Here is a 144179-nt window from a genome sequence, read left to right on the forward strand (position 1 = left end):
CCTCTTTGACATTCCAATGGGGGCGGAAGGTACACCACATCATCAGTGGCATATCATCCCTCAGCTTGGATGAATCATGGGGCCCTGAGTGGTAGGACCCCCCAACGGCCCCCTCGGCGTGCTTGCAGCTCCGTCACCGCCCTCGGCAAGGTGGTTCTTTGTCACCAACCTCTTGCCCCTCGAAGGCTAAAGGGGTTTCAACTAGCCCCTTGGTGGTGGGCTCCTTGCACCGGTCTGCCTCAGTTGGTCTCCTCCACTTCTCATCCCCAGCACCAATAGGCGCCTACAGCTAACGAGTCTTCTCGGTTGGTGCCCCTCCCTTCGGCACCTACTTTTTCAATGGGCCCTCGCCCGGAGTCCTCTTTAGTGATTTAGCCGCCTCTAGGAGAATCTCCTTGGTGTTCGATTGCATCTATGCAAAAGCACAACAAATGTATTAGTACTACACACAGAAAAGCAAGTTGATGTGTTAAGACGACAGCAGGAACTCCCCTACTGAGGCGGGTGAGGCTGAGGCCAGCCCACACCAAGGTTCCCTCCGATACCAAGGGCTCAACTTTGATGGCCCCAGTCAACCGAATGTGGGTCATCACCTCGGCCTCCTCGTCCTTGTACCAAGGTGTTATTCTCTCAGCCACGATGTCCGGCTTCCCCCAATCCAAACTAAATGACCAACCCTCCGGATAGGACATGAAGAAGTACTTCTTCTTCCAGTTGTGCACAGACGACGGGTTGTTGACCACCCTGCCATGATGGGCCTGGAAGTAATATACACCCACCTCAAAGGGATACTGCCTCAGGACGAATATGCACCGGAAGATCTCGGTCAAATTGACACCTAAGAACCGAGCCATCACCATCACGACGATAATAGTCCTAATGGCATTAGGGCTTAGCTGACTTAACGAGATGTTGTAACACCTCAACAACTCAGGGATGAGGGGAGGAAGAGGAAACCTAAGGCCGAACTGGAGATAGTGCTCGTGCATGCACACCTCACCCTTATCTGGTCGCCACGACCGATCACCGGTGTCAGGGATTCTAAGCCTATATGCCTTAGGGATGTGGTACTCCTTAGCAAGAGCCTTCACTTGCTCTATGCTAAGTAGGCTATCCAACTTCGAGCGTGGATAAAGCTCTATTTCTACACCCCGACCTGTGTACTTGGCCACCAATCTAGGTCTCGACTTTGGAACCTCTTTACCCTCTACCACCTCAAGCAACCCTAAGGCACCTCCGCCATCCCTCAGCCTCATTGACTCGACACTTTCCTCAGGAGAATCATCACCCCATCGGCTACACTCAGCGCCTACAGGAGTAGTCCTCTCCCTTAGAACCTGGATCTCAAGCATCGAAGGTAGACCCTCAGACTCACAACCATAGCTCTTGCTACTGCTGGCTGATGTGGTGGCACGAGGTGAGCTTGCGCCCGATGAGCCAAGGAGCTCTTAGAACTCAACACCGGAGTCAGAGTAAGACATGGCTAAGGTTTAGGTCTTTACCTAATGGACGAGGTCTCTGAAAGTTAAAGGGTGAGCAAAGATGATGGCCGAGGTCTCTGAAGGTTCAATCTGTTGAAGGAAAATGATGAAGATTGTCTTAACCAGTGCCCTATTTAAAGGAAAACAAACGGCTCAGATAATCTCTAATCCAACGGCCATGGAGAGGCAGACCTAACAATCAGAACCGATGTCTAACACGTGTCATTCACCTCCAGAAGATGAAACAACGTCGAGCGAGTTAGCCGGTTTGCTCGCCGATTAAGCTAGAGGCAACTCAACCTGGTCGACCCAACGCTCGTCTCGCATACGGTCATGAACCGATGCTTGTCTCGCATACTGTCACGACCGATCGACATTGAGATTGTCGCGTGTACAGTCACTAACCGACGCCGAGACTCATCCCGCGTATGGCCACAACTCGTTGACGTCAGCACCTGTCCCGCACACGGCCACAACTCATCGATGTCACCACCCGTCTTGTGCACGGCCACAGCAAGTTGATCCATCGCCCATACCACACACAACAGCCACCATTCAACACCGATGCCTGACCTGCACACGGGTTGACCAAAACTTCTATGATGCACACGATTGGGGGGCAAATGCATCTTGTAACAAGGCACGGTACCGACCCTCGGCCCTCCATAACTTTCTCAAGAGGCGGAGTCAACTCCAAAGCATCTACCACCAACCAACAAAGGGAAGCCCTCAGAAGATGAGGCCGACGCCTCCGCACTTCTGAGCCAGGCTATCTTCGACAAGGCCAAAGCCGAAGTCGAGGTCCTCGCCAGAACACACCACTTTGCGCCTCTCAACAATGACGTTGCACTCTCTTCGGCCAAAGCTGAGGTCCCCACTCAAACCCCCACCACGACCTCGAGAGTGGGGGGCAAAGGATGTAGGTGCATATGGCAGGCTCAGGATGGTGACATGTGGCATCGTCTAGGTGGCATCCTGGCCTTCCGCTACTAACAAACTCCAGTCTGGCTCAAGTATAAATAAGTGGCATCATTTCCTAAGTAATCGATCTTGGTTTTTCTACTCTCAAGCTCTCTAGCATCCTGGTGGCCCCATCTGAGTTATCTCTCTCAAGCCTCGTCCACCCCTTTTGTTACACACTTACTAACTTGACTGTCGGAGTCTCCGCCCCTGGAATAACACCTGGGGCCTCTGATGTACTTCCTCCTCCATATATCGGACTTACAAACCCTCGGCTTCACCAATCCTCGGCTAAGGAAGTGAAAGTACATTGCTGCCTTCGGCCCAACCTTGGCAGCAATAAATTACTATTACTAAAGATTAATTGACTGCCTCCATGTAGCCGATTAAATAAGAATAAAAGATACAAGTGAGAGAATGAAAGAGGCAACCATCCAGTAACATGTTAATATAGGGAGCTTATCTAACTTCACTTTATATTGCATTTCTTGCCCCTGAATAATTTCATCTCTTCCTTAAAATTAACCTCTTATTAACATCCTAGCTAGTTCTTTCAATCCATAGCATCGTTATACCTTTTTAATTATTTTCATTATATATACACGCTTTTATAAAAAATAAATAATATAATAAATTTATAAAAATACAATATAGATAATATATTTATAAATAAATAAATAACATATATATATATATATATGTATTTATATTTATAAATATATAACATATATCGGATCAGATAGAGGAGTGATTCGAATCTAATCTAATTTCTGATCGGATCATATTATCTGATTCGATCTGATCTGAAGATTCAAATAGGGATGATCCAAATTCAACCAAATAGAATTGGATATCAGATCGGATATGATCCATTTGCACCCCTAACCATAATAGTATCTGGAATGCTTGAGTCAACAAATTTATAAAAGATGCTACTGTTTTATCTTTTACCCAATAAGAAAATATATTGACAGAATCACCATAAACAAACAGGACTAGTTGTAGCAACTTGAGATTTAATTGGTAGAGATACCTCAACGAATTCGGCTTAGCTGAACACAAGGGCTATGTAGCCGATAAGACCCTTCGTCATCAAAGATAAGATAGAGTGGTTGTAGGTCATATGTATTTTATGACCGGTGTGGAGCATTATTACATGGTTTTCAAAGTCGGATCAGATCGGAACGTTTTCCCCCATAGTTGGGTTTTCTTAAAAAATGTTGATTTTGGTCAATAAACCGTTGAATCAGACAATTAATCGTTCGAATAGTTTTGACCGTTTTTTATTTTTTTATTTTTTTGTTAGAATGGGCTGACCATTCAAAACGGTCAGGCCATTCAACGGTCAGGCCATTCAACGGTTCCGATTCAGTCTTCAGATCGGTTTTAAAAACCATGCATTATTACATGTCTCTTGTCTCTTGAAAGCAAAAACTCTGAAAACATAGAATCTGACTGCACATCTGGAATATTCCCTATACATACTGGTGTCCAAGATTCATTGGGAGATGTTCTCAATGTGCGTTGGGTGATTGTTTATAGGGTTTTTGCTTTTAAGAAATTCTATCGTTCATATAATCTGCTCTCCGTAAGAGACTACAACTGTACATTGAGAATATTTCCCGTCATTTATGTCATTTATGAAAAGATGTTTCCAACAAATGACAGTACTGTCTTAGATGTATTGGACGAAATCACATTTATGCCCCACAAATGCCCAATATAAACATCTTAACGTGCATTGAAAACATTTTCCAAAGTTATCAGTGGGCCGATATGATGTGGGGTGCGTATGTAAATTCGTATTGGACACTCCCAATCTGGTACAAATAAGTGTATTGGCTACGTGTGCCAACCATCAATAGACACATCAGCCATCCATGAAAATGATTATATCTTGTAGGTTGTAGCAAATATAAAGCGCGCGTTAGGCTTTCCAAAGAACATACCAATTAGCAGCTAATGGTGGAAGTATCAGCTGGAGATATCTCGATCCACTCACAAAGAAAACAAGGAATGCTAGCCACAGGCAAGGCATAGAATCTTTTAATTAAGCACAAACAAGCAGCAACAAATAAATCATTGTCGTTTTCTAGTTTAAAGTCTTGTTGTGTTGCTGCTTGTACATTTGGCGAGCACTTCTCACTCCATCACAGCCCCAAAGGTATTATATATGTGGATGTAGGTCTCCTCTCACTCATGGTCTCATTCCCTCACCCACGTACACCACCCATATTGCATATACTCGCATTGAATGGCTGTAATTGAATGGCATATCCTCTTAGTTCTTTCAATTGTTCATAAACAAAAGGTTGCACTGCATGAGCACAACATCAATTTTCATTCCAGCTAGATTCAAGCACTTCCTGACCTAACCGACTGAAAAGGGTTGATCGTGAAAGTAAAATTACTAAATAAACAGTCAAGCGTTCATCTTGAATGTTAAAATGCATGACCATTAAATTGCAATTTTTTCTCAATGCATTGATGCACCTGTTCGGGTCATGTCATGGCTGACCGGTCCTGAGAGACACGTGGCCACCCAGTCATCACCCGGTCAGTTCAACCACGAAAGCATAGCCCAACCACGTTAAGATAGCTCAACTGAGCTACGCTACTACTGTGGCCCCTCATCTTATTCTCTCAGTCACATCAGCTACACGTCATGCAGATAAACACAATTACAGATAAGAGGAGAGAGGAAGACTGGCGGGGAATAGGACTCTAGCCTGAAGACCTCGGCAGTAAACCTCATCCCGACAACCCCGGAAGCCCAATCCGAGCAGGACACGGATTTTTGGCTATAAAGAGGCACTCTCCGCTCAAGGTAAGGGACTCCAACTTCTGATACCCATACTGTTACTTTGCTCGGACTAGCATCCTTATAGCTCAGCTCGGCCATCCATCACCTCCTACTGACTTGAGCGTTGGAGTGCCTACCTGGGGATAACACCTCGGGCCTCTAACTTTTCCTTTCTTGGTCCCAGGTCTTGAAGCGCGGCCCTATCCTTGTAGATCGGCATCGCCCTGTCGACAAGGACTATCTGGTTGCTCTCTTTAGTTCGTGCACCACCTCGAAATAAGCGGCATAAAATTGACACCGTCTGGAGGAATCGCACAAAAAGCCTTTCCCGAAAATATTTCCTTCCTCACTGCACAATCAAGAAAGCGATTAAGATGCCTAAGAACCAATCCGAATGATTAACAGGTCGATCCCCATCTCGAGAATCTCAGCATCGCAGCCCTCTGCATCAAGAAATTCCACATCCTCCAGCAATGGTTGATCCTATGCAGTTTCGAGCAATGCAAGAGAAGGTCAATAAGATCTTCAAGAGGATGCAGACACTAGGATCCGTGGCACTGCCCAACCGAGCTGTCCCCCCTCACACCCCAACATGTACGAAGGACGATCCTCATCCCAAGCACCCCAAAATGCGTTAGCCAAAAAGGAGGGTGTGTGGTCCGAGCGTGAGAAGCAAGACACAACAAGAAGGTTTGCCTCCACGGCCCACTCTCACAAGCCCAACAACCACAGTAGGACGCACCAAACAACGCGAATCCCAGCCAAAGAGAGGCTTGGCAGGCGGACGCCACCTCATGTGGTCTCCATCGCCGAGTCCAACTCGGTGAAAGACCGCTCTGCAAGGCCCAAGAAGGAGAAAGCCGCGTGTACCGCGGTCCTAGATAATAGGGATACAGAAATCCGAGACATTCGGCAACACTAAGAAGAGTTTGAGCACAACTAAGGCCAGAGAAGCATGGTGCCAACTATAGATCAGCCTGCGCAGCCAGCCATGCCAACCGCCAAGGAACCACCGTTCACCTAGGAGATTGTGGACAAAGTGCCACCCACGGGGTGGCGAGCACCTCAGCTCGACAAGTATGATGGGAATACTAATCCCGCCAATCATATCTAGGCGCTAAAGGCTCAACTGATGTTGCACAAATTCTCTAAGGGCCTGATGTGCACAGCCCTAGTGGCTACCCTCACAGGAACAACCCTAACTTGGTATTCCTCTTTGCCCCCATGTTCCATAGCGTTGTGGGAGTAGTTAGACTCTCAGTTCCGTGCACAGCTCACGGTGAGTCAAAATCACTAGAAGACCTCAGCCAATCTTATGCAATTACGGTAGAGGAAAGCAGAATCCCTCAGAGACTTCCTGGCGAGATTTAATAAAGTGGCATTGCAGGTCAGAAACCTGAACCAATATGTGGCTGTCACCGCTATTCAACATGGCCTCCGCCCTTTTCCATTCAACTTCTCCATCTCCAAGAACCCTCCACAGACCCTAGCTACACTAATGAGCCATACACAGAAATACATCAATGCGAAAGAAGCACAAGATCAGATCGGGACCACAAGAGGTAGGACCGCCAACCCGATCATAGACCATGGACACCTCCACCAACATATCAGAACTTCACACCGCTGAATACTCCACGGTCTGAGGTTCTGACGCAAATCCGTGACTGTAGTTATTTTGGTGGCCCGAGAAGATGAAAACACAAGGCAACAAGAGGAACCGCGACAAGTACTACGAATTCCATAGGGACCATGGCCACAACACGGAGAACAGCTTCAACCTACACAACCACATCGAGGACCTGATCAAGTGCAGGTATCTCGATGAGTTCGTTGACAAGAACGAGAAGCCTACACAGGAGGAGCAGTGCATGGAGAATGCTTGACCACCACCCCGAGCTCCTCCTGTCGGTGTGATCCACGTGATATCAAGAGGAATCGTCGTAGGAGGAGAGAGTAGCTTGGGGTGCAAAAAGTATGTGTGGCTGTGCGAAATCGACAACCGGGGGCACAAGAAGAGGCGCAACCAATCAATCACCTTCATCGACGATGACCTTCAAGCAGTTCAGACCCCGCACAACGACGCCTTGGTAATCACAACCGAGGTTGCCAACTTCAAGATGTGACAGATTCTGGTAAATACAAGTAGCTCCGTTGATGTGCTCTTCGAGGACACATTCGCAAAGCTCAAAATTGACAAAGAGTGCCTCACCCTCATCAACACTCCGCTAATGGGCTTCTCTGGGGAGTCCCTTTTGCCCACTGGAATGATAACCCTTCCCCTCCTGATTGGAGACGACGACATCATTACGAAGACCATGGTGGACTTCATTGTGATTCATTGCCCCTCATCGTACAACACATTCCTTGGCAGGCTGATCCTTGATGCTCTGCAGGCTAAGGTTTCTACATTCCACCTCGCCATGATGTTCCCCGCCAAATATGGTATAGGGGTAGAATGTGGAGACCAAAGAACTGCACGACAGTGCTACTTGCTCTCTTGCCGAGGGCACTGCCCGGCCACGAAAATGTTGATGGCAGAAGCTTATGATCTGTGGGACGAGGTCTGAACACAATGCAACCAACCTGAAGACCTTATCCAGGTGTTGCTCAACAAGAAAGACCCCGAGAGGACGGTCCAGGTCTCTCCTAGATGACTACCTCCGGGAAGAGCTTGTGCAGCTACTAAGGGATCACGTCGACGTGTTTGCTTGGTGGGAGGTAGATATGCTGGGGATTGCCCCTGAAGTCATCACACACCGCCTGAACGCTGACCCTTGCAACCGACCTATCAAGCAAAAGAAGAGAAGCTTCGCTACAGAATGGTGGCAAGTGATCGCTGATGAAGTGTAGAAGTTCGATGTTGACTTCACTCGAGAAGTCAAATACCCCGATTGGCTAGCCAACATGGTGATGTTGAAGAAGGCCAATGGGAAGTGGAGGATATCCATCGACTTCACCAACCTAAACCAAGCCTGCCCTAAGGACAACTTCCCTTTCTCGAGGATTGATCAGCTCGCCGACACGACGGCAAGGCATGAATTCCTGAGCTTCATGGATGCCTTCTCGGGGTACAACCAGATCCGAATGTACCCTAACGACCAGGAGAAAATGACTTTCATCATCGACCATGGCCTATACTTCTACAAGGTGATGCCCTTCAGCCTCAAGAATGCTAGCGCCACCTATCAGTGACTGGTGAATGAGGTATATAAAGACTAACTCGGCGGAAACGTGGAACCGTACATCGACAACATGCTCGTGAAAAGCAAGAAGGCCGAGCACCACCTTGCTGACCTAAAGGAAGTCTTTTGTACCCTCAAGAACTATAAGATGAAGCGAATCCAGAGAAAATATAGGATATCTTCGACATGCAATTGCCCCAAACTCACAAAGAAGTGCAACTACTCACCGGTAGAGTAGTTGCCCTTAGTAGATTCATTTCCAAATCCACGAACCGGTGTCTGCCCTTCTTCAAAGCCCTCAAGCAACTAAAGGACTTCCATGGCACCAAGGAATGTGAACGGTCCTTTCAAGAGCTGAAGCAGTACATGAGCTTGCTGACTCTCCTCACCAAACCAAGCCCGGGGGAGCTATTGCTCTACCTCTCAGTTGGGGATGAGGTCGTCAGTTAGGTGTTGGTTAAGGAGGAATATCGGGTACAGAGGCTGATCTACTATACCAACAAGGTCCTCAGCACCACGGAAACCCGATACTCTAACTTGGAAAAAATGGCCCTAGCCCTGGTTAGCTCGGTCAGAAAGATCAGGCCATATTTCTAGGCCCACAATATTCGAGTGCTCACTGACCACTCCCTCAAGTAGGTCCTCCCAAGGCCTACAGCATCTGACCGCCTAATTAAATGGAGAGTAGAGATGAGTGAGTTCGACATCGAGTATGCACCCCGTCCCGCGATCAAGGCTCAGTCCCTGACCGACTTCATTGCTGAGTGTACGTTTACTACCGAGGACCCAGCCTCGCCGCCACAAGTATGGACTCTCCACGGGGATGACTCATCAAATCAACAAGGCAGCGGGGCCGGCCTCATCCTCCTCGGCCCAAATGACATGGTACTAAAGCACGCTTTTAGGTTCGAGTTTAAAGCATCCAACAATCAGGCTGAGTATGAGGCCTTATTTGCTAGACTTCGCCTCGCCCTAGACCTAGGAGCTCGGAGAATAGAAGCCTTCAACGACTTTCAATTGGTAGTCAACCAGATCCACGACCAGTTCGAGACACGAACACCTACGATGGCGAGCTATCTATAGAAGGTGCAAGAGCTCGTCCATCGGTTTGAGCACTTCAACATCCAATAGATTCCTCGAGCCAAAAACATACGAGCCAATACATTGTCAAAGCTAGCTAGCTCCCCAAAAGCCGACCTTGACACAACGGTGCAGATGGACACACTGGCCCAACTAAGCATCGCACTAATGGCCCTCCTCATCTTCCTTGTACGGCACGACCCATCCTGGATGGACCCCATCACGCAATACCTCTGGGAATGCACACTTCCAAAAGACCGAACAAAAGCAAAGAGGCTCTGGCATAGATCAGCTCGGTACTGCCTTATCCAAGGTCAGCTCTACCGCCGCTCATATACTTTCCCCTACCTAAAGTGTCTCTCCCCAACCGAGGCAAATTATGTCCTATGGGAGATCCATGGTGGCATTTGCGGAGACCACCCCGACACGTGCACCCTGGCCCACAAGGCTCTCTAGCAAGGTTATTTTTGGTTGACAATGAAAAAAGATGCAGCCCAGCTCGTTCGGAAATGCAACAGTTGTCAACGACACTCCAATCTCCAACATCAGCCCGTAGTTTCCTTGAAGCCGATCACCAGCCCATGGCCATTTGCATAGTGGGAAATGGACATCCTCAGTCCCTTCCCCACCGCGGTTGCACAGGAGAAATTCCTCCTAGTGGCAGTAGATTACTTCACCAAATGGGTGGAAGTCAAAGCTTTGGCACGCATTACTATGCACAATGCCCAGAACTTTTTCTAGCAAGGTAATGTCTATCGGTTCGGTATTCCGTGTGTCCTCATTACAGACAATGGGATGCAATTCACCGATCGAAAGTTCGAACCTCTCTACACTGACCTAAGGATTGACCACCGAACCACTGTCGTACATCGACCCCAAAGCAATGGGTAGATCGAGGTGACCAATTGAACCTTATTGCATGACCTGAAAACCCGGCTGGATCAGGCCAAGGGAATTTGGGTCGAGTAATTGCCAAGCATTCTTTGGGCATACAGGACTACTCCATAGACGGACCGAAGAGACACCCTTTAGCCTAACCTACAGGGCCAAGGCCATGGTACCCGTGGAAAAAGGTTCCCCAACTCTTCAGACCAAGCTCTTTCATGAAGACCAAAACGACGAGGACCTCCACGCAAAGTTAGACTTGGTGGAAGAAGCCCGAGACCGAGCACATATCAAGATGGTAGCGCAACAATCAGAGGATGGCAAAATACTACCACTCCAAAGTTAGAAGACGCGAGTTCAAAATAGGTGATCTTGTCCTCTACAAAGTCATTGTGCCTACACTCAGGGAAGGAAAGTTTAGACCAAACTGTGAAGGGTCATATAGAGTCACTTGAGTTCTTGGACCAGGCACCTACAGACTTGAAGACTTCAATGGCTGACCAATATTGAGGAGTTGGAACATAGTGAATCTTCAAATGTACTATTAGTAGTTTGATGATTAATGTACAATGTTTTATCCAAGCCACACGTCTGATTATCCTGCAAACCGCACACACGCGCACCACGCACGACACGAGACTGCACACACACCGCGTAAGCCGCGCTACACAGCCGCACTGCACAGCCGCACTGCACAGCTGCACAACACTCATCGCGCAATACATACATTGCTCGGCACAACTCATTGACTCGACTGATCTTCGAATGGCCCAAGCCAATAACACGTAGCTCGGCAGCATATCTTCGACCAACTCGACTCGGCTGTCCATGGCCCCCACCCATCAAGCCTGAGGAAGATCATTAAACTCCACTCACCCACTGACTAACAGTCGGTCAGAGCTAGCCGAGCAATGGCCAGCCCTCGAAGGGCCCAAAAATCTCCTGAGACCAAAAACTAAGCATCCTAGAGATGAGAGCTTGGAATACACTCCGGCTCCACTAGCTAGAGAGTGAAGATCTTAGACAACCCTGGACCTCGACCGAGGCAAGGTAGAGGAACCCGAAAAGAAAGGAAGAGAGAGAGACAACACACAAGTTTGAAACAAAAAAGTATCTTGATTAAGTTAACCATCAGTACAACATACCGAGCCATTACAAAAACAAGAAGAACAAAGAAACTCATGGCTATTCAATGCTCAATGGGAGGATCAACGGCCTCATCACCGTCCACGCCAGCCTCACCCCTATCGACTTCCTCATCGACAAAGTTGTCCGAAGCAGGTGGGGTGTCCGAGTCGTATGCCTCCCAAGTCTATGCGATCCCACTCAGCTCCAGGCAAAGACACAATGCCTTCATATGGAAGACATTTAATCCAGCCTCGAAGGAAGCCGAGGCATACTGATCCATCACCTACTGGTGCTCCACCGAGGCCTTGTACCGATCCACTACCTCCTCGGCAGCCTCCTGCTTCAACCGTTCCTTCTCTGCCTTCAACTTGGCAATCTTCTAATTCGGGCTACGTACCACATTCACCTGCTCAACCAACGGGGCCTTCAGCTCGGCCACCTCCTTCTCCAGTGTGGCTGACCACTCCCTGGCTGCCCGAAGCTCGACAAATTGAGCCTTCATTTGTAGATACTTGGAATGCTCCTTCTTATACATCCCTCGCAAGTGACGCAACCGGTCAACCAGGGCAATCGCCGAGCACGCGTTCTATAGACAGAAGAAGTATTCTTAGCATGAAGAAACTTAAAGCAACAAAAACAAGTACAAACTTACCTGAGCCACTCCCCGAATGAGTGAACATTCCAAGGCACCACTTTCAGTACTCCTGGCCACCTCAATAATGTACGCAGTCATCATTCCATGGAGTAGCTGCTCAGGAACCCCAGGGATCTCTAGCCCGTCCCAGCTATGGACCAAACAACGAAGTACGTTGATGTCTGAGCTTCTGTCCCCCATCTTAGTCTGCGAAGGAAAGGCAACTCAATGAGCCTCCTCAGGATCCACAACGACGACATCCTCATCTTCGTTTATCCATTGCCAAGCTCTTTTCTGGTGACGGGACGCCCTTTCAGAAGACCTCGATGGAGGAACCACCTCTGGGCGAACCTGCAGTTGGGCATCAGCCTGATTTTGCCTTTGCCAATTCTCCCTCATTCGGCGCACGATCTCTTCCTCCCTGGCCATCTCCGCACCTGCATCGAGGAACCTTAACGATTTGTACGAGATCAAAAAAGAGAAAACAAGGATTGAACAAAGTAAAGTGAAGCAACAAAAAGAACAGACCGGCCCCCCTCCGCATCAGCCCGATGAGCATCAACATCTCCCAGCATGTGTACACCATTACGTCTATCTCATGAATCATGCTCATGGCCGACCTCTCCTCCTAGGTGAGCACAAACCACAAAGGTTGTGGCACTCTCGTTCTCGACTCCGCCAAGGAATAGGACTCTAGCCCGAGGACCTTGGCGGTAAACCTCATCCTGACAACTCCGGAAACCCAATCCAACCAGGACACGGATCTTCGGCTATAAAGAGGCATTACCCGCTCAAGGTAAGGGATTCAAACTTCTAATACCCATACTATTACTTTGCTCAGACCAACATCCTTATACCTTGGCCCAGTCATCCATCACCTCCTACTGACTTGAGTGTCAGAGTGCCTACCCGGGGATAACACCTCAGGCCTCTGACTTCTCCTTTCTTGATCCCAGGTTTTAAAGCACGGCCCCATCCTTGTAACTCGGCACCGCCCTGTTGGAAAGGACTATTTGGTTGCTCTCCTCAGTTCATGCACCTCCTCGGATTGAGCGGCATTAGAACCAATCGTTCTCAAAGAAGAATTTTGTTGAGAATGCAGGAGTTCACATTTAATAAAAAAAAATTAGGTTAAAAGGGCAAAGTAGTCGATGAAAAGAGTAAAGTGCTAGATATAGGGTTATCTGTAATTTAATTTATAAAACTAGAGGTGGACTCGACGCGTCAAAAAGCTCAATCAGGTAAATTTAAACTAAACTTCAAACTGAGCTTGAGCCTAATAAAAATTGGATCGTGTCATTTTATTTTTTATATGATGCTTACACCACAATCAAGCTCAAATAGCCTAATATTTGGCTTGGCAATTTCATAATGTTAATTTGTTAACTTTCCCTAACTTTATTATTCTCTCAAATAGTCTAGAGGTGATGATCAAGATATCATTTCGATAATTTCCAACAATTGGGTGGTAATAATCGCAGCAACATTCCCTATAATGGTGCACATTGAAAAGTGAAAACATGAACTACTCATGTTGCCCATAAAAAAGACAAGTATCCCACTATTGTATCATAGCACTCCCAATTGATAAAGTGCTATGGGTTTTAATTAAGTATTATAATCTTTTAAGCCACCTTTATTCATCATTAAATTAGTATTTGATAAGTATTAATTATATTTATGTTACTTTTGCACATAAATCATCATCATCATCATTGCCAATCCCAATTATATAAAGTCAACTACATAAATCTTGTTTTATCAATCTATTATATTTAATGTATGTCCACGAGTGTTTAAATCATTTACTATTTCCATTTCATGTTCTTTTTGGTCTACCCTTAGTCCTTTTAGCCCCTTCAACTATTTTTTGGTATTGACTCACATACCTTGGATCCCCATAGGGGCCATAATTCATTGTCTTGGCATATTATAACACTTTTTTCCTTTACTTTTTCAACAACATTCTAACAACTCTTTTCCAAAAGTGGTGAGAGTGGATAGTGGGGCTTGAAACCACGTATTTGCTGGAACTATCCAAGTTATGTATCAGCCAAGCCACCACTCAATTGGTTTTTAGCCCCTTCAACTTGTAATAAATCACTTCTTCTAACTAACTAGTGTTGTTGATGGTCTTCTATCAAAGTGACCAAACCACATCTTAGTCAACTTTCATTTTATGACATATTGGAGTTAGTTCTAAATTCCTACGAATGACTTCATTCTTGATCATATATTTTCTAGTTTATTCACTCATCCATCTTATTAGTTGCATTTCTACCACACTTATTTTTTTGACTTGTTTCTTGACTACTCAACACTCTACTCTATGGCATAACTGGATTTACAATTATTTTGTAGAATTTTCTTTTTAATGTAAGTGGTGTTTGCCTAACACATAAAAGTCCAAATTCACTCCTTCATTTTGTCCATCCTTCTCTAGTTCTTTGGATGACATCCTCCTCAATCTCTCCCTTGTTATGAACTATTGAACTACGGTATCGAAAATGATCACAGTGAGTTATCTCTTGGTCTCAAATCCAAAGTGCATCATGATTTATACTCTTATTATTACTAAAATCATATGTCATGTTTTAACCCTACTTATTTTAAAATCCCTTGTTTTTAAGACATTTTTCCATATGCTTAATTTTACGTTTAATTTTTCATTAGTTTGAACAATTAAAACAATGTCATCCAAAAACAACACGCACCATGGAACTTCCGCCTAGATATGTTTAGCCAATTCATTTATTTCCAGTGCAAATAGATTAGGGCAAAGTGTTGAACCTTGGCGAAGATCCATCAAAACTATAAAATCTGAAGTTTCACATACTAGTATTGTAACATTGGTTGTTGCCACCTCATGTATATCCTTAATTAGGTCTATATACCTATTTTGGGCCTCTTTCTTTTATAGAATCCACCAAGTTATCTCTCTAGGAACTCTGTCATATGCCTTTTATAGATCAATAGACACCATATGAACTTTTCTATCAATCATCTCAAAAGAAATATAGTTACCATGGTTGATCTTCTTGGCATAAAGCCAAATTAGTTCTCTGTTACACTTGTTTCAAGTTATAATCTTTGTTCAATTATTCTCTCCTAAAGTTTCAAAATGAAGCTCATGAGTTAAATCCCTCAATAGCTATTACAATTTTGTATATTAATTTGTTCTTAAATATAAGCATTACATTGTTGCTTCACCAATCATCAGGCATCTTCGTTTCTTTCATTATCTTATTAAATAACTTAATTAGCCAAAATAAGCCTACCTTTCCATGGTTTTCTTGGAATCCCATTAGGTCCCAATGCCTTTCCTTTCATCATATTTAGGTGGCATTCGACAAATTTAAAGTCTAAAGTTTGAAAACAAAATAACATCTAAAAAAACTTTCAAAACATTCTATGGATTTTTTAGTTTTTTGCTTTGGTGAACATTTAAAGGCAATGAAGTTGTTTACTAATCTAAATGTTGTTACTTACCCTTTAAAATTGTTATTTGAATAATATAAATGTAAATAATTAAAATATAATGATAAAAATTTTAAAAATAATAAATAATAAATTAAGTATTAAAATGATAAATTAAAAAGTAGTAAAGAATAAAGGAGAGAGACAACACCTTGTAAACAATTTGCAAAGGAGAAGTTTCCTCCCTTAGACAAAACTATAATGGAAATGCTCATTAGCATTATGTTGATAAAAATTATAAAAGAAAAAACTTCAACATACCATTAAAGTTTGGTTGCCACCGGTGGTCTCATTGTCAGATATCTAAGGACAACGTGGTTGTAGAGAGAGTACCCATAGTTTGGACCGCTACAAGGTTGGAGAATGATGAAAATAAGAATAGGGTTCGGGGTTTTATGAATATGGGGTAAAGTGGGGCCATTCAAAATTATAAAGGGCACTCATGGCATGAAAATGTTGTCCGCTACCTCTAAACACATTCAAAGATAATGGACTAGATAAATGAAACAGAGGCCATTTTAGCGCTACAAGCAGGCGTTCAAATGTGCTATCAAATGATAACCAAAGCACTAAAAACCCAAAATTTCAACATTCAGAAGTTCATTCAATTCAACCAAATGCCACATTAGTGCTTCTTTTAATTCAGTAGGCCTAACTCTACGAAGGTACATGTCATTTTTAGCACTACTGATCTTGTTATATTCTCTTCCAATAGCATCCTCTCCCTATTGTGGGCTCCAGAAAGCTCATGGACAGCTCAAGGAAATGTAATTACTATCTATTTTTTAGAGGAAAAGGGCCCTCACTTTCAGATTTGAAAAATCGATTTAAGTTTTTTATAATGACTCTGTTCTTCAAGAAAAAGGCACATAGCTAAAAGATTTTGGATTCCAAGAATTGGGAAAGGGAAGGTGTTAGTCTCCTTTCTCCAAACTGATGTAACAGCCCAATATGGGAGTTGTTCAAGACTCAAATTCTAGCGAAATGAGAATTAACAAGATTGCTCAAAGCTCTTGAAATCTGGTGAAAACATTCTCAACTTTGCCCAAAATTGATTTAAGGTAATGTTATCGGGTTTTACATATTGGTTTCCCTAAAACCATTGCCTCTCTACCTCTTTTTCTCAATTTGGAGGAAGCTAGGTTGCAAGTTTTCCATGGTTTTAAGACTTTAAACAATCTGAAACTAAACTAAAAGCAAAGAGATGGTGAAATGAGATACTTACCTCTCATGTGTGACATTAAAACAAACTTTCCAGCAGCTAGAAAGACTTCAAATGAAGCTTGAGCAAGTTACGAAGATAAGTTGAGCGTTTTTGGTGTTGAGTCTCTCATGTGTGACCTTGAAATAAGCTTTCCAAAAAATAAAAAAGACTTCAAACAAAGATTGAGTGAGTTACGGAGTTGGACTAAGTGTCTCTAGTGTTAAGTATGGAAAACAGGGGAAACAAATTTGAGGCTTGAGCTTGGCTTCAAGGATTTCGGGATTTCAAGTGAATAGGTCTATTACAGAAGTTGGGAAATTGCCCTCACTCTCAACCTTGAGATGGGCCTCTATTTATAGAGAAAAAATAAGGAGAAAGGGTCTGACACTCATCCATCTATAGTGCCTAGGACTCGATAGCAATTTTTTACACAAATAGGCAAAGATTCTTCAAAGAAATAGATACTCAGTTAAGTTTTCCTATTTAATAAAATATTCTCTTCGATTTGGGGGTGGTTTTCACGAGTTTTGTGCGTCCAATGGGAGCTTGGGGTGTGCCTATCATGGCGGTCTCGTACTTGGAGCTATTAATGGTAGAAAATGTAAATTTGATTAACTTTAAAATGTTATTTTGTCTTTTCTTGGTTTTAAGTAGGGATATCTTGGGCTTTTAGGTCTATTAGGCTCTATTTCATTGGTCTAAGTGTTCCAATAGATCAAGAATGGGCCTGACATAATCCATCACCATTTTGAGGCTCCAGGTTGGAACAGATGACGTGACAATTTAATCAGGTGCATCAAAATGGTATCTTTCTAGTTTAACAGTCAAACGGATGAATCTAGTCATGAAATTTGGCATGCTCTGAACATAATGGTTATGTCTGATTGGTCAAATAGGGTCAGGATGATTAAGATCTATGGCTGACAAGTTTGGACCAACAAAATTTACTAAAATAGGATATTGGTTTAATAAAGGGTCAAATGAGGGAATTTTGAGCTACAATTTGGTAGGTGGACATTTTTTATCGTCTCAAATCTGATGGAAGCTACAGATCTTTGATCAGGTGTGTAGATTAACAAATTTAGTTCAGATCATGGTCTCAGCTTATGGTTTTTTTAATCAACTAAAGGGCTCAAATGGAATCTTACTTTTTCAATGGTCAAATTGAGGAGTTTGGTCGTGCAATTTGACGTTCTAGGTTTTTTTGGGTTTTTGAACAAGGTGGTAAGGTCTGATTGGTCATATAAAGTTGGGATGATGGATGGTATGCTCTAATTAATGAGATTTGCTAAAATAGGATCTAGGCTTAACGGTGGGTCAAATGGGGGAATTTTGAGCTATAATTTGGTGGGTATGCATGGATTAAGGTGAGAGACATCAAGCGAATAGTTCTGATCTGAGAAAGATATGGCTTATCATGGTAATTGTTCAGGGTCGTCAAAATGGAATGATGGTGTTTTTGTGGTTGATCACCATAGATTTGTGGTGGGATACGCTAGTTAATTGCTTTTTAGTGATCTTGAGGTGATGGGTGTGTTGGATTTGATTTTTGAGGAATTGGACTTTGAACATCACATAGATCGGGGTCATTAGAAAGGAAGTTGGCGTAATGAATGGTGGATATTTGGAGTTTAGTCATGAAAATTGATCTGTAACTAAGTAATAATTTTCCAAGTCTGGGGATGGCGTCTGATCAGACGTTGATGTCAATCTCAAGGTTCTTATTTGTACCATGGATTGTGTCAAATAAGGGTATTTTGGGGTTTTGAAAAGTCTTAGGTTGTATTTCCAAGTTTTTAAGGTCTAAAAGGAGAGTACATAAAGGTAGGGTGAAGGGATTGAGCAAAAATTGGATGCTTACTATATTTTGTAGTTTTTAAGGTCTCAAGGTTCTACATTTGTAGTTTTTTACTATTCTTTGTAACATGTTCATTTTCACCTTACTATATTTTGAACCTCTTCTTTCCACAACCAAGTTTATTTAGTACTTTCCATTTCCTAATGTATGCATGTATCTCAACTAATCTATGTTGCATTGTTAAGCTTTCTAATATGATTTGGTAATCATTACACAACATTTATAATATGTTGGGTTTGAAGGAAAAAGTTGGGAAAGCAAAGGAAAGGAAGGGAAAGGGGAACACCTATACAAGGTTTGTAAAGGTTTCCTTACCTTTCCCTACCTTTTGCTTCAAACCAAACACATCATTATTTATTCTCTTAGTAAGGAAAATATCTCTATGATTTATGTTTGATCCAATTTTAAAAATTACTAAGTGATGGAGGGTGATTAGGCCCGACCTCGTAGCACGAGTACACGTGGGCATGACCTTGCTCAAGCAATGACTCAGCGTGACAGCACAGCAATCGCCCAACCGCAACTCGGTGGGAAGGGCTCACCGAGTTTAGTCTAGCAACTCAGTGGGTTAGGCTACTCGCCGAGAGCCACCAAGCTTGCACCTCCTTCCCAAGGTTGAGGCGCTTTGAGCTACCTCCGAGCTCAGGGCCCCCTGACCTTTCCTAATGCCCGAGCTTCTCCCAGTGGATTTTAGGCCACTCCCAAACAGGAACACCCCGATCCGCCTCTAGATACCCCAAGGTAGAGACACCTCGGGCCAGACAGCTCGGTGTAGCTCGCCACAAGCAGCTCGCCACTTGCGGTAGCTCATAGAAGAGCAGTTCGGCACATCACAGAAAGGCCTCCTACCCGACCACCGTACATGACAAACTTGGAGACTGCAACCACGTCTCTCGTCAGGCAGTGTGTCCCCGCCACCTTTAGAAGGTGTCCTACATCTGACACGGACGTACCCTACAACGACGGCCCCGCACGTGCCACCTCAGCCCTGGCTGTAATGGCTGCAGCATGACAACAGTGGGGCAGTTATACCAGCCCTGTCAGAGGCAAGTGGGCCTGATTTGACAGAGTTCTGTTATAAGTAGCCCAATCCCAAAGGACAGAGGTAATTTATCTGATACTCGCACTATCTGCACTCTTAGCTTTCTTCCTCTCTTTGCATCTTTCACAGAACTCTAACTTAAGCATCGGAGTGTTCCCGCCGGGCAAGCCCCCAGGAATCCCTCATCTTCTCCATCTCAGGTACCTTCCAGGAGCCATGCAAGTGCCAGCTAGGAGTGACCGGATTGATGGAGGGTGATTTGGCCCGACCTCATAGCACCGGTACACGTGGGCATGACCTTGCTCAAGCAATGACTTAGCGTGACAGCACAGCAAGCGCAACCGCAACTCGGTGGGAAGGGCTCACTGAGTTTAGTCTGGTAACTCGGCGGGTTAGGCTACTCGCCGAGAGCCACCTGGCTTGCACCTCCTTCCCAAGGCTGAGGCGCTCCGAGCTACCTCCGAGCTCGGGGCCCCCTGACCTTTCCTAATGCCTGAGCTCCTCCTAATGGATTTTAGGCCACTCTCAAACAGGAACACCCCAATCCACCTCTAGATACCCCGAGGTAGAGACACCTCGGGCCAGACAGCTCGGTGTAGCTTGCCACAGGCAGCTCACCACTTGCAGGGTAGATCGGTACAGGGTAGCTCGCAGAAGAGCGGTTCGGCACATCACAGGAAGGCCTCCTGCCCGACCACTGTACCTGACAAACCTGGAGACTGTAACCACATCTCTCATCAGGCAGTGTGTGCCCGCCACCTATAGAAGGTGTCCTACATCTGACACGTACATACCCTACAACAACGGCCCCGTGTGCGCCACCTCAGCCCTGGCTGTAACGGCTGCGGCAGGATGACAGTGGCGATTCTACCTGCCCTGTCAGAGGTAGGTGGGCCTGATTCGACAGAGTTCTGTTATAAGTAGCCCAATTCCAAAGGACAGAGGTAATTTTTCTGATACTCGCACTATCTACACTCTTAGCTTTCTTCCTCTCTTTGCATCTTTCACAGAACTCTAACTTAAGAGTCGGAGTGTTCCTGCCGGGAAGCCCCCGGGAATCCCTCATCTTCTCCATCTCAGGTACCTTTCAGGAGCCACGCAAGTGCCAGCTAGGAGTGACCGGACAGATGGAGGGTGATTTGGCCCGACCTCGTAGCACCAGTACACGTGGGCATGACCTTGCTCAAGCGATGACTCAGCGTGACAGTACAGCAAGCGCAACCGCAACTCAGTGGGAAGGGCTCACTAAGTTTAGTCTCGTAACTCGGCGGGTTAGGCTACTCACCGAGAGCCGCCTGGCTTGCACCTCCTTCCCAAGGCTGAGGCGCTCCGAGCTACCTCCGAGCTCGGGGCCCCCTGACCTTTCCTAATGCCTGAGCTCCTCCTAGTGGATTTTAGGCCACTCTCAAACAGGAACACCCTGATCCGCCTCTAGATACCCCGAGGTAGAAACACCTCGGGCCAGACAGCTCGGTGTAGCTTGCCACAGGCAGCTCACCACTTGCAGGGTAGATCGGTACAGGGTAGCTCGCAGAAGAGCGGTTCGGCACATCACAGGAAGGCCTCCTGCCCGACCACTGTACCTAACAAACTTGGAGACTGCAACCACATCTCTCGTCAGGCAGTGTGTGCCCGCCACCTTTAGAAGGTGTCCTACATCTGACACGTACGTACCCTACCACGATGGCCCGGCACGTGCCACCTCAGCCCTGGCTGTAACGGTTGAGGAAGGACGACAATGGCGGTTATACCTGCTCTGTCAGAGGCAGGTGGGCCTGATTCGATAGAGTTCTATTATAAGTAGCCCAATCCCAAAGGACAGAGGTAATTTTTTTGATAGTCGCGCTATCTGCACTCTTAGCTTTCTTCCTCTCTTTGCATCTTTCACAGAACTCTAACTTAAGCGTCGGAGTGTTTCCGTCGGGCAAGCCCCCGGGAATCCCTCATCTTCTCCATCTCAAGTACCTTTCAGTAGCCACGTAAGTGCCAGCTAGGAGTGACCGGATTGATGGAGGGTGATTTGGCCCGACCTCGTAGCACTGGTACACGTGGGCAAGACCTTGCTCAAGCGATGACTCAGCGTGACAACACAGTAAGCACAACCACAACTCGGTGGGAAGGGCTCACCGAGTTTAGTCTGGTAACTCAGCGGGTTATGCTACTCGCCGAGAGCCGCCTGACTTGCACCTCCTTCCCAAGACGAAGGCGCTCCGAGCTACCTCCGAGCTCGGGGCCCCCTGACCTTTCCTAATGCCCGAGCTCCTCCCAATGGATTTTAGGCCACTCCCAAACAAGAACACCCCGATTCGCCTCTAGATACCCCGAGGTAGAGACACCTCGGGCCAGACAGCTCGATGTAGCTTGCCACAGATCGCTTGACACTTGCAAGGTAGCTCGGTACAGGGTAGCTCGCAGAAGAGCGGTTTGGCACATCACAAGAAGGCCTCCTGCCCGACCACCGTACCTGACAAACATGGAGACTGCAACCACGTCTCTCGTCAGGCAGTGTGTGCCCGCCACCTTTAGAAGGTGTCCTACATCTGACAGGTACATACCCTGCAACGACGGCCCCGCGTGTGCCACCTCAGCCCTGGCTATAACAATTGCGGTAGGACGATAGTGGCGGTTATACCTGCCCTGTCAGAGGCAGGTGGATCTGATTCGATAGAGTTCTGTTATAAGTAGCCCAATCCCAAAGGACAGAGGTAATTTTTCTGATACTCGCGCTATCTGCACTCTTAGCTTTCTTCCTCTCTTTGCATCTTTCACATAACTCTAACTTAAGCATCGGAGTGTTCCCGTCGGGCAAGCCCCCAGGAATCCCTCATCTTCTCCATCTCAGGTACCTTTCATGAGCCACGCAAGTGCCAAGTAGGAGTGATCAGATTGCGCACCATCATTTGGCGCCGTTTGTGGGAGTCGCTTCTAAAAGCCTTCCTCTAAGCTTTCACAGTTTATTCTTTTCTGAAAACTCTTCATTTGGCGCTGTTCATGGCTTCTTCAAGCAATGCCGGACGTAGCATGGAGATGGACATCGCCAGGGAACAACTCCAGGTCCCCGTGGTGTGCATTGGGCAGTTCACCATTCCCCTTTCGGTGGATGGAGTCCTTAGCTTGAACGTGCCACGAGCAGTGGCGCCTGTGAGTGTTCCCCTTCCCTCCTCTGTTGAGACAACCTTCACGGAACCAACTGTTGTCCCTCCGACGACAAGCCAGAGCCAACTCGATAACCTGGTGCAATCCATTCGGGCCATGCAAGCCCAGATGCAGCAGTTTCAGCAGTTCCAGCTCTACCAGCAGCAGGTGCTGCACCAAGTCTCTCAATATCACTATCAGTAGCAGTTCCCTCAGCTGCCTCAGCCTCAGCCTCAGCTCCCTCCTTGGCACCCAGCCTCACGGCAAGCTAGGTCTTGCCGCTAGGATGAACGCCCTTCTCGCCAAGGAGAGGCTTCCTAGAGCCAAGCCTCCTCCCGCGGCAGAAAGGAAAGACCAGCCACTCCGGTCTCGCTGTGGGCAGTCAGGTCGGGAGGACCCCAACCCGCCAGGTCTACATCACCCCAACAATCAAAGTTCGAAGCCCCACTTCTAGAGAACCGGTTCGAGATCCTGGCTGCAGACTCTAAGCAGAACCCCTCTGTCCGCAGCCATCACCAGCAGCCCGAGCTACTTCCTACGCAAATTATTCCTGACAGTATGGAAGTGAGCAGCACCAATGCAGAGTCCGCCAAGAAGCAAAGACGCTGCCGCCGAGCTTGCCGAACTACCACCCACAACCTGCCCGAGCTCAGAGGCAAGGAAGAGGTAAGCTCGAGTGAAGTTAAAGCTCCCCTCCTTTCTATTCCATCCCCCCTGTCTCTCGAGCTCCTGGCTGTTCCAATGCCCAAGGACTTCAACCTCCCCCTCTCGATAAATATGACGGGTCGTTCGACCCGAATGATCATGTAAATGCTTTCAAGTCGCAGATGCACCTGGCGAGGGCGAGTGAGTCTTGCATGTGCGTGGCTTTCTCCACCACTTTCAGAGGAGTGGCCCACACATGGTATCGAAACCTTGCACCCGGGTCGATAAGAAGTTGGGTGCAGTTTGTGCAAGCCTTCACATCCCACTTCGTCACCAGCAAGCGGTGCCCGTGAACTGAGGAAAGTCTTCTCAACATAGTCCAGAGAGAGGGAGAGTCCATCCGAGGCTATATCAAGCGGTTCAATGATGCATGCATGCAGATACCGCGCCCGGACCCCGTAGTGCGCCTTGTAGCAGCCAAGAAGGGCATGACACACAAAGAATTCAAGTGGCACATGGTTGTCAACCAGCCGGCGACCATAACAGAATTCCTCAAGCTCGCGGACAGGTTCATAGCCACAGAAGAAGAGATCAACCAGAAGGGAAAGAGCGCGCCTGAGAAGAGAAAGAAAGAAGGAGAACCTTCCAGCCAAGGAGACAGTCAAAAGAAGAAGGACGTAGCTCGGGGGGCAAAGCTGGGCCAGCCGTTTCGACCCCCTGTGGCGGACCGAACAGACTATACTCCACTGAACGCTAAGCGGGCCGAAATCCTGATGGCAATCAAGGATGCCCCGTACGCGAAGTGGCCACCCTGCCTGAGGGGGAATCCTAATGAAAAGAATAAAAATTTGTATTGTAGTTTTCACAGAGACCACGGTCATAGTACCGAGAACTGTAAGAATCTCCGCGATGAGATAGAAGAACTCATTCGTCGCGGATACCTAAGGAATTTTGTACAGAATAACAGTAATAATAATAATAAAGCAAGTCGGCAAGGGGAGCACGGTATGGATGTTCCCGAGCCCAGCAGCAGACCGGCAGAGCAGTCACAGAGGCAGCCCCTGGAAGAGAGGCCAGTTCAGGGCACCATCTACATGATAGTCGGAGGCTCGATCGTTGCAGGTTGTACCTCGGCGGCAGCTTGGACATCAGTTCGTGAGGCTGCCAGAGAAGAGCAGAATCCCGCTAAGCGGCTGAAGACAGAGGAACCGTTCTTCTTTACGGAGGACGATGCACGCGGGGTTCACTACCCCCACAATGACGCGCATGTCATAAAAGTAAGGATCAATGATTTCGAGGTCAGACGCGTCCTCGTTGACTCGGGTAGAAAGGCGGATATCCTCTTCAAAGCCACGTTCGACCAACTTCAGTTGCAGGGAAGTGACTTGAGGCCCGCTAATACTCCCTTGGTAGGCTTCAGTGGAGAAGAAGTCAGGCCCCTCGGCAAAATAACAGTACCTGTGGAAGTCGGCACATGGCCCAGCGTAGTCAGACTCAACCATGACTTCTTGGTGGTCGCGACCCCCTCCCCGTACAACGCCATAATAGGTTGGTCGATCACCCATGTCCTATGGGCGGTGGTCTCCACTTATCATTTGACAATGAAGTTCCCTACAAACTTCGGAGTAGGGATAGCGCGGGGTGACCAGCTTGAGTCTCGCAAGTGCTATGTCGCCGCCCTCAAGGGAAAGACCAAGGTGACTAACAACCTCGAACTGGAGCGACCTATGGAGCAAGGCGAAGAACGAGCTGCACCCACAGAAGAAATAGTTGCCATTCCGACTTCAGCAGAAGACCCAGCTCAAACACTTCAGATCGGTGCTTCAATCCAAGAACCCCTACGATCCAAACTAGTAAGTTTTCTACTTCAAAACTTAGATGTTTTTGCATGGTCCGCGGCAGAGATGCCAGGTATAGACCCTAGTCTTATAACTCACAAGCTCAATATTGATCCTGTAGTTAGGCCCGTTAGACAGAAGAAACTCAACCTAGCCCTGGAGCGATGGAAAGCAATCAACAAGGAGGTCACGAAGCTCCTCACAGCCGACTTCATAAGAGAAGTCCATTACTCGAGCTGGGTAGCCAACCCCATTCTGGTAAAGAAGGCTAACGACAAGTGGTGCATGTGCGTCGACTACACCAACCTAAACCGAGACTGCCCAAAAGACTGCTTCCCACTCCCCATAATCGACCGCCTGGTGGATGCGACCTCAGGGCACGAGTTGCTGAGTTTCTTGGATGCCTATTCAGGCTATAACTAAATCAGGATGGACCTGACGGACGAAGAAAAAACTACCTTCATTACAGAGTTTGGTCAATATTGTTACAAGGTTATGCCCTTCGGGTTGAAAAATGCTGGGGCAACCTTTCAAAGGCTTGTAAATAAATTATTTGATCCATTAATTGGCAGAAAAATAGAGTGTTATGTAGACGACATGGTCGTCAAAACTCAATTCTCACACGAATTAATACAAGACTTGCATTTTGTCTTTCAAATTCTGCGACAATTTAACATGAAGTTGAATCCTAACAAGTGTGTCTTCGGTGTCACCTCGGGAAAATTCCTAGGATACATCATTAACTAGCGTGACATTAAGGCCAACCCGGATAAGATTAAGGCCATCTTAGATATGAGACCACCCCAGAAGTTGAAGGAGGTTCTGAGGTTGAATGGCCGCATAGCTGCTCTGAGCCGCTTTATGTCCAAGTCAGCAGACCGCTGTCTACCTTTCTTTAAGGCAATTAAAAGCAAAGGGTTCGAATGGACCCAAGACTGCCAGCTCGCGTTTGACGAGCTCAAGAAATACCTCGCTAGTGTGCCAATCTTAACCCGGCCCGAAGAGGGCAATGTTTTAGTATACCTCTTGGCAAGTGACGAAGTGGTCAGCTTGGTACTGATAAAGGAAATAGATCGGGTCCAACGACCCATCTATTATGTTAGTAAAGTATTGCAGGGAGCAGAGACGAGATATCCAGAGATAGAGAAGCTAACCTACGCACTGGTCATCACAGCTCGGAAGCTCCGTCCGTACTTCCAGGCTCATACTTTATCATCTTCACCGACAAACCTCTGAGGCAAGTCTTACTTAAGCCCGAGGTCTCTGGTCGATTGACGAAGTGGGCCGTTGAGCTCAGTGAGTACGACCTCTAATACAAGCCATGAACTACTATTAAGGCCCAAGCCTTAGCAGATTTCATTGCCGAGTGCACTTTCACCTCCAAAGTCACCAGGCCGGTTGAGCACGAGGCCCCCAGTCCGGGCGAGCCCGGAGCTCCCAGGCCAGTTGAGTCTGGGCCCTGTGAGGTAGCAGCCAGTGTGGCATCTCTCGTAGTTAGGCCAAGCGCGAACTGGGATGAGGAGCCTTGGATCCTTCACGTAGATGGCTCCTCGAACCAGTAGGGCAGTGGAGCCAGAGTAGTTCTGCACGTCCCAAGTGGCATGAAATTGGAGTACGCACTATGCTTTGAGCTCACGACATCCAACAATGAAGCAGAATACGAAGCATTGATAGCTGGACTAGCTTTAGCCAGAGAAGTAAAAGCCAAGCACATCGTCATTTGCAGCGATTCCCAGCTCGTAGTCAACCAAGTCACAGGAGATTACGAAGCTCGCAAACCAACCATGGTTGCTTACTTAGCCAAAGTAAGAGAGGCTCTGCTCAATTTCCAGTCACACTTCATCAGGCAAATCCCGAGGTCGGAGAACGCTAAGGCCGATGCCCTGTCCCGGTTAGCCAGCACTAGCGATATCACCATGAGAACCGTGTACATAGAGGACCTGCCTCAGCCTAGCATTCTCGGAGGGGCAGAGGAGGTCGCTCCCGTCGTTCAAGCAGAGTCGAGCTGGATTGACCCGCTCGTGATCTTCTTGCTACACAGGACCCTCTGTGCAAATTGCAATGCGGCCAGAAGGGTAGAGCGCCAGGCAGCCAAATATGTCATGATAGACGAACGGCTATACCGGAGATCCTACACGCTCCCCTACCTATGTTGCTTGCGACCTACCGAAGCCAAGCTCGTACTCCGCGACACTCATGAGGGTCTGTACGGCGGACACTTGGGGGCAGGGCCCTCGCCCAAAAAGCACTACGACAGGGGTATTATTGGCCAACAATGAAGGCGGATGCCATCGAGCTCATCAGAAAATGTGACAAATGCCAGAAGCATGCCAATATTCACCATCAACCTGCTGCCGACCTCAAGTATCTCACCAGCCCGTGGCCTTTCGCACAATGGGGCATCGACATACTTGGACCGTTCCCGCCAGCGGCAGGCCAAAGGAAGTTCTTAGTAGTAGCAGTGGATTACTTCACTAAGTGGGTAGAAGTTGAACTTCTTTTGGAAAAACATTGTGTGCCGCTTCAGGTTAGCTTGGGTACTAATTTCTGACAATGGCAAGCAGTTCAAGGACATCAAATTCCAGAACTGGTGCCAAGATATGGGGATACGACATAATTTCACTTCGATCACACACCCTCAAGCAAACAGTCAAGCAGAAGTCACAAACAGAGCCATCCTCCATGGACTGAAGGCACATTTGGACCGAGCTAAAGGATTGTGGGCAGACGAGCTACCCAGTGTTCTATGGGCTTACCGAACCACGGAGAAAACTGCCACAGGAGAGACTCCCTTCAATCTCACATACGGCACTAAGGCAGTTATCCCGACAGAAATTGAAGTACCTACGTTGCGACTGGAAGCATACAATGACAAGACAAATGAGGATGAGCTACGTACCAACCTCGATCTACTCGACGAAGTAAGGGACCTCGCGTACATCAGGACTGCAGCTTACCAGCAAAGAGTAGCTTGGTACTATAATGCCAAAGTCAAGAAGCGGAACCTCTGCGTCGGTGACCTGGTCCTTCATAAAGTTATGGTACCTGAGCCCGGCGCTAACAAGCTCGGATCTAACTGGGAAGGACCTTACCAAGTGAAACGAGTGCTCGGGGAAGGAACATACGAGCTCGAAACCCTCGAAGGGAGACAAGTACCTCGGACATGGAATATTGTCAACTTAAGACAGTATTACCTGTAACAACTGAGTAGGCTACGAGTCACTCCCAGAGCCTAAGGGCCAAAATGCCGAGCTAACATGACCTCGGCGCTATAAGACCCTGTCGCCTCTTCGGCATGGGTGAACTCTATGAGAGCGGACTACAAGCCGCTCCCCCAGCCTAAGGGCCAAAACGCTGAGCAAATGAAAGACCTCAGCACCATATAAGACCTAGCCGCCTCATTGGCATAGGCTAAGTACTTGTAGTGCCTAAGGCACAGGCAGATCGGGTACGAACCTTGTGATGCATAGCCCACCCCGGCATACAACAGGTTGAACCTGTTAGGGACAACCGATGTCAACTTAACCCGGGTGCAAACAGGTCAGGCATATACCCTACTATGTTGCTCACCTCGGTGTACATAAGGTTACCCCTGCTAAGTACTGGAGGACAGTTCGGGGTGACGATAGTCAAGAAACCCCCACTTCGGGTACTTAGCTCGATAGCTTAACAGTTCGGGGTAAAATAATCACTTCAACAAATAAAGTAAATTGCACAACACTTTTTAAAATGTATTTTCATTACAAATATTTTATTACAAAAAGTTTGTTACAAAAAAAAAGATCAAGCTCGCAGGTACAGGGACTGAACTATGTCAGAGACTCATCGCTTTTGCTAGGGACCTCCTCAAGAGCATTAACCGGACCAGTGACCTCTGCATCGTCATTGGCACCTTCGTCCTCAGAGTCCGGATCATCCACTGACTGACGCACTATGTCGTCAGTGATCCGTGAAGTGGTGATGGTGCTCGTATCAAAACTGGGGTAGAAGTGCCTAATTAACCACCGGCTGAGCTTGAAACCCTTGCAGTAGGCCTCGGTTATCATGTCGTCGAACCTCGAAGACTTAACATAGTCGATGACAGCCTGGACCTTGGTCTCCATTAGGGCATCTTCAAAGATCTCGGTCTTCTCTTTGGGGTCACCTCTGAGGTACTCCACCTCGTACTCCAGCTTTCCTTTTGCTTCCTTAAGGCCCTGCACCTCAAGCTTCAAAGCATCCCGGTCTGCCTTGAGGTTGTCCATCTCAAGCCTCAAGGCCTCTTGGCCAACCTTGAACCTGTTCACCTTGGCCCACAATCTGTCCTTGTCTCGGGCCAGCTCGCTCTTCTCCGCCAATGGCACCTCGATGAAGCTCTTCTGAGCTGAGGCAACATTCTACAAGCGGTGGATCTGACCGTGAGCTGCCCTCAGTTCGGTATGGGCTGTGCAAGATGACTTCTCAGCTTCCAAAGTCCGTCTCAGATGCCGATCAGATTGAAGGGTCAAGGCTTGCACGACTGAGTTCACCTACAAAAAGGAGACCTGCCAAAAAAAAAAAGAGAAGAAGAGAAGAGGGTCCTTCGCAAGGAACTCACCACCATGGTATGAGAAGCAGCTCGGGCACCGAGCTGACCAGGAGTGAGATCAGCCCAATCTGAGACCTCCTCCGGGTATGCAGCCTCCTTACTCTTCTGAAGGCTGCTGCACTAGGGGTTTAGAATGCTTTGACCCTCCTAACTCCCCGAGCTGGATACCGACATCTCTATCGCATGGGTGTACTCCTCGGAAGCTTCAGCGGTGACTTCAGTAGGACGAGCTTCGGCTGTAGCCTCTGCAGGGCGAGCCTCATCAACAGCTTCAATGTTATCCCCGGCAGCAGTCTCGGCAGGATTAGGGGTGGGCTCTACCGCCACCTCGGGCCCCTGAGGCACCATGTCTCCCTCCAAGTCGATGACAGGTTGAGCACCAGGAAGCTCGGGCTCTGGAGCCGGGGCCTGTGGAGGCTGAGCCTTGGTAGAGGCCTGCGAGGACTCGATACGCGCCTTCTTGGTGACGCGCTTCTTCCTCTTCATCTGGCGGAAGAGCCTCTGACTCTCTATCTTTTCCGCCTCCATGGGACCTGAAGTGAAGCTCGGATTTAGTAACCCTGAAGTAAGTATGCGAACAAAAAAGCCAAAGTAAAGACAAACCTACCCGGACTCAAGCTGGCCTGGACGAGCTTCTCCTCGGCTGTGAAGTCCTTGTAATTCAACCCGAGCTGAGCCCATGACTGAAGTGACTTCTTGGTCTTCCCATCAAGGATAACACCGGGGTCTTGAACGGCCACCCTCCAGTCAGTGGGGAAAGGCCACCCCGTGCTGCTCTGAACTACGAAGTAGTCCCGCTTCCAGGCCGGGACTTTACTCGGGAGCTTGTGCATCAATTTAAAACTCGGGCGGGGAGATAGATAATAAGCCCATCTGTGCATGGGGAGAGTGCCCGAAGCGCTCTTCTTTATTGCCAAGATAAAATAGAGGATATCTAGGTCAATGGAGAAGGCGCGGTCGAAGCAGAGGGAAATGGTCCCAACCACATTCCGTATGAAATTCGGGTGAAGCTGGTCCAAGGTAATGTTAAAGTGCACCAGCACCTCAACAATCAGGGGGTGAAGAGGGAGACGGAGTCTGGCGACCAGTTGCTCCCTGAAGACCACGATCTCATCGGTACCGTGCTCCCATGGAAAACTGCCGGTAGAAAGGCTATAAGAGTACTCTTTAGGAAGGTGGAACCTCTGTATGAGATTCTGAAGTCTCTCCAGAGTCATGGTGGAAGGGCCGAACTGATCTGGCACCCGACCTTGGTGGGAGGTGGATGCCAGATGACCCAAAGCCACCCGTACATCGGACGACTGGGCGGCAGGAGAGCCACCCTGAAACGAGGTACCCACCTCAGGCTCGTCGATAAGGGTATCTACACTAGAAGACATGAAAGCACAAAAGGAAAGAAAGTTTAGAAAAGAAAAGGAAGCTCGGGGACTCACCGCAGAAAATGCGAACCGAACTGGGGAAATAACTGAACTAGAAAACCCAAGCTAGGAATCTCATACGCGAGCTCAATACTGACGCTGAAGACTTTATGGTGAAGAAACGACCAAGGGTCCCCCACTATTTATAGCCACCTTATCCGGGCATTAACGGTCAAGATTGAGATGAACCAACAGCTCTCAAAGAAACCGGTTACAGGCACCTCGAGGTGAAATTAGTTTAGCGCATTTTTTGGCGTCCGTGAAGTCCAAATTGCGTAATGTTTGCGCGTAAACCGAACACGACCCAGGTTTCTTTTGATCGAGCCGGGCACTGGACTGGTCCAGCTAGGTGAAGCGCACGACGGAGTGGCATGAGTACCGAAGCCAAATCCACCCGGCGCGTCATAAACTCCCCGCACAAGGTCAACACCGCCAGCACAGGGAGTGGGGGGCAATTGATGGAGGGTGATTTGGCCCGACCTTGTAGCATGGGTACACGTGGGCATGACCTTGCTCAAGCGATGACTCAACGTGACAGCACAACAAGCGCAACCGCAACTCAGTGGGAAGGGCTCATCGAGTTTAGTCTGGCAACTCGGCGGGTTAGGCTACTTGCCGAGAGTCGCTTGGCTTACACCTCCTTTCCAAGGCTGAGGCACTCCGAGCTACCTCCGAACTCGGGGCCCCCTGACCTTTCCTAATGCCTGAGCTCCTCCAAGTGGATTTTAGGCCACTCCCAAACAGGAACACCCCGATCCGCCTCTAGATACCCCGAGGTAGAGACACCTCGGGCCAGACAGCTCAATGTAGCTTGCCACAGGCAACTCGCCACTTGTAGGGTAGCTCGCAGAAGAGCAGTTCGGCAAATCACAGGAAGGCCTCCTGCCCGACCACCGTACCTAACAAACCTAGAGACTGCAACCACGTCTCTCGTCAGGCAGTGTGTGCCCGCCACCTTTAGAAGGTGTCCTACATCTGACAGATAGGTACCCTGTAATGACGGCCCCGCGCGTGCCACCTCAGCCCTGGCTGTAACGGCTGTGGCAGGACGACAATGGCAGTTATACCTGCCCTGTCAAAGGTAGGTGGGCCTGATTCGACAGAGTTCTGTTATAAGTAGCCCAATTCCAAAGGACAGAGGTAATTTTTCTGATACTCGTGCTATCTGCACTCTTAGATTTCTTCCTCTTTTTGCATCTTTCACAGAACTCTAACTTAAGCGTCGGAGTATTCCCGCCGGGCAAGCCCCCGGGAATACCTCATCTTCTCCATCTCAGGTACCTTTCAGGAGCCACGCAAGTGGCAGCTAGGAGTGACCGGATTGTGCACCATCACTAAGTATTCATCCTTCTTTGGAAAAAAAAAAAGGTGTTTAAAATTATCATATCATAAGCAACTATAAATTTTAATTTTGCACCTTATTGATTTCTCTCCCCAAACCTAAATCCCCCAATGCACCATATCATATCCTACATTTTTTTTCTTTTTCATGCTCATTTAAGTCTCCTCTTATAAAATCTTCAATTCATTTTGAATTTCTTGGGTTAATCCTTTTAATTTTTCCTAAAATTATCTTTTATAGGTTTCCCTACCTTTTCTTTCAAGCCAAATACAGCCTTAATGTTTTCTTCGAAACTCACTTGAGGTGCATAATCATTAATTATGTTAATGATTTCTTCACTTGAAACAAGTCTAAGTAATTAAATTTATTCTATTCCTAGTTCTTTTAACATTTATAATTTCATTTTTTTTCATTCTTATCTACTATTATCGCTACATCATTTCTATTATTTACCTATGTAATTTGTAGTCATCAATTTCTTGAACTCTTTTACCCTTCCTTTTAAGTTTTTGGAGGCATCCAATGTTAATCTTTCTCTTCTTCATAGTGTTCACTAATCCCATGGTTTTTTTGTTAATGTTTCTACATTCAAATGGCCAAAAGGAATTATTTCTTAGATTAGATTTTTTATCCACCCTCATCTAGGCCGATGTAGGAACCCTTGCCTATTTGACATCACAGGCGAGTATTATTGTGACAAGTCATTCACAAGGACAATCTTAGAATACCCTTACCCACTTAACACTACACTCAAGTTAAGGTGTAGTGTGTAATTTTCAAAGAATACAATAGCATGAGCATGAAAATGCAAATTAAAATTCATATTCATGAGAGTTTGCCAAAAATTTTAATATTAGTTGGCAACATGACACAACCCTTCTCCTTCATTTGGGTTTGAAACCAACAATGTAAGATAAGCTCACACTGGCTAGGGTTGTTAATAATGAAAACTAAACCAACCAAGCTAACTAAACCAGCCAAATCCAACCCGAGCTAGTTGGTTTCCGAAGGTTGCTAGTCAATTTCGGTTGATAAATTTGAACAACTTAACTAGTCAATTTAGTTGCATTTCTCATATTTGAAAACTGCAACTAACCTAAACCAAACGAACTATGGTTAATTTAGTTTAATATAGATTATTAAGGGTGTACTCATGTGCTTTCTTATAGTTTACATGTTACAAATACCTTTATGCATTACTCTTAAAGTTGGAAAGTCATACAGTAAAATGAAAGTGTAAGAGGATGGCATCACAAAAGTACATAGATTTGGTCAACCCAAGACTAAACCCGGGTCAAACTAATCCACTTCAATAATAAATCAAAGTTCAAGTATAGGTTACTCCAGCATGAGTCAAAATATCCTATAATAGAAATAAACAAGTGATTTAAATAAATGGACAAGAATATTTTACAATAAAGGATAAAATAGGAATTAACAATTAACGAGAAAATTCTAGAAAGAGATTTAATCACATGTTTTAAATGTATAAAAGGAACCCTCCAAAATAAAAGGGCAAAAAGGAAAAAATGCAATAACTCATGAAACTTCTAGAATGTGCATCCAAAACTTATAAATAGGAGCTTCTTACCCATTTTAAGAGACTTTTCGGAACTCATCATCCACGCTTTAGCTCTCATCTCTTCCCTTTCCTTCCACCTTAGTCTTTTCCAATGTTCCATGTAGCCATCCACCATTCCTCTCTCTTATCTTCAGAATTCTAACTCTAGTGAACTACATTTACCAAGCTAATGCATCGTTGTAGGGTATGTAGTTCGGGCATCCAACCACTTCTTTTTCCCTTCCTTTCCCCTTTCTAGTCTCATAACTTGAATTACTTCCTCAAATTTTAGAGTATAGACCACCACCATGACCACCGCCTTACAGAAAGAGGGAAACTTAGTCCTTTGGGCCTAAATTTAGGGTATAGATTCAGCTTATAAATAGCTAGACACTAGAATGTTAGATAGTATTTGACTCAAACAACAATTACCAAATTGGAAAAGGAAATTGGCAAAGAAAATTAGCCTTGACCTCTTCTCTTTAATCATCCCCCAAACCAACCAAACTGACCCATCATGATTGGGCTAGTTTCACTCATGGTCAATTGGTTTCAATTCCCTATTCACCAACCCGACCAGGTTGGATTGGCCAAAATACTTGCAACTAAACTGACCCAACCCATGTACACACGTAATACTAACATAGTCGTATTACTTTGCATATACACATACTATGTATAATTCTTCTATCATTTTTCAATGTTCCTAAGTGTATCCCTGTAGTCCGCACTTAACATAGACTATTAAAATATCTATCTGAATATTATTTTTGATATTTTCTAAGCTTCTCTAATACATTATAAAGATAAAAATAAACAAATCTAAACAACAAAAATGAAACTAAAAAGCAAACGCAAAACATAGACAATTAGCCTCATAGCAAAAAAAAAAAAGGAAAATTTCCACTTTAGTACTTCAACTTTGGGGGTAGTGTTACGTTAGTACCCGAACTTTCAAACGTGTCACTGTAGTATTCAAACTTTCAAAAAGTGTCAAAGTATCATGTAAAAGAATAAAAATGACCTTAATCTATCATCTAATTTTCATATGTCGTGCTTACCAGTATTTAACTACGCATCTCTGCGCTTCTTTTTTGTTTCATTTTGCCCGCAATACATGATTAACAACTTCGTTTCCTCTTAAAACTTAAAAGCAGATAGTTGAAGATACGTATGAATTCTTTACCAATAGGCAACTGGTTTCTATATTCTTGGCTCCCAACTATTGTGGAAAATTCAACAAGACAGGTGGGTGCACTAATGAACGTGGATTCAAGACTACTTTGCTCTTTTCATATTCAAGAGGCTCAAGCCCAAGAGACGAGAAAAGAATGACTTTGTTGCTGAATTCACAAACACAACAATGAATACAGGAATCAGATGATGTTCCTAGCCATCAGCCTAAGGAACATCGAGCACGACAGCCTCGATGAGAGACCCCAACTTGCACTCAGAACCAGAAAGTGAAGCGGAAGAAGAAGAAGATCGGGAGAAGTCGATGGACAAGGAAGACATCTTACCGAACTTCGGAAGTTAGGACCGCGGAACTAAAGAAAACACCAAGCAACCAAAAACTACTTCTCGACGAGCTTCGCAAGTGTTTCCTTCGCAAATGACAAAGGGGAAATGTTCTTCCCCCTTTTTATAGAACTCCCACTTATCCAAATCAAGGGAAGATCAAAGATGTGGATCAGTCTCCGCCCTTTGACAGCTCGGGAAGACAAAACGACGCCATTGACCTTCGCATGCATGTAACCTCGGGAAAGCAAAATGTTGCTTCCGTCAGCATGACACAAGCATCGAACTGGCCAGCCTACTCAGAAACCAGTTTAATCCCAAGGTCCTACGCTCAGAGGGTAGGCTCAACCAACTTCAGACTTGAGTTCCTCAGCCAAGAACCGAAGAACTCTTCCATGCCACACCGCGGCTGAGCACTACCCTCCTCGACTTTGGAATTAGGGGAGTGGTGTTAGGGTTATGGTTGAGCTAGCCCTGAGTGTCGTGTGTCGCCTACGTGGCCACCTCATCACCTCGGCCATGTCGATGCCACATCACCTCCATGGCCCGTCTTATCACATCAGCCACATCGACACCACGTCAAGTGGATAAGCGTGATCAAGACAGGAGAACATCATATGGATGAGGACAAATCTGCTGGGGATTAGGTCTTATCCCAAAGAGCTCGGCAGGCAAACCCCATCCCGACAACCCCAGAAGACTCATCCGACAAGGACAGAAATATTTGGCTATAAAAAGGTACCTCCCTCTCAAGGTAAGGGATCCAACTTTCTACTTCCACACTGTTACTCTGCTTAGACCAGCACAGTTCTCTAACTACTTGGCCCGACCACCAACCTTTCTTAACTAACTTAAGCGTCGGAGTACCTACCTAGGGATAACTCCTTGGGCCTTTGACCACTTTCTTGGTTTCAGATCTTGAAGTGTAAATTCGTCCTTCCACCTCGGCTCTGCCCAGTTGGTACGATTATCTGACTATGACTTCGATTCAAGAACCACCTCAGATCGAGTAGCATCAGATTGGCACCGTCTGTGGGGATAGCACAAAAAGTCATTCCTAAGCTTCTTTCCACACGATCAAGAAAGATGCCAAGAAATGTTTTGGAACAATCAACAGGCCAATCCCCATCTCAGGGATCCCGCTCTCACGGAAGTCCTCCGTCACGAGAATCTGAACAACCCCAGCCTCAGACTGCAGTCAACCCCACCCAATTTCAAGCGATGCAACAAAAGGTCGGCCAGGTCTTGGATATGATACAGACGTTGTGTTCTACACCACAACCTCCTCAAACCGTCCCACCCCTTGCCCCGACGCTTAATGTGGCTGATCCTCACCCTGAGGACCCTAAAAGGCACCGATCAGATAAGGACAAGGTGTGGTCTAAACAAGAAAGGCAGACATCAAGAAGATCAAGCTCCTCAGCCCAGTCCCATGGACATGACGACCATAGAAAATCGCACCAAACCACCCATGTACCCACCAAAGAAAGGCTCGACAAATGGACATCGCACCAGCAGGTCTCCATTGCCGAGTCCAGTTCCGTCAAAGAATGTCCAGTGGTCCTCAAGAAGGAGAAGATCACACCTGTGGTACAGATCACAGGGACGCGGAGATCCGGGAACTCCGACAGTGCCTGGCTGAGTTGGAGTGCAACCAAGTTCAAAGAAGCGTAGCGCCTCCTATGGTGCAACCAGTAGAGCCAAACAACCAACCCGCCAAGGAGGCGCCCTTCATACAAGACATCATGGATGAGCTCCCACCAACCGGATGGTTAGCACCGCAGTTCAAAAGGTACGATGGGTCCATGAACCCCGACGATCACATCAACGCCTTTAAAACCCAAATGATGTTGCATGGACTATCCGAAGGCTTCATGTGTAAAGCTTTCGTGGAGACCCTCAAAGGAGTAGAATTGACGTGGTACTCTTCCCTTCCCCCACTCTCTATCTACTCTTGGGAGCAATTGGAGAACCAATTTTTGGCACATTTCATAGCTAGCCAAAAGCACTGGAAGACTTTAGCAAGCCTCATGCAAGTGTAGAAGAGGAAGGGGTCAGAGAATACCTGGCGAGATTCAACGCTGAGGCCCTATAAGTCCAAATGTTGAACCAGTTAGTGGCTGTCACAGCCATCCAGTATGGTCTGCCTCCCTCTCTATTCAACTTCTTCATCTCGAAGAACCCTCCAAAGTCCATAGCCGCACTAATGACCCATGCTCAAAAGTACATCAACGCGGAAGAGGCACAGACATAGATGAGAGAGGAGGAAGAATGACTAGATAAGCATAGGCATAGACGAGGAACGCAAGACATAAAGGGCAGACCGGGGTAACAAGAGGCAGCACCGTCGACCAGATCAGAGGCCAAGGACTCTGATTGCATTGATTGCATTCTGGTCTGAAATTCTGATGCAAATTCATGACAGCAAGTACGTCAGGTGGCCCAAGAGGATGAAAACCTAGAGCAACAAGAGCAACCGGGACAAGTATTGTGAGTTCCATCGAGACCATGGCCACGAGAATGATAACTGTCATGACCTGAAGCACCACCTCGAGCACCTAATCAGGCGTGACTACCTTGGGGGCTTCATTAACATAAAAGAAGACAGGTCGAAGGAGGAACCGCACCCCATACCCCCAAGCTGAGCTCCCCTAGTCGGAGTCACTGTTGTGATCTCAGGAAGGATGGCCTCTAGAGGGAAGAGCAACTCGGGCCGAAAGGCATATGTGCGGCTGCTCGAGACTGATGAAAGGGAGCATAAGAGAAGGTGAGAGGACCCGATCACCTTCATTGACAACGATCTTAGGGGGTCCAAACCCCATATGACAATGCCCTGGTGATCACAACCAAGAGAGCCAACTTCGAAGTTCGGCGCAACCTAGTAGACATAGGGAGCTCAACCGACATCTTATTCGAAGATGCCTTTGAACAGCTCGGCATCAACAAGGGCCACCTCACTCCAGTCAACACTCCCCTGATGGATTTCTCCGGGGAGTCGCTCATGCCCAAGGGGAAGATCTCACTACCCTTATTGATCGGAGATGGTGAGATAACCTCCACGGTGATGGTGGACTTCATCGTTGTCCACTGTCTCTCATCCTACAATGCCATCCTCAACCAACCGACCTTGAATGCTCTGTGGACCTCTGTCTCCACATTCCATCTCTCCATGAAATTCACAACCCCATACGGAGTGGGAGTGGCACGTGGAGACCAGAGGGCAGAGCGGAAATTCTACCTGACATCTTGCGAGGAAAGCGCCCAGCCGCAGAAACACTAACGACAGAAAGCATAGATATGCAAGATGAATTGAAGATGTAGTGCGGCCAACCTATTGAAGACCTCATCCAGGTGCCGCTCTCTAAAGAAGATCACAAGAAGACTATCCAGGTTGGATCTCTCCTGGATGGTCGTCATCGGGAAGACCTAGTGCAAGTGCTGAGGAACCATGCCGACGTGTTCGCTTAGTTAGCAATGGATATGTTGGGAATTGACCCCAAGGTCATCACCCACTACTTAAACACCGACCCGCACTACTGACTCATCAAGCAGAAGAAGAGGAGCTTCACAGTAGAACGGTGGCAGGTGATCAACGAGGAGGTTCAGAAACTGCTTGACGTTGTCTTCATCCGGGAAGTAAAGTACCCAGACTGGCGAGCCAACGAGGTAATGGTGAAGAAAGCCAACATGTAGTGGAGAATCTGCGTTGACTTCACTAACCTAAACAAGGTTTGTCCCAAGGATAGCTTCCCCTTGCCGAGGATCAACCAACTCATCAACACAATGGTGGGGCATGAACTCCTGAGCTTCATGGATGCGTTCTCGGGCTATAATCAAATTTAAATGCATTTGGACGACCAGGAGAAGACCGCTTTCATCACCGACCGTGGACTTTATTGCTACAAGGATTTGCCATTCGACTCCAAGAATGTCACAATGTTGAAGCTTATATAGATGACATGCTAGTGAAAAACAAGAAGGCCGAGCATCACCTAGCCAACCTAAAAGAAGTCTTAGGCACCCTTAGGAAGTATAGAATGAAGCTAAACCCGAATAAATGTGCTTTTAGGGTTGGCTCCGGCAAATTCCTGGGGTTCATGGTTAGGTAGCGAGGAATTGAAGCCAATCCAAAGAAGATCCAAGCCCTCCTCAACATGCAGTCACCCCGAACCTATAAATAAGTGTAGCGCCTCACAAGATGGGTAGCTGCCCTCAGTAGGTTCATGTCTAAATTTGTGGACCGATGCCTACCCTTCTTCAAGGCCCTGAAAAGGATGAAAGACTTCCAATGGACCGAGGAATGTAAACAATCATTCCAGGAACTAAAGAGATACCTAAGCTCACCACCTCTCCTCACAAAGCTGAGTCCTAGGGACGAGCTGCTACTCTACCTCTCGGCCGGAGATGAGGTGGTCAGCTTGGTACTAGTCAAGGAGGAAGACCGGGTACAAAGGTCGATCTACTATACCTGCAAAGTTATCAACGGCACAGAAACTCGGTACACAAACCTAGGGAAGGTAGCCCTGGCCCTAGTCACCTCGGCAAGAAAGCTTAGACCATACTTCCAAGCCTATAGTGTCCGAGTGCTTACCGACCAACCTCTCAAGCAAGTGCTACAGAGACCGGAAGCATCCGACCACCTAGTCAAGTGGAGTGTGGAGCTGAGCGAGTTCGACATTGACTATGCACCTTGGCCCACCATCAAGGCCTAAGCCTTGGCCGACTTTCTTGTGGAATGCACCTTCACAACACAAGACCCGCCCCAGCACCGTAGATGTGGACTCTTCATGTGGACGGCTCATCCAACAAACAATGTAGTGGGGTCGGCCTCATCCTCCTCAGCCTAGACAACATGGTATTAGAGCACGCCCTCAGGTTCGACTTCAAGGCCTCCAACAACGAAGCTAAGTACGAAGCTCTAATCATTGGACTTCGACTTGCCCTAGACCTCAGTGCTCAGGGAGTCGAAGCCTTCAATGACTCTTAACTGGTAGCAAACCAGATCCATGGCCAATTCGAGACGCGAACTTTGACCATGGCGAGTTACCTGCAAAGGGTGCAAGAGCTCATCCAACAGCTTGACCACTTTACTATACAGCAAATCCCTCAAGCCGAAAACATCCGAGCTAATGCACTCTCGAAGCTAGCTAGCTCGCCATAGACCAACCTTGACTAAATAGTGCGGACGGACACGTTGGCCCAGCCCAACATTGCACCAACGACCTTCCTCATCCTTCCTTTCCAGCAAGGTCCATCATGGATGGGCCCAATAGTGCAATACCTACAAGATGACATGCTACCAGAAAACCGAGCCAAAGCCAAGAGACTTGCACACAGGTCAGCCAGATATTGCCTCATCTAGGGACATCTCTACCACCAGCCACATACTCTCCCCTACCTAAGGTATCTCCCCTCTTCTAAGGTCGACTGTGTCCTCAAGGAGATACACGATGGTATCTACGGAGATCATCCCAGCACCCGAACTCTAGCTCACAAGGCACTCCAACAAGTTTACTTCTAGCCGACCAAGAAGCAAGATGCATCCCAACTCATCAGAAAGTGTGATCGCTCTCAAAAGCATTCCAATCTTCATCACCAGCCAGCGGTCCCCCTGAAGCCAAAAACCAGCCCGTGGCCCTTTGCACATTGAGGAATGGACATCCTCGAACCTTTCCCCATCACAGTTGGGCAAAAAAGGTTAATCCTAATTGCAGTGGACTACTTTACCAAGTGGGTGAAAGTCGAGGCCCTAGCACACATTACCACACAGAATGCCCGAAATTTCTTCTGGCAAGGTATTGTCTGTCGGTTTGGCATTCCTTGGGTTCTCATCACCAAAAATGGCACACAATTCACTAACCGGAAGTTCAAAGCCTTCTGCACTGATCTGAAGATCGACCACCGGACCACAGCCGTACACTAACCTTAGAGCAATGGATAGACCGAAGTGACCAATTGAACCCTACTGCACGGCCTGAAAACTAGACTTGACCAGGCCAAGGGACAGTGAGTCAAGGAGTTTCCTAGTATCCTCTAGGCGTATAGGTCCACACCGCAGACAATTACCAAAGAGACACCCTTCAGCCTAGCCTATGGGGCGGAAGCTATGATCCCCATGGAAATAGGCTCACTAACTCTCCAGATCGAGTTCTACGACAATGAGCAAAACAACAAAGACCTCCGCACAGAGCTCGACCTATAGAAGAAGCACACGAGCGAGCATACCTCAAGATGGTAGTGCACTAGCAAAGAATGGCCAAATACTATGAATCCAAAGTCCAAAGAAGAGAGTTCAAGACCGGTGACCTAGTTCCTCACAAAGTCATAGTACACGTGTAGAGTCGCTAAAGTACTCAGACCTGGTACCTACATGTTGGAAGACCACGACTAGAAGCCCGCACCGAGGAGCTAGAATACCAAGAACCTAAGAATGTACTACCAATGATTCTGCATCAATAAAGATAACTTTTCTTGCACTTAGTTGTTCAACACATATTGCACAGCATGCACCGCACAACACACACTGCCTAGCATACCACACAATGCATGCCATGCAACACAAATCGTCCAACCGAACTCTCAACGGCTGGAACGCCCGCACATTGACTCGGCCGACCTATAACGGCCAGAGCCTGCAACGCATAGCCACATGCTAGTTTGGCAACGCATAACCGACCAATTCAATTGGTTCGACTATTAACGACCAGAGCCCAAAGCGGGGAAGAATGCCCCTGCCTCTAAGGTCAGAGGGCGGTCACCAAACTCCACACACCCTAGTGACAAATCATCATATCAAAGCTAGCTGAGGAATGGCAAGCCCACAAAGAGCAGAAAGCTCCCCGAGACCAAGTGCAACTAATCATCCTGCAAGAGATGAGAGCTCGGAATGCATTTCAGCTAGGAAAGCCGAAGACCGAAGATCTCAGCTACCCCGGACCTTGGCCAAGATAAGACCGAGGCCTACAACTTAGTTCAGAAAAGTAAAAGAAAAAGGCAAAGGACACGACAAGCTCAGAACCAAAAATTGTCTTTTCCATTAATCGTCAAAAAATTTGTACAAAGATAAAGGCTTGGCATACCGAGCCATTTACATCATCAACAAAAAAAGGAAAAGATACACATCAAAAGAGCAAAATAAAGAACAGGGCAGCAGCAATAGTGGTTAGTGAATGCTTCAGTCCTCGGTGGGGTGCTCCTCAGCCACTTTGGGCACGTCGACGGCAACAGTATTATCCTCGACTCTGGTGTCAGGATCATAAGGGCCCATGCTCTGAACGGCCTCGGAAATGTCAGGGAATTGGCGCAAGACCCTGTCCCAGCAAAGGAAGAACCCCGTCTCCCAGGAGCGTGCGGCAAAGTCACCCATCTCATTCTGATACTCCTTGGAGCCCTTAAACAGAGCAACTACCTCCTCCTTCGCTCAGGCCTCCCTCTCGTCGGCCTCCTTCCTTAGCCTCTCCTATGCCTCCTTCAGCTTGGTGATGCGCCCCTTTAGCTTGCGGACAGTCTCGAACCGCTCATCGATGCCACGCTTCAGCTCAACATTCTCAGCTTCTAGCACAGTCGACCGCACACCAACCTCAACCTCAGCTAACTAATCCCTCAGGCGTTCAACCTCGACGTGAATAGACTCGTACAGGCATCGCACTAACCGGAGAAGGTCAATCACCGCGATCACCGAGCAAGCATTCTACAAAAAGAAACCAAGTATCAGAATAGAAACATTAACTGACCAAAGCAGAATAACCAGCACAATCAAGGACTTGAACACGTCGAATTCTACCATATTAATTCTACCATATTAATTTATCCTTAAATCCAATGGTTAATATTGTAATTTATCCTTAAATCCAATGCCTAAACGAGTTAGGCATCAGCTACACCGGCAGTACCTAGTACCACTTGAACACGTCAACCAGCCCCTCGTATAATGGGAACCTTAGCCCGGCCATTAGGTTGTGCTCATACACACAGAGCTTGTCCAAATGAGCACTCGTGGGCCTCTCACCGATCCTCGGGCACCTAAGTTCATATTCTACGGGGATGCAATACAGAGCCCAGATTCAAGCCATATCCCCAGGAGTCAAACAGCACGGCGTGGTCCCAAATTGGCAACCAGCCCGCAATGGAAGGGCAGCTTCCTCCCTAGCCGACGACTCAACCTCAGTTCATTGGCCTTAGCCTCCCACTCAGCGACCTACACAGGGTCGAACGCCTCAAAGTCTTCAGCCTCAGCCCCATGGCCATCAGCCTAAGGAACATCGAGCATGGAAGCCTCGACTCAGACTCAGAACCAGAAAGTGAAGCGGAAGAAGAGGAAGCGGAAGAAGAAGAAGATCGGGAGAAGTCCGTCGACGAGGAAGACATCTTACTGAACTTCGAAAGTTAGGACCGTGGAACTGAAGCAAACACCGGGTAATCGAATACTACTTCTCGCTGAGCTTCGCAAATGACAAAGGGGAAATGCTCTTCCCCCCTTTTTATAGGACTCCCAACGATCCAGATCAAGGGAAGATCAATGGCGTGGATCAAACGCCGCCCTCTAACAGCTCGAGAAGACGAAACAATGCCATTGACCTTCGTATGAGTAACCTCGGGAAAGCGAAACACCGCTTCTGTCAGCATGGCGCTAGCTTCAAACCAGCCGGTCCGCTCAGAAACCTGTCAATCCCAAGGTCCTCCACTCAGAGGGCACACTCAACCAACTTCAGACTCGAGTTCCTCAACCAAGAACCGAAGAGCTCTTCCATGTCACACCACGACCGAGCACTACACTCCTCAACTTTGAAACTAGGAGAGTGGTGTTTGGGTTATGGTTGATCTGGCCCGAGTGCCACGTGTCACCTCCGTGGCCGCCTCATCACCTTAACCACATCAACGCCACGTGACCTCCGCGGCCCACCTTATCACCTCGGCCACGCCAACACCACAACATGCGGATAAGCGCGACCAAGACAGGAGAATGTCGTACGGATGAGGACAATTCCACTGGGGATTAGGTCTTATCCCAAAGACCTTGGCGAGCAACCCTATCCCGACAACCCCGCCAACACCATTCTCTAACTACTTGGCTCAACCACCCACCTTTCTCGACTAACTTGAGCGTCAGAGTACCTACCCGGGGATAACTTTCTTGGTTTCAGATCTTGAAGTGTTGCTTCGTCCTTCCACCTCGACTTTGCCCAATTAGCAGTATTATCTGACTACGACCTCAATTCAAGAACCACCTTGAATCGAGCAGCATCAGTTCCCCATGATTGACAAGGGAGATATTACTAATACATGCTCGTAGTGCCCTATAGGTATGGATGTGAGAACAGTTTGTGGGTATGAGATCCAAATTCTTTCAATGCACACTAAAATTTTCTGTGGCATGTGTAGGGCCTATAGGAAGCCGATTTGAACCCTCCCTCCCCACTAGGACTGCAATCGAACCAAGCTCTAATCAAATAATTTGGGCTTGAGTTTGATTAGGCTCGATTTGAGTTTAATTCTAATTGATCTCGAATCAAGTTCGAGCCTCGAGGTAAATTTGATTAGTTATATGAACTCGAGCTCAATTAATAAAATGCTCATCTCGAAAGCTTGTGAACCTTACTCAATTAATACATACATACATATAGAATGTAAAAATATATTTTATAATATATATTTTTATGTATTTCATATATAATATAAGAATATATTATATATTATAAAAATTTTATTATATATAATATAAAAATATATCCATTTTCAAGCTTTTAAATCAAACTCAAACTCATCGAATATTTTAATCGAACCAAACACGAACCAAAAAATATAATTTGAATCAAACTTGAACTTGAATTCAAACCTAATAGTATTTTTATTGAACCAAGCCAAAATATGCCAAAATCCGACTCGGCTCAGCTCGATTGCACCCCTACTCCCTACTCCCACATTTACCTACACACGGGGCAAATTCCTTCTTCCATCCATTTTCATTAAACTCAAAAATCACCTTCCATTAAAATTATTCATTGGTCAAAAATCAACCCCAATCTGAACCGAAAGTTAAAATGGTTGTTGTTACGTTGGGAAGTTGCCTTTCAAGCCTCTCCATTCCTTTCTTCTTTTCTTTCTTTGGACCACTGCCTTGCCTTAGCTTGCTTTATATCTCGAGCCGGCCAGAAAGTTATTCCTCGCTAAATTGTTTAATTGGGGCCCATTATTTTGGTAGACAGGAATATTATGCCATTAATTTGTAGGTTTCATCTTTTTCGTTTTTCATTTTATCGTTTATATATGCTGGATGACTATTTTCATCTTTAGCAAAGTTATATGTGATCGATTTTCTCTTTTTTGGCTGTCTAGTACGCTGGAAAAAGTTCATGGGGAGAATCTTTTTTTTATATGAAAAAGAAGAAAGAAACACGTAACAAAGAGCAAGATATGAAGATGATATTGAAGGCTGATTCCAATGGCGACCTCTCATGTCATTTGCCATGTAAACTTTAAAGGGGTCAAGGTTGTGGTCATGCGTCTCTAAGCACTTTGTTAAATATAAGAAATTAATTTCACTAAATACAAGGATAGAGTTGTCAATTTACGTCATGAGATGAGATGGTACTGGTGGTTCGAATTCTACCATATTAATTTATCCTTAAATCCAATGGTTAATATTGTAATCATATGAATCAATATATATATATATATATATATATATATATATATATATATATATATATATCATGGTTTCTCGGATCATTTTTCTTAAGGCTTAGTTTGGAAGGAGTACAAATGCAAATATGTACACTGCAAAACCTTATATTTAATTTGTATTATTTTATATGAATTTGCACTGTATATATTTGCATTTGTACTCTTTCCAAACTGAGAATAATATAAAATACAAGGTTTTGCATTCTATACATTTGCATTTGTATTCTTACCAAACGAAACATAAGACTCAGTTTGGAATGAGTACAAATACATATAAAATAATATAAAATACATGGTTTTACGCTCTTGTACTCTTTCCAAATGGAGCCTAAGTCTCATCAGTTTCATTTTTTTGTGGTATAAATCTGAACTGGATACATATTATGCATTTATTTATTTGTGTTGTAGTTATGATTTGCACTCCCAGTTGATGTAAAAGTTATATTTTTTTGTCTCATTTTCATTCACCAGCAATGCAAATTTTATTTTTCAAAAAGTTATACAAAGTTTGCACCACCTTCCTCTTACCTCAATTCTCTCTCTAATATAAAATAGGGCCACATCACCTTGCTTCTTACCTCACTCTAAAACAAATAATCCTTTTCCTATCTCCATTCTCTTTTATATAAGGTGGAGAATACATTATTTTAATTTATTTCTATGACTGTATTTCAACAACAAATGAGACAATATCATATATGAAGCAAAAGAAAGTAAAATTTTACACTTAGCCTACTTACAGTCACATGCATTTGTACTAGTGAAAATAAAACCTGTACAATAAACAAACTAAGGCCCCGTTTGGTTTGCAGGAATAGGGGTCTGGAATCAGAATCGGAATGGGCTATTCTAATTCTAACTGTTTGGTTGGGTGGAATTGGAATCCCATTCCCATTCCTGCTGGAATGGCATTCTCCCATTTGAGGAAATGGCCATTTTCAGCTTCTTCCTTGAAAACGAAATCTCATTCCTGCTGATTCCAATCTAACTGTGAACCAAATGAACCCTAAGCCTTCTAAAAGTGTATTATAAGTTTATAACATGGAAAAATCTATGATGCCCAAAAGACTTGATTACTCTTCCTTATAGCTTTTACGTGGAATCTTCTCATGCATGGTGTGGCCCCAACTGCAACCTTTCTTTTCTCTTCCTTCCTTCTTCTTTATTGAATGTAGAATTTGATGTCTCATAATCGTAATTTGTGTGGGAATAATAATAATAATAATAAGGTGTTCACCCCTCCATTTGGAGTTATAATAAAAGAAAAAGAAAAGAAAAGAAAAGAAAAAAAAAAAAAGTAGTCATCGGCATGAAAGAATCGTCTATATAAAGGGGCGGGAGCATAAGCGTTTGGGCAAGAACAAACAAGTTTTCTGGCTAGCTCTGTCATCTGCGCTTTAGAAACTACTGTTATTTGTTGTTACTACTTAGACTGAAAATGAGCTCCGTACAAATACCAGCAGGTGGAAAGCTCTACAACTTCTACGATGAAAGCACAGTTCAACCAATCTTACACAATAAAGACAAAATGGTACCCTTAGATGTTACATTTTTGCTGCTTGATTTAATTTATAATTATAGTATCGGAGATTATTTGTTCGTCTTTTGTTATTAGCTTTTGCCGTTTTGCTTAGATTCTAAAACACAGAGGCAGAGGTTTTTGAAGAAGTAGGTTCTGGAATGAATCCTCATGATCATATCGGCTTAATTTGTTTGGGCTTGGGTTCCTGCTTCCTTTATTAACTTAATTCTTGAACCAAACATAGTATAATTGTTTCAAGACTTGGATCGATATGCTGTTCATGAATCAGGGTAGGGTGATAGATGTAGGTAGTCTTTTGGTTGTATTATTCTTTAAGGAAATAAGTTGTCCAACAGCAAAACCACCAGATAAGTCTGGAGGCGAGCAAGAATTAATGGGGTTTTTTTATTTAATCTGCATATTGATATTGATGATTAGCTTTTGTTGCTTGACTGCACTCACTGACCAATGAATTGTGTTTCAGGTGCTGGCTTTCTTCAGCGATCCACAAGACATAGACTCCTTTTACTACGAGCAGTATGTGAAAAGGCTTGCAGCACAATACCTTAGTGTGGTCTTTATCAAGATCGACGGAAAATCCCTCAAGGTCTGATTTTAGTTTTAGCTAGTGTTGAATCTAAATCTTCATCTATCTCATCTCAGTAAATAAATAAACTCGATATTCCTCAGCTGTGGTTTTTTCTGTATCAGTTACTAATTAAATTGAAAACCTGATGGCTCGCAGAATATTGCTAAAACGTGGAAGGTGAACGAGTTCCCTACCTCCGTTCTGATCGAAAAGGGGGATCCTAAGGGCACTATTGTCGGCAGAAGAGAAGGCGATCTGCTTAAATTGCTGGGGAAAAAGCATGAGCAGAAGTAGTGCCTCTGTTGTCACTATGTAGAACGATGACGCGCGCTATTAATTTCCAGAGCTATTCATGATTTAGTTGTTTAGGGTTGAAGTTTTAATTTCAATATAAAATATATATATATAAAATTATAATAGCTCTGGAAATATATAAATATCTATAGTAAGGTTTATGTACTGTTTGGAAGATGTAATAGTCAATCTTGATTGTCTAATAATATGCTTTATGTATAATTTCTTCTACAATATTATCATTAATTAATTGCTTGTTCCGTACTCGAACAGCCCATGTCCATCCGCCATCACCATTTCAAACACCAAGCATCAACCAATTAAGGGTGGGGCCTAAGAAGTTAAATAAAAAAATGTTTTGGAAATGGAATCGTCTACAATAATCCTAGCTAGTCGTAATAATGGGCCAATATACATACCTATAGAGGATTTAATTGTACACTCGTTGGTTTTGTTGACTTGACATTAATTTGGATCTTCTCCTCCATTGTAAACATGGCCATGTAACTCATGTTGAGTCTGAATCTGCTTAATTATCACAGTCAAACATTGGGAGCATGTTGTCTACTTTTTGTTGTTATTAATGAGAAAAATGTACTATATGTGTATCATGCATGTATGACTGTAGTGTCGTGTGCTCAGGGTGTGGTCAGCCTAGTGAGAAGATCCAAATTCACTCATGTTATGGTGTGAAGTTTAATATTCTTAATTTTAAGTATATATGGGACAGGCCTCACTTTATTTTTCAGGTTTACACAATGGAGTTTCAGTTAACGGATTGGCTTTAGTTCAGTTTATGTATTTTTAATTAGTTAATCAATCGGCTTCCATTCGGTTAATTTGGTTAGCAGTTTTCTATAAATTGATAATACCGTTTCAGTTTCAAAAATAGTCCTATGGGTATTATATTTTCATTATTTATATTTTGTTAATAGGGAAAATTCCAAATTAGTACTCTATACTTTAGGGGTAGTGTTAAGTTAGTACCCTAACTTCAAATCATGTTATTGTAGTACATAATTTTCAAAAACTATCAATTTAGTCCCTACTGTTTGCAGTTCGTCAATTATCTTTTCACATGATGACATGTGCAACTTAAAATTTTTGAAAATATCAAAACTATCCTTCAAAAGAAAACACTATTCATTGTTTTTTATCTTGAGACTAAACCAGTTGCTGCCACAATAATGATGATCATGATACTGTCTCACTGCACAGATCCAAACCAGTGATGACTATTTAACAAAAAGTGGTAGAAATACGATGGAAAACCAGGAAGTGAACCGATGGAGGATTCGAGGGACACATCAGGCTTGCTGGCTAAAGGAGATGACAGCCTGCTAAGTTGATAAAGTCTTGTTTGTGTGTGTTAGCTAAATCACACTTTTGTCACATAAGAGGCAAGTAGGTAATTAGTTAAGAAAGTTAATTTCAGTTTCGTTAAATCACGTAGAAGAAGATGCAATCCTGTTATGGGCACACCATCTGGCAGCGCACTCTGGAGCAGTCATAGGCAGCAGCACGCACGGCAGGCCGCACAGCAGCAGGCACCGCCTGGCAGCGCCGCACAGCAGCACGCACCGATAGCGCGCAACGCGCACCGCCAGGCAACAGTGCGCACCGCACGCACCGCACGACGGCATGCACCGCGCACCCACCCGGCACCGCACGGCAGCGGCACCATGGCACGGGGCACGCACCGCCAGTCTGCAGCGCACACCGCATGCACTGCACGGCAGCACGCACCGCGCACACGCCCGGCACCGCACGGCAGCGGCACCATGAGCCGCGCGCATGCACTGCGCGGTAGCAGCACTGTGCGCACGCACCGCGCGGCAGCGGCACCATGAGCCGCGCGCACGCACCCGGCAGCAGCAGCAGAGCGGGGCCCACACGACAGCTCATAGGGGTGGGCTCACCCTTATCTAGACATGTCAAGCCAACTCGCCGCCAGCCTACCTTATCCTTATCTTATCCCTTATCCCTTATCTTTATCTAATCTTATCTTTATCTTTATCTTAAGTGTGAGTTACCATTAGGAGTAGGTAATTAGGAGTTTGAGTTTAATTAGGAATTCCCTTCTGTAATCTCCTATTTAAGGAGCTACGAATTGAAATAAAGACATTCAGTTTTCCAGCCAAGAAAATAGTGAGGAGAGTTCGGGTGGTCTCTTCGACAAATCACCCCAAGGGAGAGTTCGGGTGGTCTCTTAGACAAATCACCCACGCGATTGCTGCAATAGGGTCTGCACGCAAGGGAAGGCGCAAGGGAAAGCAGTGCCTTCGCACCGTGGACCGGCCCATGACAGGATCCTACGCACGGGACCATAACAAATTTGGGATCAGAGCCAAACGTCATGGGCGATATGGAGCAGCTGTCTTCCAAAGTCCACGAACTGGAACACCAACTTGCAGAAACCAACATGGAGGTTTGTGAAGTCAGGGAAGACGTCCGGGAGATGCGACGCCTGGTGGAAGCATTCCTCTCCAACAAAGAAATGAGTTCGGAGGGAATCGCCAACACCAACAGACGCCGTCCAGACTGGGCAGAGGCATGCGGCGAACAACAGATCGCTACCCCTACAGCCGCAGTTATTTCCAAGGATCAGCGCACGGAGGATGAAACTGTAAAGTCTCCTCCTTTGGCCGAGGACGATGTCACGAACATTATAGTAGAACCCGCAGAATGCGCTCCTTTGACAGAAACAGGTGGGCTTGGCGATGTTGCTGGGGATTTACCAGAAGCCTTGGCTCGGCATGGACATAAAGCTATGGTTGCAGCACCACAGTATGGTAACTATACAGAAATCCAAGAAACAGGAGTGTGCAAGAGATGTAAGGTGGAGGGGCAGGATATAGAGGTAATTTTCTTCCAAGCTTATACTGATGGCATAGATTTTGTATTCGTGGACAGCCCTATGTTTCGTAATATTGAGGAAAATATATATGGGGAAGGCCGAGAGGATATTTTAATACGCATGGTCCTCTCCGGTAAGTCCGCCCTTGAGGTCCTCGACTGTAAGCATACCCGGTGCATTCTTATGATCCACAACATAGCACACCGGGGTCGTGGTCTAGTACGTGGTTTCTGTTATGTGGATCTTCCACAAAACTACTTCAAACTATATGACCCAGGAGGTAGGGAACACTTCAATGGCCTTGTGGCTGGCCTGAGTGCAGTAGAGCGGGTAGTCACTGTAAGCCATGGTTACGCCTGGGAGCTGGAAACTAAAAAAGGTGGCGGGTCCTGCATCAAATAGTCCAACGTTATGCACTGAGAGACGGGGCAGTCCCTGTTGTTCATACTGTTGGTGGACTAAGAAATAGCGTGCAACCGTTTGATCCATTCATAGAGTCCCAAGCCATGTATCCTGAACACGAGCTTGAGGACAAGCTCGTAGTCCGGGAGGGGTGTAATGTTATGGGCACACCATCTGGCAACACACTGCGGAGCAGTCATAGGCAGCAGGCCGCACGGCAGGCCGCACAGCAGCAGGCACCGCTTGGCAGTGCTGCACAGCGGCACACACCGCGCACCCACCCGGCACCGCACGGCAGCAGCACCATGGCGTGCGGCACGCACCGCGCACACGCCCAGCACCGACGGCAGCGGCACCATGAGCCGCGCGCACGCACCCGGTAGTAGCAGTAGAGCGGGGCCTACACGACAGCTCATAGGGGTGGGCCCACCCTTATCTGGACACGTCAAGCCAACTCGCCGCCAACCTACCTTATCCTTATCTTATCCCTTATCCCTTATCCTTATCTTTATCTTAAGTAAGAGTGAGTTACCATTAGGAGTAGGTAATTAGGAGTTTGAGTTCAAATTGGAGTTTGAGTTTAATTAGGAATTCTCTTCTGTAATCTCCTATTTAAGGAACTACAAATTGAAATAAAGGCATTCAGTTTTCCAGCCAAAAAAATAGTGAGAAGAGTTCGGGTGGTCTCTTGGACAAATCACCCCAAGGGAGAGTTCGGGTGGTCTCTTGGACAAATCACCCACGCGATTGCTGCAATAGAGTCTGCACGCAAAGGAAGGCGCAAGGGAAAGCAGTGTCTTCACACCGTGGACCGGCACGTGACGGGATCCTACGCGCGGGACCATAACAAATCCGCCCCAATCCCATGCATCTGCATTTTGCACAAAATTTCCCCAAGTAGTTAGGTTTATCCTTCTGTGAATTTGCAGTGCCAAAATAGTATCTTTAGTGCTAACTGACGTAGAGCCGGTTGCCACACCGAATTGGGGGAGCACACAATCCCAATTCAGTTATTTTCATTGAATGAAAATTCTCTTAAGCCATTAAAATAGGAACAGAATTGGGTGAGCACACAAATAAAGGAAATGAAAGGTTCAAAACAGAATTCATGGTGCATGCAATCAGTATTTTTCTTTTCTTGTGATAACCAGCATAACTACAACTATTGCATAAGAAAATTAGGGAATACACCACATTTGTATTCTTCCCCAAGAATTCATCAGCTGCCACAACTGCACTTCGAGAGCTTGTCAGAAAGGAAATGGCGAAAATACCTCGGAAATTAGATCGACCCGCAGAGGACCCACCCGCACCACTTCTTCCTGCTCTTCCAGTACCATCCAAAATCAAACCGCTGGATTCAATGCTATTTAAACCAAAGCCTGCTGCTCCCATGATTGTCTGCCGTAAACGCAGTTCAATCTCTGTAAAAGCTTCTACTACGACAAGCATAGATAGAAAAGGGAAGCAACGACCAGTAACAGCAGCGGTCAATGAGAAGCCGGTTGACGATAGGAAACAAGTCGATGACTCATCTGCTACGTACTGTAGCCGATGACAAGAAGAAAACTAGAGAACGGCCCACAACGTCGGGTGCTTCAAGTTCAAGAACGGGCAACAATAAGAGTCGTATCTACACGACCACCGAAAAGAATTCAAACGCGAATGCTGGGCAAAGCACCCCACCCAACTCGAATCCTGTCTCGGCAAGCAAAGGTAGTGCAGCTCGTGAAGGCAGACCGGAGCCCAAAGCTGAGAGGTATTAAGGAAAGTCCTCCATAAGGTAATTCCACAAAACTGGCAGTTACCAATGGAGGCTCTCAATCCAAAATAGCAAGTAAGAATAAAAGAATATTTAGTAACTGCCAATGACAGATCTCAATCCAGAATAGCAATTGAGAATAAAGGATATTTAGGAGCTTCCAATGATAGATCTCCTCCAATTACCAATAAAGGCTCTCACACAGATGGCAACCACTAAATTAGAAAGAATTAATTAGCAGAATCTAATTAGAAAATCTTTGTACATAGGCTCATATTCTTAGTTTCTTTATTTATTCTTTCATCTTTGTGTATATATATATTATATCTATTTCAGCCTGGTCGACAAGTCAAGTAATACAAACATTCTTTTATTTTTTTACTCTCTCTCTCTCCTACATTTTATCTTGATATCAGAGCCTATGGCATTTCACAGTGCCGATTCATTTGAAGCTATGAGCTCCAAATCTTCTGGTCTTCAGAACATGACTACTACAGTAGCCATGAATTCTATTCCTAACATTTCTCCGTATCTCACCATCAAACTGAATGGAGAAAATTTTCTTCTATAGAGAGCTCAATTTCTACCAGTTCTCAGGGCCTACAAACTTATGGACTTAATTGATGGTTCGGCTAAGGCACCACCAGAGGAAATTCCAGATCCCAATGATGGAAGTAAGAAAATTCTTAACCCAAACTATTATTCATGGATATAGTTTGACCAACTTGTTTTAAGTTGGCTTGTTGCATCTCTGATAGAGGGCGTATTAGCCCAAGTTGTTGGACTGTCTACTGCAGTCGAAGTCTGGAGTTCCCTAAAAAGATCGTTTTCTTCTCACTCACGATATAGGGTGCTACAACTAAGGCGGCAGTTATAAAATCTTAAGAAAGACAATCTGTCCATAAGCGAGTATGTTTAGAAAGCAAAAACTATTGCAGACAATCTATCTATTGTTTCTGCTAAGGAAGACCTTGTTCTCTACATCCTATCTGGACTAGGTAGTGAATATGAATCTCTCGTCACTACTATTACTAATAGGACTGATGCTGATCAGTTAGGCATCAATGATGTTCATGAATCTTGGCTTGTTCAGCATAATGTTTCCAGTGAAACTTTCAATGCCATAATAATAACAATGGAAAGAATAGCAACAATAATTCTCAGTTTCAGAATAACCAAGGGAATTATAGCCGCGGTAGAGGCATGGGGCGCGGCAATCAGTCTGGACATGGACAAGGTCGAGGAAGAGGTAATACAATTATCTGCCAAGTATGTAACAAACCTGGCCACGGTGCACTCAAGTGCTACAAACAGTACGACCTCTTGTACCAAGGAGAACAGAACCATACTTATCCATATCCTACGGCTGTGTTTCATAATGGTATGTCTTCCTACAATGGCTCAACATCTAATTTCGACCCTGCTTGGTACCCTGATAGTGGAGCAACTCATCACATGACTCTATATGCTGATAACTTACAAAACAAGACAGAATTTTTTGGTATGGACCAAGTGAAAGTTGGTAATGGTGAAGGTTTGACAATTAAGAGTATTGGCTCTTCATTAAATTATGATCATTATCAATTTAATCAAAAAAATATTTATCATGTTCCTACTTTGACAAAGAATTTGATCTTTGTTAGCAAATTCACAAGAGATAATAATTTAACATTTGAGTTTCACCCGGATTTCTTTTTATTAAAGGATCGTATGGGGAGAGTTCTACTCAAAGGACCCAGGATTGGCATCATCGCCTAGGACATGCGTCATTAAAAATAGTTAAATTAGTAATTTTTAAATTTGGTTTACCTTATTCAGGACATGTAAATGAGCAGTTTGTTTGTGAGGCTTGCCAATTAGGCAAAGCACATCGTTTAAATTTGCCAATTTCTTCTACTAATGTCTCTCAACCTCTAGAGTTCATTTATTCAGATGTATGGGGACCTGCACCAGTTTGTCTATAAAGGGCTATAAATATTCTGTTTTGTTTATGGATGCCTATTCTAAGTTTTCTTGGTCCTCTTGAAAGGAAATTATATGTGTTTGATGCTTTTGTTAAATTTAAGAGACATGCCGAAAATCTATTTTCCACTAAAATTAAAATGTTTCAAAGTGATTGGGGAGGAGAATTTCGAAAATTATCCCCCTTCTTGGATAGTGAAGGAATTTCACACAAGGTCAATTGTCCTCATACTCATGAGCAGAACGGAAATGCTGAAAGGAAACACCGGCATATTATTGAGTCCACTCTCTCTCTCTACTAGCGTCCTCCTCTCTCCCCAAATTCTTCTGGGTCGAAGCAGCAGAAACTACAGTGTTTCTCATTAACCAGTTGCCTACTCCAACACTTGGTAATCTCTCTCCTTATGAAAAGTTGTTTGGTCGAAAACCTGATTATTCTATATTGCGAAATTTTGGTTATGTCTGCTATCCTTTCATTCGGCCATATAACAAGCACAAGAGGGACTATAGATTTGTTAAATGCATTTCTGTTGGATATGGTTCCTCTCATAAAGGGTACAAGTGCTATAATCCGGTTACTTCACAAGAAATTATTGCTAGACATGTGGTTTTTTATGAGAAACAATTTCTGGGATTCTCTCAAGAGAGAAATTTTTCTGAATCTCTGAATACGGCGCTAGTCACCCTGCTACCTGTTCCTTCAGTCACTGATGCGCAGGATGATATCTCTTCTCCTGACTCTCCGTCTCTTTAACAATGTATACCTGCAAGTTCATCTTCCATTGATACTAATGAGTCTTTGTCTCATGATGATAATCAAACAGCTCAGCCACGACAGAGAACGCGACTGATTCTAGATATTCTCGACACTACACTTGTTGTTCCTGCATCGGCTATATGGACACATTCTATGACTACCCGTTCTATGAGTTCCCACCATGCGCAGCCTATCACATGGTATTCCTTACCTGAAGGGGTACTTGCATATGATAGTCCGATTGATGTAGAACTAACTTCCTACTCTCAGGCATCCAACTCTACACACTGGCACACTGCTATGGCATCTGAATTTCATGCGCTCATATAGAATGGTACGTGGCAACTTGTTCCTTATGACCCTTCCATGAATGTTGTTGGCTCTAGGTGGGTGTACAAAATTAAGAGGAAACCTGATGGTTCCGTTGAATGCTACAAAGTTAGACTAGTAGCTCAGGGTTTCTCTCAAGTTCCTAGTGTTGACTTCATTGATACGTTCAGCCCTGTTGTTATGCCAACCACTATTCACAATTTTATCTTTGGTCACCTCACAAGGGTGGGACATTAAGCAACTAGATGTTCACAATGCCTTCTTGAATGGATTTATTCAAGAAAATATTTCTATGAAACGTCCTTGGGTTTTGAGGATAAGACACGTCCAGATTATGTCTACAAGCTTAAAAAGGCTCTATATGGTCTTCGTCAAGCCCCTTGGGCTTGGTTTTCTCGCCTCAGTCAAAGACTTCATGATCTTGGCTTCAAAAGCTCTCAGTGTGATCCCTCTCTCTTCATCTACACCAAAAATAATATTTCTCTATATATTTTGGTTTATGTTGATGATATTATTGTTACTAGTTCTTCTGCTGCTCATGTTTCTCAACTAATTGTGGGTTTGTCTCGGAGCTTCTCTCTTAAGGATCTTGGATCTCTACACTATTTTTTTGGAGTAGAAGCTCATCGTGACAAGACTGGATTGTTTCTTTCTTAGAGGCGTTACATTTTGGATTTCCTATAGAAAACTAATTTGGCAAGATATAAACCCTTGACCACGCCTATGGCTCCTACGTCTCGATTGTCTAAATTTCAGGGAAACCCACTTCTTGATCCTATTCAGTATCGCAACGTTGTCAGGGCCCAACATTATATTACACTTACACATCCAGATGTGGCTTTTGTAGTGAACAAAGCCTATGAATTCCTTCAGAACCCAACCAGTGATCATTGGACGGCAGTAAGACGCATTTTGTGTTATCTCAAAGGCACAATTGAACATGGACTATTTTTTACATCCAATTCTCTTAGATATTTAGTTGCTTTTTCAAATGCTGATTGGGCTGGTTGCCCTGATGACTGCCGATCTACTAGTGGTTATGGTATTTTCCTTGGATCTCATTTAATCTCTTGGAGTGCAAAGAAACAACCCACCATTGCCCGTTCTAGCACTGAAGCCAAATTTTGCTCCTTAGCTAACTCCATCACATAATTGTTGTGGCTTCAGTCCCTACTACGGGATTTGGGTGTTCATCAGCCTGTTCTGCCTATAATTTACTGTGATAATATTGGTGCCACATATCTGGCAGCGCATCCGGTGTTTCACGCTCGCACCAAGCACATTGAAGTGGAATTTCATTTCTTGCGTGATCATATTCTCTATAAAAATCTGGATGTCCGATATATCTCTGTTGATGATCAATTGGCTGATATCTTTACCAAACCTTTTGCTCCATATTGGTTTGATTTTCTCTGGTCCAAGCTTCACGTGCTTCCCACCCCATTTCGCTTGAGGGGGCATATTAAGGAAAGTCTTCCAGAAGGTAACTCTACAAGACTAGCAGTTACCAATGGAGGCTCGCAATCTAGAATAGCAACTAAGGATAAAGGATATTTAGCAGCTGCTAATGACAGATCTCAATCCAGAATAGCAACTGAGAATAAAGGATATTTAGCAGCTGTCAATGACAGATCTCCTCCAATTACCAATAAAGGCTCTCACACAGATTTGGCAACCACTAAATTAGAAAGAATTAATTAGAAAATCTTTGTACATAGGCCCCTATTCTTAGTTTCTTTATTTATTCTTTCGTCTGTGTGTATATATTGTATTTATCTCAGCCTGGTCAACAGGTCAAGTAATACAACCATTCTTTTATTTTTTTACTCTCTCTCTCCTACATTTTATCTAGAGGAAAACAATAACACAGCCACTATTGCCAAGAAGTGGAGCGCAACGAATTTCCTGAACAGGATGAAAAAGAGCTCTTCATCAAAGACGTCGAAGAGTTCCATCAATAATTCTAATAATAACAATGGAGGCTAGGAGGAGCAACCGAGCAAAAGAAAACCAACGACAGGAGTGATAGGCAGAATGATCAGATTCTCCAACAAGGTTGCGATGGGAAACAAACTCCTAGTCCAGCAAAAATGAGTGTCGAGGATGGCGGGCTATGGGAGAGGTTGAACCATTGTGTAAGAAAATTAGATGATAGGTGAAGGGAATTTTTGTCCTTTTGTATAATACTTAACATACTTTAATGATTTTGGATCAACTTGACAGTTTTTAGAAGTTTAGGCATTGTAGTGACACTATTCGAAGTTCAGGTACTAACTTGACACTATCTCTAAAATACAGGGTACTAATCTGAAGCCCTACTAATAATGGTTAGCTGACATGCTGATAAAAAACACCTAAGGCTGTGTTTGGTTGCAATGCAAACAAATTTGCACTAATGCAAAACTATGATAGTGCAAATGGTTTGATTGTAATTTCTTACCTATTTTTGTTTCAAGTTTTAGCTTATTTTGTTTGATTGCATAAAAATGTAAAATCTAATACAAAATTAAATGGGAATATGCATTTTCTTCATTTGCATTCCCATGCATTTGTAATAGTACAAATAAAATAGCATTGCAACCAAACACAGCCTAAGTTGCAGCAATTGAACCAAACAAAAGAATATTGTCGTTTCCTTGCATCACGTTTCCTTAAAAAAGAAATGATAATGAAAAAATGACATTAAAACCAAACACCACCTTAATCTTTCTAACCATCAAAAGGCAGAGATGACTTTCTAAATATTCATTAAGCTCTTTTAATAATAGCTGTTTCATCTTTTGTCATCTCTTTTACAAAATTTGAAGTTTCCTTTTAAAAAATAGTTGAGTTTAGAGAGGAAGAAACCTTTTAAAAAATAGTTGAGTTTACAAAATTTGAAATTTCCATCATCTCCTTTACAGACTGAGGAAGAAACCGGTACGTTGCTGGAGTACATTCAGAGAGGAAAAAGGGAATGAAGATGACTAAAACACAATATGGAAGAGGCGCTTGCCATCATTTGCTCATCTCCTAATAACTCAATTCTTACATTATATTTCTCTTCTAATCTAATTCCAATCAATTTTGTTCAAACATGGATGGTGGAAATGGATTCTAAGAACTAAAACTTGCTCTTCCAGTAGATTCCTAACTCAAGACAATTGAATTGAGAATATTCTCAGTGGTGAAACATCACATGCAATCCTTCATCTCTCTTGGATAAATTCCTTCATTTGCTTAACTTTGTGTCCACTTTGGTGGACAATCTCCATCTTTACCTCATAGCAGCAAAATACTAGACACCAACCCCAGTCTCCACACAACAAGATGTCAGTTGAGGCTTCAGTAGGGCAGCTAGGAATTTGATAGCTATGAATATAACCCTAGCAAATGCACTAGTTATCAAGTAGTATAAAAAATATCGTTCACACGGGGATTTAACAAAATAAGTATTAGAACCATAGTCTTCCCTAATTATTTGGACAATCGAAATTCAGATTTTTAAGAGTAAGAACTACTGAAAAAAAAAAACTAGAAAAAGAAAATAGAAGCAAGGGTGATCATTGACCGAATATGCAATGGATGAAATCGCTAGGACTTTTGGTCCACCTAACCAATGTAATGAATATTGATGGGTTCGATTAACCAAGATTATTTGCCATTCCCATAAGCTAAGGTCTTTCCAATGTTATTTAATATTCTCTCTTGAGATATACTAAACCTACGCCCATCAGGTAGCCCTTCGATCTCTCAAGTAGAGCTCTCAAGATGGGAGTGCATTAAGTCCAAGAAAACCATTAAATTCAGATGAATCATGTATATATATCTCTATATATCATTCAATTCACACTATGAATCATTCAGTCAATTATGTGAATTCCTCTCTCGATTCATTCACATAACTCAAATCAATTAAGAGGTGGTCAAGCTCTTAATTGCATTAAGCACAATAATTCATAGACTATATGAAAATCACAATCTTGGATAAATCATAAAGATAAAAATATATTCATTAACATGATTAGGCTTTCCTCAGCCCTAGCAAGAAACAAATCAGTTCATGATAAGAGAATTAAAGCAAACAAAGAGAAAGAAAGAACTCTTGAATTCGCCCATGGTGCTGAGATCTCCTCTTCTTACCGCCACCTTCTTCTTGAGATTTCTTGAATTTTTTATCTCCTTTCCTCTCTTTCTTGACTTCTTTTCTCCTCTCTTGACTGATAGCTCAATGCAATTCGTGAGCCCCTCCAGAGATTGAGTGATGCCAAAGCTGGTCCGCCCCCTCCTTTATATAGCTTAAAGGGGAGGGGGTGGTCTCCTACTTCCTCTTGAAGTTGATCTTACAAAAATAGAAAGTCATATCCTAATTATACTCTTCTCTCTTTATCTAATGAACTCAATCTCTTTATCTCTCTAAGATTACATCAAGAATTTAGATATGGGAGGACTCTTCTCAATTTCTTGTTCTTGGATTCGTATTAGACCTCCTCTGCGAATTGGGCTTCAGTTGCGGATTGGGCCTTCCTATGAATTTTCCCCGACTTCGGGCCCGGATTTGACCTCGATGCAGGCCGAATCTGCGAAAGCCCAAAACATGAAAGTTGTGGCTTTTCCTCTTATCTTTTCAGTGGGTCTTGAATCAGCCCAATCGGATTTCGGATACGCGAGTTAGGCTCAGATTACTGAACGATGTCGAAACTGTGAAAAATCATCCGATTTATCTTTCTTTGCTCCTGATGCCTTCTTTCATGCCCTGAACCGAAATACAAGAAATATGAGTCTAATTAAGTACTAATTCAGAATAAAAGACAAAATATTAGGGGATAAAATATGATAGATTTTATTCTCATCAGAATTCTCTTAGTGGGGCAATTTATACGTGAAACTGTAATACATGCTAGGTGTGAACACGCACCCAAAAATACATTTGTTGTGCATTGGGTTTTCCTGTTTTCTCATTTGGATAGTTTGAAATTGGGTTGATCGATCATAACACGATCTCATCATCTCTACCTGCTTAGAAAAAATAGGTAGTTTAAAGACATGGGACTCATTTGCAATTTATCAGTTTTTTTTTTTTACTTGAACATTGCCACATTAACATTTTTTATTATTTTATTTGTTATTTAACGGATTGTAAAGGGTGCCACTAATACCATGAATTTTTAGTCTAACAATGGCTTTTTTAACTTAGTTTGATGTCTAAATTAGCTCCTCAAATTATAAATGGGTGAAATTGGTCTTTTTGCAAAGTTTAAGGGTTGTAGGAGCGAAAAATCCTAATAATAATAATAATAATAATAATAATAATACATTATTAACATATTAAGGATAATAAAATAAAAATAAAATATTGATAAAATCATAAAAAATAATTAAATATTATAAATAATATTAATATACTAATACTAAAAAGTTATAATAATAAAATAATGACAAAATGATAAAACATTTTTAATTATTATTTAAATATATTAAATTCCACTTATCCCAAGCGAACAGGCCCCAAGGTCTTACACTTTATCTCAAAATTTTGAAAAAAAAAATTAAGAAATTTACAACCATAAAGATGACAAGAGCTATGGGCCTAGGGTTGTAAACGAATCGAATTCATAAAAATCCGAATCTGATTCGATTATTGAAAACTTGCATCAGAATCTAATCTGAAATTTGAATAGATTTGAAGACCTCATATTCAAATTCGAATCCTAACAGATTTAAATCGGATTTGGATTTAATCTAACTCTACTTTAATTTTTTTAAAATACAAAATATAAAAAGTTAATTACTTTTCAACTTTTATATACAATAAATTAATGTAATTATATAAATATAACAAACTGAATTCTTCATATAATATATATTTAAATATATATGTATATATATATTTATAATTTCAAATATAATTATATAAAATTTATATATTAAAATCAATAATTATTATAATATAATCGTATTTGGATTTTAGTAGGATCAGTTAGAATCAAATCCAAATCTGATCCAATTACATAAATTCATTATCTGAATCTGAAATAATCAGATCGAATTTCAGATTGGGTATCATTGTCGGGCCAAGTTATGGTTCTCCATGTCTCATGAGATGTGTATTACTTCACTATTGAAAACAAAAAAAAAAATCCAAAAATCTAGAAAATTAAAAAAACATAGAAAAATCCCATTGCAATTGCTGAGTTGGACAAGTACACCCCTTACCAGCATCATAGTGCTTTTGGCCAAAACATCTTCCATGACAACATACAAGTATGCGAGATGCAAGCCCAGATTTCCCACCGACAACTTTACCCACATGACATCTTAGCCACCCACGCACATGGGGAACATCTCATGCTCTTACATGTTATTATGCATGAGGAGATGTTCCCAATGCATGGAGGTAGTGTTTTGTCACTTTGTGGGTAGGTGTGGGTAGAGTTCTTGTGGGTAGGAGATCCGAAGTCACACGATGCTTTCAATGCACCGCTGAAAGTGCTCTGAGGTTGTGTTAAAGGCACACTATGTGAAGAGCAAATCCAAATTCATATAGATAATATATGGATACCTGGACCGAGTTCACATCTACACCCCACATGCACATCTCAATGTTCATTGGGGATATCTCCCGTACTTGTCATTGGAAGATGTTCCCAATACACAATTAGGTTGAGTTGTGAGGCGCCTCACTATCCGTATGTTGGGTGTTGGCATCAAAGTATGATGACATCCCACCCACTCCCACAAGTGGATGTTTTCGAACAAATGAACACCCCCTATTAATTTTTTTTTTTCGCTTCATGGGCTACACAACAGGGGGTAGCCCATCCCCTTTCCCTTACCCCCCCCCCCCACCCATAGTGGCAGCGGGATTTGATCCCAGGTCTCTACTCCGACGAGTCAGAGAACCTACCAACGGAGCCACGAACACCCCCTATTAATAAGTCACTTAATTTGACAAAGAGATAAAGAACAATATTGATTAGGCCAAATCAATTTTTAAAAACCAACCTAGAGGTCCAAACCGTTTTTGCCTCCAGGTCACGGGTCATTGGTTTGGCTGGCCAAGTCAAACAAGTCAGACTGTGCCACGTCAGCCATATGGAATATATATATATATATGTGTGTGTATGTGCACAGGTATGTATCTATAAATATGTATTTTATCAATAAATAATGTATAATGATATTTTACATTTAATATATGAAATATTTTATATTTAACTTATGTTTTTTAATTCAGTTTAATTTTTTTATTTGTAAAAAATATTAAAAATTACAATTTGAAGCCAAAAAAGAAATTTTTTGGAGAAAAATAATGGAACAAGACGACACATAAACCTCAAAAAGTTACCAACATCAAAAAAATCACCTCAATCGAACATTGGAGTACAAAGTTATGGCCTCCCAAAGTTTTCTTACACAGTTAGCATGCAACCCACAACCCGGTCACTAGGTTGAATGGGTCAATGATCCAACCATCCAGGTCAAACAGTTTTGACTAAGCCAACGGTTTTTTACCTTCTCCAGGTTTTACTAAAACCAAACCCGGAATCTTGACCGAGTAATGGTTTGAGCAGTTCAACCGGCCGAGTCATTGGTGGGTTGAAAACACCGGCCGAGTCTTGTAGTTGGTCTCCATTAACCAGTCTCCATTAATTTTCATATGGTTCAATCCTATGAGATCCCTTTTCAGCTACTACAATCCACGGTAAAGAGTTGAAATAAAACAGGAAAAAACATGGTAGAGTTCTTGCTCATGCAAAAGTGTTCTCTGCAACTACAAGAAACTCAAGAAAGAAAGATAACGACTTATTCAAGCAAAGCAAACTCAAGGGTAATGAAAAAATCGGGTTGAATATCAAAAATCATATAATCATTCTTAGTTTTTTCCTTTGACCGGTGTCCGGTCACAGATACCACTGGCCAAAAATTTCTGCAACGTCAAGGAGAAAAGACGAGCAGCATTGCTGCAGCCCCGTCTCCACCAATACATTCTACACAAGCGAAAGTTCACCAGAAGGAACCGACCTCTTGACTAATTTAGCCCAAGATTCGTTGGTCTCTGTGATAACCTTTAGAGCATACTCCTGCGTATCAGAAGAAAATAAAAGAATTTTAAGTCATAATAAGAATAAGATTATCTTCACGCACTCTAAATCCATCAATCATTGTAGAAATAAATAGATCAAATGGTCTTCATTCTTGAAGGTTTCAACATCAAAGTGGCTGGACCTTGGTACTGGAACTCACTCGACCACCTTAACGCTCATGGTATCAAGCCGTGGGATACAGACTACAGCATAGACATGTCAAAGTGAAACTAAAATTGATCTTTTTCCCGCTAAATGTAAAGGTATAACCCACTCCATCTCACAAGGCTGTCCTTGAAAAGCTTTATATTCTGAGACATCTATTTAAGTGTACATACATTGTCTCATAACTTGTACAAATTTAACCTCCAGTAAAGTCTTCCTATCTTTTGGATTTAACGGTCTATGGATAATGTGGAAAAGTGAAAATTTTCATGCATTTTTTTCCTTAGTATGGGCAAACACTCAGACAGACAAACATGTAGAGGGTTTTGTTTTACCATCAAAAGTGATCTCACAGAGGAGTATCTTTGTGAGATGGATCAAGTAATCATTTGCCCACACACATTATTTAATTTGTTTAATCATGTCTTTCCTCTTTCCTTTTTACCTATTGAACAAAACTGCATGTATACATTCAAGATACCCAACTAGAACATGTATTAGTTATTAAGAATTCCAATATGTTGATCATTTTATCAAATATAGACTATCATGTCTTTCCTCTTTCCTTTTACCTTTTGAACAAAACTACATGTATACATTCAAGATACCCAACTAGAACATATATTAGTGATTAAGAACTCCATATGTGTTGATCATTTTATCAAATATAGACTGTCTACGGACCCTCCAACATAGAACACCTATGATCACAATGACCACCTACTGTCACAGTTTATTATAAAGAGTGATGTAGCGAAAAGCTCAAGATAAATGGCAGATATTTAGCTCAAAATATTAAACTTCAAATCTATACATGTGCTAGAAGATCAGGACCATCATTGAATTGGTTCCACCTAACAGATTGTCAGGTCAAAATTCAATTTAACGAGATGATTACAGGTGAAAATTCAATTCATCCATATGGATGGTTGAAAACATTTCCTGCAGCTCCAAAAATTATGTATAAATGAGAGGGTTAAAAAGAACTGTAGAAACCACTGATGTGGTCCCCACCTCTTTCTATTGTACTCATATACAACTACTATGTGGCCCCCACCTCTTTCTCTTGTACTCGTATACAACTACTAGTTATTTAAGTGTCAGTCCACAATTAGTTGTTAGTCTTTTATTAGGACTTTAATTGTTGTCTTTTATTAGGATTTTAATTTTGCCATGTAAACAATCTTATCCTTACTTCAGAATTAATATAAATAGAAAGAGGGGGGCGGCAGATTAAGCATCCTCCTCTTCTTTTCTGAAATCCTTCCTTCGAAATCTTCTACTCTTCTTTTCTCTTCCTCCTCTCATTCTCTCCTCTCATCCTCTTAATTTCCCATTGATTATACACCACAGCTTGGGCTGTCAGTAGTCTCATACGACTACATGGTATCAGAGCCAACCTAGGAAATCTTATGATAGTCTAACATGGCCGGCTGCATAAGAATTTCCTAGGGTTGGAAAATTTCCAGCAAAAAAGCATCACCGGCTGAGTCTTGGAGATTGTTGGTGAAGCATCAGAGGATGACCAGCAATCAGAAAGTCAGAAGGAAGAACCCTCAAGATTAGGGTTCAGACTTATCTTTGAAGGTTGCGGCTAGAGTTTTCCTGAAGTCAATCTTTTCTATTAAAAGGATTACCTTTTCTGGTTATTTCAAAGGTTCGACTGAAAGTTTTTTTCCTCCTGAATTGCTCTTGATACATTAAAAGAATAGTTTTTTTTTGTTACTTTAAGAGGTGCGGCTGAACTGGTTGTGTTCTTGGCTTGTTTCTTGACCTTTGACTGGTTCTAGGTTCAAGATTCTAGTTTCTTGACTGTCGCCAATTCTAGGGCTGCAGTTAGTTTCAGCCTTGCACTCTCAGCCCTCCACTCTAAGTTGTACTTGGAAGGCTATCTTTTTTGGGTGGATTGCCGAGCTAGAAGGATAAAGTAGGTTCGGCTGATAGCAAATTCTGGGTGTAATTACCCAGTCTCGGTGATACAAAAGGCATTTGTTAATCTTTTCTTGACAAAGAATGGAGTTTAAGAGCCAAGGGGAAAACTATTTAGGGGCTGGTAGTGCTGGTAGCATACCTGAGAACAGTTTTCAGATTACCACTGTAAAATTTGATAGGTCAAACTACTTAGAGTGGGCCCAATCAGCCATGATGGCTATTGGGGGTAGAGGAAAGCTAAGTTATTTACTGGGAGATGTCAAGGAACCAGCCAAGGAGGACCAAATATATACCAAATGGGTTCAGGAGAACTATTTGGTTATGACATGGCTGTGTAACTCCATGCAACCACATATCAGCCGAAATTATTTATGGGCAAAAACAGTTAAAGAAATTTGGGATATCATGAAAGAAACCTACTCCCAACCCCTCAATGTTGCTAGGGCCTATGAGCTAAAATGTAAGGTGAATAACCTTAAGCAAGGAGAGAAGCCAGTCTCGGTTTATTTTTCCACCTTGAAATCCTTGTGGCATGAGATTGATCACTTAGAAACAATTGAGTGGGAAAGCCAGAAGGATGCACAAACCTACAGAAAGCAGGTTGAAACCAATAGGGTATTTGAGTTTCTAGCTGGTCTGAATTCTGAGTATGACATTCTAAGACAACAGCTTCTAACAAGAAACAGTGTGACTCTATCACAAGCTTACTCTCTAGTGCACAGTGAAGAAAGTAAAAGGAAAGTTATGTTACAGCATTCACCACTTGAATCAACCTTGGCAACAACTAAACCCAAGTTTGGGGCAATAAGAAGAGAGATATGAAGAAGGAAGACAAGAAGGACCTAATATGTGAACATTGCAAGAAACCTAAGCATACCAAAGAAACCTGTTGGAAGCTACATCCTCATCTAGTTCCCGCAAAACTCAGGAACAAAAAGGGGAATGCTAATACAGTTGTTACTACTGATTGTGCAACCTCATCAGGCACAAGAGCAGCACCACTAGACACTCTAGCTGTTGCCCAAGCTACCTTGACTCAGTTGGAAAAGGAGGTTGGTAATTCAGCATCATCATCTCAGCCAATCACAACATCAGCTCCTCCCACCTCACCATTTGCTCATTCAGGTACACGGGCCTCAGGTAACACTGAACATTGTTGGGTAATAGACTCAGGTGCATCTAATCATATGACTAGTTTGCCTTCACTATTTACTACCTATCACTTATCCTCTAGTAAAGACAAGGTGTCTATTGTTGATGGATCACTTGTTCCCATTTCTGGCAAGGGAGACATCAAGTTGTCTAGTGCCATTTCCCTATCTTTTGTTCTACATGTTCCTAAACTTAGCACCAATTTACTTTCAGTTAGCAGCATTACTAAAAACCAAAATTGCTCAATAACCTTTTTTCTTGATCGATGTGTTTTTCAGGACTTGGAGACAAGGAAAGTGATTGGGACTAGCCGTGAGACAAATGGGATCTATCTGCTTGGAGGAAGTTCACAATGGGACGGTAGTGAAGTTAGAGGTTCTTTTGTTTCTCAGTCTATTGGTCAAGTCATGCTTTGGCATAACCGATTGGGTCATTTATCCTTTAGGTATTTGAAAAGCTTGTTTCCTAGTTTATTTGAATCTATCCAGATGCCCAGTTTAAAGTGTGAAAGTTGTGAGCTTGCAAAGCATTGTAGAACAACCTATTCATTAAGTAATAAGAGAAGTAGTGTTCCTTTTGACATTGTGCATACCGATGTTTGGGGACCATATCACATCACTGCTATGGGGGGTACAGATACTTCTTGTTGTTTGTTGATGACTACACCCAGTTTTCTTGGGTCTACTTGATGCGTTCTCGAGATGAGGTCCCTACCCTAACCCAGACCTTTCATCAGATGATTTTAACCCGGTTTGGGATAAAAATTAAAATTTTCAGATCCGATAATGCAAGAGAATACTTTAAAACATCACTAGCCTCTTATTTTCTTGACCATGGGATTATCCATCAGAGTACCTACCCTCATACCCCTCAGTAGAATGGGGTGGCTGAGAGAAAGAATAGGCACATATTGGAAGTAGCTAGAAGTATCATATTCAACTCCAATGTGCCTATACATTTCTAGGGAGATGCCATTCTCACAGCTGTGTATCTCATCAACCGAATTCCTTCACAGGTTCTTGACATGAAACCCCCATTCACTCTTTTATATCTTGATAAAGAGTTGTTTTCTGTCCCTCTTAAAACCTTTGGTTGTACCTACTTCGTGCAAACTCTTGGCCCTCACTGTTCCAAATTTGACCCTAAAGCCTCAAAATGTATTTTCCTTGGTTATGCACAAACTCAAAAGGGATATTGCTGCTACGAACCTGCTTCAGGAAAGAGATTTGTATCCATGGATGTTACTTTCTTTGAGGATGTACCTTATTACTCTAGGGTTTCTTCTCAAGGGGAGAGTAGTACGGTTGGGGTTAACACATCAAAAGTCCCTTTACCTATTCCATTGAGTGAAGAGGGGTGTAATGGGGAGGGTTGTCAAAAATGTCGGGATTTGAGAGTTTATCACAAACGATGGAGGCAGGTTGATTTCGGTCATCAGCAGTGTAGGCCAGCCCCAATTCCTTCTGAAGATCCAAATCCAGGTATTACATTTCTTCCAGCTCCCATTACAGATGAGCCTTCTGCTGTTGAGCCTTCTCCATCTTCTGAGCCCTCACTTCCATTGAATGACCTTGACCTTCCCATTGCAGTCCGTAAAGGCAAACGCCATTGCACCTCATCCAAAGCCCACTGTATCTCACAATTCTTGTCCTATGATCACATGTCTCCCTCTTATAAGTCCTTTCTTACATCAATTGTCGATATTCCCATTCCCAGAACAGTACAGGAAGCCCTGACCATTCCTGAGTGGAAAGATGCAATGAAGGTAGAAATGGATGCCCTTCTGAGAAACAATACCTGGGAGCTAGTTGATCAACTCAAAGGGAAGAAACCAGTTCGATGTAGATGGGTGTTTACTGTGAAACATAATGTTGATGGCTCCATTAAAAGATATAAGGCCCAGTTAGTTGCAAAGGGATTTACTCAGACTTATGGTATAGATTACTTGGAGACTTTTCCACTAGTAGCAAAAATGACCACTATCAGAGTGTTATTATCTCTTGCAGCCAATTACTCCTGGCCCTTGTTCCAAATGGATGTTAAAAATGCCTTCCTCAATGGAGACTTGCGAGAAGAAGTGTACATGCAGTAAACTCCTGGTTTTTATAGTACAGAGACAGGTAAGAAGGTTTGTCGGTTGAATAAAGCTTTGTATGGACTAAAACAGTCTCCTAGAGCTTGGTTTGATAGATTAAGACAAGCCCTTGAAAAGTTTGGCTATGTGCAGGTTTAATCAGATCACACTTTGTTTATTAAGAAAGTTGATACTTCCTTGACTCTACTTGCTGTATATGTGGATGACATTGTAGTAACAGGGAGTGATAACAGCAAAATTGAGTCTCTTAAGAAACTTCTCCATCAAGAATTTGAGGTAAAGGACCTGGGAGAGCTACGATATTTCTTGGGTATTGAAGTAGCTCGGTCCAAGCATGGAATCTTTGTTTCTCAAAGGAATTATGTCCTTGATTTGTTAGAAGAAACAGGAAAGTTGGGTGTTAAGCCAGCTGATACACCTATTGAACAGAATCACAAGATTTGTGCAGAAGGTGGAGAGCCTCTTGAAGATAAAACTATGTTCCAAAGATTAGTTGGTAAACTACTATATCTTTGTCTTATACGACCAGACATCAGCTATGCAGTCATTGTTGCTAGTCAGTATATGCACTCTCCCAGAACTACCCACCTACTTGCTGTTGAGAGGATATTGGCATATTTAAAGAGGTGTCCAGGCAGAGGTGTACTATTTAAGGATAATAATCACATGAAGATAGAAGTTTACACAAATGCAGATTAGGCCGGTTGTGTTGATGATAGAAGGTCTACCTCTGGATATTGCGCCTTTGTAGGAGGTAACCTTGTTTCTTGGAGGAGTAAGAAACAAAATGTTGTTTCTCGTTCCAGTGCTGAAGCTGAATATCGGTCCATGGAAAATGGTGTGGCTGAAATACTATGGTTGAAATCACTATTTGATGAATTGGGTATTACCTATGAGAAGACTCTAATGTTGTACTGTGATAATCAGGCTGCTATTAATATAACTCATAACCCGGTACAACATGACAAAACCAAGCACATTGAAATCGATCGGCATTTTATTAGGGAAAGGGTTGCATCTCAAAAAGTCTGTCTTCCATATATCAGCTCCAACATGCAGCTTGCTGATCTTCTCACCAAGGTAGTTTCAAAGAAGAAGTTAGAAGCAGATCTATGCAAGTTGGGAATGCCAAACATCTACTCCCAACTTGAGGGGCAGTGTAGAAACCACTGATGTGGTCCCCACCTCTTTCTATTGTACTCGTATACAACTACTATGTGGTCCCCACCTCTTTCTCTTGTACTCGTATACAACTACTAGTTATTTAAGTGTCAGTCCACAATTAGTTGTTAGTCTTTTATTAGGACTTTAATTGTTGTCTTTTATTAGGATTTTAATTTTGTCATGTAAGTGGTCTTATCCTTACTTCAGAATTAATATAAATAGAAAGAGGGGGGCGGCAGATTAAGCATCATCTTCTTTTCTGAAATCCTTCCTTCGAAATCTTCTTCTCTTCTTTTCTCTTCTTCCTCTCATCCTCTTAATTTCCCATTGATTATACACCACAACTTGGGCTTCAGTAGTCTCATACGACTACAAGAACCAACAAAGCTGATCTTTGGTGCAGGTGACCTTTTAGACAGAACCCACCAGGTGGTAGATCTGATCATCTATTATAGGTGGGGATGTACAGTTGATGGCTTAAGCTAAAACTTACCATTTTAACCCAAGCTTCTGGCAGCATTACTCTATCACAAATATTTACATCCTATTGTATTCTCTAGCTCTTGTTATTTCCTTCATATTCTACCCTGTTCAGAATCTTCAGATTAAATTATCTAATGGAAATAGAACGTCATTATATATTTATATGGATCAAACTTTCCAAATGGGCAAAGTAAGAAAACCATCATCAGCCAAACCCTTTGGACTAGCAAGGTATCTCCATATTCCAAGAAGGTGAGTTATGTACGAGCAGATTATTCTTGCAATAAAATCAATAAATGGTGAACAAAAAACCCAAATTAGTGTACCTTGTTTGTTGCCTTGTTGCCAAGACCAAACTTGTTAGCAGGCTTTCCATCTGGGATCTTGTAGTCTCTGAACCAGTCCCTAATTGCAGTGAGAGTACCCTGACAAAAATTGCAGATTAGACTAGACAAGAGATATGGAGTGTAACTGTAAAAAGGATGATGGATATTCCTTTGAACTGTTAATTAAAAATCAATTGTTTCTGCATGGAATAACTCCAATTGTTTGCTCCCTTAGTGTACAAGTTATAGCTAAATAAGTTTAGTAACATATCAATCCATCATAAAGGTAAAGTGGTGGTTTAGAATTCTAAAGCACACAAACAGCAATTACCAACACCAAAGGGACCATAAAATTCACATAAATGGCATGGCACTATCTACAGGATCTCCTAGGTCAAAAACTAAGGTGACATGAGTCATGATATTCCATCTGAGACTCTTTTATGAGCCATTTTCCTTTCTCTAGTTTTCTTCTGATGATGAATGCAACAAATCCAGTGATACCACTTTGTGCCCTAAAAAATATCCTTGGTAAGACCTATCATGAAGGGGAAAACCCTTCATGTGCAGAACGTTTCCTAGTATATCATATGTGAATGGTAATTACTTTCTGAGCCTCAATTATCCTTATTACCATACAAGGATATTAACAAATCAATCATAACTAGGAAGTTACTGTAATCTTTTTTTTTTTTTGGAGCAAAAGGTAAAGTATAATTGTATTAAAGAAAAGGTCCTTTGTACAATAAGAAGCGGTATAAAAAGCCAGAAGGACCTCAAAAGAAGGTCATTCTCAAAAAAATACTGTCAGAAGTAACCTCTTTAAAATCAGCAAGAATAGATAACCAGTTTCTAACAGCCTAAAGCCAAATTGATGACTTCTTCCGAAGAGGATTTGAGTTCAAAAACCCTGCTATTCCTTTCTGTCCATACCGCCCATAAAATTGTCGTTTAATCCATCTACATTTACTTGGCCGAAGAAAAGGGGAAGAACAATGTGGAGATATACTAGAGTAGCAGTGGTTTGGACTTTATGGGAAGAAAGAAATGCCAAAATCTTCCAAGAGAAGGAGAGAAGTAAACAGCAAATTACGGATTGTGTTATGGCTAGTGTTGGTAACATGGACTCTCATTGGCGGGAGGTCGAACCTCCAAAGGTCTGGAGGAGGCGACAGGAAAGAGAGAGAACGTGGGGAAGAGAGAGGAAGAGAGGAGAGAAGGGAGAGTCTCCCTTTTTGAGAAGCCCTAGGTCCTGATTATATGATATCGTCTCCCGCGATGAAGAGTTATTCCACTTTATATAGAGAGAACCCCAAGGCTATAAGGAGAAAGATCTAAAAGAAGACCTTTCGTATTAGGAAAGGGGATCTTTATCTTTATGTTGGCTATTAAGGGAGCATCATTGGGGTTTCTCCACGTGTCCGGCAAGATCCTTCAAAGACAAAGTTTCCTTTCTCTTAAGGATTCTCGCGTGGCACATGTAGTCTACGTCCCCTTACGGGTTTCCTAGTGGCAACGTGTTAAAGGACCAGATCAGCAATGTTATTGTGAGTCTCAAGCGACGCCCATTGTTCATCGTGAGTCCCAAGCGGTGTTTTATGCTCATCGCAAGTCTGTGATGGTTTGTTAAGCTCATTGCAAGTCTTTGAGGGTTCTAAGATCATCGTAGATGTGAGCCGAGTCATGGACTCATCGTAGGTGTTCTTGTGGTATCGGTTTAGCACCTTTTGTGCCCTCACAGTCGTGACAATCAACATATACCTAACATTGGCTACAGCTGTGGAACTATTTAAATGTTTCTCCTTTGATGACATTTGGAGGAATTAGTTTTCAGTAGCTTCTAGTTCAGTGCAAGAGGCTAAAACACAACTGATTTGGACACCACCCATGGAACGCTTTATGAAACTAAACTTTGATGGGAATAGTCGACGCAACCCAGGCCTATTTGGAATAAAGGAACCATCAGAGACAAGGATGGGAATCTAAGAGCACTCTACTCAGGACCGATGGGGGAGACTCTTCAAGGGTTGAACTGTATTCAATCCTACAAGGTGTACAGATTGCAAGAGAGAGAGGGGTGGAGTGTTTGGTGATAGAAGAGGACTCCAAGGTGGTGGTGGGTTGGCTTAGAAATACAGATTCAGGGATATGGTGATATAGAAATGAATTGAAGAAGTTCAAATGGGCAACACAACATATGAATTTAATCATACAATGGATGGGAAGAGAGGCTAATTCATTTGCTGATTGTTTAACCAAACAATGAGTAACTAGGGATCAGTTGTATTGGGCCCAATTGTAGTCTTTGTGATGTTTCTTTTCTTTTAAAGGGTGAGGATGCACCTCAGGCCTCCCATTGGGATGCTTGTAACAGTCTTTATCTTTTGTTGATAATGAATTCTTAATGAATTTTTATTTATCAAAAACGAAAAAGGATGTTTAAAGACCAAACACCACACCACCTTTCCTTTATGTCTTTCAAAAGCTGATCAATTTTTGACTCCTTAGCATCAAAAAAACCATACAAGTGGGGCAAAGTTCACATGATTCCCCCCACTTCACACCAAGAATTCTCCCTAAATATCTCTTGGTCACATTCACCATCTGAAGAAATGAGGAAATACAAAACTACTTGAAGATTTCAAAATGCCTTCCCAATAAATCCATCTTTTAGAAATTTTCATCTCTTGAATCTCACTCATGCTAGTAATTCCATATTTGTGAGCACTAATTTTTCCACAAGGACTCCATGTTCTGAAACCCGAACTTTCCTATTTTTTTAAATAGAAAATCCACTTTCACTTGACTGGCGGTATTCATTTTCACCCCCTCATCCAAATTCCAAAAGCCAAGGGTTCTTTCTTTGAGTTTTCTCTAAGCTCTTCTCCACTCATGCTAGGACTTTCAATAAAGAGTAAAGACAAGAAATAAGCAACGCTGCCGGTCATAACATTAGCAATCAGTGTGTTCATAACCCCAGGAAGTAAGTTTTATTCCAACAAGCCAATCTTTGTCCCTTTGCCTAACCTCTCCATTATCAGATCCCAGTTGCTAATAAGATAGGTGCATGCAACAGTCGGAAATCCCAATCAAGAAAATGGTAGTGAACCCTTGTGGCACTCTGGTGGGGATCGGTCCAGGCATTATAAGACTTATTCTCATAAGAAGGCCAACAAACACGTTCTGATTTGGCATGAGGAAGACTCTTGGGACTTGGACAGATCTGGTCAAGGGTATTTTCATCATTTTGACCAGTCCCATGTGGGCTTGGGTTATAGCATCTTGTTCCTCTAGCTTAGTAGTACTTCTCTTTCAATTTTCAATTTATTTGCATTAGTAGGTAGAAAGTTATTATGTTTCTTGATGTGCATCCCTCTTCAATATATTATAGATCAGTTTATTTAATGCTTCAATTGGAGAAACAGAGTAATGATGAATCCCCCTCTTGATACCCTATGGCTTTCAAAAGTAAGAAAGGGAGCCATTTGACAAGGATAACAGATGAATCAGTACAAAAAATTGTTATCTTTCACTTTTTTCCATCTGTCCCTAGAGCCCATTCTCATCATCATTTGTTATAGAAAAATCAAGAGGGTCATACAACACCGCCAGGTCCACTTGTTGTGCTAGAAACCAAGGAAACAAAAATGAAAATACAAAGAGAGAGAGAGAGAGAGAGAGAGAGAACACAAGATTTAACCTGGTTCAGTGATTTGTGACTACATTCATTAATGACCCTTGCAAAACTCACTATTTTCAATTCAGTAATACACCCTAATTCACGTATAACTGAGAATATGTAATGTAAAATAAATATAAAAAATGCCCCCTGTACAGATGATGTACAATCAAATTTCACATATCAATGTGACTTTAGGAAATTCATGGAGCATATCAACATGATTTGGGTATACAAACTCCACACTCCACAGAGAACCTGAACAACAGCAAAACAATAAAGTACACCCCTACTGTAGGATTGAACAAATTATTTTCTAAATCTAACCCCCAATACAAGTATACAACTTATTTAAACTAACCACCTTCCCAGAAAGACTATCCATCATTGAATTGGCAGGCCTCAAGATCAAGAACAAGATGTTCAAACTAGAGACCAAGGTTCTCACCTCCCCAGCGAAGTGTTTCAAACTCCATGGGCCACCTAAGTTGTCATGCAACCAGCCAATAGCAACATATGAGTCTCCATCTATCTTAAACCTCCCAAAACCCAAGGAAGACATTAATCTAAGGCCAATATTAAGACAATAATGCCTTCTATAAATTTTTTGATAGGTACGTATGATCTGTTTGTAAGTTGTAAAGGTCATTATACAATGTTGGTCCCAACTATCTGGGGTCTTGGCAGGGATAGACCAGATATAGACCTAACCTTTGGCATTTTTTGCACATAGTGATTTCTCTCAGACTCGAACTTGTCGACCTGAGATTTTACCATTTCACCAACCATGGCCCCTCTATTCATAATTTGTATCATATACAAAAAAGGCACACTAAGGACATTTGCGCTATAAAGCAAAATGCAGGCATAGGCTTTCAGCTCATATACAAGACTTACAACTAGCCCTCTACCTGAGCATAAAAAACAGTTTTTCCCAATCATTACAAAAAGTTAGAGAAAGACATTCTATAAAAATCAGCCAACATAGAAGCCCAATTAATTATTGTGTTTCCTATATTTCCAATCACTTGTAAGGCCTCACAGTGGTTCTGATAAACAATTCTGAAATTCCTCCTTCTCCATATACCCCAACATAAAGTAAATAGGGCCAAATTATACAATGACTTGTTTGTTATACTCTAACAAGCCAAGCATCTATAAGATTAACAAGATCAGTTGGGATAAGCCATTGCCTCCCAAACAACTTGACATTACATGATGACAAAGCTTATAGTGTCTAGAATAATATTGATTTGCAAATACTTGATAACAAATTATGCAAGTTCTAACACCATATTTTTAATATTGAAAGAACCTAGCATAAAGTTATGAGTGGTTTAGATGGTATAACAGGGACGTTCCACCAAGTTAAATCTAGAATATGTAAGGCAAATATGTAATAATGATAAGTTAGAAGTATAAATGTTTACAGGAAAATGTTTCTCAACGTCATTAACATCGTTGACCAGTGAAGCCCTTGGATCGTCCAATGAGATGGCAACTATTTTCCAATCAAGCTCCCCCTCATCAATCATAGCTAAAGCAGCTAAAGGCTTGACTTTGAGAATCTGACCAATTTTTCCCCGGCTTTCACCAATCTCAACAACATCAACTGGAGGTTCAAGTGAGAACCAAAAGATCAAAAAAATAGTCATATTCTTATTGGAAAGTGGAAATAATAGAGTGCAACATGCACAACATGTTGTGACATTATGTTAAATGGGGCTAAAGCCCAAAAAGTTAGTGCTGATACCTGGATCGTTATCTCCTAGTGCTCCTTCAATCTCCAGGTTTGCAAAAGATGGGTCTTCCCATGTCTGTGGAAGCAATCCATAGTTCCAATTTATGCTGTAGCTGAGAAGGATGAAATAAAAATAGTTCAGAAATATGCTTTATAAGGTATAAGGACATAGTAAGAGAACAAAAAACATACAAAGACCAAAGAGTTCTGGTCTGATCAATACAATTGCAATAAGTACCTGAGAATAGAAGGATGATGCAAAGTAGTGGATCTCACATTGCAAACTTGACTAGGAAATTGGCAGAAAGTCATTTTAAACAGTATAAATTATTCTAGGTCTAGAACGCAAGGCAGATCCATAGATGATAAACCCAACTTACATATTTTTATTTTACACTTTTGGTTACTGAGCCTCTGTTTTGATTTCTTCTTAAAAATAACAGTGTTATATACCCAGACTTATGTCTAATAGGCCTACTTATTCATTTTCATCTACAACTTCTGAGTTATTTATAGCATTCAAAACAACATCCAGGTATTACAAAAAAGATGCCTAAAAATCATTACAATAGGAAACTTTAGACTTTTCACATAATTGCTTTTTTGTGTTTTAAATAGGTTGCACTCTGTTCATGAAAAACAGAGTTTTCCCTTTTCCAGGGAAAGGTAAGCACTGGTAAAAGAAAACCCTGACACGCTATATTAAAAACAAAAAGAAACTTACATTTAACAAATACACACTCACAAAGAAAGAGAGATTCAGTGAAAAAGGGTGTCTCTCATTACAATGTAAAAGTCCAGAAGACATCTAATTAAGTAATAAGCCAAAGAGCCGATAGGCCAATAACGAAATCATTGCTCAATTTCACATGGAAGGGTGCATCTCATTACAATGTTCTCTAACTGGCTATACAAAAAAAGGACATAATAAGCATGGGATAATCTGGAATGAAGATGTACAAACAATTTATAGATGTACAGACGGTTAACATAAAGTAGGCAGCAATTTGGCATCAACTGTTTTGTGACCCCATGTGAAAGGAACCTTAGGCAAATAGCCAAATACCCCATCAAATGGGGTGAAGCAGACAAATTGGATAGAAACTAAGGTTAATAACAATACATTGGATCTGATTCTTTTTAGAAAGGAAAAAAAAAAAACACTCCAATTTGGGATCCATCAACTGTGTTTCAACCCTTGCATGTCTTGCAAAATTAACAATCATATTGATACTGCCCACCCAACAAATAACTTAATATTACATTTTATATTTTATGGAAGCACTATGACAAGAAGAAAAGGGGGCATAACAGGAGTATATCTTACGGATAGTATCGAAGTTTCCCCTTCTTTGTATCCTGCTTTATGGGAGTGTATGGTTCATCAGTAGCAACTTCCATCTTTGCACTTGTGTCTTTTGGTATTTCAACAACAAAATTGAAAATGCCATCACCCAAATGCAACGGTAAGTCATGCCAAGGAGAAACCTGCACAAGTAGTAAGCAGCCACTTGGATGTCCTAGTCCCAATAACAAAATCAAGACAGTTATATTGGGTTACAGGATCAAACAATACTGTAAACAATCCCTATTGTAAAATACCTTCTTAAAAAGACATGAAGAAAAGAGGGGAAGAAACTTCAACTTCTACTTTTGGGAAATAAATTTGTCTACTAAGGATTGTGTTGATCAAAACCAGAAACTTTAACTTCTAAGAATCTTATATGTTGATTTCTATCGTTATCTTACATGTTGGGTTTTACCACCCTGTGAATGATCGTGTTAAATTCAATGCAAAATGGAGTACCCTGAGGCCTAAACTAAAAAGATTAGAAGACCAGAACAAGTTATAGAAGTTTAGGACCCCCTCCCCAATGAAAACAAAAAAGATTAAATAAACTAAAAATGTACCCCGACAATCAGGAAAAATAAAACCGTCAACATTGTTGCAAATGTTAGTTAAAAGGAAACAATGTTTTTTGGTAGAAAAATATTCCATTAAAGACAACAAAGATATCGAAACAGGAAAAAATTATAAAACATCAAAGAAATGCTAAAGTTTGCTTGCAGTTACAATGAGGTAATGGATTCGAGGTCACTTTGCAACTTCCAAAATGTCAAAATTGCAGTTACAATGAGGTAATGGATTTCAATTAATCTCTCACCTTAAAGTGAGAAGAACATGGTTCAATTTAACATACATAACTTGATCCATTCAGCTTGCAGACAACATCGTAACCAAAACAAAATGTTACCCCAATCAATAAACACGATCCACATTTCTTCAAATAAATAGAACAAGCAAACGCCTGCTAAATTAAACCGAAAATTGTAAAATAATAGACTAAAAGGCATAGCATAAGTGAAAAAAAAAAAATGAGAGTATCAAAATGAAGAAACATATTAAGAAACCTTTTTGCCAGAGCTATCGACCAAGAAGACTCTGTAGTCGAGGGTTTCGGGATGGCCCTCTTCTTTGATCTGAACCTCGGGCTTGTAGAGAGCTCTGCAAGTGAAGAGCCTTTTGGGTGGTCCGTTGATATTGAAACTGCGTCTTAGCGGTCTCTGCTTTACAGAGAAAGGCTGTTTAAGGAGAAAACAACCGACGTTGCTGCCGTGATGAAGCATTCCTGCTGCTGCTATCACTCTACTGGCCGCCATCTCTGCTCCCAACAGGAATTCGTTACCCACCACAGAATGTTTTGAGCTTAGCTTCCTACCGGCTCTGCTCTTCTTTTCTTTGGCTGTAGTCGTGATTCCAAGTACCCGCCCAAACTGGGAGAGCATGCGGTCGAAGTATTGACCGTCTGATTCTCCTCCCCGTCACCATATCTGTGCCACGTTGTTGCCAACCGAAATGCGCCTACATGGCCGTCCAATTTTATGGTTTGAGCAGTCAGAAAGGGAGGGAGCCCAGACAGAAAAAGGCCCAATTACCGATCAAGGCAATATTAATTATAATGAGGCCAGAACAGAAAAAGGCCCAATTCTTCCACTAGTGCAATTATTTATTATTCTTTATCTTATTAACAAAAAATTATTCTCTATTTATTTTTTATTTTTTGTGGATATGGCCCAATTATCATTGGGTCGCTGGGACGGTTTTGGGCTGACCTATTACTTACAAACTCCACTCATCTGGATTGATTTGGCCTCTTCCTCGATCTGGCTATATTGACAGCCGCACTTGTATGATAGTAATATTGCCAAACATTCCCTGTATTTTGGGAATGTTCTGAACGGGAAGGAAAAGATATTTGCACATGGCGATGCCTTTTAGCCTGTGTTTGGTTCGAAAGAAAACAAGAGATAAATAGAAAATTGACGGAAAAATATTTAAGGGTCCAATTGGTTACTCGGAACAGGTGCCTACAATTCTAGCCATTTGTTTGATCGGAAATAAGGATGGCAATTTTCCTCAGTTTTTCTATCTGTACGAGTATTCCCCGGTAGGGATGGGAATAGGGAAATGAATTTGTGTTAATATTTTTAAAGATATGGTTGAATATGATCGAATATACAAGGATCTATTTTTTGAGGATCATAAATTGTAACTATTTTGTTTTTAAATTCTTTTAGAGTGAAATAAAAATAAAAAATAACGTGAATTTAACATCATAAAAAAAATGTTAGGGAGTGGGATCTCTATAGGGACGAGCTCACATCTCCTCCCCACAACACCCTACAGCACATCCCCGCCATGTATTGGGAACATCTCCCGATGATAACCAGAACTGATGATGCCATCATCAAGAGATGTTCCCAATACACGGCAGAGATGTGTTGTGGGGTGTTGTGGGGCGGAGATGTGATCTCTATGGGGACAGGGATTCCCCATCCCTGTCCCCAATGGCAAGGACATGGACAAGGATAAGGATGGGTTTTTTTTCCATAAGGGCAATGATGAGGAGTGTCTCCCTATCCTTGCCTGCCTAGGAATGGCAACGGGGCAGGACGGGGACAAGGAGCCTCTCCCCATCCCCATCCCTGCTAACGGGGACAAGGTTATCCCCATCCCCTTCCCCACGGGAATTCCCATCCCCATGATTTTTTATAATGTCAATCATTTTGTTTTTGTTTTTTACTTAAAAAATAAAATAAAATAAAATAATTAAAAATCACAATCATATTAGAAAAGATTCAAACATATTCAACCATATTATTTTTAAAAATATTAATATATAAATGCAAGTATAGATATATACATATATAAATGTATGTGTACATATATACATATATGTGTGGGGATCCCATAGGGCGGGGAGTGCTCTCCCCGTCCTCGCCCCATCCTTGCCAATGAGGTCAAAAAATTTGCCCATCTCCATCCCTATGGGGGGAAAATCGTCCCCATCCCCGCCCCATTCAGTGCAGATCCTCACGGGAATTAGGGGAATAGGGAAAATTGTCATCCCTAGTCCCACCTTGCCCCATTGCCATTCCTAGTCAGAATGGGATTTCAATTCTCATTCTTGGTAGAATGGGATTCCCCATACAAGTGAATGGCCATTCCATGCTCCCTAGGAATGAGATTCTCATTCTAGAGGTTCTCAAAAAGTAAAGTATTCCTAACAAAAAGGAGCCAAAAACCCTAATATTAGAAAATATTGAAATACTATTAAAGTAATAATAATATATTAATAATTAAATAATTATAATAATAAAATATTGGTAATATAGTAATAAAACAGTAGTACTATAATAAAATATTAATCAATTAATAATCAAATATAAAGATATTAATTATTAAATAATAAACTAAAAAGAAAACAATCGTAAAATAAAATTTTCAATAAACTAATAATAAAATATTAGTAAATCAAATATAAAGATATTAATTATTTAATAATAAACTAATAAGAAAACAATCGTAAAATAAAATTTTCAATAAACTAATAATAAAATAGTAGTAAAATAATAATAAAATCATAAAAAATCATAGATTAATAATTAAACACTATCAATAATTATTAAATACTAATAAATTAATAGTAAGATTAAAGTACTAATAAAATATTAATATAATATTATTAAAGTAAATAATCAAATATTTATTCCGATTTCAACTCCAAATGAACCAAACATAAACAATTATAATCTAACTCTAGTTCTGTTTAAACCAAACAAACATTTGGAATAGGTAATTCTGATTCCAGAGAATTTTAATTCCAATTTCTATTCCACTCCTGATCGCAAACCAAACAAACCCTAATTTCATAAAATTTGTTAAGAAAATTTCCTTAAACTTTTATTTTTCTCAAATCGAAAACATAGCCATAGAGAGGGAGCTTGCCTTTCCTTGTAATGTTCACTATTGTTATTTTCTTTTCTTTTTTTTTAATCATTGATGAGTAAAAAGTTGATTAAATTGAATTGCATTGCATGAAAGTTCCAAAAAGGCTACAAATGAATGGCAAATAGGTATGTAATAGGCCACAAATGAATGGGATGGAATTCATCATAAAGGGAATATAAAAATCTAACATGATAAAAATCCAAGATATCTCATTAAATTGAATATACAAATATGTAAAACATGTAAAACATATAATTGAATTCAACTGACTTTTACAAAACTAACATAAATATGCAACACTAAATATATAACAACAATAGTAAAAAGATAATAAAAAGATTTATGTAAATTTAAATCCCACCCAATCCTAAAGCACCTTAGACCTTAATAAAGATCCTTTAATCTTAAACAACAGTAAATGTTACTTGAAAATGTATACATGTTTCGCATGTGGCAATTTTAAATGACAACAATGATGATAATATTAATAATATGTGTCCAATTTTTTCTACAATTTTTTAAATTTCTATGTGTATAATAATATTTCTTATTTATTACACATAGTTTTGTTTAATGTGATGAATATATAATATTGCAGATGTGCCCAATGTTTTCTACAAATTTTCTATATATTTTTTTCTTTTTTATGTTTACTATTTAATTATGATATCGATGATTGACATATTTGATCCGAAAGGTTAGATTGTTGAATCACCACCAAACAAGAATACAATTTCATTTGTTGGATTGGTTTTAAATTTTTATTTCATTTCTATCATCAATAAAAATTACTCTTGTTTATTACACTTGTATTTCTTTAATATAGTTAATATAAAAAATATTAAAGATGTCCCAATTTTTTATATTTTTCTTGTCATTTTTATATTTATTTATACTTTAAAAAACTATTATGTAACTATGACAACATGATTTGATCCATTTTGACCAGGATGGCTGAATTGCTTACCCGACACTTGGATGGAAGAACAATTAGTTTTAAAAGACACGGGTTTTATAATGTTATAATTTACAAACATTGGATATAGACCCAATTAGCAGAATTTATTGGAGAGAAAATAATACCTTAAATATAGGATTCGATGTGAGAAAAAGAGCTAATACCTTAAATAAGACTTAATGAGAGGGGATTGAATGAGGTGAAAGGTAATAGTTCAAATTAAATTTCCAATCCTCACAGTTAAAGATAAACCAAACTAAAAATAAATAAATAAGAGCATTTGAGTCAAGAAAAGTTTCATGTGCTCATTTGTATATATATTTTTTTTTCTCTTTTTGAGAAAAGCCCATGGAAAATTTGCATTGAACTTAAATCAAGATTTATGTCTTGTACAATGATAAAGCCCATGTATACAGGTGAGACAAAAATAAAGCTTTCTTAGCAATAATGCAGGTTACTTCAAGGGATGTAGCAAATTGAGCAAGAGGGAACGTGACAACCATAAGTCCTCTGCCACGATGGTGTAGTAGACCACCAATATAGTATTAACAATCATTTGAGCATCACCTTTAATAATAGAAGAAGATAGTTGGAGCTCCCTAGCAAATGAGGACCCCTTGAGAAAGGCCATGGCTTCAATTTCGAGGGCAGAAGAGGAAAAGAGAATGGCACATGTTGGAAACCCAGAAAGAAAAAGGCAGATAAGTATCCCCCACTCTTCATTCCTCTAAAGTGAGATTTGGAATCACCACCTAAGCCCTTAATAAACCTAAATTTTTTAGTGAAAATCAAGTTTCTTGGTGATTCACACAATGGTAACCAAAGATTCCAAATTTGGGTGCCAAGGTACATTATGGAAAGGTGTTAACATCCCACAAACACCTAATTAAGGTGGCATTTACTTTGTTAATAGTTGTCCATAATATTCTAAACTGAATTTCGAAAGTAGATGCCCTGGACGTAGTTGTCCATGTCAGCAACTACTTAATGGCCTTCCCTCTATGTTTCCCAGTTTTCTAGTTTTGTATATTTTTTTATAAAAAGAAGAAAATACAGGTTTTTTGTCACTTGCCCCACCTTCTCAATGGTCACTTCTCACTTTATCTCTTAATTTTTTAGTTTTTATTTTTAGAAAGATGTGTGAAAACATACACTACATCTATATGCACTTTCCGTCTTGCTCGGTACTATCATAGATTACAAATCTCAACCAACATGCCAATTACCATATCTTCTTTTCAATATCTTTTGCATCATCTTCTCATTATGGGGGTGCTCTTCTTTTGGATTTGGAGAGGGGGGAAAGTTGCTCAATGGGATTTTAGTTCCCATTGACCAAGAATCTCATGTTCTTTTTTCAGTTTTATGTGGAGATCAGTGAAAATTTATTTTCCTGGGTATCCTAGGTGGGTAAATAACTTTCTCACATAGGAAGAAAGTTGCCAGCACTTGAATAGGACAAAAATGCCCCTTTTAATAATGGATTTCTATGGCTAAAATGGTCATTGCCTTATTTACTTGAGAAATAAAATAACATGGATAAATGCACTTACTTGGGTAAATATTTTCTAGGAAAAGCTTACTCGAGTATAATTGCATTTACTCGGATAAGTAACTTACCGAAAAACAAACGGGGCCTATGGACTATCTTTCACTGGGTTCCACATCTCTTCCCTTCTAACATACTACAAACTGGCTTTGGTTGTTATGGTTATAGAGCTTGTTGGGTTTTTCAAAGTTAGAAAATAAAGTTATACTGGGCCTAACAATTTATGGCAAAACCAGGTATGCTCCCCCAATAAAACATGATTAAAGATATTACCAGAATTGTAGGAAAGGTTGTGATTGTAACTCATAGTTTTAGATGCCCCCCACCCCAATACAACACAATTAAAGCAATTTTCAAAACTGTAGGAATGCACAAAACATGACGAAAGTAATTCTCAGAAACATCAATATAAACTACTCTATATGGGATATCTCTTAACCATCAATATGAAGTACACTTTGTGAAGCTTGACTTCAAATAGTGATGGAGAAAGTGGATGGGATTATGTATCTTCTGAAACTATTAAACTATTAAAAGTCTTTTCTAGGCATTTTGAGCCGCCCATTATCAGTGCAAATCGGGTTCCATTTGTGAAGACTTTTAAGTGCCATTTTTCTTGAACTTACTGTCATATATTCATTATTTCCAGTGAAAGATTTTTGTGGGAGAGGGTGCATTTTGCAGAAGTTAACTTCTTTATTCCATTAATTGGTCCATCTAGAATGAAAGAAATAGTTGTTTTTTCACAGGAAGAACCTCTTAGAAGTCCATTAAAAGGGGAGATCAAGATGTTGATATTCTTCTAGTTCTAGGCAAGGTTCAAAGTATCGGAAATGTCAAGTATATTGGAAAGGCAATTTTAAGAGACGCATCGGGATATAAAATGGATACGCATGCATACCGGAGAAAAACTAAGATACGCATAGATGTGCTTGAAAACATTATAAATACTTTAATAAATCATAAAAATACATCAATAATACTAAATATAAGACCTCAATGAGGTGTTTATACATTTAAATAATAAACTTTAATAGTTTATGAAGAAATATATTGTAGTTAATTATAATTTCATTAAAAATCCTATGCTTAACTATAATTTATAAATTATAATTCTTAAGTTTTATTGTTTTATGGGATGGGAAAAACCCAACTCTCCTCTCTGACCATAAAACATGCATTGGCACAACTTCTAAGTGAAAATATAATCAATAATTATCTATTATTTATTTCCAAAAATTATAAAAATAAATAAACATTATATAATATATTCAAAAAATAGTTATTAAAAAAGAAATTTCAATTGCATTATGGATATGATAGATCATCCATAGAATTATAATATATTCAATCATTGTTATCAAATGATAAAATATAATTAATTAATTATTTATTTTTTTAATTCTAAAAATATAAAAATAAAAAATTATTAAATAAGAAAATTGTAATTGGTCTATGGATATGATAGATCATCCATAGATTTATAATATATTCAATTATTGTGATCAAATGATAAAATATAATTAATTATTATTTATTTTTTAATTCTAAAAATTTTAAAAATCAAAAAAAAATTACTAACGAAGAAATTTCAATTGCTTTATGGATATGATAGATAAATCCATAGATTTAAAACATATTTAGTCTTTATAGTCAGAGAAAAATTATATTTTCAAAATTGTTATTAATTTATATTTTCTCCAAATATCTTCATGAAATTTCCATAAATTTATTAATAACACAAAAAAATTATGATTTTGAATGTAAGAAATGTAGATCAACATAAATTTAAACATTAATTCAAGAAAAAAAAGAAATCACAAGATATTATAAAAAATTGAAAAAACTTTCCTATTTTTGCCATATTTTTTCAAAATTTGAAAAATTTTCAAAAAAATTAACGAATCACACTTGTTTCTTGCAAATTTTTAGAAATCTAGCACTCTAGGAATGAGGTTTGGAGTTTTAGAGTCATTTAGGGGTGAAATAAGGCTTATCTCATGGAAAAGAAGCTTGCATTACCCCTTTATTTTTTTTTTCAGTTTTTTGTTGTATCTTTTTCATTATGCTACCAATACGGTCTGATACGGGCCCGGTACACATGAAAAAATGACGAGACGTCCGATTTCCATGCATATCCCATATCTGTTTTTGAAAGATATGGTATCGGGCGTATCGTTAGGGGTGCTTTTCACTTGCGCATCGAGCCGAGCCGGGGCACGGGCGCCTATGCGTGTGCGCATGATGCACTCAATCATTTTGTTTTAATCGAATTACACTTTTCAATTTAAAATGTGTCTATTCAATTTCGAATCTAATTTTAAAATAAACTATTTCCTTTTTTTGTGTCTCTTCTTCCTCCTCGTGCCTCTTCGAACAGGTGCACTGTTCTAAAGAAGCTCCTATCTGAAAGGACACATCTTTGTCCACTTGGGTCTGAGACCAATCTATAAAAGGGTTGATGGTCGACCCAATTTTCACACACCATTTTTTCGACATTCTTCTCTATCTTCTCTGTGAAATCTGTGCATCATACTTCAGTCGTTCGTGGAGGTCTAGTAAGCGAGTGCACGCCTACCAGAAGCCTGTGGGCTACCTTATCTTGGTGACTGATTTGCGATCACCCGGCTACACCATAGGGGGCAAATGCGGTTTTAAGGAGAGTGACCAAGTGGCACGACTCAAACCTCCTTCTCCCTACAATTCCTAGTTTCGAGATTCTACAACATCACAACACTACAAGTTTGGTTTGGAAAGCGATTACCGATAAGTTCCATTCTGCCTCTTTACTTTTTTACAACAATCTTAAAACCACATTTATGGAACCTATCCCTGCTAACCCCTTCATGAAGACCGGATACTGTCAACAGTTCTCGATTTCTCTAAGATTGAACCCTTCAATGGAACCAACTACAAGTGTTGGAGACAACGCCTGTTGTTTTCCTTAGAGTAGTTAGGGGTAGCCTTTTCCATGACCAAACCGAACCTACTAAACATGGAGGAACCAGCCCGTTCTATTGTTGCAGAACACTAGACTACAGCAGACCACCTCTACACCAACCATATTCTCAATTGCTTGTCCATCTGAAAAAATGAGGAAATACAAAATTACTTGAAAATTTCAAAATGCCTTTCCAATAAATCCATCTTTTAGAAATTTTCATCACTTGAATCTCACTAATGCTAGTAATTCCATATTTGTGAGCACTAATTTTTCCACAAGGACTCCATGTTCTGAAACCCGAACTTTCCTATTTTTTTTAAATAGAAAATGCACTTTCACTTGACTGGCGATATTCATTTTCACCCCCTCATCCAAATTCCAAAAGCCAAGGGTTCTTTCTTTGAGTTTTCTCTAAGCTCTTCTCCACTCATGCTAGGACTTTCAATAAAGAGTAAAGACAAGAAATAGGCAATGATGCCGGTCATAACATTAGCAATCAGTGTGTTCATAACCCCAGGAAGTAAGTTTTATTCCAACAAGCCAACCTTTGTCCCTTTGCCTCACCTCTCCATTATCAGATCCCTGCTAATTAGATAGGCGCATGCAACAGTCGGAAATCCCAAACAAGAAAATGGTAGTGAACCCTTGTGGCACTCTGGTGGGGTTCGGTCCAGGCATTATAAGACTTATTGTCATAAGAAGGCCAACAAACACGTTCTGATTTGGCATGAGGAAGATTCTTGGGACTTGGACTGATCTGGTCAGGGGTATTTTCGTCATTTTGACCAGTTCCATGTGGGCTTGGGTTATAGCATCTTGTTCCTCTAGCTTAGTAGTACTTCTCTTTCAATTTTCAATTTATTTGCATTAGTAGGTAGAAAGTTATTATGTTTCTTGATGTGCATCCCTCTTCAATATATTATAGATCAGTTTATTTAATGCTTCAATTGGAGAAACAGAGTAATGATGAATCCCCCTCTTGATACCCTATGGCTTTCAAAAGTAAGAAAGGGAGCCATTTGACAAGGATAACAGATGAATCAATACAAAAAATTGTTATCTTTCACTTTTTTCCATCTGTCCCTAGAGCCCATTCTCATCATCATTTGTTATAGAAAAATCAAGAGGGTCATACAACATCGCCAGGTCCACTTGTTGTGCTAGAAACCAAGGAAACAAAAAATGAAAATACAAAGAAAGAGAGAGAGAGAGAGAGAACACAAGATTTAACCTAGTTCAGTGATTTGTGACTACATTCATTAATGACCCTTGCAAAACTCACTATTTTCAATTCAGTAATACACCCTAATTCACGTATAACTGAGAATATGTAATGTAAAATAAATATAAAAAATGCCCCCTGTACAGATGATGTACAATCAAATTTCACATATCAATGTGACTTTAGGAAATTCATGGAGCATATCAACATGATTTGGGTATACAAACTCCACACTCCACAGAGAACCTGAACAACAGCAAAACAATAAAGTACACCCCTACTGTAGGATTGAACAAATTATTTTCTAAATCTAACCCCCAATACAAGTATACAACTTATTTAAACTAAACACCTTCCCAGAAAGACTATCCATCATTGAATTGGCAGGCCTCAAGATCAAGAACAAGATGTTCAAACTAGAGACCAAGGTTCTCACCTCCCTAGCGAAGTGTTTCAAACTCCATGGGCCATCTAAGTTGTCATGCAACCAGCCAATAGCAACATATGAGTCTCCATCTATCTTAAACCTCCCAAAACCCGAGGAAGACATTAATCTAAGGCCAATATTAAAACAATAATGCCTTCTATAAATTTTTTGATAGGTACGTATGATCTGTTTGTAAGTTGTAAAGGTCATTATACAATGTTGGTCCCAACTATCTGGGGTCTTGGCAGGGATAGACCAAATATAGACCTAACCTTTGGCATTTTTTGCACATAGTGATTGCTCTTAGACTCGAACTTGTCGGCCTGAGATTTTACCATTTCACCAACCATGGCCCCTCTATTCATAATTTGTATCATATACAAAAAAGGCACAATAAGGACATTTGCGTTATAAAGCAAAATGCAAGCATAGGCTTTCAGCTCATATACAAGACTTACAACTAGCCCTCTACCTGAGCATAAAAAACAGTTTTTCCCAATCATTACAAAAAGTTAGAGAAAGACATTCTATAAAAATCAGCCAACATAGAAGCCCAATTAATTATTGTGTTTCCTATATTTCCAATCACTTGTAAGGATACACAGTGATTCTGATAAACAATTCCGAAATTCCTCCTCCATATACCCCAACATAAAGTAAATAGGGCCAAATTATACATTGACTTGTTTGTTATACTCTAACTGGCCAAGCATCTATAAGATTAACTAGATCAGTTGAAAAAAGCCATTGCCTCCCAAGCAACTTGACATTACATGATGACAAAGCTTATAGTGTCTAGAATAATATTGATTTGCCAATACTTGATAACAAATTATGCAAGTTCTAACACCATATTTTTAATATTGAAAGAACCTAGCATAAAGTTATGAGTGGTTTAGATGGTATAACAGGGACGTTCCACCAAGTTAAATCTAGAATATGTAAGGCAAATATGTAATAATGATAAGTTAGAAGTATAAAAGTTTACAGGAAAATGTTTCTCAACGTCATTAACATCGTTGACCAGTGAAGCCCTTGGATCGTCCAATGAGATGGCAACTATTTTCCAGTCTAGTTCCCCTTCATCAATCATAGCTAAAGTAGCTAAAGGCTTGACTTTGAGAATCTGACCAATTTTTCCCCGGCTTTCACCAATCTCAACAACATCAACTAGAGGTTCAAGTGAGAACCAAAAGATCAAAAAAAATAGTCATATTCTTATTGAAAAGTGGAAACAATAGAGTGCAACATGCACAAGATGTTGTGAACATGTTGTGACATTATGTTAAATGGGGCTAAAGCCCAAAAAGTTAGTGCTGATACCTGGATCGTTATCTCCTAGTGCTCCTTCAATCTCCCGGTTTGCAAAAGATGGGTCTTCCCATGTCTGTGGAAGCAATCAATAGTTCCAATTTATGCTGTAGCTGAGAAGGATGAAATAAAAATAGTTCAGAAATATGCTTTATAAGGTATAAGGACATAGTAAGAGAACAAAAAACATACAAAGACCAAAGAGTTCTGGTCTGATCAATACAATTGCAATAAGTACCTGAGAATAGAAGGATGATGCAAAGTAGTGGATCTCACATTGCAAATTTGACTAGGAAATTGGCAGAAAGTCATTTTAAACAGTATAAATAATTCTAGGTCTAGAACGCAAGGCAGATCCATAGATGATAAACCCAACTTACATATTTTTATTTTACACTTTTGGTTACTGAGCCTCTGTTTTGATTTCTTCTTAAAAATAACAATGCTATATACCCAGACTTATGTCTAATAGGCCTACTTATTCATTTTCATCTGCAACTTCTGAGTTATTTATAGCATTCAAAACAACATCCAGGTATTACAAAAAAGATGCCTAAAAATCATTACAATAGGAAACTTTAGACTTTTCACATAATTGCTTTTTTGTGTTTTAAATAGGTTGCACTCTGTTCATGAAAAACAGAGTTTTCCCTTTTCCAGGGAAAGGTAAGCACTGGTAAAAGAAAACCCTGACACGCTATATTAAAAACAAAAAGAAACTTACATTTAACAAATACACACTCACAAAGAAAGAGAGATTCAGTGAAAAAGGGTGTCTCTCATTACAATGTAAAAGTCCAGAAGACATCTAATTAAGTAATAAGCCAAAGAGCCGATAGGCCAATAACGAAATCATTGCTCAATTTCACATGGAAGGGTGCATCTCATTACAATGTTCTCTAACTGGCTATACAAAAAAAGGACATAATAAGCATGGGATAATCTGGAATGAAGATGTACAAACAATTTATAGATGTACAGACGGTTAACATAAAGTAGGCAGCAATTTGGCATCAACTGTTTTGTGACCCCATGTGAAAGGAACCTTAGGCAAATTGCCAAATACCCCATCAAATGGGGTGAAGCAGACAAATTGGATAGAAACTAAGGTTAATAACAATACATTGGATCTGATTTTTTTTAGAAAGGAAAAAAAAAAACACTCCAATTTGGGATCCATCAACTGTGTTTCAACCCTTGCATGTCTTGCAAAATTAACAATCATATTGATACTGCCCACCCAACAAATAACTTAATATTACATTTTATATTTTATGGAAGCACTATGACAAGAAGAAAAGGGGGCATAACAGGAGTATATCTTACGGATAGTATCGAAGTTTCCCCTTCCTTGTATCCTGCTTTATGGGAGTGTATGGTTCATCAGTAGCAACTTCCATCTTTGCACTTGTGTCTTTTGGTATTTCAACAACAAAATTGAAAATGCCATCACCCAAATGCAACGGTAAGTCATGCCAAGGAGAAACCTGCACAAGTAGTAAGCAGCCACTTGGATGTCCTAGTCCCAATAACAAAATCAAGACAGTTATATTGGGTTACAGGATCAAACAATACTGTAAACAATCCCTATTATAAAATACCTTCTTAAAAAGTCATGAAGAAACTGACTTTAGGAAAAATCCTAATGCTGAATGATGTGCTGCATGAATCAGAGATCCGACGGGACTTGGTATCGGAAGAACTCCTCGACAAAGTTGGACTAAAGCTCACATTTGAAGCAGACAAGGCCGTGTTACTAAGAATAATGTTTTTATTGGAAAAGTATACAATGTTAGAGGATTGTTTGTATTGAATATTTTCGATATTATTATAAATAAAACTACTTCTTCTTCTTCTTATATTGTTGATCTTTTTATATTTAGCATGATAAAGTAGGACATTGTAGTGCTCCTTATTTAAAATGATTATGTAAATTAGGAGTTTTGAATGTTTCTATTAATTTTATAAATGAAAATTGTCAAGTATGTGTAGAAGCAAAATTCACTAAGAAACCTCATAAAAGTGTACAAAGAGAAACTGAATTGTTACAACTTATACACAATAATTTAGGAGACCTTAAATGTCATGAAGCTAGAGGAGGAAAAAGATACTATATAACATTTACAAATGACTTTTTCTAGATATGCGAAAGTAGTTCTACTTAGATCAAAATATGAGGTTGATCAAACTTTCATAAACTACAAAACTGAAGTAGAAAATCAGTTAGGAAAGAAAATTAAAAGGCTTAGAGCAGATAGAGAGACTGGGTATGATGGATAAACCATTAAAAATTTCTTTGAAAAAAATAGAATCATACATGAAACCACAACTCTCTATTAACATGAATTTAATGGAGTTGTAGAAAGACTGAACAAAACATTAAAAGAAATGATGAATGCAATGCTAATTAGTTCAAATGCACTTCTGAATTTGTGGGGGCAAGCAATCCTAACGGCTTGTCACCTGTATAATAGAATACCACCCAAGAAGAAAGGACAAATACCCTTTGAACTTTGGCATAACAGAAAACCTACTTTGAACTATCTAAAAGTTTGGGGCTACCTAGCAAAGGTTGGAATACTTGAACCTAAAAGAAAGAAATTATGACCGAAAACCTATGACTATGTATTCGTTGGATATGCATAAAACAGTGTGGTTTATCGGTTCCTCATAATTAAAACAGTTGAAAATGTTGTTGAAAACAACACAATAATAGAGTCTCTAGATGTAGAGTTCTTTGAGCACATCTTTTCTTAAAGAAAAGAAACAATAAATAGGGAACCTTCACAATACTCAATTAGAAACCAAGAACAAGTGAGTGCTCAAGGAGTTAGTACTTCACTTAGCCAAGAACCAGACTTAAGGAGAAGTAAAAGACAAAGAAGAGAAACAAACTTAGGTGATAGAATGTTCATATTTCTAGTAAACAATGACCTAGTAACCTATCAGGAAGTTGTAACTTCACCTGATGCAGTATTCTAGAAAGAAGCCATAAAAAGTGAAATAGACTCTTTAGTTACTAATCACACCTAGGAACTTGTAGATCTCTGACCTGGAACTAAGGCATTGGATTGTAAGTGAATTTAAAAAAAAAATAGATGGCACAATAGATAAATTCAATGCCAGATTAGTTGCTAAGGAATTCAGATAAAAGACAGATGTAGGCTTATTTGATACCTACTCCCCAGTTGCAAGGTTAACAACAATTAGACTTTTGTTTGCTATAGCATCCATTTACAAACTAGTAGTTCATCAAATGAATGTGAAAACAACTTTCTTAAATGGGGAATTATAGGAAGAAATATACACTAAGCAACCTAAAGGCTTTATAATGCCAGGACAAGAAAATAAAGTATGTAAATTAATTAAATTTCTATATGGCTTAAAACAAGCTCCCAAACAATGGCATGAAAAATTTGATAATGTATTAGTAACTAATGGATATAGTAGAAATGATTCTGATAGATGTGTTTATAGCAAATTTGAAAATAATAAAGGAGTTATGATCTGTCTATATGTTGATGATATGCTAATAATGGATAGTCTAGAGGTAGTAAAATAAACAAAACAATTGCTAATGTCCAAATTTAATACCAAAGACTTGGGTGAGGCTAATGTAATTATAGGGATTAAAATCCATAAAAAACAAGGAAACTTTACTCTCTCCCAATCACATTATGTAGAGAGTATCTTTAGGAAATTTAGACACTATGATTGTAAACCATTTAAAACACATCTTGACCGTAGTATTCACTTAAGGAAACATGTAGAAGAACCTGCTTAACAAAGAAGTCTGCAAGTATAATTAGATCTGTATCTTACTTAATGAACTGTACAAGACCAGACATAGCTATAGTTGTGGGAAAAATAAGTCAGCATACTCATAATCTTGAAAATGAACATTGGGAAGCTCTAGTAACATTATTAAAATATTTAAAAGGAACCATAAATTTTGCTTTACACTACTCAAGTTTTCCTCTTGTTTTAGAGGACCTTACTGATGCAAATTGGATTTCAGATTCAAAGGATAGTACTTCCACTAGTGGATATGTGTTTATTCTAGGTGGAGGAACAGTATTGTGGAAATCGGTAAAGCAGTCATGCAATACAAGTTCAACAATGGAGGCCAAGTTCATTGCACTAGAATTGGCGGGGTCCGAGGCAGAGTTGCTAAGGAACTTGCTGGCAGATATACCACTTTGGCCATGGCCGGGTCCATCCACATCTCTCCATTGTGATAGCCAAACAACAACAGCCAGAGCTAAGAACCAGAGTACAACAGTAAAAGAAGGCACATCTTCTTAAGACATAACCTGGTAAGACAATACCTCAGCAAAGGTACAATCACTCTAGATTTTGTAAGGTTTGAAAAGAACCATGCAGATTCATTAACCAAATCACAAACTTATAAGGTGCTTTATGAGGCATCGATAAGAATGGGGCTGAAGCCCGTTACAAAGTCATTAATGATGGGCACCCAACCTATGTGAAAGGAGATCCCTGAAATTAGGTTGAATGGGTAAAAATGAGTCATTAGATGACTTGGGAAAGCACTATCAATTTGTGCCCTATTTCAGATGCTGAGATAAGATAGTGCTCACTGCAATTTAAGGAGGTCGAGCATGAAACTCTTAATCAGTTAGAAATAGTGTGTGTAGTGCACACTAATAACTGACTTAAGTGAGTGTGAAGTGTGGCCATTTCTAAGAAAAATCTAAGGCTGACTCTCTAAAACACTCATGATTCCAAGAGATGAACAAGGTTGAAATGTTCCAAAACAAAATAACCACTAAAGAACTTGTGAGTTGAATTGGTTGGTCGATTAGCTAGTTATGACAAAGAGGAAAGGTTGAATGAGTCTGACTCCACCCGTACTCTGTAATATAGCATGACATACCTAAGTGTTGATTGAAGTCCAAAAGACATCACCATGAATACTTTTCTCATTACGATGCTTAAATTGTTCGATCTTCTTGTTATTTTGAATCTTGTGGGGGATTGTTGGAGGGAGATTCAAATTTTCAAGAATCTCTCTCCTCCCTCTTGTTTTTTGTCTTTTCCTCTTCCCACTCTCGAGTGCATGGGAAGACTCCTTGTCCCACATTGCTTGGGAAAGGAGTGGAAGTTGAGTATATTTGTAGCTTTGCTCTCTCTGTGGGTAGGGACCCATAGCAGGAGAGCACTATAGATATTCCATGCATGTGAGGGGGGTTGGGGGTGCTTTTCACATGTGCGCGCGCCAAACCGAGCCGGGGTGTGGGCACGGGCGCGGATGCATGTACATGTACGTGTACGCCCGATGCGCTAAATCATTTTGTTTTCACCGAATTATACCTTTTCAATTTAACATGTGTCTCTTCCATTCAGGTATGAGACCAATCTATGAAAGGGATGATGGTTGACCCAGTTTTCACACCCCATTTTTTCGACATTCTTCTATCTTCTCTGTGAAATATGAGCATCATACTTCTGTGGTTCGCGGAGGTCTAGTAAGCGAGTGCACGCCTACTAGAAGCCTGTGGGCTGTTTTATCTTGGTGACCGATTTGTGATCATCCGACTGCACCATAGGGGGCAAATGCGCTTTTAAAGAGAGTAACCAAGTGGCACGATTCAGCCCTCCTTCTTCCTATAATTCCCAGTTTTGAGATTCTGCAACATCACAGCACTGTAAATTCAGTTTAGAAAGCGATTACCGATAAATTCCATTCTGCCTCTTTACTTTTTTATAACAAAACATAAAATTGTAATTGATAACAAAGGCCTCTTTGTGCCATTGAGTAGGAGAGAAGTTGTTAAGCAAAGACGAAGAAGAGAATATGGTGGCTTTTAGAGATCTTATCAAAATAGTTTTATGTTTCGTGGAGAAATGAGAAAAAATCCTATGTTTTCACATGTCAAGAGCACACGTTCCTGTAAGTTTATAAAGGATGTAGCAAGAATTGCAACCCACTAAGAATCCACTCATATTAGAAGCAAAATTTTTTCACTTCCTAGAATTGGCCCAAATGCTTAAGATTCTAGATAAAATCTATTTTGGAGAATTGTCACAACCAAATGGCATTCTCCGAAGAATCACTAGAAACGATTCTCCAAATTTATGCCAAATGGGGTCTTAAAAAAAATATTGTTTCCCTTCTGTGTCTTTTTGGGCAAGACATAAATGTGTTTCCCCCCGCCCCCCCTCTCTCTCTCTCCCTTCTTTTTAAACTTCCTTTTTTTCCCTTTCATTGCTGACTTGGTAGAATCAAACATGGAAAATTGGCATATAGTTTGTTCTTCCTTTCCTCTTTTTCTAGATTATAGATTTCAGACCTCCATCTTTATTTCATCAATGAGAGAGAGTCTGTACCATCCAAATGTCGAAAGTCTCTCTCTTCTACCTAAACCCCTACTTCTCCCTCTCTCTCTCTCTCATAAATGCGCATATAGCGATGCATATTTTTCATCTCTTTATTCAGCTCCTTCGCTAACACATACCGTGTGTGTACACTTACATCTCCTATTCTATTCGGCTATGTACAGAAGGAAAAAGGTTATAAACGGGTTATAAAAAGGTTTTACATTTTTAGGTAGTGGTTGAGGGCCATGCCCCTCTCCTCACATGGGCTGAAGTTGATTCAATATATTGAAAGTTGGAACACCAGAAGGAAAAAGGTGTTGCATTTCATGTACAAATATACAAATTTAAATTTCTTGGGTTTTTTATCTTTTTTTTCTTTTTTGTTTTATTAATGATTTCCTTTTTTATTAGCTTCCTATGTACAACCACTCAATGTTGAACGAATGGAAATGGAGGGGGAAAGGGGCATTTTCGAAATAGGTAGGGGTTTCAGTGAATGGTCCCCATGTGTTCGACAAAAGTCTCAAATGAGATCCACACACAAATGCATGGCCTCTACTTTCTCCCTTACCCCAACGGAGAATTCTTAGCCCTTCTTTCATATAGCCTTCTTTTCTCTCTCATGAAACCACCTCATCGATGTCCTCTCCCTCTCTTAGATCAACATCTCAACATGCCTGGCCCACTTCACTGTTCTCTATTCCTAACCATAATAAGAGTGGTGAGAAAGAGAGAAAACAGGGCCAACACATTTCATATTCTTCTTCTTCCCTCTCCAGATTTTTAATGCAACTCTTAACCTAGGCATGACATCCAAATGCATGCTTCAGTTGTTTCCTATGTAGAGCTTGCCATCAAAGTCGGCCCTTATATTTAGATCACAAGGTTTGATATTACAATGTTACAAAGGTGATTGATGAAGTGCTATAAAAATCAATTAAGTACCCATTGACAACCATAGTGTCCACCATGTGGTAGATGGATATGTAACAATTATTACTGACATGACAATGTAAGGATGCAAATCTCTAGGCAAAGAAGAGGTATCTGAAATAAAAAGGTCAATATACCAAGAAGGAAGGAAATGTTTGACTCTTGTCAATGTCAAATTGGAATTCTTTATTTAGTTTGTCAAAAAGTATGAATCTGTCCACTATATGTTGGCTTTCAAGTTCCAAAAACACAAATAATTTGCCCATTAATTGGTCTAAGGAACAACTTAGTAATGCAAAACTCAAATGAGAGCTCTAATTCTGATTGTGTGTGAGAGAGATTTGACAATTTTGCCATTTTTTAATTGTTGGTGACAACAAAGGACGGTTTGATAATTTTCCTACCCATTATTATATCATCCTTTAATGGTGTTGGACTTTTTTTTTGAATACCCGAAGGCTAATTCATTCAACAGTTCAAATCTCAGTTACATCACTTGATAATGTGGAAACAAGGAACTCGGGAATAACATACTAGGTTTGAATACATGTGCAATATAAGGCAAACTTGGCCACCTTGTGTGTTGACATATTAGTAGTTCTAGGTACAAAAGTAACTAAGAAATGAGGAAGGCAATTTAGAAAACTCCTACAATTAGTAATGAGTGTAGAAACACTCCAAGGGGGGGAAGGATTGTCCTCAAACAAGATTTGAATAATGAGATTTGCATCACCTTCCAAAATAGTATGATTAAGACCCAAAGAAACAAGAAATTGAATGCTTTCTAGTAGCACCGTAACTTATGTAATCATTGTTGAGGAAGGATGAAGAGAGATCACTCAAGGTCTGTTTAGTAAGAAGGTAAATTTGTCAGTGTAAAACTAATCCAATTTTACAATTTATATGAATCGTTGTACACTCTATATATTTGCATAGTTTCCAAATGCAGCCTAAAGCTAAAAGAAAACACCAAAGATAATCTCTAATAACAATACCAACTCCCGATTTTAAAGTAGAGGTGGCACCATCAAAATTGACTTTGACAACCCCAAGTGGTGGTTTCAACCATCAATGAATAGGAGTATCCGGTAATGGAGGATTAGATGGAAGTGGATGGTTTCAATCATCGATCAAAATTGACATAAATACTTAAAACCCCAATTGTGGAAAGGCAAACCCTAACAATGGTGTGTGCTGCAGTGTGGATGAGAATACATGCACCACACCCCAATAGAGTAGTTGTTATGAACCGTGGACAAAAAGTGTGGATTGAACCACACCACACCCCCATAGGCATTCTTCAAGGTGTGGTGCATTTCAGTCCACACCCTATGTTTTGATTCCATGCACCTCACCTACAACATGTGAGGTGATCTATGTTATTAATCAGAAAAAAGCAATACTTTATTTTTTATTAATATACATAATAAAAAATATTAGTAAATTGCTAAGAATAATTTATGAAGTTATTAATATTTTAAATTTAAATACAATTCAAAAATTAATAAATATTATAAAAATAAAAAACCACTAGGATGCTAGGAATACTAACTTTATATAAAAATAATAATTAATAAAATATACACATATTCAATTAAAAAATGTACATAACATTAAATATTATATAACAAGAAAAAACAATTTTTTATTTTTTAATAATATACATAAAAAAAGATGTGGGATAGAATTTTAGGGTAAAACATCCCATGCAAAGGCATAGGATCACTCTTGGTAAAAAATTCCAAGTAGTGTGGATCAATGCAAACACCACTAAAAATGGCGTTTTTTCAGAAGTAAAGTACTTCAATGGCACTTTACATAGTTTAGGTATTAAGGTATATATATATATATATATTTGAAGAATTCTCCGTTACCAAGGGAGAATTCTTAGCCCTCTTTCATATGGTCTTCTTTGCTCTCTAATGAAGCCACCTCATCGATGTCCTCTCCCTCGTATCAACATCTCAACATGCCTGGCCCACTTCACCGTTTTAAAACAGGGTCAATACATTTTTCCTTAGCAACGAAATTGAGTTTAGCCAAGCTGTAGCTCCCATTCGTATTGTCCTCTACTCCTGTTTACGTGAAAATCTTCTTCTTCCCCAGATAGTAGAGATTCAAAGATTCGGACCTTGGTTGGAGATTCAAAGAACAAGGGCGGAGTACTCACAACCAAGGCTTGATCGTAAAAAATTCCTTCTGCATTGCCTCCAAGGTATGTTACCTGTGTTTAATTGTTGTTTTCTAGTTGGCTTCCAGACTTCTGGTGTCATTCCGGCTTGAACAATGGCTTCTGGCTTCAAAACCAAAGAAAATCCAAAACAGGGGAGCATCTTACCCCCATAGTTTTAGAACTGGCTTAACATTTTCTCTAGCTTTTATGGTTGTTTTTTGGCATGAATAATGGCCGCCAACATTATTCTGACGTGAATAATGGCTTCCCACATGAAAAAGAAAGCAACTTAGCCCCCTATTCTGCTACTATAGTCGCTGCATCGAGCGACCACTATAGTGGAAATCGGGTGAAGAAGAAATATAACTTGGGTGGGGTTTTGCATATGTCGACCCGCACCTGTTTCCTTATTAAACCATTTTTCTATAAAATCACATACGACTATGATACGGAAATGATATGATATCTGAAAAACTTTTGACCAGTCAACTGGAATCATAAACGTGGTAGTCAATTAGGTGTTATTTATCAAAATTCATGGGTGGGTGTTGATTGGTCAAAACTCTTCCCATACCATATTTTTCAGCATCATAGATTTTCCCTTCACATCATCACCCTCTCTTGCCAACCCTGTTTCGCAATCTTTGATATCCGGTTTGGAAGGTGTTTGATGCCTATGCATTTCTAAAGAAACTAGGCAAAATGGGACACTTTGAACATAAAACTCATTTCCTTTGGCTCCCTTCTACTTCTCTATTCATTCCCCTCTTCTTCCTTTCCTTCATCCCCTATTCCACCCAAAACATCATCTTTAAAGAGACAAACAGGCATTCTATTTCCAATCAAGGCCATGTTCGTTTTTTAGAAACACATTTACCTGGGTAAATGTATTTACCCAGGTAAGTGTTTCCCTAGGTAAATGCATTTACCCATGTTCTTGTTTTGTTCAATTTATCCAAGTACATGAGATTGTTTACTTTCATATGTTCTTTTGCAACATCCACTTTCCCGGGTAAGTTGGTATTTTTTCACATCTTGCCAATTTTACCCTTTGGGCCCAAATCAATGTTTCCAACACCATTGCAATATGCATCATGAGTACAATGTTTTGTTATTAAAAACTGAACTCTAGCTCTATACACCCTTGTAGTACGCCAATTTATTCCACATTTTCACAACAACTCCAAATCAAAACAGATGTCAAAGCATTTTAGCCCTTCATTACCCAGTTCTAATTTATTTATTTGTTTTGTTAATGCAAATGAAGTAGAGCCTCAAGCAAAGTAAAACTTGGAATAAAAGCTATTTAAAAATTGCACTCTCTTTTTAAGAAAACTAAAACCTTAAGCAAAAATTGACCAACAAATTGCACTCTTATACATTTGTATTAGTGCAATGCATTTGCACTGCAAACAAATGGAGCATAAATAACAAAATGATGATACCCGGTGCTCTGTCACTACATAAACCATCAAACTTCAATGGCATTACAAACAAATGAGTAGAGTGCGCCATTTTCTCCTTCAACCCCATAACAGATGCCAAAATTGTTTAGATGAGGAGAGAGAAAGAAGCTTGTCGGAACTGCAGTACAAACAACTGCAGAGGAAGCCTGTGTCTAATTATTATGATGATGATGAGGGTTTGAAGTAACCTCCATGTTAGAAAATTGTAAAGGAAGGCTTTGGGAAAGTAATGAACTCGAATCAAAACCTTCCTTTACAATAATCTATTGGGTTGAAGCTAATTTCCATGTTATTAATATTCCTTACTCAACAATGGCAAGTTTGGTGCAATGTTAAAATCCCATTCTGACAAGCACGGGAAAGAAGGCTCTGAGTCTGAGAGTGGCCAATTCGTTCAAGAAAATGCTCGAATGTTGGGTTCATATCCAGTCCACCCCTCCCAAGATCCTAGATAGCTAGGACCAACATTAGGTAACATTCCTTTTCACTGTAATATAATATGGGAATTTAAGGATGAGTCTTTAGAACTAACACAAGTCAATCTGTTTTTATATTTCTATTGCAACAAGAGAAAGGATCAGCAATACCAAATATATACATATTTGGTGCAATTGCTGAAAATTTAGACTTTAGAAACCCGAAGTGGAGATAGATAGCTTGAATCAATCATATTACAAACTTGCATTACTACATCGCTTCCATTTCATCCTTCACTATACCCAAAAGTCATCAAATGATTTGTCTTTTGAGATATTGCTCATGATAAGCAATAACTTTTCAAGGAAGTACACTACCTCTCTGTAATCAAACGATATTTTGAGTTGTAAATACTAAACAAAACAATATAACAACCAAAGAAAAAATGGAACTCCATAGTATAAATGCAACTTTAACTAACAAGAGGAGAAAAGCCTGTATGTGGTTGCCTAAAAATGTATAAGCTATAGATATATCCATTCACCTCAGAGCGCATAATTGCAACTAAAATAATCTCAAATTTTACATGAATTGATTACATCCATTCACATCTAGTGATCTAGATGAGTCACAATGGGTTCTAGCTCACTGAGTTCTAGTGACAAGCCTCACGACCTAGGGGAGGCTAAGGCTTGTGACTCTAAATATTAGTAACTATGTGATGTTCATCCTTCATGTCCCCAAGGTTTATGCAACCAATTCTAATGTTAGTTCCACTACACATAAGTAGTTATGAGGCAAGCCCTAGTGATTGTATTCAAGTTCATTGAGGCCACTTGTTCCAATTCTGATAAATGTAGGAATGAATTTAAGAGGGTTAGGATGTGTTTGGGAGTGATCATAGGACAAAAGACAGATTTTCCCGGTAGCCAGAACAAATTGCCATTATCATAAGAAAATCCAATATTATCTAGTGACCGAAATTCTAAACATAAATAATCTACCAACTAAACCACCACCAGTTGGCCAAGAAGGCACAATTACAACATCAGTCAAAGCCAAATTTTTTGATGGTCATAAATGTAGATAATCAAAATTGTTGCTCTAAACTAAGATCATGGTGGAAGAACTGTTATTTCTGATGAACATCAATTGTTGCATAGGTGTTTAAAATTTTCTTCCGACAAATTGGAGTCTACTAATGCTTTTCACCATTCACCTGATTGTTGTCATATGAGAAAAGCTAAGAAAAGTGTGAAATTTGTGGTTTGAGGCTAAAAGCATCCATTTTGTGCAAAAGCAATAGAGTTTAGGTAGAGATTAACCCCTCCCAAGACTCGGATAGTTGGGACCAGCATTAGGTAGTGATCCTTTAAAATGATAAAGATAAGAAAACTAAACTAATTAGCTAAAATTCAAAAACTAATTGGTGTTTTGAAAATGAAGCACCTAAATGTTTTCTTCTCTCATAGATTTGATTTTAATAAGAGATGTTAATGACCTTTCTATCAATTGAGTACCCAAACCTCAGTAATTTCAACCACGGATATGACTTAATTTCTTGAATTCTCAATAAAAAGTTCTATTCATTTCAATAGAACAGATAAAATCTCCAGTATGCCAACAGAAATGTAAAAAAAAAAAACAAAACAAAAATTGATACTAGAATGAGCATATGTTTTGCATGGATGAAAATCTATTAACAATCATAATCAAAAGAAAGGGACATGGATAAGCCTTTTTTTGCATCATAAAACAGATTAAAACTGAAATATATGGAACCATAAAAAAATAAACAAGCATTCAAAATCACACACAAGAAACGGAAAAGAGCAATAAATGGAACCAGAACTGTACCTTAATCTTGCCCCAACTACCAATAAAAGAAAAAATGCTTCCCACTGTCATTATTCCAAACTGACAACAATATGTTTTTGCTCAAACAAAAAAAAAAAAAGAAAGAAAGAAAGAAATGAAAAGAATCCAGATGTTGGTGTATAATGCACTTGTACCTGATACAAAAAGAACTTATATCATTGATTTCTCAAGAAATTAATACCATATCCTATGAAACGCCAAAAGACAACAACAATGGTGTATGATACATTTTTCTCTTATTTTTTTCCCAGTAAACTGGATAAGTATCTCCTATATTTTTGGCCATCCAAAAGCTAACATTTTGCGAACTTTTTCAAGTTCTTGTATGTTCGAAATTGTTGCACAACAACCTGCAATTAGAGCTCCTATGAGACTTCGCTTGGGCTAGATTTCTTGGTTCTCTGAGTTTTACATGCCTTAAGTAAGATTGTTTTAATAGCATCTCAATTAAACAGGATTTGGCTGGATTGATCAACAAGATAAGCATATCCTTCATTTCTTCGCTCCCAAATGTGTATTCCGCTTCACTATAAGTTTAATGTCCTCCAAAATCATTTTGGTACCCATTCTACAAATTGGATTACCAAGAATTCTGGAAACAAAAAATCAAAATAAAAAAAATGAAATCAATGAAATAACAATAAAAGAGGAACAATAAGATGAGAAACAATTTTTTGAATGGGATGAAAAAAATAAGATGCATTATGTGCATCACAGAGGAATGACAGATTAGTGGGAAGAGGAATAGTAATATTTTTTACCGTTTCAATGGATGAAAAAACAATGAGCAGCGGCGGCAACTAGGCGGAGCAGCGACGACGACAACTAGGAGGATTAATGGTGCCGTCAACAAAGGGATGACGAAGATGATAGATTGTAGGAGGATAAACTCTTTGGCATTAGTAACTAGATGGAGTAGCAGCGATGACCTGATCAAGTAGCTGCAGCAACTGAGGGAATCAGTAGCAGTGAAACTGATTTTTGAGAGAAGCAGAAGAGAGACTCTCGATTGGGGGCAATTTTGAGATTTTAAGTTTTTATCTACTTACCCTCTACTCGGGAAACCAACTTATCCGAGTCTCGCAAGGGTATCATTTATCCGAGTCTCGCAAGGGTATCATTCCCCCTTCACTTCATGAAAAGCGAACACGCCCCAAGTAAAATAAAACCGATGTGTTTTGTGAGTTTGGGGTTGAGTTTCTCGGTTTCCATATTTTTGTCCCCAAGGATGAGTTTCTACCAAGAAAGCCTCTTCGTCAGCTAAAGAGGTAGGCTCCTGCTCTTCTACAATTGAAGCTTGTTGTTCCGCCTAAATACCTAGTAAGAGCAAAATCTCTGGGGTGAAACTAAGGTATTTTTGTCATCGGTGACATTATATTCATCTTCATCATTCTCTCACGATAAAATTCTATTGGAGGGAGATTCAAAATTTCAAAAATCTCACTTCCATCCCTTTTGCTTTTTTGTCTTTTTCTCTTATCTCTTCTATGTAAAGAGTTATTATCCCACGTTGCTTAAAAAAGAAATAGATTTGAGTATATTAGTAGACTTGCATGCACATGCTGAACCGGGGTGCGTGTGCAGGTGCGGGTGTGCCTCTTCCTCTCTGTGTCTAGGTGTACTATTATGGAGAGACATCTCTTTGAAAGGACACATCTGTGTCCATTCGGGTGACCGAGAGCATTTTATAAATAGAGTGTTGGTTGATCTAGTGACACACAAATCAGTTTTTTCTTTTCCATGTTCGTCCATCTCTTAGCATTATTTCTAAGTGGTTCGTGGAGGTCATGGCGACCAATTTCCATTCACCCGACTACACCATAAGGGCAAATGCGGTTTTAAGGAGAGTGACCAAGTGGATTAGGAAAATCTAAGGCTGGGTCAGTTCAGTTTTGGTTGATTTACAAACGGCCAAACCAAAACTTGACTTAATCAAGTTAGCAAATTACTTAACCAAAGCTGACCGAAAATACTAGAAAATTGACCAACTTGAATCAAATTGGATCGGATTAATCAGTTTCATTGGTTTGATGAACAACGCTAGATGAAATTAATTATTGTTATTTTTGTATTGTTAAAATAATAATAATAATAATAATAATATATAAATAATTATTAATATTAAAAAAATATATATATAAAACAATTATCTCCTCTTATAATATATTTCTATAGTTTACCTTTTGCTTAAGAAAACCGCATGCATCGCACGAGTCCCCCCAGTTTACACAGAGGATGGAATTAATCGTTGGACGAACGATGGGAATGATCTCATCCTATTAAGTTGTGCTAAGTTGCACCTGCACAAGAAAAAGGGCAGGTAATAGCTGAGGGTGCTTTAGTCATTTTAGAACATGGAATGCCAGTAATCTCGCGTCATGGAGGGAGGCGAATAAGTGGGGCGATTATAAGTGGTAACAGAAGCCAATTTCATGCTCGTGCCTCCATGGTTTCCAGAAAAAGTCTGCTTCCATCGGTTGAGAACTGTAACGAAAACCGCGAAAGTCATGAGCCAGTCGTTAAGAACTGCATCGAAAAGAAAGAGAAAAAAGGAAAAACGACCTCACAAAATCCAAATGTCCCGCTTCCTTGCATCCCGAAGAAACCAACGATTCGCCATCAGCACGAGAGTTTTCTAGCTTATGTTTCCCATGTTCTCTTCTTCTTCTGCATTCCTACTCAGCTGGAAAATGGCGTGCCGGGATGCCGTGGATTAGATAATATTTTTCTCAAGATATTTCTTGTCGGCCCCGGCTTTCGTTTTCGTTTATTGTATATTTTGGGTTAGATTCCACGGAGATTTTGTCGCAGTTAGACCCGAGAATTCGAAGGATCTCTGCAAGTTTGCCCTTAGACCTTCGTGGCGGTTTTTAGCAAAAGTAGAAGCCAAGTTCTATCTTTACATTGACAAATGCGTGATTCGATGGTTCTCTGTGGTTTCGGTTGGGAAAGATTTGTTGGTGAGACGTCTTTGATAGGTTCTGGATTCATGATGGGGGAGACGTCTTTGAGTTGGGTGCGTCGAGATATGGAGTGTATTAATTGTGGCGATTGTTTATGTTACGGTAACGTGTGTGAGGATTTCCATTCTTTTTAGCAGGTAGGGTGCTAAAGAAGAAGCAGAAGTTTGCATATTGGTTTTTAGAATATGAAATTAGGATGAGTCCAGTTATCGGACAGGTGGAAGAATTATTGTTGAAACATGTTTGGATTCTGCGCCATTGTATAAATTAGGGTTTATGAGTTTATTCTGGTTTTTATTGAAGCCTTTGAAAAGAATACAGAGGAAACCCTGTCTCTGGGGTGCCTAGCTTTGGAAACAGATAATTCAAACAATTTGATGGTTAGCAAATAGGGACTTTTGCGTTAGTGAATCAAGGAGAGACGGGTGGGTTTTTTTTCGCTATTGTGAACAGAGGTGATTTACCAAGACGATTGTTGAACAGATATGCCAAGCATTAAAGCTCCAGCTACTAAGCAGGCAGCGACTCTCACGGTTAGTATCTACAAGTTATATGCAAATTGTCCACGTTTAGTAATGGTTGCTTTTGGTGCTTCCACTTGACATGCTCGTAAGTGTTATCTTACCATTTTCAATTGTTCTGATTTGTTGGTTTCAGGTCGCTGTAAAATGCAGGCCGTTAACAAAGAAAGAACAGCAAAAAGGTCGTGATATTGTTCAAGTTAAGGATGATAAGGTGCTGTCGTGTTCATTTTCTCTTTTGAGATTTTATCAAATGCGACCATTTATTAGCCATGGGAAAGGGAACTTATATCATAAGTTATCTCATAGGAGGTCACTCTGTTGGACCCTGACCTGTCAAAGGACTACCTTGATCGGGTTCAAAATAGAACAAAAGAGAGAAAATATTCTTTTGATTATGCATTTGGACCCGACTGTACAAACCTGGTATGTTTTATATATTTCCATATTTTAATTTCTATCTGGTTGTTTAATTTCCTATATCTTCATAAGGTTTGTGCACTTTTCCAAAATATATTTTTTTGCTTTGTTGGAAAAGTTGGTCATAGAACTGGATTCACATATGTATCAATCAACTTCCTGTTGTGTTGTCAGTAGAAGGATGGTATACATTTCTTATAGATCCCGGTAATTCCATGTTGGGTAAGGGTAAATTACTTGTACCTCTTCTGTGGTTTTAGTGAAATAATAAGATCTCCATTGGGCTTTACCAAATGACTTTTACCCTTTGACCACAAAAGTGCAGGGGATTTGTTAATGGAAAGGATGGAATCAATATAGAGAAATAGATGTTTTCTAAAATGTCAATCTTCTCCCATGCCCTGTTTTGATCGTTGATTCTAAGAAATCTTACACAGTGCCTTTCCACCTCGTTAAATATTTCTGTAAACCAATCTTTTAAAGGGATCCATAGACATCAATTCAAATGGGTCTACAACCTCTCGGTCTCCTTATTGTCCTAACTGTAGGGAACCAGTTGCTTAAACTAGCTTCTGGGCTCCGAATATGTTCCTTCTCAAACTGAAGCACCTAATCTGCATCTTCTCTATCATGGAACATAAAAAAGAAAAGACCACTGTTCAACTGTAGAAGATGGTAGAGTGGACCTTGACCTTGTCATCACTTGACGGTCTAATATCATTGACAGTCAGGCAAGATTGGATGATAGTATAGTGAGGAGGTTTCTTCAAGCATTGAGATGATGTCCAGTGTTAGGTCTCTTGAATAGATATAAGGCCTCTAGTTGGAACTATTGATAATTTGAAGTAGAATCATGGTGGTCATAATGTTATTGTTGGGATGGTGGAGGTGTTAGATATAAAGGTGACTCCTAAACATGAAAGAAGCATCATAGAAGCATTCTTTGCTTTAGAAACGGACTGAAATAAGTAAAACCGACCTTGAGCTATTGATGTAAAGTTGGCATCCATAGCTCTATTCCGACGTTAGAGACCTTCAGAAACACATCTTTAAGCTTTGTTACTTTCTTACTCTTCTCTGCAAGAAACCGAATCGGAGAACACTTTGCTCCTTGTTGAACTACAAAACCTGAAAACAAAGCACAATGGAGACTCTTCTCTCTAGTCACGGTTGCTCTCAGTTGATGGATGGCTAGTGTGTGTGTACGGGGTTCTATTTATAGAGCCCAAACCGCCTAGAGAGGGGCCTTCCTTCATGGTTAAGGAACTATAAAACCAAAGGCTTCATCAACCACTGCTTTGCAAACCATTAAATCTGAAACCATGCACTCCCTCTCTCAGTGGGAGCCTTAGGTGGGCTTCTAGAACAGCTTGCCATATCAGCAATTAGCTCCAAACATTACTGGGTCCCAGTTGCTAATTCATCTCAAGCTACTATGAATAAGTTCTAACAATCTCCCACTTAGCTGAGATGAATCTTTCTATTTACTTTATATGGCCATTAATGACCCAGTATGGTAAACCTAAGGGTATCCGTTCCATTCAGTTGAAATGACTATCCCAAATCATCAAAGTCACTTGAGTTCTATCAATTTGACTTAGGACCATTAATGGTTATAGAGTTAGCAACTTCAACCAACATGAACAAACTGCATACAATGCTTAGACAACCTAAGTACGACCCACATATCTCTGTATAATGTTATGTGTACACACTTAAATTGAGAGAAAGATTAGAGATATGTTTATCAGAATCAGAAATTTTATTGTGATCACATACAATGGTGTCAATAAGAACCATCACACTAATCCAATTTATCAAAACTATTCACCAACCCTATGCACGCTACATGCTCCAAAAAGAGCTTGGGTGGAAGTCCCTTCGTTAATGGATCAGCCAATATGAGTGTAGTACTAATATGTTCTATTAACTCAATCTGATCCTGAACCCTTTCCCTCACAATGAGGTACTTGATGTCAATGTGTTTCGACCCTGTTCTTGTCTTGTTATTCTTTGAGAAAAACACGGCAGCAACATTATCACAATAAATCCTCATCGGTCTTTGAATCGAGTCCACTACTCGAAGACTTGAGATAAAATTACACAAACATATGGCATGTCTAGTTGCTTCATAACAGGCTATGAATTCTGCTTCCATAGTAGATGAAGCAGTTCTTGCAGTTTATTTTGCACTTCTTCATGAAACAGGCCCTTCCATCATCATGAAGATATAACCAGAGGTACATGCACGAGTATCCTGACATCCAGCAAAGTTGGAATCTGTATACCCTATTACCTCCAAATTTTCTGAGTACTTATAAGTGAGCATATAATTCTTAGTCCCTTGTAAATAGCACATGACTTTCTTGGCTGCCTTCCAATGGTCGATACCAGGATTCTTTTGGTATCTTCCAAGCTTACCAACAATAAATGCTATATCAGGATGGATACACACATCTGCGTACATAAGACTTCCCACGGCCGATGCATAGGGAATGTTGTTCATCTGCTCTTGTTCTAACTGGTTCTTAGGGCATTGAAGTAACCTAAATTTATCTCCTTTTACCACAAGGGCAGCAGTGCTAGTATAATTTTGCAAGTTAAACCTTTTAAGCACCTTTTCTATATATGCTTTTTGGGTTAAACCCAGAATATTATGGGACCGATCTCGGAAAATCTGAATGCCTAAAACATAAGAGGCTTCACCGAGATCCTTCATATCAAAATTGTTTGATAGAAACCTTTTGGTCTCGTGTAACATTGCAAAATTGTTACTAGCAAGCAAAATATCATCAACGTATAAGGTTAGGATGATTTAACTACTCCCGCTGACCTTCATGTATATATACATTGGTCAACAATATTTTCTTTAAATCCATAGTTACACAAAATGTTATGGAATTTTAGGTACCATTGCCAAGATGCCTGCTCCATACCATAAATGGATTTCTTTATTTTTCATACTAAACCTTTCTTGCAGTTTACTTCAAAACCTTTTGATTGTTGCATGTAGACTTTTTCATGCAAATCTCCATTTAGAAAGGCTGTCTTAACATCCATCTGATGTAGTTCTAGATCAAAATGAGCAATTAGGGCCATGACTATCCGAAATGAGTCATTCTTTGATACTGGAGAAAAGGTCTTTGTATAGTATATTCCTTCTTTTTGAGTGTATCCTTTTGCAATAAATTGGGCTTTGTATCTTTCAATGTTCCCCTTAGAGTCTTATTTCGTTTTAAAACCCCATTTACAGCCTATTGACTTAACTCCTTCAGGTAGAACAACGAGATCCCAGATATCATTGTTTTTTATGTATTCAAGCTCATCCTTCATGGCTTCTAACCAATGAGTTGATTCCCTTGAGTTGATGGTCTCAATAAATGATATAGGATCATTTTCCAAATTCAACTCATGCTCACACTCATTTAAATAGACTTCATAGTCATTTGATATTGCCGATCTCAGGACTCTTTGAGATCTTCTAAGTGGGATTTGTTCTTCTAGCGTTGTATTTTTAGTATTTTCATTATTTTGGACACCTTGTGTATTAGTCTCAAGAGTTTCAATTGGTATAACTCTTTCTTGTATGATTGGTACAAGTATGATCACTGGATTTTCCTGGAAGGTGATCTGCTTGGATCCAAAGCTCCCATTAGAATTCCCAAATTCCAGACATTCGACTTGCCTAGATTCCACAATTCTAGTATTCAAAGTAGGGCAAAAGAATCTATAACCCTTAGATCTTTTAGGGTAACCAACAAAATAACCACTAACTGTCTTGGGATCCAATTTACTTGATTGCGGATTATGTACTTTTACCTCAGCTGGACAACCCCAAACACATAAATACCCCAATTTGGGTTTCCTACCAGTCCATTATTCATATGGGTATTAGGGACAGCTTTAGTAGGAACCCTGTTGAGAATATGTATAGCTGTCTTTAAGGCTTCTTCCCATAAATTCTCAGGTAAACTTGAATTATACAACATACTTCTTACCATGTTCATGAGAGTACGGTTTCATCACTCTGCTACTCCATTATGCTCAGGTGTACCTGGCATGGTGTAGTTTGCAATAATCCCATGTTCTCGTAGAAATAAGGCAAAAGCACTTGGATTTTGGTCTATTTCGGTGTATCTACCATAATATTCACCTCCTCTATCAGACCGTATACTTTTGATCTTCTTATTGAGTTGATTTTCAACTTCTATCTTGAAGATCTTGAAAATATCAAGTGCTTCTGATTTCTCATGAATTAGATACACGTAACTGTATCTGGAGAAATCATCTATAAAGGTAATAAAGTATTTGTGTCCTCCCATAGCAGAGGTAGGGAATGGTCCACAAATATCTGTGTGTATTGTTTCTAGTAACTCTACACATCTTGTGGCTCCCCTTTTAGTGGCCTTGGTGAATTTTCCCTTTATGGAATCCGCACATATGTCGAAGTCAGAATAATCCAGTGAATTGAGGATTCTATCTTTTGTGAGACGTTCCATTCTTTCTTTAGAAATGTGGCCTAATCTTTTATGCCACAGAATGGATGAATTCTCATTCACTCGATTTCTTTTATTTCTGACCATATAGTTCTCATGCAAGATATATGATCCAGGAGCAAAGATAGGGTGCAAATTAATCTTATAAAGATTTCCCCATAACACACTACACCCAACTTTAATGGAATTATGAAGTAGAGTAAAATTTTTGTTCTTAAACTTAAATTCAAAGCCACAGGAATCAAGTTTAGGAACTAAAATAATATTTCTCTTAAATGTAGGTATATATAGTGTATCTACTAAGTCTAGATGAAAGCCGGTATCCAAAATGAGATGATATGTCCCTATGGATTCAACATCTATCTCTATTCCATTGCCAACAGCTATGGTGCGTTCTCCCTTATGCAGCCGTTAGCTTGTCAGAAAGCCCTGTAGAGAAATCGTGACATGAGTTATAGCGCCCATATCCACCCACCAAGTATTAGATGGTGCGCTAACCAAATAGGATTCAGAAAACATAAAGGCATAATTCTTACCTTTCTTGTCAAGCCATGCCGCATATTTGGGACATTCTTTCTTTACGCATCCATTCTTTTTATAGAAGAAGCAACGAGCTTTATGATCTCCACTTTTTGCAGCAATGGCCTTTTTTTGCCCTTTCTTTGAGTTTTCTTCCTGAAGTGTCTCTTATGTGGTCCAGTGATTAGGTGAACACTTTTAGGCATTTCACTCTTAAGCCTTTCTTCTTCTTGAACACACATGGCGATTAGCTCGCTCATTTTCCATTTCTCTTTCTACGTATTATAGTTGATCTTAAATGGACCAAATTGTGTAGGAAGAGAAGTCATAATGAAGTGCACAAGGAAACCTTCGGATATTGTCATTCATTTTCATAATGTGCTCACGTATCCCATTGTGACCATCATATTTCATGGTGATCATTTTGATCATGAGGGTACTTGTCAATGTTTTTGTGGAGCCAGCAAAGTGTTTTTTTACTGCCTTCAAATAATCCATTGCGCTTTCCTTTTCAGGAATTGCACCATGGATTGCAATAGAAATGGTGCTCCTTATGATCATGAGACTCATGCAATTAGAATGTTCCCACTTTTCATAAAGTGCCTTTTGCTCACTAGTATTGGCACCAGTGATTTCAACGGGTTTGTCTGTTCTAATTGTAAGATCCAAATCCATGCACCTTAGAACAATCATAATCTAGTCTTTCCACTTGTTAAAGTTTGTAGTAGTTAATATTTCAATGCCTGATAGATAACTAGTAACCATTGCTGGATTAACAACTGCAAGTTTCATAATAAACATACAAAATGTCATGCCACATAAAATACACACACATATCAATAATCTAACTCAATCATCAGTTAGATCTCATCAAGACCATTGTATAATCCTGATTAGGTCTTGACCCAAGATCGATGTAGGATATCGTTCCTCCATTGGGCTGAACGATAATTCTACAAATGATCTCAATGGTCCAGACTAAGTAAGTGATTCTGCCGGTTGGGCAAGCTCATCACCGTTGTGTTACAAGTTTCCCCAAGCAGAACCCCTTATTTAGTCTTTTCATCCCACTCTAACTATTCAAAGTAGCGTCCTTCCGTTGGGCCGATCCGCTACCCATCGTAGTTAAGTGCAAATATGTGACTTATTCATACATGTGAATCTCACAATCATATCCAAATATATATGCATAACAGTCATTATCACATGCCTTTTCAAGAGAACAAATAGTAGGTATTTAAAATTGATAAGCAATCATGCAAGACTACAAAACAATTACCAAATCATAATGAAATATGCATATATATAGGTAAATTTTGAACAATAGTAGAAAATAGGGTTCTCTATGATCCCTCCAAATTTCAGCTCAGTTCGAGGTGGGAAACCCCCTGAACCGGCCTCAAGAAGTCATCAATATGATAGTGAACTAGCAGATCAGTCACTGAACTGGTCCAATATCTCCTTATCCAAAGGGTGTTTTTGTTTGAAATTTCGCACATAATAGGGTCATAGGGTCTAGTGGGGTTCCACGAAATTTTAGCCAAATTGGAGTTCAAAAACCCCTTGAACCGGCCACATAACTGCGATGTTGTCATAGTCTGTTGGGTTGAGCCGAACTGGAGCAGATCCAGACCGAACCGGTTCTGATAGCTCCGTTCCTAGCCGTGCGAATTTGAATCGATTCAAGATAAAACTCAAACCGAACCAGGTCAGATCGGTTGGATCGGGTCAACTCGGGTCGAACCAGGATTACACAACATAAGTTAACCGGGTTAGGTCGGGAATCCGGGCACCCGACGCTCGAGCTTCATCTTCTTCACCCGAATCTGGTGCTACAGTGTTCACTCGATTGAGCGAACCCAACAACACCGAACGGGTGTTGAAGGACAACCGGTCGACGGCGAACGGTCGGCATGTCACCACCGACCACCCAGAAGGTCTTTTCCAACAAGAAAACGGCCGAAATTCGGCAATTTTCAGGTTTGAAATTCCTTGAAAAACAGAAAAGAAAAGAGCAAAGCTTTAGCCGTTTCAGAGCATAGAGTGGCTTTGATACCAATTGTTAGATATAAAGATGACTTCTAAACATGAAAGAAGCATCATAGAAGCATTCTTTGATCTAGAAACAGACTGAAATAAGTAAAACTGACCTTGAGCTATTGATATAAAATTGGTGCCCATGTCTCTATTTTTACATTAAAGACCTTCAGAAACACCTCTTCTAGCTTTGTTACTTTCTCTCTTATTCTTCTCTGCAAGAAACCGAATCGGAGAACACTTTGCATGTATTGTGCTCACGTTGGGTTTTGTGTGGTCAATGTTGGTAGTAGGTAGAGAGTGATTGCATTGAGTAGGATAGTGGATTATAACGGAGAACATGTTTTTACGAGTCGGTGATTATTGAAAAGTCTATTTAAGTTGTAATTTCCCTGAGAATTATTTTTCTTAATTTCCTTCGTAAACTAAGTTACATCTTATTTGGGACTGTAACTTTTGGTATCTAGCGTGACGGGATTTGTTTCTCACAAATGGGCGCCTCACAGGCACATCCACCGTGCGATAGGATATGCGTGTGAGGCGCCTGTGAGGAGCGGATCCGGTCTCGCTATGAAGCCCGACTTTGAAGATCGGTTTTTCTGTCTACAAGGAAAGGTTCGATCATTGGTGACAAACCAAGAGAAGTTTTGGGAAAGAATGCTGCAGATGTTCAAATCTCTCTCTACTCATCTTATCAACTAGAAGCCGTATACGCACCCTGTGAGTTCAAGCACTCTGTTGTTCATGTGGCCATCCATCATTTGGATGGTGGGGGTGACGACAATGATGTTGAAACCCAAACAGCCAAGACGGTATTAAAAGCAGCAAAAGCAAGAACCGTTGGAGGAGAAAGCCACCTTCAAAATCCATGATGAAGTGGTAGAAATAACCGACACCAATGATTCCGAAGGCGGAAAACCCAACAAACAGGAGGTCGTCACTGATGTTCCTGAATACGCCAATGCTTCTTCCCCATTTCTTCTCTCACTTGACCCGAAGAGTAAGAACTGGGGTTTTGAAGGGAATAAGGACGCACTGGTTTTGCAATTCAAAGATGGGTTTTCACCGGACATTGAGGACATTGGATGGTTGGAGGCTGCCATGGATTCGCCAAAGCAAAAAGAGGAACGAGCATTTGAAGTGTTTGAGCTGCCTGGGGAAGTGTTGGTGGTCGATAAAACGGAATCCAGTCATATTCGTTCAAACGTTGCAGAGAATCTACACCCCAACAATCGGTTTGGAATCTCAGGTTCCACACTTCTCTGAGACCTAATTCTTTTAAAGAAATGCCTGCTAGAAGAGTCTGGCTTGTGGGATCTGCATACGAAGCAGGGAAGGCCAGAATTACAGATGGAATCGATGAAAAGATAGCACTGCCAGAATCTATCAACAACATCAATAGAAGTTTCATCCACAAGTATCAAACTTCCTCCCCTTCGTACTCCAGCAGGAGTTCCTCAAAGCTTAATCAATCCATGGAAGAAGGGGCATTGTTGACACGGTCAAAGTTGCACGGATTTACAAGCAACAAGCAGTGGAGTCAGAGCATTTAATGAAATCTCTTCTGGAACAAAGAGATGTTCTGTCACGAAGAATTTTTACAAGGGCTGGCATTGACAAGGTATCGGTCTTACAACCTCTTTGGTTTTCCTTCCAACCAAGTGATTGGGTTGGTGCATCTGAAAGATTACTATCGAAAAAGCAAAATGTTCATACCTTACACGTGGGAAACACCTGGATTGTCATTTCGTCCCCAAGCTCTTGAACGACCTTTTTGAGATCCAAGCACGTGGCGGTTGTGCATGTGTTGGTCTATACAACTATTTGCTTTTTCATGTCAGTAGAGCTCGAGCAGAACAATCCGCTACTCTGTCGAGAAGGGATATGGAGTAAGGTCTGCGGGGGCAAGAACATCAAACAGCCAAGAAAAACCTACACGTGTTTCTATAGATTTTTCCCCAGCTTAATTGTATATGACAGGTCCTCATTTATTCAGTGGAGATGCTGAAGAACCAATTGCTTGTTTCAGAACTAAAGTGGAAACTCCACTACATGGCTGTGACAGCTATGCCTATACTCTTTTGGCATTTGGTTACATGAATCTTCTTATAGAATCTGCTGGAGACAAGCAAATTTACCAACATTTTGTAGAGGGGTAGGCTCTTGTCAGGAGTAAGGGGTTTTTCTCCTACAAAGATGGACATCACACAAGTTCTACTGTTGTATATCAGATTGCTGCATCTGCTATTTCTTATATGCAATCTCAAACATGGAGCTCTTTTTCTGTCAAAACTTCAAAGGCTGATCCTATGAAGGACTCACTGGATAGGTGCATGGAAGCTAGAGACAATGCCAACAAAATGAGCCTAGAAATAGTTTCACCAGTGGCAACTACCAATGCTGATCCTATGAAGGACTCACTGCATGGGTGCACGGAAGCTAGAGACAATGCCAACAAAATGAGCTTAGAAATAGTTTCACCAGTGGCAACTACCAATGCTGATACAGTAGTGATTGCAGCGAAGGAGGTTCATCTAACACTGGATTACAACAGTGGAGAAGTAAGCGTTGAATGTGTGTATAGTGACTTTGACCTTGAGGACAAGGTTAATTTCAACGGGCAGGGAATGTCACATACCCATTAGTGGTCCCACCTATCTAGGAATTAGGGGGAGAATAAAAAGGTTGTTAGTTGAAATTTTAGGCACAAGTATCTAATTGAGTCGGTTAGAGTCCTTGTAAATCCATGTATTGTGCTCACGCTGGGTTTTGTGGGGTCAATGTTACTAGTTAGGTAGAGAGTGATTGCATTAAGTAGAATAGTGGATTATAAGGGACAACATGTTTTTAGGAGTCAGTTATTATTCAAGAGTCTATTTAAGTTGTAATTTCCCTCTTAATTGAATCATTATGAGAATTATCTTTTGTTAATTGTGAATTATCTCTTTGGAGGTATACGTCTCCCTTGAAGTAGATGAAACTAAGTTACATCCTATTTGGGATTGTAACAGAAATGATTCCAAATGCAGATAAAAGATTTAGAAGGCAAAAAAAATCAAAGGGTTGTTCAAGTCTCTGAGGTCTGACTGGTTAAAGAGGGGTTTATTTGGTATTGCTCTGAACAAGAAGGTGAAGAAGGTTAGGAAGGGACTCATCAAAAAAAACAAAAGAAGGTTAGGAAGGGGATGTAGAAAATTACAGTGGTGTAAGTTGAGGTGTTGGGGTAGCTCTGCTGTGCTGAAGGTGTAGGTTGGCACATAGTTTGAGGCTGCTGAATTCTTTCATGTGTGGTTCTCTTAGTTTTAGGTAATGTTTTAAAAATCGATCCAAAGGCCAAACCGTTTTTGCCTCTGTGTTGCAGTCACTGGTTTAACTGTCTGGGTCGAATGGGTCAGACCGTTACATATCAGCATTATCTATATATACATATATACATAACAACATTATCTATACATACATACATAATACATACATATATGTATGTATATATGTATTATTCTGTGGCTAATTTATATTTTTTGTTTCAGTTTTTAATTTTTTATTTATAAAAATGCTAAAAAATAAAAAATGGGTTTTGAGGACAAAAGGGCCTTTTTTTTGGCAAAAATAGTAGGGCAAGGCTCCTTTGGCTCCTTGGAACACATAAATCTTGAAAAGTTGCCCAAAATCAATATAAAAATCACCCCAATCAGATAACTGAGCGCTAAGTTATGGCCTGTAGAAGTTTCAATACATCTTATTGGCTAACCCTTGAATTGGTGACCAGGTCGAATGGGCTAACTGTTCAACCGCTTGGGTTAGCGGTTTTTGACCAAGTCAATTGTTTTTGAAGAATTTCCGGTTTTATGAAAACCGGATCAAAAATTTTGACAGTGACAGTTTGAGTGATAGTTTTGAAGGCGCCAAGGCTAGGCTAGGTGATAGGGGGGCACCTTGTCACCTAGTCGCCTACCATATATCCTATGGTAGTTCCCTAGGTTCCATAACCATATTTCCTAAATAATTATCCGTACTTTTCATAAGAAAAGTATAAACTTCATGTTTAAATCTAGAAAATCAACATATTCGTGAGAAGATAAAGAAGAAAGAAAAGAAAATTCAGAAAATATAGGGGCTGAACCCCTATTTTTATAGGAAAAGAAGAAAAGAAAAGGTGGAAGAAGAAGAACAAGGTTTGGAAGAAGAAAATGTGTTGATTAGACAAAATTTTAAGTTCTTCCTTACTTATTGGTTCAGGTTTTGAAGTCTTTGAGGGTTCAATACAATAGTTAGCAATGTTGCAGAGAAGAAGGCCTTTTGCTTGCCTTTCTCCTCACATGTGCTCTCTTTGTAAGGAAAGTGGTGAGACCCTTCTACATTTATTAATATCTTGCTCCTTTGTGCATCACATTTTGGAATTCTTTGGTGTTCTCTTTGGTTGCAGGTGGGTTCCCCCTCAAGATGTGGCAGGACTCTTCAACCGAGATTTCTTGAGTCAACCAAAGAAAAGAGGGATGATAATGTGGAGATCTATGAAGGCAGCTATTTGCTAGGTGGTTTGGGAAGAAAGGAATTAACAAAATTTTCTTGGAGAAAAGTAGAACAGTGGAGGAAGTGATAGACACTATAAAAGTTAAAGTAGTTCATTGGGTAAAATCCTTCCTCAAGAGCGAAAGAGAAAGTATGGATGGAATGGAAACCTCCAGAAGGCAACAGAATTAAACTAAATTTTGATGGAAGTTCTCTTGGAAATCCGGGACTGCATGTATAGGAGGAGCAATCAGAAATTCTGAAAGGAGGGTATTGGCTTTGTTCTCAGGACTGATTGGCATTGGCAATTCAATAAAAGCTGAGTTATTGGCACTGTTACAAGGGCTGAAACTAGTTAAGCAGCTACGACTTAGGCATATTGAGGTAGAGGGGGACTCTAAGGTGATCATCTCTTGGGCTACAAACAATAGAATTACTCCGTGGACCTTCAAACATGTGATCAAGGAAGTGGAAAAGATTGCAAAGGAGGTAGAGGCTGAATTCAAATGGGTCAGAAGGAGCGCAGATGGGCTAGCTGATTATCTTGCCAAACAAGGGGCACTGAGGCAACAATTGTTTTGGGCTGCGCTGTAAAGTGGGACAGAATATTACCAGTCTGGGAGCATTATTCCCATCTACAAGCTGTAAAACTTTATTTCAAACCTATTTTAATTAAAACTCTCTTTTGCTGATAAAAAAAAATACAACAGTTAGCAATGTTGTGTTGATTAAACCCTAACAAATAAGAAATTAGTATATAAACATGCAAAATGATTATTTTAGTTTTATAATGTCTATTTTATAGTTATAATCTCAAAAAAATCAGAATGTAATAGTATTTTATAACATTGTATGCAAAAATACTTGGCAATTAGGTGAAGCGAGCCTCCAAGGGCGCCTTGTTGCCTAGGTGTCGCCTTGACAACTATGGTTTGACTGTCCGGGTCAACTTATGGGTTTATGCTTCTTAACAAAAAATAAATGAAACACATTTGAGTTTGAGCATTTGGCAGATATTTATATCTTCTTACCTACTAGCTCTTGCTTTATTAATGAAAAAATTAAATTGTTATATTTGTTACCTGGATACAGCAAGGGCATGGATATATATACATCAGATATGGAATTTACACTAAAAGTTAATGTAAATTAATATGTGAAACTTTTTCTGTTATGATTTTCTGCACCTAACAATGCTTTAACATTTCCAGGATGTTTATAAGACAAGTATTTCTTCTAAAATTTCTGGGGTCGTTCAAGGTCTCAATGCAGCTATTTTCGCATATGGTTCAACTGGAAGGTACTAACTTAATGCAGTAATTGCATTAATGTACAACATAATCTATCCTTCTTGTTTGTTAGTACCATTTCATAGAGACTAGGAGTTTAGGTCATCTTATTTTCTTCATCATTGCAGTTTTTCTGTAATTATGTTATAGTTCATTAGTTATATTTATCTTTTTCCACTGAATTCCTGCTTGACTTCTAAATATTCTAATTGAACTTCTAGGTATCCTTTTTGATATACTTTAAGTTAGTAGGATGTACAAAACCATACTTTGTGTCTACAGGAAATTGCTCCATTTCCACATCTCTTATTAAGTTGTTTACCTGTTGCCCCTATTATTTCAAGATCATGCTATAGTACTATTATTCAATGTTTTGAAAATTCGAGCAGGCTGGCCATGAATCTGATCAAATTGAAACCTGGCCTCAATTCAGTTCAATGAAAACTGGCCAGTTTTGGTTATTTCGAGATTGTCAACCTGGTTAAACTGGGAAAAATATAACCTGGCCCCTATCCACTTTGATGTCTTTTATGGTTTTCAAAATGTTGCTATTGTTTGCCACTGTGAACAAGTAGAAAGATTATGGGTTTAGATAGCTAGTCAAAGAAAAAATGTTCTGTAAGAAATGACAGCGTATTGATTGGAGAATTTGAGTCTTTGTGAACCTTTCCTATAAGTTTTCACAGTGTTCTCAATTATGGGCAGAAAATTAATTTGATTAGGAACTTTGAAGTCTCTTTGAATGTTTTCTGTGAACTTTCTCCTTACCCTTTATCCAGTCTATGAAGGTGATCAATTTGATTTATGATAGTTAGTATTTAGTAATAACCTTTTGTCACTGCTAGCTCCATCAGATTCTTGAGCCCTGGAAGATGGCTAATAAAAGCTTTCTTCAGAAGATAACATGTTCTGTGGCCTAGCCTTTTAAAATGTGAAGATGTGGAAAAAACTTTCACACTTTTAAAATCTTTTGCACCTTCTAGTTGATTGACCTATTCCAATCTCTGAAATATTCATTATTTGCGGCTCCTAAATATGGTCAATATTGTGATCCACACCATCTACCATGGAGAAATGGCTCAAGAATGCGGGCATTTACTACAGAAATTATTTGCTTGGCAATGATAGAGTTGGCCAGTTTTTAAAATTGGATGCTTCATGTGATCTTCTTTCCTCTATTTTTTGCATGTAAGATCATAATGTAAACAATGCACTTTTGTTTATGTTTTTATCGTACAAGAGCATTTACCATCTCTCTTTTCAATAGAATCCAATTCTTGTTCCGTATTTTACCAGTGGTAAAACATACACAATGGTTGGAACCGAAGGTGATTCTGGACTCATGGTTCTCAGCTTGCATACAATTTTTGATCTTATCAAAAGCGACACTAGTTCTGACGACTTTGAAGTTACTTGTTCCTACCTTGAAGTCTACAATGAAGTAGGGCGTGTGGTTATTGGTTTTACCTAGCTAATTCTTCTTTCACTAATTGCAACTATTGTTTTATGAAGTACATATTAATGTTTGATTTGATTCTGAGTTCAGGTCATCTATGATTTGCTTGAAAAGTCATCAGGTCATTTGGAGCTTCGGGAGGATCCACAGGAAGGAATTGTTGTTGCTGGCCTTAGGTGTATTAAGGTCCTGCCTCCCCCTCCCCCTCCCTTCAGAAGTAAAAGTTTGGAATAAGTTTAAGTTGGAATACCTTTATCCCATATATTATTTGCAAGTCTTCTTTGATACAATAACAACTGAAAGCTTGGTATAAAATATCATGACTTTAAAATTTATAATCTCTCTTTACCTGGATGACTTAGACCTTTTTTTAGATAAACATGCTTACATGCTTAATGCCCTTTCCTGCATACATATGAGTGGATGAAATTTATTAGTGATAAAAGATGCATTTCATATAAAACATATTCATTTTGTTTTTCATTATTAATTTACTAATGTAGCCTTTTATTGCTATGAAAACACAGGAAAGCCTTTAAGTAATAAATATATCATACATGATTTTGTTAGTTATGGCGATGACCAATGCATATGGATGGTGCCATGTGTGTTATGGGGGATTCTAACTTTTTAACATTGAAAGATCTTTTTATTGAGTTTATCTTTCCTTGCTTTTAGCATTTAGCAAGATGTCATTTTCAATCACACTTTATACCAGTTCTTTAGAAAGGATGAAATTTTGCCTTTTAATTAATTAAATCTGTTTATTTTGGTGCTGCTGCATATTTGTAGAATCTTATCTTTATTGTTTAATCAATAAAAACTCTATGAGAAATAAACAAAGGAGCACGGGCTTAAAACTAAACCAAAATGATACATGTAGCAAAAACTACCCAGAGATGGATGATCCCAGATACAACTTACTCCCCAACACTTCTGCTAACTAAACTGTTCGACAAGCAATTGGCTGATCTCAGAATCCACTTGAACTGGTTGGGTATTCACTCTGGATGCCAAGGATCCAGTCTTTCTGATAGGTATAATCCATGGACCCTCACATTCCTCCTTTAACCAGTCTTTCTGATATATATGATCTGGATATCAGTTATGTCTAATAAGATTGGATTTAAATCTTAAATCATTTTTTGATAAATAATAATAATAATAATAATAATAATAATATTTTATTAAGACACAGAATATTACAATGAGGTGCGAGGTACAGCCTCCATTACAAAAACAGAATTACAACTGAGCCCAAAACAATTAAGACTTATGCACCCCTTGCTTAGCTAAATAATCAGCCAACCCATTAGCTGATCTCCTTTCCCATTGTACTGTAACAGTCATATCTCTAATCAGCCATTTAAATCTTCCAAAACATCTAAGACTTATGCACCCCTTGCTTAAATAAATAACCAGCTAACCCATTAGCTGATCTCCTTTCCCATTGTACTCTAACAGTCATATCTCTAATCAGCCATTTAAATCTTTTCATTACTTATCTGTATTTCCAGATTGCTGTATCCGGTTCCTTCAACCATCCTACTATCAGTTTAGAGTCTCCTTAAATTAACAACCTATCATAGTTTAACTCTAGCAATCTGTACTCCTTGCATTACTGCTTGGAACTCAGCATGCACTGAATCCCCTACTCCAACAGGACCCGAAAATAAAGCAATAATGTGCCCTTTGGTATTTCTGAACACTCCTATACCAGCTGGCCCTGGGTTTCCTAGGCTGATGCCATCAAAATTTAACTTCAAAAAACCTCCTTCAGGGGGTATCCAAGCTACAACAGGTTTATCTTTAACTGTAGAGCTACTTGCCACAGACTTCCAGTCCTGCCATATAACATCAAAGGTATAGTCTGAAAACAAGTCTAAAGATTTAACTCAATGTATAGACCTGTTAATTATGCATTCCCAAACTGCCTCCACATTCCTTTCCTTATTATTGAAAATTCTAGCATTTCTTTCCTCCCACACCGTCCAAACCAAGGAAGCTTGAGCACATCTCCACATGACTTTACCTCTTCTCTCTGGCCATCTGAAGGTTGTAGGGTCAAAAGAGGATACCAATCTGTAGGGCTACATTCCACCTGTTACCAAAAAGATCGAAAAGCTTTTCCTAATGACTTACAACAAAGGGGCAGGAGATTAAAAGGTGCTAAGAACTTTCTCCACTAGTTTTGTAGAGAAGACGAGTAGTTTTGTCTTATTCTCTCTTTGCATGTATATGGGCATGTGTACTAGTATACAGCTTGTACAACTTTGTATTTTATTTCTTTGTGTAAGGACAATATTGTCCAGTTATCTTTTAATATAAATATATCTATCCTGGGTTGGGTCGTCTCCTTGAGACCAACTGAACAGTCTTGGAGTCTTCTTTGTTTTCTTTCTTGTTTCTCTCTTTCTAGGTTAACATGGTATCAGAGCAGGTTGTTCTCTGATTTTCTCTTAGTACATTCAAATCCCTTTATTTTTTCCTTGCTCCAATGATTGGTTTACGGCTGTTTTGGTCAGCCCTAGAACCAGTCTCCTCTGTTCTGTACAACCAGCAAGAGAAATCTTATTAGATCTCTTATGAGGGACATCAGTTCATGGTAAGACTTACAGGGAGTAGTAGATAAGTGTCAAAGTTTCCTGTTTTGATATAAAACTGTAAAAGAAAGAAAAGAAGGTTTGTGTAGAGAAGAGTAGAGAAGAGAAGTTGAAGAAAATGAGTAGTAGCCAAAAGATTAGGTCTGGCCACCCCTCTAGTTGCATTATATACCCATAAAATAAACTGAATACAAAGACAAGTATGCCCTTAGTAAGTCGGCCTACTTGTACAAACTAACAAGACATTCTTAATTAAAAAGAAACTAATGGGCCTTGGGCCCAATACCTCTATAACTGTGTTATGAAAATAAAACAATAGTTATCAGCCAAAAAACTCAACAGTCCCCCTCAAGTTTGGGAATAGATGTCACACATTCCCAACTTGTGTAGATCATGCTTCAGCTTGTTCCTTTCAACACCTTTTGTAAGAACATCAGCAAGCTGTAGGTCAGATGTAATGTAACATATGGTAAACACACTTCTCCAGATGTCACCCTCTCCCTTATAAAGTGTCGGTCCACCTCTGTATGCTTCGTCCTATCATACTGAATTGGGTTGTGGGCAATGTTAATTGCTTCTTAATTATCACAGTATAGCATCATAGGTTCTTCAACCTCAACTATAATCTCCTCTAACATGGATCGGACCTAGAGAAGCTCTGAAACACCATGTGCCATGGCTCTGTATTCAACTTCTGCACTAAGCCTTGCAACAACTGATTGTTTCTTACTCTTCCATGAAGCTAAATTACTTGCAACAAGAGTGCAAAGTCTTGATGTAGATCTCCTGTCATCTAGGCACCCTACACAATCAACATCTGTGTAGGCTTCTAATTTCAAATGTCCATGGTTGGAAAACAGTATGCCTTTGCTTGGGTGCCCCTTCAGATAGGAAAGTATCCTGTCAATGGTCTCCCAATGCTGAACTCATGGGGCATGCATGTATTGGCTCACCACACTCACTACATAAGATATGTTTGGTCGAGTCATACATAAGTATAGCAACCGGCCTACCAATCTCCGATACCTTCCAACATCCTTAACCAGCTGTTTAGGATTAAAAGTATATTATATGTGATGTAAAAAATATATATATAAGGCTTGAGGGGGCCAGATTTGACAGCTGACCCACTTCACATAAATTTAAATTTTAAATTATTCTGGTTATGGAGGGAATTAAGCAACCGTCCCACGTATGAAGAGTGGGGAAGTTGCTCTAACCTCCCTACCCATAACTGCCTCCTCTATAAAAGGGAGAGAGGAGAGGAAAAATGGGCAGAAGAACGGAAGATAGAGAAAAGAGAGAAGAGAAAGAGATAAAAGAGAGAGAGAGAGAGAGAAAAAAGGAGAGAATAGAGGAGGGAGCTTGTAGTTCTGCTGATTGAAGAGGTTAAGTGTACGCAGGTACACATCTTATTTTATTTTTTTTATCTCTTGTCTTCTATCCCTTTAAACTTTATCTACTTTCAATCGTTATCTTCTCTCTCTCTGGAGTTCTGTTAGAACTCAAAATCTTATCATATATATATATATATATATGTGTGTATGTATGTATATGGTGGATTCTATCAACCACAAAAGAATGTGATAAAACAGATAAAAAAAATATATGGTGGTATTTCATGCTTGGGTTATAGATACATTGTTATTCATTGATGATTGCACATGACATACATGAGTTCATTTTCTCCATAAGAATCTAAAGTCTTTCCCACATTTAAGAACTTCCATGCCATGGTTATGAATCAATTTATGATTTGACTTGGGGGAAGTACTTTGATGGTGAGGATAGTGAGTTTTAAGCTTTTATCTTAAGCAACTTGGTATTCAGTCCCAGAGGTCTTATCTAGGCACCCCTCAACAAAACTGGGTATTTGAGCATAAAAATTGTCATATTGCTAGTATGGTGAGATCCCTTTTACATGATTCGCATATTCCCATTAACTTTTGGGTGGAGGCAACCAACTCTGTTGTGTACCATATTATTATCCTTCTTCTATTTTTGGAAATTAATCTCCTTTTCAGTTCTTGTTTCATTGTCCACCTAACCTTTCCATGCTTCATGTTTTTGGATGTATTTGCTTTGTTCACCTTCCTCTTCATGAACACACGTAGTTAATTGCTCAATTAGCTATGTGTGCATTCATGGGCTATAATCTAGAACGTAAGGGATTCCTCTATTTTGATCTCAAGGTCCGCCGGCTTTGCATATTCCTTAATGTCATTTTTTTTTATCAATAACAACACTTTTATTAAAATAGATATGTAGGATGCAACCAAAATGGAGGGATAAAATGTCTTAACCCTCCCTTTCAAACCCGAAAAAACATATTACAGAATAACCCAAAACAAATTAGATCTTTCCACTCCCTGTTTAGTTAAGGAGTCAGCCATGGAGTTGGTATTCCTCTTAGCCCATTGAAACCTTATAATCATGTTCTGAGTTAGTTGCTTGATTTTCTTTCTTTCATTTGAGAACTTCCACATGCTAGACTCTTCCATCTGCAACCATCTAACAGTCAGTTGGGAATCTCCTTCCACCAGCAACTTGCTAATATTCAGTTGCTTAGCCCTTTTAACTCCTTCTACAACTGCCAGGATTTCAGCTCTCAGAGAATTCCCCCAGCCTATAGGTCCTAAGAACATAGCAATAATTCGCCCTTCTTCGTTCCTGAAAATACCACCTATGCCTAAAGGGCCTGGATTTCCTTCACTACTACCATCAAAATTCAATTTGATTTAACCCAAGTCTGGTGGAGTCCAAACAGGTCTGATATCACTAGACATAGGAGCTGACCGAGCCACTTCTTCCCAGTTTCTAATGATGTCTCCTACTGAATAGGCTTCAAAAAGCTTCAAAGACTTGACCCAGTGGGCCACCCTGACATATACAAGTTCTATGAGGGCTTCCCTACTTTTTTCTTTTTCATGAAATAATCTTTGATCTATTTCTTCCCAGACCGTCCAGCAAACAATAGCTCTAGCACATCTCCACAAGATTTTACCTCTCTTCTTTAGACCCTTCACTGAAGTGGAGCTGAACAAGCTTTGCACACTTGAAGGGGAGGGCCACTTGCAACCAAATAAAGAAAAGAACCAACACCAAATATTTGAAACCAAAGGGCAAGAGACAAGCAAGTGATAGCATCTTTCACCATTCTTCTTACATAAGATGCACCGGTGCGGGGATAAACACCAATTAGGCATTTTCTTTTGAAGTAGGTCACAAGTGTAACACTTTTCTAGGATTGCTTCCTAGCAAAAAGCACCTACCCTAGGAGGGATGGGGCTACCCCAAACTTCTTGGACTGGAAAAGGAGGCCCAGGTACCAGACTAGACTGTGTCAATGCTTTCAAGAAGGAAGAGCAGGAGAAGATACCCGAAAGAACAAGAGACCACACCTTGGAGTCCACATTGGAAGGTTCAAGGACTACCTCATCCAAGATTTTAAGCAGATTCGAAATAGGTTCCAACTCAGAATCTCTGAGAGCTCTTCTGAGACCCAAGTTCCAACCAGTAGCGGAATTAGACAAGGTAGCAAATGTTGCTACTGGTTCATTTTTAAACCTAGGCAAAGCAAACAAAGAGGGAAACTGCACTTTCAAGGGAAAATCCCCCACCCAAGTGTGTTCCCAAAAAAGTACAAACAAATTAGAACCAAGATCATACCTGATAAATGGAAGAAAAGACTGCAGGACAACATGAATTGACTTCCAAGATCATACCGGATCCCAGTCAACTGCCTCTTGCCCATGAATACTTAGGATTATTTTAGCCCACAAATTTTCCTTTTCTTTGGACCATCTCTATAACCATTTCCCTAAAAGAGCTTCATTCTTCTTCTGCAGATTTCCCAGCCCTAGTCCCCCTTCACTTTTAGGTCTTGTAACTAGATCCCACCTAACTCTATGGTCCCTTCTCTCCTCCCCAAGTTCCCATAAAAACCCTCATTAATTTTTCCAACTCCCTACAAACTCCTTCTGGGATTCTGAACACCGACAAGAAATATACTGGAAGGTTTTCCAATTTAGAATATTTCCTTCTTTGAGCATATTATTAAAGTGCTTGCACCATCCTTTTCTATACTGCATCATTTTGGTTTGTAGGTGATCCTCCTCTTAACCCTCAGCAGTTAAAAGTTTACTATAGGAAACATCTAGTTCATTCAATGTCTATGCCTCCACCTTCAGCACTGGTGACTAATCCTCCTCCTTCACCCACTACCACTCAAATTTCCTCTTATTCTACTATTTTACCTCCATCTATTCCTCTTAGTCTTCACGTATTTCCCATCCTGTTTGCTATGGTTTTCCCTCTAGCCATAGCTCCTTTTTTGTTCTATCCTCCACAACCATTCCTCAATCTTACCACCAGGATGTAGCGGTTAAGCATTGGAAAGATTCTATGGACTAAAAAATTCAGGTTATGTCAGAGAATGATACATAAGATCTTGTATCACTTCCTAATGCTTCTATCATTGGTAGCCATTGGGTATATTTAGTGAAACTTAAATCAGATGGTACTTTAGACAAATATAAAGTTTGCTTGGTTACTTAGGGTTACAAGCAAGAATATGGCATTGACTATAATGAGACTTTCACCCTTATAGCTAAAATGACAATTGTTTGCTTACTTTTGGTTGTCACTACAATTAGACAGTGGACAGTTCATCAGATGATTGTCAAAAATGCTTTCTTCCATGGGCATTTATGGGAAACCGTATACATGAAACCTCCTCCTAGGTACTGTAATGATCCCTATTTGGTTTGTAAACTGAAGAAGTCCTTGTATGGTCTTAAACAATCTCCACAAGCTTGGTTTGAAAGCTTTCATATAGTTGTGTTGGATGTTAGATTTCAGCAGAGTGCTTCAAATTACTTTCTCTTCACTCTTAAGTGGGCACATGGGTTGATTCTTCTTTTAGTCTGTTGACAATATTCTCATCACAGGAGATCATGTGGATGGCATTAACTTGAAGCTTCTCAGCAACTCCTTCAAGATGAAATTTCATGGGCCATTCACTTATATTTTGGCTCTTGAAATTCAGCGATGTCCTCAAGGATATTTTGTTGATCAACAAAAGTTATGCCTTTGATTTGGTAAAGATGGTCCAACTCACAAATTCCAAACAAGTTGAGACTCCACTAGAACTCAATCTCAAATTGAATAGGGATTCTAGTGAGCTACTTCTATATGCTACCTTATATCAAGGACTTGTGGGTAGTCATATCTACCTAACTATGACTTGGCTAGATATTTTTTATATCTTCCTCCCCTACTCTACTTAGAGCCTATACTGATGCTGATTGGGTGGGTTGCCTCAACACTCATCACTCTACTACCGGTTGGTGTAATTTCTCAGTGATTCTTTAATTTCTTGGAAATACAAGAAGCAACATTCTCCAAGTTATTCATCAAAAAAAAAAAAAACATTCTCCAAGTTGTCTATTGAAGAAGAGCGGAGTATCTAGCCATGCTATCTGTATGCACTGAGATAGTTTGGCTCAAGGCTCTACTTTGTTATATGGATATTGATTAATCATCCTCCATCCCTCTCCTTGCTGATAACATGAGTGCAATCAAGATTGCAATCAACCCTGTCTTCGATGAGCATACAAAGCATATTGAGGTGGACTACCATTTCATCAAGGACCTCCTTGCTGGTCACATTTGTCTCCCACATCTCATTTGGCTTGCAGTTTGCTGGTCTCTTCACCAAATCTATGACTAGGGCCAAGCATAATTTTCTTATGGACAAGCTGATGCTTGTTCCCCAACATCAGTTTGAGGGGGAGTGTAGAAAAGGGGGGTAGTTTTGTCTTTTTATTCTCACTTTGAGTGCATATTAGTGTGTATACTAGTGTATAACTTTGTATTTTATTTCTTTGTGTAAGGACAATATTGTCCATTTATCTTTTAATATAAATATATCTATTTTGGGTTGTATCGGCTCCTTGAGACCAACCGAGCAATCTTGGAGTCTTCTCTCTTGTTTCTCTCTTTCTAGGTTAACAGGATTAGGGGAGACGTCATCTCCATGTTAGGAATAAATTTTTCCTTTATTTTTGTTTATAATTGTTGACAGGATGGGCTTATATTAGCTAAATGTTTAGTGTGTAATTGGGCTTTTATTGTTGGGAATTGGGCCTTTGTTATTTCTTTTTATTTCCCTTTTTATTTCTGCTGTTGCCACCCTATTAAGGGCATGCTTGTAAATTCATTTTATTTATTAAGTGTAGAGAAGATGGAGGGTAGTTATGTAATTTTACCTTTTCTTTCTTGTAATCTAGTAGGCATGTACATTAGTGTACAACTCTTTTCTTTTATTTCTTTTGTAAGGACAACTTTGTCCATTTACAGTCTTAATATTAATTCTTTCTTTTTGGGTTGGCTCGATAATATTGATCAACCCTAACAGATCTGAATTCTTGGCTTCCCTATTGTCTTTTCTCTTTCTCACAGATTAACATGGTATCAAAGTAGGTTGTTCTTTGATTCATTTCTCTTTCTTTCAAACTTTTTGTGGGTTTCTTCTCCTCTTTGATTGGTTCTGGACTGTTTTGATCAATCCAGGAACCTGTTTTCTGTGTTCTACGCAGTCAGAAAGAGAGATCTCATTGGATCTCTCTAGGAAGACATCTGTTTGTGGTGAAACTTGAAAGAAAGTGTCGCCTGGACCTTTTCATCATACTCTGAAAGTTTCATCGAGATCGGAGAAAGATTAAGAGAGATCTATACATCTCTTCTGGGCGGCAGCAGTCAGTCTTTCCATATTTGGACTGCGTTCTCAGGTTTTAACCATTGCTGTACTTTGGACACTCTCTTTTGACTGTAAGAGGTTTCTTCTCTTATATTTTGACACTCTTGGACTAGTTCTCTGTTTATATTGCTTGCTTCAGCTAGTTTTGCTTTGTGCCTTTACTCGGCATGGGTCTTGAAAAGAGTGGAATTATTTGTCAAGTTTGATGGGAGCAACTATGCTCTTTGGAAGTTTCACTTCCAATATTTTGTTGAAGGGAAGGGTATGTGGGGTTACATTGATGGTTCCACACCCATACCCAATGCTAATGATGTCAAAGGACTGAAACAGTGGAAAATTGAGAATGCACAGGTTGTTTCGTGGATTATTGGTTCTGTCACAATAGATGCCAGTATTCCGATGAGGGGACTCAAATCTACCCATGACATGTTTGAATACCTTAAAAAGGTATATCAGCAATCAAACATGTTTAGGCAATATCAGATTGAAGTTGATATCTTTTCTTATGCTAAAGGAGAGAAACGGATTCAAGAATATTATGTTGGGTTTGTGAACCTTAGACTGAATATGAACTGGCTCACTTTGGGGGACTTCTTGACAGACTGTTGTGTGAAAACTATGAAGAAACACCTTAGTAAGAGAAATATTATGCACCTTAGATCTGATTATGAAACATTGCGCTAGTATACTCAACAAAGAGCCTATACCTGATCTTGACATAATACTTGGAGAATTATTAAGATAGGAAACTCATCTCCACACTCAGTCAGCACTTGATCAGAAGAAGGAACAGGGAATAGATACCGTCTTCTTGGCTACCAAATAGAAGGGGGAGAAGGAGTTCTCGAAGATGCAATGCTATGAATTCAAGGAATTTGGACACATGGTATCCCACTACAAGGAGAAAAAATTCTGCACCTACTACAAACAGTAGGGACACATTATAGTAGAATGCCCAACCAGGCCCCTAAGAAAGGACAACATAAGGCTTATCAAGCCTTAGCTAAACCGACTCCAATTGATACTGCTTCCTCCTCATCAACTCACAAAACTAATTCATAGGGAAATTTGATTGAAGGTAAGATTTGTGAGCTTATGTCCTTGGCTATTTCCTTTGCTTTTTCTGCTATTAGACTAGTTGGTAAGTTTGCTTATTTGTGTTTTCCTCCTTCACACATGTGGATTATTGACTCTGGGGCCTCAAACCACATGATTGGGGCTTCCTTTGGTCAGTCTTCTAAACCCTACACTTCTGTTAACCACATTATTACTAATAATGGTGATTCTCTTCCTATATGTGGGTGTGATGATTTATTTCTATCCACTTCTGAGTCTACACTCTTACATCTTCCCAAAACCTCTTTTGTGCCTAAGTTGACTACTAGTCTTATTTTTGTTGGACAACTTGTTGATGATGGTAATAATGTTTTGTTTACTCATGACAGTTGTTTTATCCAGGATCAGCACATTGGGGAGCTAAAGAGGAAGGGGCGTAGGCTTGGGAGACTATTTGCCTTGGAATTTGATAATAAGCGAGCTTCATTAGACTCTTGTTTGTTGTCTACTACTTCTAGTTTTTCTTCTACATTTTGTAATAATGTGTGGCACTTATGGCATAAACATTTAGGCTACACTCATGCTAAAAACTTGGATTATTTATTTTCTTCTGGTTGTTTGCTTATAATTGTTGCTTCATTTAAGAATGTTGATAAATCTTGTTTAACTTACTACTATAGTAAAAGTCATGTTTTGCTTTTCCCATCTACTAAACATGCTTCTACACCTTTTTACCTTATTCACAGTGATGTTTGGTCGTCTCCGGTTATTTCACGCTTGGATATAAATATTTTGTGTTGTTTATTGATGATTGTACTTGATACACATGGGTTTACTTTCTTCGAAAGAAATCAGAAGTCTTTCCCACATTTAAGAACTTTCATGCTATGGTTATGACCTAGTTTAAAAGCACTATAAGCATTTTGAGGTCAGATTCAGGGGGAGAATACTTTGATGGTGAGAATGGTGAGTTTCAAACCTATTTCAAACAACATGGCATTCAGTCCCAGAGATCATGCCCAGGTACACCTCAACAAAATGGGGTATTTGAGTGCAAGAATTGTCACATTGCTAGTATGGTGAGATTCTTGTTACAAGACTCCCATGTTCCCATTACCTTTTGGGTGGAGGCGACCTGCACTGTTGTTCACCTCATAAACATTCTTCCCACTTCTATTCTTGGAAAATTTTCTCCCCATCAATCCTTATTTCATCGTCCGCCAAATCTTCCCATGGTTCGTGTCTTTGGTTGTGTCTGCTTTGTCCATCTTCCTCCCCATGAATGCACAAAACTAATAGCTCAATCTGCTATATGTGCATTCATGGGATATGGTATGGAACACAAGCTAATAGTTTTGTGCATCTCTGTAATGTCATTTTTCTTGAGAACCTTTCATTCTTTGAACACATTATTAAGTTGCCTACACCATCCTTTTCTATTCTGCATCATTTTGGCTCTACAGGTGATCCTCCCCTACATCTTGGCCACTTCAAGTTTATTCCAAGAAGCATCTAGCTCGCTCATTGCCTATGCCTCCACCTCCAGCACCAGTGACTAGTCATTCCTCTCCATCCTTCACTACTGTAAGTTCCTCTTCTCATCCTGTTGATTTGCCTTCATCTGTTCCTTTGTGTGGATTGTCTCGTATTTCTCGCCTACCTGATCGCTATTGCTTCTTTTCCAGTTATAGCTCATTTTCTATTGTTTTGTCATCCACAGACATTCCTAAGTCTTACAATCAGACTGTAGCGATTAAGCATTGGAATGATACCATGAATTCATAGGTTTAGGCCTTATTGGAGAATGATACCTGGGATCTTGTCTCTCCTTCCCCAGATGCCTCCATCATTGGTAGTCGATGGGTTTACTCAATGAAACTCAAATTAGACGGTACTCTAGATGGATATAAGGCCCGTTTGGTTGCTTAGGGCTGCAAGCAAGAGTATGAGATTAACTATGATGAAACTTTTGCCCTAGTGGATAAAATGACAACTGTCTGTTTACTTTTGGCTATTACTGCTCTTAGACAATAGACAATAGACAATTTATCAGATGGATGTCAAGAATGCCTTTCTCCATGGACATGGCTTATTTTTCTCATCTTCCTCCTTTACTCAACTTCGAGCTTATGTAGATGTAGATTTGGCAGATTGCCCTGACACTCGTCATTCTACTACTAGCTAGTGTATATTTCTTGGTGATTCTCTGATTTCCTGGAAATGCAAGAAACAACAAATGGTTTCGAAGTCATCTACTGAAGCAGAATACGGAGCAATGTCCTTAGTATGCAGTGAAATAGTTTGACTCAAGGCTTTACTTCATAATACGGACATTGATCACTCATCCGCCATTCTACTACTAGCTGGTGTATATTTCTTGGTGATTCTTTAATTTATTGGAAATGCAAGAAACAACAAACGGTTTCCAAGTCATCTACTGAAGCAGAATATGGAGCAATGTCCTCAGTATGCAATGAAATAGTTTGACTCAAGGCTTTACTTCATGATACGGACATTGATCACTCATTTGGCATCCCCCTTTTTGCTGACAACATGAGTGTGATCAAGATCGCATCCAAACTGGTATTTCATGAGCATACTAAACATATTGAGGTGGATTGTCACTTCATTCTTGACCTTCTCCTTGTGGTTCACATCTCTCTCCCACACGTTTCCTCGGGCCTACAGCTTGTAGATCTCTTCACCAAATTTATGACCAAAGCCCGACATAATTTTCTTATGGACAAACTGATGTTTGTTCCCCAACATCAGTTGGAGGGGGAATGTAGAGAAGATGGAGGGTAGTTATGTAATTTTATCTTTTCTTTCTTGTAATCTAGTAGGCGTTTACATTCGTGTACAACTCTTTTTTTTTTATTTCTTTTGTAAGGACAACTTTATCCATTCACTTTCTTAATATAAATTGGGTTGGTTTGATCATACTGATCAACCCTAACAGATCTGAACTCTTGGCTTTCCCTCTTGTCTCTTTTTTTTCTTACAGATTAACATTAAGTAGTGGGACAGTACCTAGGCTCCACAATTCTGAGTTCTCTTTCAGTTTCTTCTTTCCTCTTCTCTTCTTCCCTTATTTTTTATAGGTATGTTTTCTTTTTATTGCTGGTTCTTGATCAGATTATTGAATCTGATTATTACAAGTATAATAGCAAAAATGGTCCATCTTTTCATTCTTTTTAGATTACAAATATTTCTCATGAGTCCCCCGTAGTCTTGGTTGACCATGTAAACCCTTAATGACAGAAAACCTATCTCATTGTAGGTTTTATAGCCTAAATTCTTGAACATAATATCTTTTTCAATGCTTTAAATTCATAAAATAGAAATATTTCTCATCAGACAAATAAACCTATTTACATAATTAACATTCAATGTATTCTATATTATTCTAGTTGAAAAATTAAGAGAAAATATCTTTGATGCTGAGCCTAAAGCTGAGTAAAGGAAGCAACAATCATGTTTTTGTCTAGGCCTGTATGGATGTGGCAGCTATTAGGTTTCAACAGGCCCATGTAAAATGAGTCAAATACAGTAGGTTCTAGTCACCTGTCCAGTTACCAAGAGCAGTGATGTGCCCCATAGGCTCCACAAGGATTTCTTATGTGTAATATTCCTGAAAAAGAAATATTCTACGAATTTGATTAGAGTTATTGGTCCTAATATGGAGATTTTATTTGTTGTCAAGTTAGGAGATCTTAGGAAATAGCTAGGGATCTAAAAAAATATTTAGTTTCCTATTAATTTTAGAAGCCAGTAATCTCTTAAGTAAATATTCCATCCTATGAATTTATAAATAGGCATGAAACTTTTGTAAGAGGATTAAAATATGGATTTGATGAGCACTTTTACTTCTTTCTTTTCTGCAGACTTCAGACATTTTTGAAGGTGCTGACTCCAAACTATTAGGTGCTGGCTCCTCGAGACACCTAGGAGCACTCCTAGTTTTATTTTTTATTTTATTTTTTCCATCTATTATTTTATAGATCTATGTTAGATCTGATTTGGATTTGTGCCTATACATTATATAACTATATCTGCATTTCAATGTTGTGAGTCTGGTCATGTATTGCTTTGTTTACGTTTAGTGTTTACTTACATTGTCATTTTGAACCACATTATTATCTACTTCTATCCATTTAAATATTTATATCATCTTATTTTATCAACCTCTCTATTTATTTCTTATTTCTATTTCTATACTGTTTGTGCTTTCTAGTTATGGGTCAATCATTTGGGATCATAAGTCAAGATACTTACTGGTTCTTGTTTTATTCTTTCTTTCAGGTCCATTCAGCTGATAAGATTCTTGAACTTTTAAATTTAGGAAACAGTAGGCGGAAGATGGAAAGCACAGATGCCAATGCAACATCTTCACGGTGAATAAGCAATTACTGTGTTCCCAATCTCAGTGGATTTTTTCTTTTTGCTTCATGGGGCTACATAATGGGGGGGTATCCCATCCCCCTCCCTTAACCCCCCCAACCCTGGCGGCAGCGGGATTTGATCCCAAGTCTCTACTCTGATGAGCCAGAGAACCTACTAACTGAGCCACCATCAGTTGGTCTCTCAGTGGTTGCAGAAGCTTGTTTGTGACATGGGTTAGTGAGCTTATCTGGGAAGGATTCTATAGCTAGGAGCTGTTTGATAACAACTGAAGTGGCTGAAAGTAGAGTTTATTGTATTGTCTTTTAGTAAGTTTTTAAGGAAGTTGTGGGCATCTTAATGGCTGAAGCTGAAGTTGGGTAGATTAGTATACCCTTGAGTATTTTATTATTTTAATTATTTTATCCACTAAAAAACAAAGCAATAAGTCATTCAGTTTAGCAACTTCAGCTGTTATCAAATGGCTCCTTGGTACAACTACTCACTGAAACCCGGAAACTAGTTCAATTATCCCATTTTTAGGTTTCATTTCATGTGCTGCTTGTTCTTGCCTGACACATGTATATTTCTTATTTTGTTCTTTTTTGGATAATAAAGGTTAAAATCTTATTAGAAAGAAAAGATGAAAACTATACCAAGTGTTCAAATACAACATCAAGTCCTCAGGAAACTCCAATGATTTTTTCTTTCTTCCTCTTTGCTTCTGACTGGATCCTCACTTGCATGATCTGAGCTGTAATCATTGCTAAATGATTCAGTGGATCTCTTGTTTACACCCAACCACCCTGCTGTCTCCTTATTCTCTACTTTTCTTCAAGCCACCTAAACGTTGCGGTGTAGTTCCTTACCTCCCAAGAAAAATATTCCTAATGTCTTGGCTATCTTAACTTCATTAGCCAATGCCTTGAATTATGAGCCTTGCATATTTGTACCTCTTTGTCATATTCCTAACTATTCTTGTACTCTATACTTCCTGAATCATCTTCCTCCCTTTATTCCATGTCACACTTATGTAAGCATGTTGCATGGGAGAACCCTTGTTAGCTTCCTCCCGTGACATGGTCCTCACAAAGTGTTCAACCTTATTCATCACTATATAGGTGCTCATCTCCCCTTAATGATAAGTGGAACCTTACTACACTGAAGCTTGATCATCACTTCCCCCTGATGTCACACCTTCTTCAACCTCTTTAGACAGTACAGAATAGGGCCAGGAGTTGTGTGTCTCTTCAAGTTAGTCACCAGAATCCATCCCAATGATGCCTCTCTCATTGGCGGTGACCTATGTCAAAGGAAACATATTTTTTCTTCCCTTGCCATTGTTACACATTCTTTAACATTCCTCTTAAATCCTTAAAAATCTCTAATTTATGTTCTAATGTTTGGTGGGCCTTTAAGTGAAGTGGGCTTATAATAGTCTTACAAAGGTCCAACACAGTCCTAAGTGGGATCAGGGCCCCTGAATTAGATGAACTCCCTAGCCCAACAGTGAACATCTCCTTGATTGACCCACATATGGGCCTAGCACTTGACCAATTCATATTAACCAGCCTGATATCCACATTAGGGATGGAGCCCCCCAAAGACATTTGGAAGCTTCCAGATTTGGAAACTACACATGTACAATTTGAATTTTCTTCATTCCACATCAGATTCCAGAAACTCCTATTGATTCTCAATTGTGTTGGTACCAGTTGGATTGACATTGACCAAAGGCTCAACAAATTGGATAACTTCCATGCCAAACCTCTTCACCCAATGTACCACCCTGAAACCTACTCCTTTGACAATCTCTCTGAGCCAGTTGATGCAAGAATCAATGGAATGCCCTCATCTCAAGTGTCGGCTGCTCACTTAGATGATTAGGCTTCGAGCCTCCAGGATTAGGCCTGAAATGATCTTGTCAATAGACTGAACCTTAGCTTACCCACTCAATCACATCCCATGGCCACCCTTAGCATAGTGCCATAGTTACCTTATGTTTATCACCAACTCCAAATTTTTGGGAATGTCACCCAAATACCTCCTCAAAATTACCAGTCCAAGTGAATCCACCAATCTCCAGCTTAGGTTCTCTTTTATACCCCATAGCATCACCAATCTCCTTAAAAGTTGCACAATACCAAGTGTTCAAAAGAACCTTGGTGATTCTCACCTACCATTGACCAAAATCCTTCATTGCCTGAATCCTATCCAGAGATGGAGACTTCTATAGTTCTAGCTTGTAGCCATTGAAAATCCATAAATGGAAAGAACAAACTAAGAAATAAGAAACAAAAGAGAGATATCCTTATTTTGTTTCTTTGCATCTTCTAAACTGATTTTTTTTATTGGCATGAATGTTTGAGGTTCCAAACATTGTGTTTTTTTGACTGGTAACAATTGATAAAATGTCTTTCTTTCTGGATCATTATAATTTCTTTTAGTAAGTTTATCTTTTGGAGAAAACTATTGGGTGCTGTTTAGGAAATTTGACCTCTCCCAAATTTTCAGATGCTATATCAATGTCACACAATGTGTCATTGTTGATATTGTGATTTCTATACAAGGTTGCCTATTGAAACCCTCTAATACAAAAATAATTGGTTTGTTCTAACAGTTCACATGCTGTTTTAGAGATTACTGTAAGAAGGAAACAAAGAAATCAATACAGGAACCATATTGTCTGTGGAAAACTTGCACTAGTTGATCTTGCTGGCAGGTAAAGTACACATTTTTGCTCCCCTTTTTATTTATTATTTTTATTTTTTTCCTGCTACAATTTGGTCCTGTTTCAAATGGGGTTCTATAAATGTTATATTAAACACTTCTGTGCAGTGAACGAGCTTCTGAGACAAACTGCAGAGGTCAAAAGCTGAGGGATGGTGCCAATATTAACCGTTCACTTCTTGCTTTGGCAAACTGCATTAATGCTCTGGGGAAACAACGGAAGAAGGGTCTGGCATATGTCCCTTATCGCAATAGGTATTATCTTATATTTGGATATTTTTTCTTTTTAGAATGGAACTCTCTTTGCAAGCATAGCTAATGTCTGGATATTTTCAGCAAGCTGACACGGATTCTTAAAGATGGTCTAAGTGGTAATTCACAAACTATCATGATTGCAACAATATCACCTGCTAATAACCAGTATCACCATACTGTGAATACTCTGAAATATGCTGACCGAGCTAAGGAGATCAAGACACACATCCAGGTCTGCAATCTGTCATTTAATTATATAAAACATCTTCAGCATTTTAAGAATGGGTGAAACATTTGGTTGGATTCCTGATTCATGCTTTATGGCAAGGACCCATATTACATGAATTTATAAGTGAAGATTGCAATTTCTTGAGAGCAATCAGTACAACTTCTGATTCATGCTCTTTGATCACGAAACTCAGGAAAACTCCTCCCTCCTTTCCTTACAAGGTCTCCCTCCCCCATCTCCTAGACAAGCATATCTGGGCCTTAACCTCCATTGGCTCTTTCTCCACTAAATCTTTTTCCATCAACCTTACTGCTGGCTCCCTGACTCCTGCCTTCTCAGTTAAAAGAATTTGGCCTCTTTCTCCACTAAATCTTCTTTCTCTTGGGTGACTTCTGGTCACCTTCCTTGTATGTCTCTTTTTATTTTATTACCAATAAAAGATGCCTCGCGTGGAGTTGCTTCTGGTGTGTATTTGCATGTGTCCATGAGCCTATTTGCACCTCTACTTCTTCCACAAGATTGTTTTTCATCAACACTACTGCCTTGTGGTTCCTGAATTTAGACCTATGTTAGCATTCAATTGAATTCATTTTGCAATTTTCAAGTTTTAGCTGGTTCTCTTTAGTTGCTTTTTCTTACCTTGTTTCTTCTAGTAACCAGATTGGTATTTACTACGACTGCTATAAAGGTCACTAAGATAAATAATGGAAATATTTAGTGTTGTTTTTCCTTTAGGAAGATTGAGTTGAGTCTTTAGGTCGTACTAGTGGTGTGGGTGTTCTCTACTTGTCTTGTTACTCTCATTCTATTGTATTTTGTTTTCTTTGTTGATAGCTTTGTATGCATTTTTCTTTCTTTTGTTTATCATTCTTATGTACTCCCTCTCTTCAATAGCATCCTCTTTTATTGATTGAGAGTGATTTTTTTCCAGACAAATATTGGCACTGTTGATATCCATGTTGCAGATTATCAGAAAATGATTGATAGTCTTCAGGTAAGCTTGGGAAGGGTTTTTATCTGCCATTTTATTTTGGGGATCAATCATGTTGTATCAGATCATAAGAATCTGATTATGCAGATTGAAGTTTTCCGGCTGAAAAAGGAATTAGCAGAAAAAGAATCAAAACTAAGTGTAAAACCGAATGAAAAAGCAATTGATGATCAACTCTCTTGGTTGGATGTTTTGAGCCGTGAAACCAATGAAAGCGTACAGGAACGGATAAACTTGCAGAAGGCTTTATTTGAGCTTGAAGAAATTAATCTTCGTAACCGCATTGAGCTCCAGCATCTAGATGATAAAATTACAAATGAACAGGTCATTATTGCCATTACTCATTGAATCAGTGGTTGATTTTGACCATCTTTCATGCTTTTGATCTTGCCAGTATCAGTATTTTTCACTTGGAGCTATTTGAAGTATACTGCAATAAGGAATATTAAGAATTCTCTTTCCTGTTTTTTTTTTTTTTTTTTTTCCTTCAAGTCTATGTGCTGAGCATTTGTTTAGGATTTTGATATGCCTCAGAAAAATGCAAGAGGTATTATATATAGGATTCTTAAAATATGCTTCTGCCTCTACTGACAATAGTCATTAAACTTTGAACTTGGATGTTAGGAATGAATAATGTTGTAATCTTTTTTCGAGACATGGTCATAAAGTTCAATCATAATTAGAAATTTAAGCTTAAAATTTCTGGGTAATTCCTTTTATTGATGAACTACCATCTCCTAGGCCATAGGAAAGGATGGGACAATTTTACAAGCTTTAAGAGAAAGGAGACAAGTCATTCTTGATAACATCCGTGATAATGATGAGGCAGGGGCCAGCTATCAAAAGGTGTTATTCCTGTTAATTATGTGGCTCATAAGGATCAGTTTTTCCAATTTTTATCTACTAATCTGGTTGTTCTTTCTATTTTCCTGCAGGAAATTGAAGCAAATGAGAAGCACTTCTGCCAACTTCAAGATATGATAGAGAAAGCCATTAGTAATAATAGTAACAAAACCTACTTGCATATTCTCAATCAGTACAGGCTGTTGGTAAGTAGAAATGAAACAATAAGACCATCCAATCTACATATTGTGAAACCTGTTGTTCTCTGCTTGTCTTTATGCATGTTTGTGTATACTTTTATATACATTTTATGTATGTCTGTCTACACGATGTATGGACATATGTATGTATTCATGCGTGAACAGATGACTATGTCCATACACTTTACGATCCCTGTGCTTGTGTGTGCATATGCATTTAAGTGAGGTTTCTGGTCTTCTTAGTGGAGTTCATGGTAAGTTCGTTTATACCAAAACTGATTCGTCAACAAAACATATCATATCTGAACCTTTGGAGTAAGGTAATATATGTGTTCACATTATATAACATATGTATTTTCATTCAAAAGAAAAGGAAATTATGCCATTTTTGTACATTAGTATTGAAGATAAAAAAACTTGTATCGTCTTTTCTCCTCTCAGTTGAGGGATGGATGTCTCTTACTAGAAGCCTACTCTATGCCATTCATCACATTGATTGAATATAGACAAACATACAGGAGGGGTGATTTTTTCATGAAAAAATGATCAAGAGAGAGAGAGAGAGAGGAGAGGCTATGGATGTTTGGTTTGGAAAGAGATGCTCTATGGAGGAAAGTAGTGGCATGTAATTATGGGGTGGTAGGTTTTGGGTGGGACACTAAGGAGGTGAAGTCCTCTTATGGAGTACGTTTTTGGAAAGGAATAATGGATTTTCAGTTAGCCTTCCTTGATTTTGTCTCCTATAAGATTGGAAGTGGATCGGCAATAAAGTTTTGGGAAGATGATTGAAGGGTATTGGAAAATTGTGTGATTTGTGCCCATGTTTATAACACTTAAGCAAAAGAAAATCCTCTATTGCAGAAAAATTTGAAGTGATTCATGCAAGGGTGGTGTGGAGTCCAAAATTCAAAAGACCTTTGTTGGACTAGGAGATTGGGGACTATGTAGACTTTCTTCGAAAATACATTCCAAAATTCAAAAGAGAACCCTCTTGGTTGTTTTACTTGATGTTTTTTTTAATAATAATTTCTGTTACTAATAAAAAAAATCTCATTGGAACGCAAAATAATATTTTGATCAAGTCTACTTTGTCAAATTTACCACTACACTATTTGTCAATGTTCAGGATTCCACAAAAGGAGGCTAGGAAGATTGAGAAATTAGTGAGGATTTTTTATGGGAACTAGGAGAAGAGAAAAAGGATCATTTTGTTCATTGGGAGATGGTGATTAGAAGTCTTAGGAGGGAGGAATAAGTGTGATCAATGTAGACCAGAAGAATTTAGCT

The 144179-nt window shown here is 40.2% G+C and overlaps 3 protein-coding genes, 2 long non-coding RNA genes and 1 pseudogene across 10 annotated transcripts in view; 3 read left to right on the forward strand and 3 right to left on the reverse strand.

Moving 5' to 3' along the window:
* Positions 1 to 47791: 47791 nt before the first annotated feature.
* Positions 47792 to 49083, forward strand: LOC104605526 (thioredoxin H2-1-like). The gene is made up of 3 exons (XM_010270327.3): positions 47792 to 47975; positions 48451 to 48573; positions 48712 to 49083. Exons 1-3 carry the CDS (start codon positions 47883 to 47885, stop codon positions 48847 to 48849), a joined length of 354 nt encoding a protein of 117 aa, XP_010268629.1. The 5' UTR covers positions 47792 to 47882; the 3' UTR covers positions 48850 to 49083.
* Positions 49084 to 49229: 146 nt separating this feature from the next.
* LOC104605609 (granule-bound starch synthase 2, chloroplastic/amyloplastic pseudogene) lies at positions 49230 to 56231 on the forward strand (annotated as a pseudogene). Of its 3 annotated transcripts, none has more exons than XR_016076810.1 (2): positions 49230 to 50253; positions 50342 to 56231. The product of XR_016076810.1 is annotated as a granule-bound starch synthase 2, chloroplastic/amyloplastic pseudogene, transcript variant X1 (transcript). The 3 variants fall into 3 exon arrangements; XR_016076811.1 differs by having other exon boundaries at positions 49230 to 50249; XR_016076812.1 differs by having other exon boundaries at positions 49230 to 50213; positions 50303 to 56231.
* Positions 56232 to 64730: 8499 nt separating this feature from the next.
* LOC104605527 (soluble inorganic pyrophosphatase 6, chloroplastic-like) lies at positions 64731 to 80471 on the reverse strand. Its single transcript, XM_088889134.1, has 6 exons — positions 80135 to 80471; positions 79050 to 79210; positions 77735 to 77835; positions 77412 to 77593; positions 72303 to 72401; positions 64731 to 64982 (listed from the first exon to the last, which is right to left on the reverse strand). The coding sequence occupies exons 1-6, from the start codon at positions 80381 to 80383 to the stop codon at positions 64890 to 64892; spliced, it is 885 nt and encodes a 294-aa protein (XP_088745260.1). The 5' UTR covers positions 80384 to 80471; the 3' UTR covers positions 64731 to 64889.
* Positions 80472 to 90928: 10457 nt separating this feature from the next.
* LOC104605610 (uncharacterized) lies at positions 90929 to 92909 on the reverse strand. The gene is made up of 3 exons (XR_016068613.1): positions 92753 to 92909; positions 91439 to 91539; positions 90929 to 91285 (listed from the first exon to the last, which is right to left on the reverse strand). It is a non-coding gene; the product is annotated as an uncharacterized LOC104605610 (long non-coding RNA).
* Positions 92910 to 104629: 11720 nt separating this feature from the next.
* Positions 104630 to 105989, reverse strand: LOC104605528 (uncharacterized). The gene is made up of 3 exons (XR_736632.2): positions 105685 to 105989; positions 105397 to 105576; positions 104630 to 105227 (listed from the first exon to the last, which is right to left on the reverse strand). It is a non-coding gene; the product is annotated as an uncharacterized LOC104605528 (long non-coding RNA).
* Positions 105990 to 107072: 1083 nt separating this feature from the next.
* LOC104605529 (kinesin-like protein KIN-8B) overlaps positions 107073 to 144179 on the forward strand; it is a 39725-nt gene continuing 2618 nt past the window's right edge. Inside the window, exons 1-14 of one of the 3 annotated variants that reach the window (XR_016076816.1) lie at positions 107073 to 108131; positions 108256 to 108333; positions 108429 to 108545; positions 121312 to 121400; positions 122686 to 122830; positions 122936 to 123031; positions 137567 to 137658; positions 140265 to 140366; positions 140483 to 140629; positions 140711 to 140861; positions 141790 to 141852; positions 141937 to 142173; positions 142598 to 142695; positions 142785 to 142898. Coding sequence is in view for 2 of the 3 variants with exons in the window: in XM_088889137.1 (XP_088745263.1) it covers positions 108084 to 108131; positions 108256 to 108333; positions 108429 to 108545; positions 121312 to 121400; positions 122686 to 122830; positions 122936 to 123031; positions 137567 to 137658; positions 140265 to 140366; positions 140483 to 140629; positions 140711 to 140861; positions 141790 to 141852; positions 141937 to 142173; positions 142591 to 142695; positions 142785 to 142898 (1584 nt within the window). In the remaining variant the exon portion in view is untranslated. Of the gene's footprint in view, positions 108132 to 108255; positions 108334 to 108428; positions 108546 to 116006; positions 120745 to 121311; positions 121401 to 122685; positions 122831 to 122935; positions 123032 to 137566; positions 137659 to 140264; positions 140367 to 140482; positions 140630 to 140710; positions 140862 to 141789; positions 141853 to 141936; positions 142174 to 142590; positions 142696 to 142784; positions 142899 to 144179 lie in introns of those variants that run through there. The other 2 variants (XM_088889137.1, XM_088889139.1) reach the window with 2 other exon arrangements.

The sequence above is a fragment of the Nelumbo nucifera genome, chromosome 1 (assembly GCF_055504915.1).
Source record: "Nelumbo nucifera cultivar China Antique chromosome 1, China Antique-T2T, whole genome shotgun sequence".
Taxonomy (NCBI): Eukaryota; Viridiplantae; Streptophyta; class Magnoliopsida; order Proteales; family Nelumbonaceae; genus Nelumbo; species Nelumbo nucifera.

Excerpts from the sequence above, each read along its gene's own strand:
- LOC104605526 (XM_010270327.3), top strand. The coding sequence starts at position 47,883 with ATGAGCTCCGTACAAATACCAGCAGGTGGAAAGCTCTACAACTTCTAC. Across the intron at positions 47,976-48,450 it reads TACACAATAAAGACAAAATG|GTGCTGGCTTTCTTCAGCGA; the intron begins GTACCCTTAGAT and ends ATTGTGTTTCAG. Across the intron at positions 48,574-48,711 it reads TCGACGGAAAATCCCTCAAG|AATATTGCTAAAACGTGGAA; the intron begins GTCTGATTTTAG and ends GATGGCTCGCAG.
- LOC104605527 (XM_088889134.1), bottom strand. The coding sequence starts at position 80,383 with ATGGCGGCCAGTAGAGTGATAGCAGCAGCAGGAATGCTTCATCACGGC. Across the intron at positions 77,836-79,049 it reads GGGAAACTTCGATACTATCC|CTACAGCATAAATTGGAACT; the intron begins GTAAGATATACT and ends CATCCTTCTCAG. Across the intron at positions 72,402-77,411 it reads ACGTTGAGAAACATTTTCCT|GGTACTCTCACTGCAATTAG; the intron begins GTAAACATTTAT and ends AATTTTTGTCAG.